Source organism: Physella acuta, unplaced genomic scaffold (genome assembly GCF_028476545.2).
Source record: "Physella acuta isolate Inbredline_101_S28 unplaced genomic scaffold, ASM2847654v3 ptg000260l, whole genome shotgun sequence".
Taxonomy (NCBI): domain Eukaryota; kingdom Metazoa; phylum Mollusca; class Gastropoda; family Physidae; genus Physella; species Physella acuta.
In genome coordinates, this window is record NW_026731779.1 from 49248 (window position 1) to 192771 (window position 143524).

The 143524-nt window shown below is 34.3% G+C and overlaps 12 protein-coding genes, 2 non-coding genes and 1 pseudogene across 23 annotated transcripts in view; 11 read left to right on the forward strand and 4 right to left on the reverse strand.

Annotated features, from left to right (window-relative positions):
* The first annotated feature begins 3915 nt into the window (after positions 1-3915).
* Positions 3916-12049, forward strand: LOC131938943 (hercynine oxygenase). The gene is made up of 18 exons (XM_059297188.1): positions 3916-4038; positions 4408-4472; positions 4619-4731; positions 5008-5076; positions 5180-5320; positions 6210-6336; positions 6642-6759; positions 6918-7081; positions 7406-7526; positions 7897-8044; positions 8794-8880; positions 9151-9315; positions 9541-9718; positions 9828-10084; positions 10285-10419; positions 10740-10818; positions 10940-11048; positions 11287-12049. Exons 1-18 carry the CDS (start codon positions 3968-3970, stop codon positions 11372-11374), a joined length of 2235 nt encoding a protein of 744 aa, XP_059153171.1. The 5' UTR covers positions 3916-3967; the 3' UTR covers positions 11375-12049.
* Positions 12050-16629: 4580 nt separating this feature from the next.
* LOC131938932 (structural maintenance of chromosomes protein 6) lies at positions 16630-29887 on the forward strand. The gene is made up of 27 exons (XM_059297165.1): positions 16630-16704; positions 17678-17797; positions 17930-17971; positions 18145-18259; positions 18377-18482; positions 18626-18762; positions 19536-19678; positions 19856-19957; positions 20175-20312; positions 20669-20749; positions 20834-20980; positions 21128-21216; positions 21948-22112; positions 22921-23093; positions 23925-24097; positions 24272-24298; positions 24603-24686; positions 24809-24895; positions 25723-25890; positions 26595-26753; positions 26916-27066; positions 27182-27312; positions 27471-27725; positions 27929-27990; positions 28530-28788; positions 29279-29376; positions 29695-29887. The coding sequence occupies exons 2-27, from the start codon at positions 17684-17686 to the stop codon at positions 29786-29788; spliced, it is 3300 nt and encodes a 1099-aa protein (XP_059153148.1). The 5' UTR covers positions 16630-16704; positions 17678-17683; the 3' UTR covers positions 29789-29887.
* Positions 29888-29940: 53 nt separating this feature from the next.
* Positions 29941-36513, reverse strand: LOC131938933 (homeobox-containing protein 1). Its single transcript, XM_059297166.1, has 8 exons — positions 36422-36513; positions 34582-34777; positions 34310-34482; positions 33940-34028; positions 33554-33706; positions 33034-33201; positions 32646-32744; positions 29941-32340 (listed from the first exon to the last, which is right to left on the reverse strand). The coding sequence occupies exons 2-8, from the start codon at positions 34753-34755 to the stop codon at positions 31934-31936; spliced, it is 1263 nt and encodes a 420-aa protein (XP_059153149.1). The 5' UTR covers positions 34756-34777; positions 36422-36513; the 3' UTR covers positions 29941-31933.
* Positions 36514-38842: 2329 nt separating this feature from the next.
* Positions 38843-44261, forward strand: LOC131938958 (uncharacterized). 2 transcript variants are annotated; one of them, XM_059297206.1, is made up of 4 exons: positions 38843-40186; positions 40827-41061; positions 41524-41694; positions 43729-44261. In XM_059297206.1, exons 1-4 carry the CDS (start codon positions 38864-38866, stop codon positions 44247-44249), a joined length of 2250 nt encoding a protein of 749 aa, XP_059153189.1. In that variant the 5' UTR covers positions 38843-38863; the 3' UTR covers positions 44250-44261. The 2 variants fall into 2 exon arrangements, with proteins under 2 accessions (XP_059153189.1, XP_059153190.1); XM_059297207.1 differs by having other exon boundaries at positions 41524-41734; positions 43729-43844.
* A 3823-nt stretch (positions 44262-48084) lies between these two features.
* Positions 48085-59153, forward strand: LOC131938936 (WD repeat-containing protein 36). Its single transcript, XM_059297168.1, has 21 exons — positions 48085-48179; positions 49062-49226; positions 49394-49421; positions 49558-49658; positions 49766-49883; positions 49978-50165; positions 50306-50438; positions 50624-50799; positions 50980-51100; positions 51218-51367; positions 51710-51867; positions 52210-52324; positions 52507-52672; positions 52924-53032; positions 53508-53587; positions 55121-55329; positions 55454-55599; positions 55978-56097; positions 56877-56961; positions 57172-57359; positions 58912-59153. The coding sequence occupies exons 2-21, from the start codon at positions 49074-49076 to the stop codon at positions 59059-59061; spliced, it is 2694 nt and encodes an 897-aa protein (XP_059153151.1). The 5' UTR covers positions 48085-48179; positions 49062-49073; the 3' UTR covers positions 59062-59153.
* A 70-nt stretch (positions 59154-59223) lies between these two features.
* LOC131938937 (2-iminobutanoate/2-iminopropanoate deaminase) lies at positions 59224-62636 on the reverse strand. Of its 3 annotated transcripts, none has more exons than XM_059297171.1 (6): positions 62465-62636; positions 60834-60939; positions 60346-60400; positions 60106-60174; positions 59809-59864; positions 59224-59712 (listed from the first exon to the last, which is right to left on the reverse strand). In XM_059297171.1, the coding sequence occupies exons 1-6, from the start codon at positions 62470-62472 to the stop codon at positions 59656-59658; spliced, it is 351 nt and encodes a 116-aa protein (XP_059153154.1). In that variant the 5' UTR covers positions 62473-62636; the 3' UTR covers positions 59224-59655. The 3 variants fall into 3 exon arrangements, with proteins under 3 accessions (XP_059153154.1, XP_059153152.1, XP_059153153.1); XM_059297169.1 differs by lacking the exon at positions 62465-62636 and adding an exon at positions 62173-62380; XM_059297170.1 differs by lacking the exon at positions 62465-62636 and adding an exon at positions 62071-62096.
* Positions 62637-65036: 2400 nt separating this feature from the next.
* On the reverse strand, positions 65037-90115 carry LOC131938940 (CAP-Gly domain-containing linker protein 3). Of its 4 annotated transcripts, XM_059297182.1 has the most exons (13): positions 90031-90115; positions 85451-85555; positions 75458-75722; positions 74820-75075; positions 73624-73767; positions 72436-72632; positions 71981-72116; positions 71683-71820; positions 71087-71197; positions 70274-70397; positions 69966-70054; positions 69618-69761; positions 65037-66726 (listed from the first exon to the last, which is right to left on the reverse strand). In XM_059297182.1, the coding sequence occupies exons 2-13, from the start codon at positions 85453-85455 to the stop codon at positions 66419-66421; spliced, it is 1917 nt and encodes a 638-aa protein (XP_059153165.1). In that variant the 5' UTR covers positions 85456-85555; positions 90031-90115; the 3' UTR covers positions 65037-66418. The 4 variants fall into 4 exon arrangements, with proteins under 4 accessions (XP_059153165.1, XP_059153166.1, XP_059153164.1 ...); XM_059297183.1 differs by lacking the exon at positions 85451-85555 and having other exon boundaries at positions 90031-90092; XM_059297181.1 differs by lacking the exons at positions 85451-85555; positions 90031-90115 and adding an exon at positions 83067-83779.
* A 6147-nt stretch (positions 90116-96262) lies between these two features.
* LOC131938964 (U6 spliceosomal RNA) lies at positions 96263-96368 on the forward strand. Its single transcript, XR_009386378.1, has one exon. It is a non-coding gene; the product is annotated as a U6 spliceosomal RNA (small nuclear RNA).
* A 165-nt stretch (positions 96369-96533) lies between these two features.
* LOC131938927 (uncharacterized) lies at positions 96534-101736 on the reverse strand. 2 transcript variants are annotated; one of them, XM_059297162.1, is made up of 7 exons: positions 101717-101736; positions 100380-100646; positions 99282-99503; positions 98977-99068; positions 97692-98247; positions 97346-97437; positions 96534-96993 (listed from the first exon to the last, which is right to left on the reverse strand). In XM_059297162.1, exons 2-7 carry the CDS (start codon positions 100633-100635, stop codon positions 96652-96654), a joined length of 1560 nt encoding a protein of 519 aa, XP_059153145.1. In that variant the 5' UTR covers positions 100636-100646; positions 101717-101736; the 3' UTR covers positions 96534-96651. The 2 variants fall into 2 exon arrangements, with proteins under 2 accessions (XP_059153145.1, XP_059153143.1); XM_059297160.1 differs by lacking the exon at positions 101717-101736 and adding an exon at positions 101637-101684.
* A 9185-nt stretch (positions 101737-110921) lies between these two features.
* LOC131938947 (uncharacterized) lies at positions 110922-114535 on the forward strand. The gene is made up of 3 exons (XM_059297193.1): positions 110922-111145; positions 112026-112120; positions 113811-114535. The coding sequence occupies exons 1-3, from the start codon at positions 110983-110985 to the stop codon at positions 114117-114119; spliced, it is 567 nt and encodes a 188-aa protein (XP_059153176.1). The 5' UTR covers positions 110922-110982; the 3' UTR covers positions 114120-114535.
* A 3947-nt stretch (positions 114536-118482) lies between these two features.
* Positions 118483-118588, forward strand: LOC131938965 (U6 spliceosomal RNA). The gene has a single exon (XR_009386379.1). It is a non-coding gene; the product is annotated as a U6 spliceosomal RNA (small nuclear RNA).
* A 222-nt stretch (positions 118589-118810) lies between these two features.
* Positions 118811-119983, forward strand: LOC131938942 (uncharacterized). The gene has a single exon (XM_059297187.1). The coding sequence runs from the start codon at positions 118816-118818 to the stop codon at positions 119659-119661; it is 846 nt and encodes a 281-aa protein (XP_059153170.1). The 5' UTR covers positions 118811-118815; the 3' UTR covers positions 119662-119983.
* Positions 119984-122050: 2067 nt separating this feature from the next.
* LOC131938934 (eukaryotic translation initiation factor 2 subunit 2-like) lies at positions 122051-125321 on the forward strand (annotated as a pseudogene).
* A 5302-nt stretch (positions 125322-130623) lies between these two features.
* On the forward strand, positions 130624-133997 carry LOC131938945 (uncharacterized). Its single transcript, XM_059297192.1, has 5 exons — positions 130624-130729; positions 131128-131384; positions 132026-132253; positions 132723-132814; positions 133114-133997. The coding sequence occupies exons 2-5, from the start codon at positions 131129-131131 to the stop codon at positions 133417-133419; spliced, it is 882 nt and encodes a 293-aa protein (XP_059153175.1). The 5' UTR covers positions 130624-130729; position 131128; the 3' UTR covers positions 133420-133997.
* A 3380-nt stretch (positions 133998-137377) lies between these two features.
* Positions 137378-143524, forward strand: part of LOC131938944 (uncharacterized) — a 10499-nt gene continuing 4352 nt past the window's right edge. Inside the window, exons 1-3 of one of the 3 annotated variants that reach the window (XM_059297189.1) lie at positions 137378-137394; positions 140799-141010; positions 141235-141491. In XM_059297189.1, coding sequence (XP_059153172.1) covers positions 141236-141491 — 256 coding nt within the window. In that variant the 5' untranslated portion in view covers positions 137378-137394; positions 140799-141010; position 141235. The remainder of the gene's footprint in view (positions 137395-140798; positions 141011-141234; positions 141492-143524) is intronic. The other 2 variants (XM_059297191.1, XM_059297190.1) reach the window with 2 other exon arrangements.

A 143524-nucleotide genomic window follows, 5' to 3' on the forward strand; every position in this document is an offset into this window, starting at 1 on the left:
GTCGGGTGTCACCCGGTGCGGCACTTAATGGTGTCACCCCCCAGAGGCGTAGCGACCCTTCCCGGGGACAAACTTTCAATTTTCGATTGAACCCCCCCCCCCTCAAACTTTCGATTTGCACCCCCCCCCCCTCAAACTTTCGAATTGCACCTCTTAAAACACTATTTACCACTCGACTTAATCACTTAATAAAGTGGAATTATCATTTTTCTCTATATATTTTGTGATTTGTTGCCTTGGTGTCACCCCCCATAAATGGTGTCACCCGGTGCGGTCCGCACCCCCCGCGTCCCGCCCCCCCCCCCCCCCCCCCCCCCTCGCTAAGCCTCTGGACCAAATATCGGTAGACCAAATGTCGGTAGACCAAAAGTCTGTTAACGAATTATCGTGCTAACGGTATAAACATGTCTAGAAGGGGGGGGGGTAGTGGAGGTGGAAGCGGTAGTGCTTTGGGAGAAGTCCCAAGTCCCATTCCCTTCCCTCCCCGAGAGAGGCATGCAATAAACATTGTTTAAAAAAAGTAGCCTATAAGAATCCCCCTCCCCCCCCCCCCCCCCAAAAAAAATACCCTCCATGATGAAAAAATGTGAACACTGGTCCCCAATGCTTTATCAATAGATCTAACGACAAGGCCAAGGCCAAAGATGCCCCCAGTTTTTTTTAATGCGCTAATGTATGGCAAGTTACGTTGGAGTGAGATTGTGACCTTTGCTCTTATACATTTGCATACATAGGTATCATAACACAAACTAACTGGAAGTGTTGTGTCATGACGGCTGTTCCAAAAATAACCAAGTCTAGAGCATGAATGGTTATTTACTGTCGTTAGCGCATGCGCCTCTATCTGATGTCTTCAGAAAGTAATCAGTGTCGGCGCCTTAAATTCTTTTAGTGCCGCCTTAATGGTATTCAATTTAGATTCTACACATCAGTAAGAACAATATAATGTTGCGTAGCCCCTATAAAATGGTGGTTTAACTTCAACACCGAGAAAAAAAAGTAATCATTATATATATATATATATATATATATATATATGTATATATATATATATATATATATATATATATATATATATATATATATATATATATATATATATATATAAGAATGTAGACCTATTTAAACGTGTGCAAGCGACGGCGCATCTTTCGTTTTTAATAACGTTATTATTATTATTTTTTTTGCACGTTAATGAAATTGCGATATCTAAAATATGTAAGTACTATTATTATATTGTGTGTGTGTGTCTATTCATAAGCACCACAGCATTTCAATTTGTGAAACGTTTCTCTCTGCATCTGCCACCCCCCCACCACCCGCCTCCGAGCGAAAGAGAAACCCCCCACTTCCGGAAATTCTAAGTGCACCCCCATTTCTAGGAAGTTTCAAGTGCCCCACCCCAGGAAAAAATCTCTGAAAGAAACCCTGATGAGTTTGTGTAAAGTATAGATATAGATTTAGATGTATTCTTTTGCCAAGTATCGTAGGACTAAACATACAAACACATCTCAGAAATTTTAAAAATTGAATTAATTAATGGGGTGGGTATAATAATAAAATAATAATATATAGTTTGCCTTCATGGGCTTATGAATAGGCTGCATGCATGATACACACAGTGTTTCTTCCAGACTTTTTTCTGCGGGGGGGGGGGGGGATGGGCGGTAGACTTTCTTCGGGGGCGGACACTGTTAAAAGTATATATTTTCTATTTTCCCCGAAGAGAAGCCTGGAAGAAACTCTGGTTTGTGAAAATTAATATTTATTAAAGTTGACCCACGTGAAGAAATGCTCACATTTGTAGAGTATCAGTAGGATTTAAAAAAAATCATTATCAAGTTGATTTTTTTTCCAGTGATACGCCCATGTACGTTAAAATATTCATTGTGTAAGTAGTGAACTCAAATCGTGACCTTTAACCTTCGGAAGAGAGGCGGGGCGGAGGTGTGACCAACGAAAATGAAGAGATTCGCTAAGCCTAGAGCGGCGGTCCAATGCCAAGAGCTTCTAGTCACGTGACTTACCCAGTACTGTTTATAAACAGCTGAGCAGACACCGGCTCTACATTGTGAGAAATTTGTGTGTAAGGTGTTGAGGAGCTCGTATTGGTATTTGAAGTTGCATCGCATCTATTATTAACTGGTAAGTGCATTTGATTGTGATAGAAACAGCATGTTTTAGTATTGTATTTAATTATTGTAGATTCATACATATTAATCCATAAATTATTTGATCAGGTATCTAAAATATTAAATATCCATGAATTGAAAAATGAGTGAATCGATTATTTTATACATGACCTGAATCGAAAAATTAAATACCCGGCTGGCGTAATACTGGTATCAAATAATATTTATTATGCCAACGGTGGTTTAGTTAATACTTATTTATCATGTAAAATAAACAAAGTGAAATAAACTTAGTTAGACATAAAAAAACCCATTCCTCTGGGTGATTTTTTACAATAAATTAAAATTAAAAGATTATGCATCAACAACAGCATGCAATTTTTATGACAACAATTTCTAAATCTTTAAACATTTAAAATAAGTAAACGGCAAGTAGATCTAGTCTATGTTTTAAACGGTAGCTTGCTTGATAAAAGCAAAATATTAAATAACATTAGCACTAGAATCTAGATCTAGATCTACATTCACTACAGGAACATTTTTATGTTGTATGATAGTAGTGATTTTATTATATTTATAAGTCTTAAGTTATATAATCTAGATCTATATCTATATCCTCTAAAAAAAACAGAGATAGACTGTCATTAAATCAGAAGTTAAAATCTGTCTCTGTTAACTTGGAATTCACATGGGCATGGCATATGCAATTTCTTCTAGTTTCTAGCCTAGCCCTAGATCCCAGCACCTATGACCTTGACATAACAAAAATGGGTCAACTATTTATATAACAGGTGGTTATATAAGGTCACACTTTATATAACCGATTTTGCGTCTAGTTCACTTTTTACCCATTGATTGTTACACTAACTGTTCCATTTTTCAGTCTAATAATATTTTTTGAAACAAAAAGTAGACTGTATTATTTAAAAACATAATTAAAAGATTGTTGATTTCATATCTCCCACTTGCCCACCCCAATTAGCCCAATATTCTTAAGTTGAATTTAAAAAAAATAGTAGAATCTATAAACATATGAAGGTAATTCAGTAATTCAAAAAAATAATTCTTCTTTTCTTATAATTGAATTGAAATCAATAGAGATTGAGGCTGAGGATCACTTGATTGAAATTTAATGAAATGCATTTTAGCTCAATTCAAGTATTATTAGATTCTAGATGATTACAAAAAAAAAAAAATAGAAGCGTTGAAATAACATTCTCAAACCTTTTTTTTATAAAAAGAAAACAAAGATTTATAGATTAAATGTTTTTTTTTTTTATTATCTCTTTTTAACTTGGCAGTTTTGTCCCTCCAATATTTTATTATATATTTGTGTTAATATTTGATACTATATTACTATTATGAATGAGTTGCCATGCCATTCATTCAAACAAAACTATAAATTATAATTTTTCTAGAACTGTAAAATTATAAAAATTGCAAATGCAAGTTACCTTAAAAAATGGCTTTCTAACAAGTGTGTCACAAAGTGACAAATTGATATAGCACCCCAAAACAAAACAAAAATTATTCCTCAACTTACTTGATGATGATGTCACCAAACTATTTTATTGGCGAGAGTTCACAATTGGAAAGAAGTGTTTAAGAAGTTCTCCTTTATGATGAGACCAGGTAGCTTAACTACATAGAGAAAAACAGAAGCAACTGCATTTTATTGAAGCCAGTCCCCCTTATGAGTCTGGTTAAAATTATGTAGTAGTAGTTTTGAATATGATATATATTTTATTCTGACTCCATGAGAATATATATTCTTTTGTTCTGTTTTACTTTTAGACTACACAAACTGGTCATAGATCAACCCATCCAGAAGGAAAATGGATGTACTTACAGGAAAGAAAGTCTTTTCATCCTTAACTCCAATTGATCTTTCATCTTGTACCAAAGAGTATGTTTGGCTTTATGAATATGATTTCACACATTTAAAATATTTTCTTCCATTAGTGATATATATGTAAAACATTTTTTTGATTTATGCTTTAGTTCATTGAGGTTATTTAGCAAAAAATTCACATTATTTTGAAGTTCAGTAATGGCTTTTAATTTAAAAAGTGAAGTTCCCTTTCAAACTTGATGGTCCATGGGGCAAGTGAAGTAGAGTTCACTTGTTTCTGTACCTCTGCCTATCAAAGGATAGTGTGGTCAGTACAATGCCCAGGCACCTTTATTTTCCCTAATGTATGTCAGGTACCCATTAGAGCTGGGTGGACTAACTGTAAACTGTTATTAACAATTTGTTTTTCAAATATCTTTTCAGAAAGATCATTGAGTATTTCAACAACAGTTATGATCTAAATGAGAGCATCTTTCTTGGGTTGAAAGGTTAGTACAATCTTTTTAAAAAAAAACAACACATTTTTGACAAGTTTTTCAAAATGAAATTTGAAAATGTTTAAATCAAGTAAAAACTGCTTTAATAATCTATAGCTGCTTACCTTGCTTTACCATGTTGACTTCTAACAAATTAGATGACTCTGTGTTCTACAAGTGCCCTGACCGTCTAAGGTTGCCCTTGATATTTTACTATGCACACACTGCAGCTGTCTATGTCAATAAGTTAATGTTGGCTGGTCTCATTAAGGTGATTTTATACAATAATTTTTTGAGTTACCGTGTGAGGAATTATTATTACCTTCCTCAAAATATTTTAACTTTAGACCTGGTTATTAAATTTGTTTGTTTGTTTAGCAATGAAATATCCAAACAGATGTATTGTCTTCTAATCGTTATGATGTATTGAAGAGTTTGATCTGATCTTCTAAGCAGAGTGTAATATAATTGCTCTCTTCTTCATAGTTAAATAGAGCATTTGATGTGAATCCTTAATTATAATTATATATTAAATCTATTCTTTCAGGAAAGAGTAAATCTGGAATTTGAAACTATGTTTGAAACTGGAGTTGATGAAATGAGCTGGGATGATACTGTAAGTTTACAGATTATATCATTACAATCATTTCAATTTATTTAGAAGTGAACACAACTAATTTTCACAGTTCATAAACTTTAATGTATTTTAAATTTTCTAGGAGAATTACCGTATGGGTGGAAGCTACAAGTGGCCTCCGGTCAGCGAGGTTGTTGAATACCGCAGGGTCGTTCGCAATTTGATCCTCAAGGTCATTGATGAAACAACTTTAGAGCTGCCTATAACAATGGATAGCCCTTGGGTATGTTATTCCCCTATGTAAAAGTGATATTACCAATAGGCTCAGATGATGGGAAAGAGTATGCTATGATTGTTCGTGGTCCACTCTTGATTTGCGAGCTCTGCATTTAGATTTAAGACTGTAACATTTCTCACTGTTGATGTTGTAGTGAGCCCTTATGTCACTTGTAACATTTCTTTGTGTTGATGTAGTAGTGGGTCCTGTTGTCAGTTGTAACATTTCTCACTGTTGTCAGTTGTAGCATTTCTTACTGTTGATGTCAGTTGTAACATTTCTTACTGTTGATGTCAGTTGTAACATTTCTCACTGTTGATGTTGTAGCTGGCCCTTGTGTAGTTGTAACATTTCTTACTGTTGATGTCAGTTGTAACATTTCTTACTGTTGATGTCAGTTGTAACATTTCTTACTGTTGTCAGTTGTAACATTTCTTACTGTTGATGTCAGTTGTAACATTTCTTACTGTTGATGTCAGTTGTAACATTTCTTACTGTTGATGTCAGTTGTAACATTTCTTACTGTTGATGTCAGTTGTAACATTTCTTACTGTTGATGTCAGTTGTAACATTTCTTACTGTTGATGTTGTAGTGGGCCCTCATGTCAGTTGTAACATTTCTCACTGTTTATGTCAGTTGTAACATTTCTCACTGTTGTCAGTTGTAACATTTCTTACTGTTGATGTCAGTTGTAACATTTGTCACTGTTGATGTTGTAGTGGGCCCTCGTGTAGTTGTAACATTTCTTACTGTTGATGTCAGTTGCAACATTTCTCACTGTTGATGTTGTAGTGGGCCATCATGTCAGTTGTAACATTTCTTACTGTTGATGTCAGTTGTAACATTTCTCACTGTTGATGTCAGTTGTAACATTTCTCACTGTTTGTGTTATAGTGGGCCCTCATGATGGGCATGGAGCATGAACGCATCCACCTGGAGACTTCCTCTGTTTTAATCAGACAACTTCCTATTGAGCTGGTGGTTAGACCAGAAGGCTGGAGATATGGACCTGTTAAATCTGGTATGAAAACTATTTAAAAACTAGAACTTTTCATACCTTGTTGTGTTATACCTTGTTTTATTTCTATTAACTTAAGTTTTCATTCTGTTAGAGATTTTATTAACATTGAAACAATCCAACAACTATAATCTTATCCTTGATAAATATTTTGATTTATGGTAAGGATGTATTTGTATGCTTAAATAAAATAAATACACATCTTATTTAAATGTATGGTATGTATTAATTGCAAAAATACAAACTGTATTCAGGTATATCATTCATTTAAAAACTAAAGGAACAAAATATTGTTTGAAAATTTTAAGATTGTGCTGTGAAAAAAAACAAGATGATTACTGCAGCCTCCATGGAGGTCACTCTCGGCAAGCCAACAGAATTCCCTTCTTACGGCTGGGACAATGAGTATGGGGAGGTCACATGCAAGTGAGTCTTCACTTTAATTATTACATAGTAATTAAAATTGATAAATAATTTATTAGGTAATGCCTTTTTAAAAATTCTTTTCTACTTGCATCAGAAAATTGTAACATTTTTTTAAAATGTGTTAACAAAAAATCATTATTGATATTGTTATTATTCAGAGTTCCACCCTTTGAAGCCAGCCAGTTCCTGATTACTAATGCTGAGTTTTTAAAGTTTGTTGAAGATGGTGGATATCAGACCCGTGACTTTTGGACTGAGGAAGGCTGGAAATGGGTTCAATTCAGAGAGGCTGTACACCCAACATTTTGGACTTGCAATCAAGGTGGATAAAGCCTGTTAAATCTTTATTTTAGCTATTATGAGATGGAAATAATATGTTGAAAATTTTAATGAAAGTATCACTATAAGATTTAGCATAATGATACTAACTAAATTATCTGTGTGCATTTTATAAACACATTTTTTGTGAAATCAGTAATTCTAAATGTGCTTGAGCTTATTTCAAATCATGAATTTCTCATTATAAATGTAATCAAATCATGTTTGAACACTCAACTTATGCAATTATTTTTTTCTAAAGCTACATTTTTAATTTAATTTTAAAATGTGATTATAATGATGTAACTTAATTTAAATGAATCACTAGGCTGCAAATCAGGCTGTGGTTCAGATTTGGCTTCCTATTCCCACTGCCAAGGAAACTATGAACTGTCTGATGAAATTAATGATGGGCCACTTCACAAAAAACCAAAGCACTCAGTGTATCAGTAAGTTTGATCTTCATGGGGCAGATAAAAATCGAGTTTCTTCCAGGCATCTCTTCGGGGGGGCTCCGCCACATTGTCTCAAGTTAAATGTTTATTTAATTAAAAAAGTGGCAAAAGCCATAATTTAGATATTGTTTAAATAAATGTTGGTCTATTTTATGGTATTTTTTGTAAAAAAAAAGCTCCCAATGGCAGTGCAATTTGTATCATCACACATATAGAATGATTTCTTTACATGGACTTTTAAGCTTAATAATTCTTATATCTTCTTTAAGATCATGATCTTCTTCATCTCATCATTGTGTCCAATAGCTATTCTAATTAAATAATTAAAGATTGAATATTTTAAAAAACAACATATTTTCTAAAGGTTAAGAGTGATGTTTGATTTGATTGAAATGCCATGGGACTGGCCAGTTGAGGTAAACTACCATGAAGCAAAGGCCTTCTGCAAGTGGAAGGGCCCAGGCTATCGTCTCCCTGTCGAAGCTGAACACCATGTCATGAGAGGACCACAGGTAAAGCTTTGTTCCTTGTTGTCATGTAGCTGATAGTTGGTTCCGCTTGATTTTAAAAATTCTATATTTGTACATTTTAAAGAGTTTTATTTGGCTAGTTATGTAAGGAAAAATCAGTACTAGCTATACCTCTTTATTTTGGGAACAAAGCTATTAATTGAAAATTATGAGTTTTCCCCAAAAACGTTTATACAAATAAGTAACAACAGTGCAATAAAGAAATGTATTGGCTGTGTATGATCATCATATAATCATCGAAAAAAGAAACCTAGTAAGATTTTCAAACATTGTTTAGCAGGCAAATAAATAAAAAATTGTCTTTTCTTTAAAAAAAAATCTTTTAAAATCCACATCAAATCAAACACAGCTGGTTGCTTCAGCCTGTAGAGTACATTCTATCCCAGACTTTTTTCTCCGGGGGAACTTGAAATTTTCGGGGGGCGGTAGACTTTCTTCAGGGGGTCGGACACTGTTAAAAGTATATATTTTCTATATAAAATATTTAAATTTAATTTCGTTGGGAGGGGGACGGTAATTTTTTTTTTTTGGGAGGGGGGTCCTGTCTCCCCCCCCCCCCCCCCCCCCCCCCGAAGAGATGCCTGGAAGAAACTCTGATCAGTTTTGAATACTGACATTCTTCTGTTATTTGAATATGCAGAAAACAAATTCCTTCTGATTTCTTTGTAAGATTGCATATTATCCATATAGAATAACACTGACTTTATCATTGGATCTCATCTCCTCCACAGCTTCCAGCCAGTAAGGGCACTGCATCAGATATCATATTTCAAAAGACAATCAATGCTAACCTCAACTTCCAATATGGCTCCTCAACAGTAAGTTCATGGAACCTTAATCAATTCCAATAGCATTAGCCAGGAAGTTCCTTTATAGATGCCATTTAAGTAGTTATGTTGCAGTTTTCCTATGTTGTGTTATATTTTGTACTGAATCATTCATTTTGATGAATTGCAAAACTTTTATTAAGACACTTATTTTAAATTAGCATTATTAAAAAAGAATAGAAGTTGTATATTTAAGAAAATATTTGTAGTAATTAGTAAATTAGTTTCAGTCTATGAATAATTCCCCTTCTACTTCCCCAGCCTGTCAACCTGTTCCCACCAAGTAACACTGGTTTCTATGATGTCTTTGGCAATGTTTGGGAGTGGGTAGAGGATCATTTCAATGGCTTGACTGGATTCCATACCCACTTCCTGTATGATGACTTTTCCTCTCCCTGTTTTGATGGAAAACACAACATCATTTTGGTATGTAACTAAAAATTAAAACATTCCCTAAAACGGTCTTTGTTCTATTAAATTTATGTGTACATTTTAATTAAAATTAAATCCAAAATATTTATTTCTATTTAAACATAACATTAATAATAATTTAAAAAAAGAGTTCATTTAAAAATCAGTCAGGAAAAATAATAAAGGGAAATAATGAAGACTTCAAATCCTTTCTGATGCAGTTTTTATTCAATTGTTTAGGGAGGATCTTGGATTTCTACTGGAGATGAGGCATCAAGGTTTGCCCGCTATGCTTTCCGAAGACACTTCTTTCAACATTGTGGATTTAGATTGGCTAAAAGTCAACAATCAGGAAAAGTTGACCTTCCTGCTAGAGTTGTAGAGAATGAGGTGTTTGTTCTTGGATCTGGAGTTGAAGGTATTATTCAGTACTTATCAGCTTAAAATGTTAAGCTTATTACATTTTATTTTTAAAGTGTTGTTGCAAATAAAAATTTAAATTGGAATTTTTATTTTTATTCTGTAAGCCAACAAGATTTATCTGGACAACAACTTGAGTGTGCAAAGAGTGAAGAGCACCAATGCTGTGTACAACTATGATACTTTAGAAACGCTTGAAGGGATCCTTGAGCTTGAATTTGGATTCCGTGATAGTTTTGCTGCAGTAGTTTCTAATCTTTGTCGAAACTACTGCACAAATTTCCAGGTCCCCACAAAATCTGCTGTACATTTGGGGACGGCTACTGGACGAGGATCTTTTGAATTAAGCAAACTGTTTCAGCAGGTAGGAACGTGTACTTTATTGACCTCAATAGTTTTATAAAAGAAAGCTCAAAATTTAATTTATTAGATATACATACTTATACTTGTCCAAAACTAGTTTGACCAGTCCAAAAATATCTTAACATCCACTGCTACATTATCCCTTTTGATACTGTGTTGAAGTAAAACTATTTCTAATTAACCACATTTTTTTCCCTTTAGGTTCTTGGTGTAGAAATGTGTGGCAGACTAATTGATGCTGCCATTCGCCTTCAGTCCGGAAGATGCCTGACTTTCAAGGATGGAAAAAACATTAAACTTGATGAATACAAGATGGAGAGAATCATTTTTAAACAGGTACAATTTATTCCCCTTTCTTTTTCATACATTTTATATTGTCCATAGTAGATAGAATCACGCAGTGATTTTTTTTTTACCAATTATTTGATGTCAGTTTATCCAAAACCATATAGATTTTATGCTTTTATTGTTTATTGAAAGTTTTTTTTAAAAAGATAATTTGGATAATTTTAATTTTTGTTTGGTAAAGCTTCCCAACTGCTTTAGTTGTGAGAAATGTGCACATGTATTATTGCCAAAGTGTTATCTTTCTTATCTTTATGATGTGACATCCTGAATCTAATTCAGTTGATTTTTTAATTGTGTTTTGCTCGTAGTTGACCTGGGTTCCTAATGAAATAGAAAGCCATGACCTTGTTCTCATTACCCATTTGGATAGAGTTCAAAACCCTAAAGGTAACAGTTTGTAAACAAATAACACTTTTTATAAGTAATTCTTCCAATATATTCTTGAATCTACTGGTAGTTTTTTAAAATTATATTTAAAGTATTAAAATATTTTGCTTTATATCCTCAGCCTGGCTAATTCGTTTGTGGGAAATAACTAAACCTCACGGTGTGGCTGTCATTGCTTCCAAAGACGGAAGCTGGAACAGAGAAAGACTGGAGCATCATCTCCATCATAGGTACTAACATCTTTTGTTTTTAATGCATTAGGAAATTGCAGATAGTTGTTGTTTTTTTTAATTCTAGAACATTCTAATTCCCAACACAAATTACAATTATTTTTTCAATTTATACTTTACTATTAATATATTTCAGTTTTTGATTTAAGAAAAATAGCATGTTGATGGTAAAACCAGTAAAATCCAGGATAATTAATATTACACAAATAGTAAAATAAAATGTTACTCTTTTTTTCAGACTAAAGTGTGTTAGCACTGATGAAGTACAATATGAAGACAGAAGTGGCAAGGGTATTGCAACTGTCACTGCTTGGATGTACAAGTAAAGTTTCAACAAATCAAAAGCCAACCTGGCACAACATTTTTTTTTTACACTGACTTTTATTATTTAGCTGTGGTGGTCATTCTCGTTTATTGTTACAATGTTGGTAAAACAAATTTTTTTGTTTTATTTTACCTCAAGTCGTAATAAAATCTCAACAAATGAGGAGGTAGTACTTGAAACAAAACCCTCATTTGTGCAATCAAATATAACATTTCATTGGATTTTACACATTTTAAAATATTTTTTAATGACTGGATCAGGGATTAATTTACATTTTAAAATACTAATACAACTATTGATCTCACATTTATCTTTGTTTTTAATCAGGTAACAAAACCGGTTTCACAGGTTTAAAATCTCTTGTATATATGTGCTTTTCTTAAAATAATTTTTTTTATTGTAAACATAAAATGTTGAATATTTTTGTTTGTACAAGTAATCATGTGATTTTTTTCTTTTCTTTTCTTTTTGAAAATTTATATTTTTCATGCAAAATATGGTGTGTTGACAAAATGGTTTTATTTCAAGGTAAAACTTAAAAGATTATACATTTGTTAATTATGTTAATACATATTTTTAGATTATATTGTTTGATGTTGTTATGCACTAGTTGAAAATGTATTTATCAAAATTTGTTTAATAAATGCATATAGGAAAAAAATAAATAAAAAACACAATTTAAAAAAATGCCTTGTATAATTTTTCGAACAAAACCTCATTTAATAAAATACCTATGGTAGGTTAAATTGTAATTTTATACAATGATAGAAGGTGTTTATGTATGCAGCGTATTGTATTAGGCAATGATACAAAACTTCTAGAGAACCATTCAAAGTAAAAAAAAAAGGCTTGTTGAAGATTAAAGGATAAATCGAGCAGCTTGGCTTGAGACTCAAGTTCTGACCCCTTAGTCCATTTAGCGCTGAAGGATACCTGACTTGTATTTAGGAAAGTAAAGGGTGCTGTGTTTAGAACTGATCACACTATCCCTTCATAATGATTTACTTAGGTCATGAAAACAGGAGAACTTTATTTCCACTGCCATTTGACTGTTAGATCCTGGAGGGTATCTTAACTTTGGATATAGTTAACTATAATATAGTATGGAAATGTATTCCTACTGTGTTTATTGAAAATCATGTCAGGCTTATAAAAGACCTAAAGAAGCCAGTTAACCAACGGAAATTTCATCACTTCAATTCTTAAATATTAAAAAAAAATATGAATTAGGCCTTAGTATTTATAGACATATAGCCATTAGGGATCTAGACAGGAATGTGGTGTTGTTTATCATTTTGTTATATGCGATGGCTTTGGTTATACATTTTGTAAACTTTCTGACAGTGACATTCAGAACTGCAGGATGATATAAGTTGGCACAGGCTTTTTAAAGATATGAGCTCAATTTATACGGCTTTACAAATTTATAATGAAGATGTAACAAATAACTTTCTTTAATAATGTTGTTTCCTTCATTTATTTAAAACATTAAACTATTGCAGTGTCCATAGTAGGCCTACCAAATTGTGTCATCGGGAGTGGGGAGGTAGTTATCCTAGCAATGGTCGTTACTAAATAAAATGGTTGTCTAATAAAATATTTTAAACATATATTATATATATATAAATATATGTATAAATAAATATATAAATAAATATACATATATATATATATATATATATATATATATATATATATATATATATATATATATATATATATATATATATCAGAGGGGTGGGTGCCGAAATCGTGATGTATTGAAATTGTGCTAAAAAATCACATGAAATTTTGACAGTTTTCACAGGTGTACACCTCATTACTTCATCATATACGGAGTATGGAAGACTTATTTCGATCGGGCAAAAATTATAAAATGCAGATTTATAAAAATTTCGGCACTTTATGCTTAATAGTGTTGGAAAAACTAAGCTTTGAAATTCTGTCCGTATGTCTGTTTCTTTGCATGTATGTGTGCATGTGTGTGTGTGTGTCTTTGAAAACGATAACTTGAGTACCGTTGCAGCTAGATTGATGAAATTTCATATATAAGTATTATATCAAATTTGTAGTTCTGTATCAACTTTTCAGCGATTTCCGATAACCGGAAGTGGAACATATTCAACTTATGGTTTTTCAAATGCCTATAACTTGAGTAGTATATCAGATAGATAAACGAAATTTCGAATTTATAATAAGTAAAAATATAAATAAAAGATCTAATTTTCCGTTGACCGGAAGTAGTAATTTACGCTACTTCGATTTCTCAAAAAAAAATGCATATCTATATATATAAAAAGCAATGTATGTGTGTTTGTGTGTGTTTGTGTTTGTCCTCTATGCATTACTACACCTCTCATCACATCGCCGTGAAACTTTGGGAAGTTGTTGAGAATATTCCTGGGGAGGTTTCTGCGGAAATTTTTTTTTCAAATTCGCAGGGGTGGCGCCCCGGCAGGGCGCGATTTGTTTTTCTCTATATACGGTATATAAAAATAAAAAGTCAATTTTGGTTTGACATCGTTCATCTGATAGCCATTAGACTTTGGGGAGTTCATAATAACACTCAAAGGAAGGGTTCTGTAAAAAAATAATTTTTAATTTCGCAAGGGCGGCGCCACTGGAGGGTGCGATTTTCCTCTATATATGGTATATAAAAATAATAAAAGTGAATTGCGGTGACACCGTTCATCCGATAGGCATGAAACTTTGGGAAGTTGTTGAGAATATTTCTAGGGAGGTTTCTGCGAAAAGAAAATTTCAAATTCGCCGGGGTGGCGCCCCGGCAGGGCGCAATTTGTTTTTTCTCAATATACGGTATATAAAAATAAAAGTCGATTTTGTTTTGACATCGTTCATCCGATAGTCTTGAGACTTTGGGGAGTTCATTATAACACTCTAGGGAAGGGTTCTGTAAAAAAAAAAAATTTAATTTCGCAAGGGCGGCGCCACGGGAGGGTCCGATTTTTCTCTATTTACGGTATATAAAAATAATAAAAGTGAATTGCAGTGACACCGTTTATCCGATAGGCATAAAACTTTGGGGAGTTCATTATAAAACTCTAGGGAAAGGTTCTGTAAAAATAATTTTTAATTTCGCAAGGGCGGCACCACGGGAGGCTGCGATTTTTCTCTATATACGGTTTATAAAATTTCTGTTTCGCACCGTTCATCCGTGTACCATGAAAGTTTGGGGAGATGATTAGATCACTCAATGGTAGGGTTCTGCAAAAAAATATTGTTTAATATTGCAAGGGCGGCGTCCCCGGGGTGGGGGGTGGGTGCGATTTTTTTTCTCTATACACGGTTTATAAAAAATAAAACTCGGATGCGGTTCATCCGAGTACCATGAAACTTTAGGGAGTAGATGGGAATACTTCCGAGAATATTTCTGCGAAAAAGAAAACTAAAGTTTCTTATGGGCGGCGACATATAGGGTACAACTTTCGTCAATACACGGTTTGGCGCCCAGAGTTTTAGAGCGACTATGTTGGCACTTGGCATCCGTTAATCGAGCGTCCTGCATTGCGAGTAAGGAGTACTACTATATTCAGCGGTAAAACTACAACAGGCTTCTAAAAATAACTTTGTAACGCGAGGAACTCCTTCTGTACAGTTTCATCACCTTGCGAAAGATGAAAAAATAACATTTTGAATATGAGGAGCCTACTGTAGAGTTTCGTCACTTTGCGAATGATGCAATAAGCATATATTATTAGACAATCCAGTCAGAAATTGAGATCGAGCATCTAATAATAGACCATTAGTAACGCTAGCATATTGCATCAGTCACACTGATACTTAAAACATGTCAAATAATTTTTTTACGTGTTAAAGAAAAAATCCTGATCATTTGTGTCACTTTAGCGAATGACAAAATCTGCATCTTTATTAACAGGATGCTATTTGGCCGATGACGCCTGTTAGTTTTAAGGAGCCAGGGTAGTACGCCGCGCCTATGCGGTAGTGAAATCGGGGGGGGGGGGGCATGAGAGCGCCCCTCTACGCTCTTACACAGAGGCGCTCACCGAAGTGTGTTCTACCATATTAATTAATGTACGCTCAAGGTTTTAGAAAAGTAGGTCACGCGTCTAAGAACATATAATTATAATTGATAAAGCGTTGGTGAAATCCTAATATATTTCGTCAAACTTTCTTCTATCCCCGCGGCAACGCGCGGGGGCCGGGTACGCTAGTAAATTTATAAAGTAGGCCTACTCGTATTCCGCACTATTAATATACACAGTTCACTTGGTGCGCAATTCTTTTTTCTAGGAGATTCTATTCTATTTTTTTTTAAAGTTTAAGGAATTAATAATGGATTTAAATTCATGTCTATATCCCGAGTTGCCACCCCCTTAGTGTTATAATCTGTTATAGATCTATAGATCTCTAAGAATATTTGAAAAAGTTAGAGATCTCTCCCGCTTTTTTTTTTTTTTTACTTTGCGTACTTTTCTGGCTAGCTTTTGCAAAGGAAAAGTCAACCGGAAGTAGGTTCTTTTAAAAATTCGGAGCGTAGAAGTGTATCAAATTTAAATTAAAAGAAAATCAACAAGATTCTGAAAGTGAAACAGATCTAGAATCTAGACTCTAGATCTGGACTCTAGATCCTATCCTGGTAAAATCACGATATAGCGTCGGTTATTATTCCGGAACTGTACAGCAGTAAAAAACAGTAAAACCATGGCGTAGTCTGTCGAGCCGTTCCGGAAACCACCGGAAATACTGTAAACCATCATTTATTTGCCGCCATATTATTTTTAGCACATAATGTTTAAAAATGTGCAAGGATTGATTTTAGTTGCATTTTAAATACTGTTTTGCTAATTATTTTGTATTTCTAATTATTTTAAGTGTATGTGCTAATTATTGCTGCTACTAAACATTATTCTAGTTATTCTTACTACTTTTAACTTTAGTTAATCTAGCCTAATCGTCTTATTTACTAACAGAACTAGATCTAGAGCTGGTTGTCGCAAAGCTTCTGCAGGTTTTTTCTGTTTCTTAAAAAAAAAAAACATTAATTACTACACTCGACTTTATTAATAATATTTAGATTTACTAATTGTTGCTAATTTTTTGTCAGTTAAACATTAAAATATTAAATTAAGTTAAAACATTAATTAAATGCACTTGACTTTATTTTTCTTTCACCGGTCAAATAAAGTATGGTTTACAGTAACGAATGTTACCGAAACTCAACGAACATTACCCAATAATTTCCGACGCTATATCGTGATTTTACCCCTATCCTACTCTCTCCTTCTCTCTCTCTCTCTCTCTCTCTCTCTATCCTACAGTCACATTGACAAGTTACGGTAAACAACGGTACAGTCTACAAACAATAGTCTACGTCTACATTAAAAAACTAGATCTAGTCTATTTACTATTTACTATTTTATTTACTACTCAACTCAACACTCAACATAATTTTTAATCTAGATCTAGACTCTAGATTTATTTTTAATTTTATAATAATTTTAGTATTCTTTGTCTTTAGATTAGGCATTTTTTGGTAAAAAAATGCCAAATGGGTAATCTATTGTACTATCGTAGTTTTACTAGAATCTAGATCTAATCTAGATACGTAAAATTAAAAATCGCCAGCTGCTAGTAATGTATGAAAACTTACCTCATTGTCAAGGCTTTAAACCTTAATAGAAGTATATATAGTATATACATACATATGCCCCTGGGCGCCAACCCTAGGGGCGCCAAATTGGGTTAAAAAATCAAAAGCTCATTTTATCTGCAGTTTTGAATATTAAATATAAATAATTTATTGGGGGTCGCCAAAATGAAAGTATGTCCCCGGGCGCTGGGAGGGGTTGTTACGCCTCTGAATGTATCGTTTTCGTGTAATCAATTGGTTAGACTTAGATCTATATATAATATATAAATTTATATAAAGCACAATTTATATAAAGCTCCCTCCGCCCAACAACTTTTACTATTTTTCAATCAAATAATTGTTATCAGGAATGATTTAAAATGAAAAGGCTGTGGCTTTAAAACAGTAGGCGTGTTCTGGTGCACCATCAAAATGGCCCGTGACAAATCGGCCCCGTCAAAATTGTCTCGTTAATATGACCCCATCAAATTGACACCTGACAAAACAACCCTGTCAAAATAACCCTGTCAAAAGGGCCCCGACTTATTGGCTCCCTTCATACTGACTCGCGACATGGGCTCCCGACATTTAGATGTGTTCTATTTAATTTAATCTGTTTTTAAGCCTGTTAATTAAAATTGCTAATCCCTAAATTAAGGCCTAATTTTTTTAAATTAATTTTTTTGTTAGTTGACAATGAGTAAAAGATCAAGCTCTGCTGCAAACCTGTCTAGTAAGGAAACTGCAAAGAAAAAACATAGAAAAGATACAGAACCTTTAGAATCTGATGAAGATGAAGAAGTTATTGAGGTTTGAACATGTCATAAAATATATCAAATTCATTTACCTTGAATTTAAATTTAGCACCATATGTAATTTTGCAGCTGTTAAAATGTTAATGCTTTTTTCTCTCTATGTATAAAATATTATTGAATTTTTTAGAGCTCATTGGCTGAACCATTGTATAGACATGTGCATTCTAAGGTAAAGCAAATTAGTAATCTCTCAAATGATATGTTTTGCCTTTATATATTAAATGATAATAAAAGCTCAAATGCAGTTAAAAAGGAAAAAACATTTTTTAATTTGTATGTCTTTATAGATATAATTATCTTAAAACTTATCTTAAAATCAGTTGTATGTCTTCCTCTTTTCAGGCAGAGCCGATTGTTGGAGTGATTAAAAAAATTAGTATGTTCAATTTTATGTGTCATAACCGACTAGACGTCACATTGGGAAGTCATGTCAACTTTATTATCGGAAGAAATGGCAGTAAGTCCTTTTCTGATTGTCAACCATATTTGCAATGTTACGTATAAATGGTTTGTTTATTTAGCATTCTACTTCAGTATATTTTTGTCTATTTATAACAATAATAATTTTTTTTAGGTGGGAAAAGTGCTATTGTTACAGCACTTGTGGTTGGACTGGGAGGCAAAGCTTTGTCTACAAACAGAGGAAGTTCTATAAAGAATTTTATTAAAACAGACAAAAGGTTTATAGCTTAGAAGAGTGTCTTGTATTATTTAATATATATTTTTATTCTTTGCTTTGCAACAATAACATTATTGTTTTAAAAGCATGAAATATTAAATGTGTTTATGAAACAGGTTTTTAAAAAAGTTTATTAACTTTTAGATCTGCATGGGTTGAGGTGACCCTAAACAACAGAGGTATGGATAGCTACAAGCATGATGTTTATGGTGATAGCATCACTATCAGGAGGAAGTTTACTTGTGATGGTGTCAGTGGCTATAGCATCTTATCAGATTCAGGTATAGCATCTTATCAGATTCAGGTATAGCATCTTATCAGATTCAGGTATAGCACCTTAATAAATTCAGGTGTAGCATCTTATCATATCCAGGTGTAGCATCTTATCAGATTCAGGTATAACATCTTATTAAATTCTGGTAGATAATTTTATCAAATTTCTGGTGATTGCATCTTATAACATCCAGATATAACATCTTATCACATTCAGGTGAAACATCTTAGAACATTCTGTTAGATCATTTATTACTTTCTGGTAGATTATCTTGTCGCATTCAAGTATATTTGTTATCACATCTAGGTGTAGTACCATGTCACATTAAGACATTGTATAAATTTTATCACAGCCAGATATACCATCTTATTACATTCAGGGATAGTATTGTATAACAATTAAATAATATTATTTTATTCAAGTCTGGTATTTTTTATGAGTGCTCAAGGTTTTACTGTAAAAATGTATTTTTAACTCAATTTAGTTTCATTTCTGATGAGCAACACTCATATTTAGACACAATAGAGCACATACCTTTACCCATGTACATACCCACATTACTTATGTAGTGATGATGTTTATGAGTATTAATTACTATTAAATATTAAATGTCTTTCACTGTTTTGGTTTAGTCATAAAAAATTTAGTTCACACGTTCATGCATAAGCCAAATCATTTGAAATAATTGATAACAATGTTCGTTATTTTTATATATCTTAGAATTTGTAGGTTTTTTTGTGTAAGTCCTGTGGAATTTTGAAAATTACTTTTATAAATCAGGTCAAGTGATCTCCTCGAAGCGTGATGAGGTGCAACGAATTACAGATCACCTTAACATCCAAGTAGACAACCCTGTGTCCATTCTCAACCAGGATACAAGTAGGAGTTTCCTAAACACCAAGTCAGCAGCTGATAAATTTAAAGTGAGCAATCATTACATATTTTAAAAAAAAAATATTTTCAGTAATAATTTAACACATTTATTTAAAATGTAAAATTTTTTTGACTAGTGGAAAGAATTAGCTGGAAGTTTAAAAAATGTTTCTAAACTTATGTGATGCTTATGGTTTGCTAAATGAGCTCAAAATATTTTATTTTAGTTTTTCATGAAAGCTACTCAGCTAGAACAGATGAGCTCAGATTATGACCTAGTCAAGAAAAATAAAGAGATAACTCGCCAGGAGATCACTTCTAAGGAGTCGGTAAGACCATTGCTTAGTTATCATAATGATGATAATGAAACCCTTAATTAGGCCCATGTTTGGCTTTTCTTGTTTTTGGTTAACTACTATAATGTGATGTGTTAAAAAAAAAGTTTTAATTAGCTTATTTTTATGAGAAATGGAAACATTGAATGTCCTGCTATGAATGTGTTGAATGTCCTGATACACATGCATTGTTTGTCCTCATACATTGCAGGTGTTGCCAATAATGTTGAAAGAAGTGAAAGTTTGGGAGAATAAGTTCAAGAACCTGATGGCCTTGTCAGAGCTAAAAGATAAGATCAAAGCACTCAAGAGAGAACTAGCTTGGTCTCTTGTCATTGAGAAGGAAAAGGTTGGGGGTTACACAGTCATTCACACACTGTCAATATATTTCTTTGTCTTTACTTTATTCAGGTCAAACGCACTGAACATTTTCTTTACTTCATTCCCATCATGCAAATGATAAATATTTTTATCTGTTTTTTCTTTATTCAGGTCAAACACAATATAATAATTTGTTTCATTTTGTCTTCTCTTTATTCATGTCAAACATACCAAAATATATTTTGGTATTGTACATGCTTTGTTTACTTTGTGTGTTAAAAAAAAAAAAAGTAAAGTTTGCATACTTGCCCACTTATCTATGAAAACCTGTTGATATACTTTTTTATTTTGTCACTTTAAACACCATTCATTTCCTTATCTTAGGGGCTGAAACCTTTAGAGAAAGCACTGAAATCAAATGAAGCAGCACTTCCAAAATTTGTGAAAATGGTTGATCAAGCCAAGGTAGGAACTGACATAGAGGTTATTATGTTGACGTTTTTTTCTTCCCGGTACATTTAAAAAAATACCCATGTAATTAATTGCCAGGACACTGTAAATGAATGGGATGTTAAACTTAAAGAGCTGGAGCAAAGACTGATAGACTGTGGTCAAGAAATACAACTCCTGGAGCCATTACTTCAGGAGAAGAAAGGAGATTTGCAGAAGGCAAAAGATGATCTTGTGCCACTCACTGTTAGTTTTCCTTTCATTGAATACAAATGGAATAGTTAAGTTAATCATTTAATATTTTGTAGATACCTTGATATTAAAATTCTTCCCAGTTATTTATGTTTTCTTTGAATATTTTTTTTGTTACATATATTAACTATTTTGTTCCAGAATGAACTTAGAATTTGTGATAAAGATTTATCAAACACTCGTCAGGAGTGTAAACAATGTCAAGATAGAATTGAAGAACTAAAAGTCATGTAAGCTGGTTTAATTTAATATTGCTGTCTGCTATCCCCATTTGTTTAAAAAATCCTTTGATTAAGAAAAGGGAAATCACTCTGTTCACTTATTTATGCTTAAAGAAAATCTAAGAATTCTGTTATAAAGAATGTTTTTACAAATAAAAAATTATTGATCCAGAAAATAAAGAAAAATTAGCAGTAAGTAAATTGTTTGGATTTGCCAGATCAGTGTACTGATGTCATTTGGAGCTGTGTACTAAATTGTTTATATGGGGTTAGTGCTGATTAGCATTGAGACAAAATACCATTCTGTGTTGTTATATCATATATATCTATGTTTGGCACTTGCTCCTATGTCTAATATTTTTAACACAAGAAAATGTTAGGAAAAAGGCAAGTTTCAATACCGTGTAAAATAATAGAACTTCAAAGCAGTTTCTTTTCAATGTTGGCTGTGCAAAAATGTTAGGAAAAAGCTAGTTTCAATATCGTGTAATGTGATAGAATTTTTAAGCAGTTTCTTTTCAATGATGACTCTACATCTTATAATTGACATTCACAAGTTTCCATCAGAGACATTTATATTCCTAAACAACAATTGGAACATATTATGCCCATTCAGAAATGTTTTCTATGGTTCTTGTGCTAACAAATGTGATGAAAGTTATCACTTTTATTTTATAAACATTATCAAAATGTTTAAATTAATGTATTAATGTTTTCTATTGTTAAATCAATATTTACAGTGCATCCCATGACTTTGAAGCAGATCGGAGACAAAGAGAGGAGCAAATAAGCAGCCTGAAGCTTAAGTTAGATGAAATAGTGTCTAAAAAGAAAGTTTCTGAGCATGAATTAGATCAGCACCGCAGTGCAGTGGCTAAATATAAGGCTGATGCCTCACAATTAGAGTGAGTAAAGCTCGCAAAGTATACTATTTGTTTCTATGAAGTTGTTCTTTTAGTTTGAAAAAATTGTTGCATTCAGCTTGCAAGTGTCGTAAAATATTGATTTACAGGTACAAAGACTAGAATCTGAAACAATTTTAAAAAAAAAACGTGAAAATGCACTGCAAAATTCCTGGACAACTCTCCTCTCCAGACTTTTGTTGCTCCACATTGTGCTGCACATATTTGAAGAGTCTGGTTTGCTAAAGAGCACTGGAGTGTTGGAGCCAATTTTGTACAATACTATATCTATTGTTTATTTACTGTAGGTCTATAAACATATACAACCAAACTATTTACAGTTGGTTACTTTAATTTCCTGGTTCAGGGGTTTACATTCAGTTACTAAAGATTTAGTCTCTATTGTCCTGTAGATTTGTTTTATATTTGTCTTGGGACACATCCCAACGCTACTAGTAGGGAAAGAAAAAGTGGCATAGTGCTGACCACACTATCCTTTCTTATGCCAAGGTCACTGAAACGGGTGAACTCTGCTTTACCTGCTACATGGACTATGGTTCAAAAGGACATTTTACTTTTTGCTTTTTTTGTGTGGATGTCATTATAAAATTCTTAGAAAAAAATTTGAAGTATAATAATTACTTCAACATGACTTTTCTTAAATATTTACATTAAATATTTTCATTTTGATTTCAGTGGCAAATATATTGGTTGCTTTTTTAATACAATCTTTTCCCAGTCCTATTATATTCTGTAATTAAAATTCTGTAATTAAAAATAAAACACATACTATATTCTCTTGTAAAATCAGGGCCCCATTGAGAACAAAGCAGACAAAGCTCAAAGATGTGAAGATGGCTATTAGAAGGCTACAGGCAGCAACAAATGACAGACTACAAAGATATGGTGAATGGATGCCAGTTCTTATAAGGAATATACAGCAGTCTAAAAGACATTTTCATAAAGTGCCAATTGGACCTCTGGGTAAGTTCTTTTCTGTCCACTCTGTTTTTTTTAATGGAGTGTTATACTGTGTTGCATAGTTGTTTTTTTGCAATGTATTTATTTAGTATTTAAGATACTTTTTGTAATTTTAAATTAGGTTTTGCATGTTATTAGAGTTAGGGTCAAAGTTGCTGTTTGTAAAGTTAATATTTTGTTTTTTGGACACAACATGTGTTGTGTTGTGTGCTCAACTCCATCTCCAGCTGACTATAATGACAAAAAGGCCCTATCAGAACAAGTTGGACTATAATGACAAAAAGGCCCTATCAGAACAAGTTGGACTATAATGACAAAAAGGCCCTATCAGAACAAGTTGGACTATAATGACAAAAAGGCCCTATCAGAACAAGTTGGACTATAATGACAAAAAGGCCCTATCAGAACAAGTTGGACTATAATGCCAAAAAGGCCCTGTCAGAACAAGTTGGACTATAATGACAAAAAGGCCCTATTAGAACAAGTTGATGCATAAAGATTGAAACAAAAAGCGGCATATTAAAGATATTTGGCAGTCTTTCTGTTTGTAATTACGCACAAACTACATTGTCCCTTAGTAAATTACAATAACTTTTATCATAGTTTAAAAATTTTTGATGTAGCTTAAGTTGAATAAATAGGTGAAAAATGCTTAATTGATGCAACATTAAATTTTAAATAGGAGCAAAAAATTTAAAAAAAAAAGCTCATTGTGTGCTAAATAAGAATATTTCTTGCTTGAAGAGGATCCTATGATGAGTGTGCAATTATTTTCTTTGTGCCAATCCTGATATTATTCTCTGTTGTTTATTTTGTACTTGTTTGTTTGAAAAGGTGCCTGTTTTGATCTAGTGGACACCAAGTGGGCTTTATCTATAGAGTCTTGTCTGAAAGCTTTGGTCAGTTCTTTTGTCTGCCATGACAGGCACGATGAAAAGATTTTGGAAGATATCTTTCGCAGCTTACAAGTAACACCTCGACCATCTATCATAACCTGTCCCTTCTCTGTGAGTTTTTATTTACTTTTTTAGTGTAATCCATAAAATAACCCATGTTATCAGTGTAATCTATAAAATAAGCAATCTTATACAGTGTGTATAGATTGGGTTTATGTGAGTTTATTCTATTAAAAAACAACAACAAAAAAACCCAATTTATGAATGTCCAAACCTTTGTTTCAGAACGTGGTACATAATGTTTCAAAATATGTAAGTACTTCTTATTATGAATTAAATTTTAAGATTTAATTAAATTTGAAGAGACAGAATGGCAGTCTTTCTCTTTAGAACTTGCTTGCTTACATTATGGAAATAAAACCTACTATTGAATCATATTTCTAATTTCTGGTTTATTTTACACTTAGTTAATTGACTCATTTATTTCTTTAAAGGATCATGGTTTAAAAAGTAGCTTTTTAATTTAAATCTTTGTCCTTAATGACTTAGATTCCTGGGTATTTAGGGATATTCATGTGATTTGTTTGTATTTATGTGCTCTGTGATTTATTTTCAGAGAGTAAGAAGTGAACGCTTCCCTTGTGTGCTCGATGTTATAAAATGTGATAATCCGGTGGTTATCAATACATTGATTGATCAGGTAGATGTTATAAAGATATTATGCTTCAATCATTTTTATCTAATCTAATCACACAATTTTTAAATAAAATTATTTTTTCCCGTTTATAATATACTGGTAATCCAATTATTCTATATCTTTAGCGCAACATTGAAAATGTCCTACTGATTGAGGATTCAAATGTGGCAAGGGAGGTGATGTTAAGGAATCCGCCAACTAACTCAAGGGAAGTAAGTATTTCTTAAATAAAAACATTAGATGTGTTAATAAACAGATTATGACATGATTATGTTTTATGAATGCAATTAAACAAGAGGTTCTTTAGTTAATAAAGAAACAGCTTCTAGTCTTGTAGCTGGTCCTTCTAAGGACAAGAGAAGTGGAAGTGGGTGTCTCCCATGTAACCAATGACCAAAACAATTGATAGGGCAGGTCTCCTGCTAATATATTTACTCATAAGTCAGCTGACAGAATATTTATAGAGATAACAGTCCCTGAAAGTAAATATCTAGTAAAAGCATTCCATATTATATTTCTAGTATTGATTTTTTTTGCAATTATTTCTGGTCAATAATTTTTGGCAGATATTTTCTGAACAGTTTAACTAATGAGCTGAGTATGTAAAAAAAACCTCCTAACAGTTATTATACAATGATTTGTTCTGAAGTTACAGTGCTAAAACTAAAAGCATTAGTAGGGCTAACACTTTAAATGTAACACTTATGTGTAAATGATGATTTGAGGATTACTGGTTTAGTTCGTCTAAATCAGTCTTGCCCTAAACGTCTAGATGCCACTGTGTCTAAATGAAGGCTCTGCCTGCTGAGAATACTGGGATACTAAGCAGGAACTTCATAAAAATAATAAAATTTAGCTTGTTTTTATATTTGTAGTAATTTTTTTCACTAAGTCTGATTTGGGTATTTTCCTCCTTGAGCCCAGGGAACACATATTTTTGGGCCGGGAGCTCAGGGTTTCAAAGGGTTAAGATCTGGATTATGTTTTCTTTATTTAGAACTTGTACAAATGCTAAAGATAACTTCCTTGTTTATTGCAGTGCTTTACACTAGGAGGGGATCAGGTGTTCTGCACGCCAACATTCCGCTACTACTCATCAGACAAAACCACAGCCAGGTATCTCATGGAAAATGTTCAGGATCAGATTGTCAAACTTGAGAGAGAAGAGAAACAGCTAGAGGAAGAAATTAATGCAATGGCCCACCAGGTAAATTTTAACTGGGTTTTTTTTTTCATCAGGTTTTTATACTTGAAATTCTCATTTTTAAAACCAAATATAGATATATCATTTTTTTTCTTATACTTATAATGGTTTTTCATGTTAATAATCAATGCCAGCAATAAAATCTACCTTCTTTATTTAAATAGTAAAGTTTAATGTAACTGATTGATTTTCATATTTTCAATATTAGAAGAGTTATTGATTTGCTTGGGATGGTGTGGTGGACGGCAGAGTGCACAACAGCTATCCTGAAAGTTTCCATGAGCTCACCCAACTGTGATGATTACCTAGCTCACTTTAGGGAAAGTAATAGATGGCCTGGCATAGAGCTGATTACACTATCCCGTTATATGCAGATGTCATAGAAATAGATGAACTCTAATTCTACTGCCTTTTTGACTGTTACACAAAATTTCTGCAAATTCTTTTTTAAACAATTTAATATTGTCTAAATTTGTCATCATCTTTTAGCAATACAAAATTACTTAGAACATGTAGAACTGCTATCAATCAAACATGTGACATGACTGATAGCCATTTCTCAAGAACATTCATGGCGAGTCTATGCCATATAAAGCTGTAGTTGTGTAGGCAACCCCACTTAATCAATAATATTTAAAATGTTTACTTCCAACTGAAGTTAGTTTGAGAGTGGTAAGTTTCTTAGGTGTAATTTTTCTTTGTAACAGCGTGACAGTCTAAATCAAGAGATTGCCAAGAACCAACAGGAAGAGAAGAAATTAATGACACAAGTACACAAACACACTGAGATCATAAGTCGCCTCACGTTTGAGATTCAAGAGTTAAAAAATGTTGAGGATCCTGCCCCTGTGGATGTCACCACTCTGGTATGCTAGAAGGTTTCATTTCTGTCTTTTTATTTCAATATGTTTTCAAAATAAGAAATAACTTAAAAAAAAACAACTTAAACATTTTGCACAACTACATTATGATTGATGTGAAAATAGAGAAATGTAACTTTTTAAGCATATATTGCCTCACTATTTTAGGAAGAAGAGGTTCAAGTATACAATGAGAAAATAAAAGTGCTTCAAGCAAAAAGAAATTCCACCTTGGAGGAAAAAAAGAAGGCTGAAGAAAGATTGAAAGTAGCCAAAGAAAGTTACTTGAGGGTTGAAGCAAGCATAAGGGAAAAATCAGGTGTGCCTTATTTCTTATTTCCTTATTGCTTTATTGAAACTCATTTTAAGTGCTTTGTAATAAATGGAAGTTATGTTTTATCAATAAAGTCTATGTATTGTTCTGAAATCTACAGACAATGGCATTCCCCTAAGGGAGGAGATCAGCCAAACACAGGATAACCTGTATAATGCACGGCATAGTGTAAAACACTACACTTCGAAATTGAAAGAACAAGAAAAAGTCATACAAGATTGTCTAAATCAAGTACTAATTGCAAAGATTTTTAAACTTTAAACTTTTTAAACTTAAATAAGACAATCATTAGTTATTAAATGCTCGTTTTATGTGAATTTCATCTTGATAAACATCTCTTTTTAAAAAGTGAATCCTTAAATGATTTGCACATTTTTTTTTTTTTGTAGGTGGAAAACTATAAGCGAGAAGTGGAAGCAAATAAAGAGAAAGCTAGAGAAGTTTGTGAACCTATACAAACTAACAGAACACCAAACAGTATAGAAAGTGAGATCACTCAAATAGAACGAAGGATCAATGAAGAAGAAGAGCAACAGGGTAATGAAGAGGTTATCTCAACAACATATAAGCAGAAGAAAGATGCTCTAGATCGAGTGAGAAAAGAGATTGGGCAGATGAAGGCATATATTGATAAGTTAGATGAGGTTAGTATGTTAACACACAAAGAAAATTGAGTATACTTTCACTCTTTCTCACTATAACTATTACTAATTATTTCAAAACTGGCTGAAGTAATTAATTTAATAATAGCATGGAAAAAAATTTCAAGTGTTGGTTAAAATTAATTTGCCAATTTTTTTTTAGGTGATGGTTAAACAAAATTAATTTGCTATTTTTTTTGCTCTAGGTGATGGTTAAAAGGGAAATAGCCTATCAAAGAATGCGCAAACTGATTGCAAGTCGAGCTAAGTAATAAAATTTTGCTATATTTATTTAATTATTTTTGTTTGGATAAGTTGCATTTGTTGCATGAAAAACTTTATTTGAGTGTCTTTCGGGGGGGGGGGGGGGGGGGGGGGGGAGAGGTCAGCAGAATTCAGGTTGTGAATACTGGGCGGGGATTACAAACACAGGAAACTTAACCTGCATGCTAAAAGTATACATTTAAACTGCAGGACCCCGATTTTAAAGAAAACCAGGTTTAGCAGGTAATTTGACTTTGTTCTCTTTGCTCCTTGTGAAACATAGGGCCTCTACCCTTCCAGTTTGCCCTGCCCCCTGCTATTAATTTTGTATTCTCCCAAAACATCCCTGCTGTCTTCAAGAAGACTCCGCCTCCAGGTCTGTCTTGGGCCACTTCCATTTTCCTTGGGGGTTCCACTCCAGCGCCTGGCATGTCAAATTTTGATGAGCCTTTCGCCGTGTGTCCAACCCAGCGCCACTTCCTCCTTCTTAATTGTACTGTTATAGTCCTTTTCCATAAGCACGTAATTTAATTTTTTTTATAGATATTACTTCCTCATCCAAATGGCACAGCGATCCTTCACTGGTAAAATGAACTTTGATTTCACCAAAGAAACGCTAGAAATTGTAGTGAATACATCCAGTGATTCACAAGATGGGAAAGGCAGCACTGGTATGGAGGCCAAAGATTTGAAGTCCTTATCTGGCGGTGAACGCTCCTTTTCTACAGTCTGTTTTATTTTATCTCTGTGGGAAGCCATGGAATCTCCATTCAGATGTTTGGATGAATTTGATGTATTTATGGTAAGTGATGACCAATATAAACGAGTAGTACAACTACTTTTCTTATTTTTTAAACATCATCACTTGTTAGGAACATTAATGAAGCTTGGTTATGTTTTCAGTTCATTATGATAATTTATTTTTATATAAAATTAACGTAACTTACAATATTTGTATATAACAATTTTAAAATGTGCGACTGCAGTTAAAATTGTTTTTTAAAAATGCTGCTTGTTTTTTTAAAATGCTGCTTAGTTATACCACTATTTTTAATATGGTGTATAGTTAAATTAATGCAACCAAAATTATTTTTTTTCTACAAAGAATGCTAGAATTCAGAATTGTATGAATGTAAGTCAAGGATTGGGTTAGCTCAACCCTGTAATATTTACAAAATAAGGCAGCATTACATTTGTTTTTGCCACTATCTTATTTAAATGTTAACAGCTAGTACCAATTTATAGTATAATAGTGTTCACATACTGTATAAAATAAACTTCTTAAATTTCAGGACATGGTTAACAGAAGAATTTCTATGGACATGATGATGGCCACAGCTGATATGCATAAAAATATGCAGTTCATTTTCCTGACACCACAAGATATGAGGTTGGTATTGTCTTTTCATAGCCTCCAGCCCATACAAACCAAAAATGTATTTTTAAAATTTATTTCTAGGATTTATTTTAATTTTGATGGTTTACTTGTGAAAGTACTTATTATCCCACTTACTTCTCACCACAAAAATATCAAAGGAGCATTTTATCCTACTTTCTCCCCCCTTGATATTTTTGTGGTGAATAGTATAATTTAATAATGAAAGTGTGTCCTAGTAGTCTCCCCTCAAATGAAGTGAAACTTTCAAGGCAAAAGCACTTGGACGCAATTCTCTTTAGCTAATTAATTTTTATCTTTGTTTCATGACAGTTCCGTGAGAAAAATCAGTGATGTGAAAATTTTCCGCATGCAGGATCCTGAAAGAAATCAGGACCAAGGAGTGGCTACCAAGTCATTGTCGTAATAAGACTATTTAGTAAAATCTGAATAGATCAACATGAATAAGTTTGTTAATATTATGTACATATTGTATAACTTCACTGCAATAAAATGTTACACTTTGAGATGTGTGTATTTAAATTTCTTACTAAGCAGACATAAACAAGTAAAAAATCACACATTTCAATTTTTATTATATGACAATTGTTAAACAATAAATTCTTAATGGAATATTTGACTGTATAAATTAAATGAACTGCATATAAATATAAATTAACGACAATTTTTTCTTCTAAAGCAAACCAAATATACAAAGGATGGGTTCTAGCCCCTTGGGATGCAAGTCATACCAGTCAAAGGAATAAAAAATACTCTGTGGGGGCCCACTAAAACAATCCACACTGACACCTGAGTGTTAGAATAATAGGAAACAATCCTTTCCTGCATAGAAGACTTGAAACTTAACAAAAAGTCTCAGTCAGTGCATTAGTATCTTGTAAGTTGTTGAAATCTTACTTAAAAATGGGGTCATAAGTCACTCTATGCTTACATAAAATAGGAACAAGATTTCAAATGTTTGGGTAGAGGTACCATGTAATATAATTGCAGCAGTATAAATAAATAATAAAACAAATCACTTATCTATAAGCATTCTGAAAATACATTTTTGTAAAAAAAAAAAAAAATTCACATAACAAATTAACATTTGCTACAATAGTGTATAAAAAAAAAATATACCAAAATATTCTGTACAAATTCGCTCCTTGGGTTCAATATATAATTCCTTTTTATTAAGACACCTAGCCAAAGAACATGAACTTTATTGCATATTATGTGGTACCATTTATTTATACACACCTGCAATAATAGTTATCTTAGCGTAGGATGATCACAACATTCATCATTTGTATATAATTGATTTGGTAAGCTGCCAACTATCATTCTTCACAGATTATACAATAAATACATTTTGCAAAAAGAATTAAGTATTTCAAATAAAAATGGGGAAATCAAATGACATAATTAACACGATGCTAAAACAATTTTGAAAACACAATAATTTAAAAAAATAAAAAACGCCATTTACTTGAGTGTGATTAGCAACTTATCTGCAAACTCTAATCACAAAAATAAAACCAACAACCAGAACAGTAGATGTTTTTCAAATAGCAGGCCCACTATTGATTGGACAATAATCAAATATTTTTTCAAGCACTGCTCTAGATAAATTGAAGATAGTGTTTTATAAATTAAAAAAAAAAACACTATTTTTTATAACCTCAAAAGAAACAATATACGTGAACTCATTAACTGGTGTATTGAATGCAAGGCAGTCAAAAAAAATTAGGCTTTTAATTTTTGCTTCTCTTAAAACAATATTAAAATATGCTAATTTTTTGAGGTAATGAAAATATGTTTACATTTACTGATTGTCATTTCTTCTTTAGGCCCCGGATAATCTTATAAATAAGTACTAGATGACTGCAAATCATTCCTGCTCAATTTATAATGGGAAACAAAAATGTTTCACCACTTAAGCATGGTCATAGACGCCTGTTCCAGCAAGCTAAGCTTAATGTAATTCTATTATTTACATCAAATAAGGATCTCTTATTCATAATTATTATTTTTAAGCTTTATGTAGGGGGCTACACATCTTGATGATTCTTCAAACTTTATGGGTGACTTAGTATTTTGATAAATTACAATACACTTGACACACACCTCTCAGCAATGACACGGCTGATTCCTAGGGAATGTTTTCAAGATAATAAAAATCTGAGACACTGAATGATAACTGAGTTTAAAAACTTTAGGTCTATTATCTTCTTAAACTATAATTTGGTATGTTCAGAAAACCATACTACCATTAATTATTTAAATTATCAATGAAAAACATCAATCTATTGTAAGATTTGCAATCACTGTTAAAAAAAAACTGTTAGACAATTATTTGTAACAAATACAAATTTAAATGATAATAGATTTTAAAATTAAAACTTGTATACTTTAAAAGTAATTTTAAAATAATTGCAAACAAATCTGAGGATATTTCTTCAATAAATATGTTAAAATAATAGACCTTTTTAACAATGAAATATATACAATTATAAATGAATATGTTTTTTGGTTGTTATATGCAAGTCAAACAATTTAAAAAAAATAATTCCTAGCAGTGTTCATCTAAATTTTCTTGCTTTATAGTGACAGCATGCAAACTATTGTTGATTTGCTGCTTACAGCTATTTATGGATAACTTGGAAATTTTGGATGGCCTGTGTTCTGTCGAGTACTGGGGAGGAAAAACCACCATGTCGGGTTTGTTGGCAGGATCTGAATTATGTATTAAAGTTACAGGTTCCAGTTTTAGATTGTTAAGTGGCCCAAAGTTTAATACACTGTCCTGGCTGACTGAAGAGTCTGAATTAGAGTCCCTATTAACATTATTAACACTTGGTGAAAGTTTTGTCACAGCTGGTGGATGCTCCTCCAAAAATTCTTCATTAGGAATAAAGTGTGAGGAAAACCTGGGTTTCACACGACTAGGCAGAATCACCCGCTCTGTATTAATTCCATCTGTTAGAAACGAGAATGGCTGAGTGAATTTAACTGATATCAAAAAGAATTTTACAAAACATAAAGTCAAAGAGCATTATTAAATCAAAGCATTGGGGTAGAATTAATATGTTATCTAACCATATCTAACCAATACAAATTAAGTTGTAAACTTTTAGAATAAATGCTATAAGTTATAAGGAATTAAATGACAATAGTAAAAAAAAATATTGATAAATTGTAATAAACCTTCAATATAACTTCAATATAAGTAAACTATCTGTTACAAAATTGTTTAATCCAAATAATCTAACTTCAAGTCTTACCTTTTTTTGCTAATCTTTTAATTTCTTTCCTTCTGTTGCTGAACCAAGTTGCGACATGAACATGAGTTAACTTTTCCTTTTCTCCAAGTTCACGAGCAGCTACAGATATAAACATAAAATATCTGACTCAGGACATGCAGTTAGGATCATTTCTAAAACATACTGAACAACCAATGAAAAAGTTAACTCTTATTTTCATTAGCTTAATCTAGTAATGACTTTAAAAACTGTTAGACCCAACAATGTATTTCACAGAATTTGGATTTTAAAATGTAACCCTAACACCTACACTTCATTTTTATTTTAAAAATTGTAAATGTTTAGCATGAAGTATGATTTTAATTCTTTAAACTTTGCATTAGAACCTCTTATAGTTTTGTTAGTTTACCTTCAGTTGCCATGGCAATGTTGCACTCATTAGCAATATGCTCTTTCTCTTCCTGTGATGGGTACTGCCCTAGTTTAAAAAACCTCTCTAACACTTCCAGATGCTTTTCTCTGAAGGTAAATCTCTCTCTTCTCGGAACAAAATGAACATCAAGTCCTTCTGAATACCCTGTCAATAAAACAGTCTTGCACTATAGAAAAATATTACTTTAAAAAATCTGTATTACATAAATAGTTTGTCAACATGATTTTTCATAAAACATGACTAGGTCAAAGGGCAAGTTCAAAATTAGTTTTAGGTAACAAAAATATGTCACATTGCATCAATAATTAAATGGGGAAAAAATGAAAATAGTGTGAAAGCTAATATACCATAGCAACCTGTATAGATATTGTTTTGTTTCTTTGAACTCTTTTGAACCATATATAGTTAAAAACAGAAAAATTTGTTGAATTTTAAAAAAAAAAGCACCTGATAATCTGATTATCAGTCACACACACAAAAAAAAAGACCAACAAACCTTGAAATTTTACAAGTTGACTAAAATCTTCAGAAATACTATCAATATCTTTCAACTTCTCCATAAACCAATCCAAAAGTCTAAGTTTCTCTGAAGGATCTATGGACTGTATGTCACCTGATAAAAAATGACACATGGCCATTTCTCCTACACCTGTACAGAGACAATAATATAGCATTACAATTATAACATACAAGTATTCACAAATTAGTGGCAGCCAGATACAAGAAGAAATTAAGTTTAAGCCCTAATAATGTTAGCCCACCTAACCCAACCAAAGATTAGTTGTGTTAAGTTGGGAAAGAAAAACTGCATTAGCTAAATATACAACAAAATTTTCAGTCTGATATGCTTAATTAGTAGGATCAAATGAGCAAGGGCATTACCAATTTCTAAAGCTTGCAACTTGGCATCAAATGATGGATTTGATCCGACAAACTTACTAACAATTTCATGAAAGCTGTCCTTGTTATTTCTATGAATAAAAACATGAATATCAAGTTCACTTTAAAGTTACTTTTAAGTTAAAGTACTTTTTTTCTTAATGATAAGGCATAATCATAATACTGTTAGTGTTTATTAATTCAAAATTTGTAATACCATGTATCTAGATCATTATTTACAAGGTGTACTACTAATTAATAGAAAGCAGTTAACTCACAAAACCACCAAGAAAATCCATCACCACAAATTTCTTATACTCAACAGACTCTAGAAACTTTAAATGAGAAGTTATTTCAAACTTAGATGACTCACCCCATCAAAAGAGCAGTAAGCCTATCAATGCCATGACTAGATTGATCTAAGTGCTGGTAAAATACAGAGTGATCTGCCTTTTGTGTTTCCATATGTTTGTAATTTTGTGAAGAATTATGACTTGAATGTTGACTAGAATTAACCATTCTAGAATTTATGGGTAGAGTTGATATCTGTCAAGTAAACATACAATAACAAATCATTTTTTAAACAATAATATCAAATTTTAATTTTAATTCAAGCAAGTTTATTCATAAATCATAAAAACATACCCCTGAATTTTTTCCAGTCTCTGATACTGGTACAGAATATATACTTCCCAGCTCGTTCTCTAATCTGTCATAGGCCTGGAAGGCATCAATAACTTGCTGGTGGGTTATTCCACTGTTTCTCAACCTGCGAATCAACTCAACTTGTTCTACAGTGAAGGAGTGTGATGACAGCATTGTGTTTTAGAAAAACACTTTTCTAGAATTAAAAAAAACAACACTTTTTAAAAAAAGATCACTGCCAAGGATTCATTTACATTTTTGCTTGTCTATTAGAGACATAAGTTGGATGATTATTAAAAAAGGTATCGTCAATAGTAGAAATGCAATAGCAACCTTAACCTCCCCTGAGGTAAATAGACTCAAGATAAGAAAGATTATATGGGTATGAAAAGCTATATAATGATTTGGTACTTTGGTACTAAAAAAAATAATTATAATTCTGTTTTTGCAAAATTTACTATCCTAAAGATAATGAATTGTCCTGCTGAGGTTTCTATGAGAAACTTTGATTTTTCAAAGCTCTCTTTAAAATAAAGGATTATGGTATGGTTTAATGATGTTTTGGGACAATTATTTTTACCTGTCTTGTATAAAATAGGCTAACTTTATAAATGTTGGGATGTTAGTTGTATTCATCATGGGGAGGGGGGGGGGGGGGGGAGAGAATTCATATAAATATAAAAAAAAATTGATCTTGATTTTAGGTCAAATGAATGAGACTTATACTATAGTAATATGAAGTAGAGATAGTTGTCTATTGAGATTTTATGTAGGTTTAACATTTATTACTTGGTTGTGTTGAAAGTTTTGTTACATTTTTGTTTTATTATATCATGTGCACAACACCTAAGTAAAGACATTAATTATTAGTTAACTGGTAGTATTCTTTTATAATCGGCAGCCTAACCCATCTTTTGCAGTGGAATTATGAATGTCATGAATTGACAGAATTGATTCAATATTTATTATTTATTTATCAAGCTTGATACTATCATAATCTTAATATTTATCATAAGGCTGCTCAGATGCAATCAACAAGTGCCATTTAAGAATGTCTGCACTTTGAAACATAAGTTTAACCTTCAATGGTTGTGTTATAAACTATTTGTGTTTAGTGTAACCAAGCTACTTTTGTTACTAATGTTAGTAGATTCTTATACTTATACTGAATATACTCATGCTGTAACTAGACACTAGCTAGTAAGATAGGTAACTAGACCAGCTAGTGCCTTCTCAATAAGACTAGGTCTGGGGCCTAGATTTATTTCTTAAACCAGGCTAAGACCAAGATTCTCTAGATCTAGAATAAATTTTTTTTATTATATGTCCTAGCCCTATTCGGCTCAACCAAACATTTCAATCATAACTGCAAAACGTAATAAAACCAATTCAAGATTTTGTAATTTTTGGAAATTATTAGTTTAATATTAATATTAGGATCTACTTTTATTATTAGTTAGGTAGATTCTAGATCTAATATATATTAGAATATAAATTCTCATTCCTCCTCAATGCTATAACCATGAGACGAATGACTTGTGGGTTTTGTTAGCTTTAAAATCGCTACAAAAATAGCTACAAAAATAGGGGCCTAGAATCTAGAAATATGTTACAGTAGGTTACTGTGTGTAGTGTAAGGACTAAGGTTAGGTAAACTGTAAAATAAAATGACCCAAATTTAGGGCATTTGCCATTTATTTTTAGGACCATAATTTTTTTTATAAATACCCAAAAAATTCAAAATCAGACCAACGCGTGTTTTTGAGGGGTAAAAATAAATTAAAATAGTTAAAAGTTATAGCCGAAATTTGTAATTAGCCGAAATCGCTAGGTTACTTACTGATGAAGTAATAAATTCTGAAACGTTAGCTTTCCTCAAATCGAGGCTAACCTTAATCCTAACCCTAAACATGTTTTAGCCTTTCAGCAGCCCAGATTTTGATGTAGCAGAAAGCTATTTACAATTATTTACACGAGCAAGTTTTAAACAAGCTAAAGAATACATCTTGCATTTTTATGTTTTTCGTTTGTGATAATATCTTCAATATAAATTTTATTTATTCTTTTAATTTGTAATAATACCTTCTACTCCTGATTTAGTTCAAATCGTTTTTAAAAATACACTTTTGATTTATAGATCTAGATCTAGTTGTTTTAATGAGATTGCGTATTGTTAATGATTTAATTTTCACATAGCACTTTCATCCAGGTCTAATTGATGACAAGTGTTTGCTTTTTAAATTACAACTCTACCATACCTCATGTAACATAATTACATAATTATATAAATTATATACATTTTTAGATCTTCCACTTAAAAACACGACATAAACCCACTTATGTTGTTGGAACGCATGCATCATTTACATAATAGGTGGTTGAATAAGTCAATTATAAATTATAAGAGATTTATGATTTATAAGTAGAGTGTATGAAGTTTTCTTTGTTTTCTTTAATATCCCATGTCCCCACTCTTATACAAACTTCGTTGCAATCAACAGAGTGGAATAGGCTCTACTTTAACATCTAGTCGAAGATATAAAGCTCGTGAAGTTAGCATAATAAATACTGCTTGTAACATATTACTGTATTATAACAAACTAAGGTTTACTTTTTTATTTTTTAAACTGAAATTCAATAAACCAAAATACGTTTTCTATGGTGATAGTATTACAATTACTTGCGATGTTAAAAATAATGTATCGATTTTGCTGCTAAAACTGGGCATGCTTCTGACTTCAATATATCACCAACAAATCGATAAGTATATCTAAAGCGTTGTATCACATGACCTTGCAGTTAAAGATTAGCCTAAGTATTTGTATGCAGCTATGTCGGTTTCGTTTTGGTTATATGTAAGCTTACAACTTCTCATTTTTATGTATAAAAAAAAGACAGGTCTTTAAAAATGAGGGAATGGCCGGATAACAATAGTTCCACTATGTGAATGTGATTACACCTCTCCGTTAGAATTTCTTCGCGCGCTGGGTGTGGGGATGGGGTGGGACGGTAAGAGGTAGGACTTACTGTCGTGTGGAAGTGGGTGGAGGGGGTTTGTGGGCCCCACTTTTGAATTTACAAAAGGTCGTTTTTTAAATTGATTTTAGCAGCCATTTATAAAAAAAAAATTTTTGTAATATGTAAAGAACATTGACCAATGCATATACAATGGATCAGCAAACATTTTCAGCAATAAATAGTGATTGGCTTTGTTTTCGCCCATCTAAATCAACAATTCACAGTTACGTTTTAAAGTGGTTCAAGAGAAACAACTCAATTAATTTTTAGACATATTCAATCTTCCTTGGTTGTGTCCCCTTACATTATCGAAATTGCAAAATACAGAATAAAATTAAAATTATTAAAATACGTTACTGATCCCCACGAATGCATATGATATATACATCCTATAGAGGCACGCGCACATTCTCTATAATTATATATCATATGTACTGTTCGCATAGTCAAATAAAGATTTACAGACGACTTATTCTTCCTTTTTAACCATCTGTGACTGAGAGCAAGAAAGTATTATAGAAGAAAAACTGTTTCTGAAAATTAATTTTATTCTTTTTAGACTACGTGAATAAAAACAAAACAAGAACTAATGCATTTAATTTTTTATTTTATTTCAGAGGCTACTGTGATGATTACATTCATTTACAGGCCTAGATCTATACTGAATCGTTGGGAATGATACTTTAGACATATGGGGTCACCCATAAACGATATCACTTCTTAAAATTTTGCCTCCCACCTCATCATCGTCACGAAATCCCCCCCCCCCCCCCCCCCACAAAGTTACAGATTTAAGCTTACCACTCCCTAAAAATCACAAGATATTTATTATTTTTTTTTTAAACGGCGATTTCGTTTTAAAATACTGTCACAGCTCTGTCAACATCGGGTATATTGAGCAATATTTATTTTTTATTACAATTTGCAAAAAAAAAGTTTTTTTAAATACGCCCAACGACTTAAACTCATTTTCTGGCATTACTTTTCAAAAGTTCGTGTCATACTTTATGCACCCCCCCCCTCCCCCCACTTTCGTCACAAAAGTCAATACCTCCCTTCCCCTAGGAGCGTGACGTCGTTTTTTTTTTTTTTTTTGGACGACCCCCTACCCTAGTTAATTAATAATTGAAACAGCAGCCGGAGAAAAAAAAACGAGGGTAAACTACTAGTCAACACCGTAGTTACTAAGGAAGCTACATACAGGAAGTTTACATATTCTGCTAACTATCGTTTCCTATCTTTGTAAAAGCAACCTTGTTGAGCCATGAGTACGAATAACGAGATCAAAGATTTTGATGAAACAGCAGTCGAAAATAAATTGGATTATAGAAATATTGGAGATTCTCAACATCAACTCACAGGCCTAGGTGAAAATACAAATTCGCCCCTCGAAATAAATACATTTGACTCAAATTTTGAGCCTGCAGTTAATGTCGTTGATGAGAAAACGACAGAAAACAATGACACCTCTACAAGTAACGAAATTGAAGCTAATGAAATTACACAAGCAGAATCAGATAATCGAACATTTAATAAAATCGATTCACCTGCAAATATAAATAATATCGAAAATAATACACAACTAGATTTACTAGATGAGAATATTACTAGTACTAGTAGTAGTACTGCTAATAATACTATTATTAATACAGGCAATCCACACACTCATTTAAGACAAGTTTCATCCACTAGGTTAAAAAAGTCCAGAAAAAGCATTTTCATCTCATATTCTCCTGATGCCTGCTACTTGGAAAAAAGGTTTATTGCAGAAACTGTTCAGCAGTTAAAAGAAAACAATTTATCGGATGACATTTGGTTTGATAAAGATGAAAGAAATACCAATAACCCATGTTGGTTTTCCCTGTGCCTTGAAGCAGCGGAGAAATGTAAAGCTGCTTTATTGTTTCTTTCAGAGAGTTATTTTTCTTGTCCAGTTTCCTTGTATGAAGGGAAAATTTTGCTAGATAGATATCATTCCGTAAGCAATTCAGTGAAAATATTTTCAGTTCTAGTTAGCAAACCAGCAGAACATTTCAATGTGCCTGAACAGTTTTCAGCATTTATTGATTCTGCAGTTGACTTAACAGCAGAGCATGCGCACAAAAGTTCTGCAGAAAAAACATCAGTTGTAGTTGGTGCGTTAATGGAAGAGTTGGAAAAGTTGGCTGTTGTGAGGTCATCACCTCAACCTCTGGCTGCTCCTGATGCTGTTTTTACAGAGGAATTTAAAAAACAAAAAATCTGCCAGTGGTCTGCTAGTGATCTTCAAGAGTGGTTATTCAGTCTTGGAATCAAAGAATTCTACAGGCAGAGCTTAGCAGAGGCATCAATAGATGGGTTTCTTTTAATGTCATTGACAGACCACGATTTGAGCACACATCTTGGTATCGACAATCGAGTTGTGAGGAAAAAAATAATGCAAAGCATATTAAATATTTTAAACAATGAGAACAAACTGCCTGAAAATTGGCACTTGAGAGCAAGAGTTCAAAAATCAAAATCTGATCTTACATACTTGATATATGATCCAGCAGATGTCCGGTTAGCTCAGAATTTGAAAGCAGATCTTAAGTCTAAAAATCTTCAGGTATGTTTAAATTGTTTTGCAGAAACACCAACAGTGAAATAAATTACTCTATTGAAGTATTTTTTTCCTGTTTAGGTTTAGTATTACTGTCAAGGTTAGGGCTAGGGTTGTATTTAAAGACTAACAAAAATTTAGCATCAATACACCTTGCTGGTGTTCATTTAAGTTCTATTTTAATTTTTTTTGTTGTTGCAGCATTCAGGATACAACTATTTTATAATTTACTATTAAAACTGATGGTTTTAAGAATTCAATATTTTAAATATTTTAATCTAGTCATCCTTTTATATTCTTTATAACAGAATGATCAGTGATAAGAGTTAGGGCTGTGAAACCTTAAAATTAATATAACACAAGAAAGCATGCAAACAATTATAAAAAAAACTAAACTAAACTAAAAAAAATCTCAAATACAGATTCTATTGTTTTACTTGAAAGTTATTACACAAGCAGTTTAAATGTATATAAAGTATTTACGTATAAGCAATTAGAATACATATTTAAAACTGCAATTTTTATAAACTAATTATGCTAAGTTAAGTATATGAAAAGGATATTTGTTATTTATAAGTGCTTTATAATATATGTGAGACATTAAAAACGATTTTTCAAGTTAACAAGTTTTTACATTTATTTTTAGGTGATTCATCATAATACAAACAACTTAGGTCGCTCAAAAGAGGAATTTTTAGAAACAAATGGGCCAGTTTTAGCATCAGCCTCTAATGTAATTGTTATTGTAACAGAAGATGCATCCAAATCACCATTTGTTTTTCATGAAGTTCTTTTTGCTGACTGGTTAGGGAAGAAAATTGTGACTGCTATGTTTAAAAATGTATGGAATACGTTAAGACCATCTCTAAGGGCAGTTCTGGGTAAGTAAAGCTATATAACTAAGTATATATATATATATATCAAGATAAAACTTTATATATATATATATATATATATATATATATATATATATATATATATATATATATATATATATATATTTATATATATTTATATATATTTATTTATATTTATTATTTTTCTTCTTAATCCCATTCGTGCCCAAGACACATAAGCAGATGAAGTAGAGTTCATCTGATTCATTGACCGCGGCATATGAAGTGATTGTGTGGTCAGCACTATGCCCAGCCGCCTTTGTTTCCCTAATGTAAGTGAGGTACCCATCAGAGCTGAGTGGACTCAGGGACTTAACACTAGTTTTAACCCAGAATTGAACTCGAGACTCTCAAGTTAGCAGTCTAGCTCTCTACCAGTAGGCCACGCCGTCCCCATATATATACTTATATCTATATATATATGTAAATGCTAGCATTTATTTTCAGGAGATTGTCCAGCTGTAGACTTTGAAACCAAAATGTATGCCGAGAGTCTTGAAATTCTGGAACATAGCATCAAGCCATTGAGAAGAGTTCCAGGAGTTGTCCTTGAGCAAACTTATCTGAACAAAATGGCAGATGGTCTAAAACCGCTAGAGAGTCTGGTTCATTCAAGAAGTAGGGAGTTTTTTAACTGCAGGAGTGCTGAGATTGTGTGGTATTTATAGTATTTGCTGTGATTTTTTTAAAGCTAGAAATAAATTTTTTAACATGCAATACAGTATGCAATATAGGGTTAATACATTTTGAATGAAAAAAAAAGCAGCAGCAGAATAATTAGATCCAAGTAGTTCAAAACTATACTTGAACTTAGGTTGCATCACTTCAATAAGGATATAATAAAAATAAAATCATGTCTGCATTCTTTGAATAGCTGTTTCAAATAACTTTGACACTGTCCAAAAGAACATTGAAAGAAACAGGCAGAAACAGCTTTGGAAAAAGAAATGAAGAGTAAACTCAGGCAGCTATAAAACATTTCTATGCCAGAACCTCAAGATCACATATGGAAAATACCTCCCAAAGCTGGAATCCGATATCAGACTCATCACAAAAAATGGATAGTAAACAAGAAATGTTAGTTGACTTAGTGGGAGCTAAATATAAAAAAATACTAAAGATAGATGTAACTTGCTGGGAATTTTTTAATAACATTTACTAACAGGTAGCATATAGTATCAAGTCTCGTGATGTTCCCTAGAAGCAAAAACGAATAAGAAAAAGAGCAAAAATAATCCTGGAAAGACCTCCAGACATTAAAAGCTAAACCAACCCTTTTGCCAGAGCAAGCTGATTGACCAATGGGTACCAGAAGATGAACTTCAGAAACTAAAGAATCCCAAATCACCAAATGTCTCAAGATAGTTACAACAAAATGAACAGTGCTAAGTATCTATGGGTTGAAAATCCTTGATGTGCAACAATTAGTCAAAAGTATGTATTTTATAATGCAGCTAGAGTCTATAGCTAATAGAGGTTATTTAAACTGGCAAGGGAATAAAATAATTGAAATAATAAATGTTTTCTAGTAATTAAAATATTAACTTAAAAGTTAACTTTACCTAGTATTAAACAAAGTAAATAACTGAAATAACATATTATTTTAACATTTAAAATTAAATGTCATAAGTTTCTTTGAAATAATGTGACTCATACAACAGTGTTATTTAGCTACAAACTATTTAAAGTGTAATCTTTATAATGTAGGCTATAGCTAATTAACTTACTACTTGCCATACATTTAACACAAAAGTAATTTTTTCTTATGGCATTGTAATTATATTAAATATAGCTAACTGCTGCTGCATTAATATTTTTTTTCCTTGCTTTTCGATATTGCTAATTTCTAGCTTAAATCTTTACTTATTCTCTTATGAAAATTGTTTTTTATTCACTTAATGGATGATTGTAAAATTATCGTTGTTGTTATACTCTTTTAAAATATTGGTGCTTATTTTTTTTTTAGCCAACTGATCAGTTATGATAATTTAAAAAGTAAAACAATAAAATGCTTTCATTTTTCAGTTAAATAAAATATGCTGTTTAAGTATAAATTGATAGTTTGGTCAGATAACAATTTAAATACATCTATAAACAGGCTATGCTAGTTGTAAAATCACTTGGATTTTATTTTTCCGTTCAATCTTTTGCATGCTGACCTAATTGTTTAGGCCCATTTTTAATCTTTGCAATAACTTTACTCTTCTCATCATTTGTTTGTTTCATGTTTTTACATCTTATGTTCTGGTCTCTCTTTTAACTTCTATAAATATGTTCTTCATTTTCTGAATTGTTTTGCACTTTAACATAACTTTTATTACATTTATCAATCCTGGTTTTCTTTTCTTGAACTCTCCCATAAATCAAAATTTTTATATCGTTTTGTTTGCCAAAGAAAGAGAATAACATCATTAAAAATTTTCTCTAAATGTTTAAATAAAAAAATAAAAAAGGGGAGATAAGTTGTATAATAAAATGTAACTTTTCTTTTATGTTACCTAAATGTAATTGGCAATGTATCTTTCATTACACTGTCCTGCCTGTCAGCACTTGAATTAAAGCCTGTTTATTGGTTGAGAGACTATTTCCTTATTAAAAATTATCTCTAAAGATTACACAGACTGTACAATAATAATTTTGCTTATTTTCCAGGTAGAACAATATCAACAGCTCCTGTATTCAGAAAAAATCCACAAGTATTTATTTCTTACCAATGGGACATGCAAACAAAAGTCACAGAGATCAAGAAAGTTCTAGAAAGTGCAGGTTTTAGCTGTTGGGCGGACATCTCTTTGACCACAGACTGGCATGGACATAGTAGCTACAGCACCAGGTCATCGGCCAACTCCTACACAGAGTCCACTCTTGACACACTACAGAGCCAAATTCAGCGAACCATGAAGACATGCCAGGTTTTTTTGTGCTTAATCACCCCGAAATATCTCCAAAGTGATCACTGCGCAAAAGAGATTGCCTTAGCAGATGCTTTCCAAAAGCCAATTATTCCCTTGTTGTTGAAGTATGTCCCTGCTGAAACTGCAAAGTCGTTTATAAGGAAGGTTCTTTTGCGATACAATTATGTCGATTTGAGCAACGACAGGTTGTATAAACAAAATATTGGATTGTTAGTTGAGAGGGTACGGAGGTCAGTTGATGGAATACCTGTGAGGTAATTCTTTTTAAAACACAAATCAGTGCTCTATTGATTTTTATGAAAACGATAAATAATGACTAATATAGACCAAACTGTATTTTAAAAAGTAATTTCGTTTTAATGTAATTTATCAGTGTTTTATTAATTTTTAAAGTTTAGTACATTATAGATAAGTATTTGAAAAAAATTAACAACTAAGAATATTTTTCCTCATCAACTTTCATAAAATTTTAGTGTTTGAGTAGTAATATTTGAATGGTCTTAGATCTGAAATGACATTTAGATGTATTCGGGTAATGACCTTTATTGATTTAGAAGTAACCTGCACTTCTTTTGAATTTTACCAAATCTATTTTCTATATTATTGCATTATTCACTGGTGTCATTAATGTAAATTACTTATAAAGATTAAAATGTATTAATTTTATATCACAATCAGTATTATTGTACAACTGATTTATTGTTTTTTTTACCATAATTGTTTAGTAAAAACCAGTATTGTCTTGGATATTAAAATAATTTTTGTAACTACCAAATTCATCAGAGGTCAGTAAAATATTATTTTGAATCCAACTAAACTTCATGTGTGTGTCATCATCCTTAACTTTGAAAAAGTAGCTTAAAGCAGATTCTAACAGTAAAAATAAATATTCTTTCTACTAACATCTTTACAATACAGTATTTATGTAAAGCAGCTTTTATTTTATGTAAATATAGAAACTAATTGAACTATGTCAAGTTTTAATATTTAGGGTGTACTAAAATCTTAGGCTTTACTGTATGCAATAAAAATTGCCATTACAAAATACAAGTCAATCTTTTTAAAAATATTATCAGTGTGAGAGTATACATTGGAAAAATAAAGATTTGAGCTGAAAAACTGTGTGTGAATTATTTTGTAGTAGCATTTTAGTCATAAAATAAAATGCATGTTTACTGAAGAAAATTATTTCTTTAAATGGGGGTGTTGTGTAAAATGGAAATAAAGGATGTAACACAACTTACAGCTGCATTAGATAGGGAAGCTCAAGAGCAGAAACAAAAAAAAAGAATTAATATTTTAAAATAGGCATATAATTTATGTAAGAATTAACTAGATTTTATTATTCATACACTTAAAAATATGGCAAGAATGTTGTTTTTATGTCTTTAACCAATTTTTTTACCCCTTATTAATGAAGCTCAACTTTGTCTAATTTAATCCATACAGTCAAGTACTTAGCACATATTTTATTTATTGTAACATCTATCCATTTTTGCCCCTCTAAATTACTTGATTGTCCCTCTTCTTTTTTTAGCCTGTCCCACTTTTCACTACTCCTGTCCCACATCCCACCAACATGATGACTTTTAAATTTTGTGTCATAGATCTAGATCTATAATCTATATGGTTACATTTTCTACCCAGAGTCTCAACTATGTCAAACCTTGAACAATAACATATTAAGGATGGGAAAAATTTGGGATTATTCTAGAGCAGGGGTCGGCAACCTTTTGAAGCGGAAGAGCCAAAAGTTACAATGTTCAAAATTTCCCTGGTTTTAAAGAGCCACTAACATTTTTTTCATTTCAAATATTTTTTTTTTAAGATTATTAGTATTTGTTCAAGGAGCTGGAGAGCCGCATCTTGATATCAAAAGAGCCGCATGCGGCTCTTGAGCCGACCCATGTTCAAGAGTGGAAGGGTTATCAAAGGATACAAATTTTCCAATTGTTCAATAAACATAACCATAAATGGTTCAACAGACATAATCAACAATTCTGCGGTAGTTTCCCATCTTCAAAAATTCAGCCGGTCATTAATCTAATGCTTTTATACATATTTTAGAGCAAATTAATTATTCAGAAACTCAATAATTATCACAAATGGACAGAATATTACTTAAAAACGTATTAATAGGTGTGTAAAATATAATAAATAACACAATCATTTCAATGTATATTGTATTATTACGTTTGCTATCATCCAAAAATTCAGAAAAATCGTTGCTTCCCCTGGTTACTATGAATGTTAAAATGGGAAACAACTAAACACATTTTTTTCTCTAGTTCAGGGGTCGGCAACCTTTTGAAACGGAATAGCTAAAAGTTAAAATTTTGACAATTTCCCAGTTTTTAAAGAGACACTAACATTTTAATTTCAATATTTTATTATTTTATTAGGATTAGGTAAATAAATTTGATTTGTTATTTAAAATAAATAGCTTTAAATATGAAAAAAAAAATTATTTAAAAACATACACTTGTTTCGCCAGAATAATGAAATGAGTAATAAAAAAATAAAAATATAGGACTATTCCCCCTATCCCAATCCACTTTAGAAGCTGTTAATTTTTTTATTATTTTTTTTTTACGGATAACACCGGCTCAGGAGGTGTCTCCCATTAGCCAGGCAGGCCTCAACACGGCAAACTCCGACTAACTGGCTTGGATATCGGTTTGAATAACTTGCATCATTCGCTTCTGTCCTTTGGTTCTCACCAGGCTTATCTTCCACCCCACAGAGCCCATGGTAAACTCGTACCCCACCGTCCAGTACCCAGCTCGACCGTAGGAAGCTAATAAAAACTACGTCACTCATGTCAAATTAATGATTACTGATGGATAGGGAAATGCATTCTAAATTAACAGTCTCATTCAACGATATTCGAAACAGTCGGCACTTGGGCAGTGGCAAGCATGGAATTATTGTCACAGGGCTGGCTACAGCACGGCTGTGGGGCTGGGCCTGGTGCCCAAGCGGCTGTCAGCTGTCTACTCTCTACTCCACGTATTCTCATTGTTCTCTGATGAGTGTTTTTATCCTGTTTAAACTTGTGTATCTTTACAGTATAAATTTTGTTATGAGTTTTGAAAATAAAATAATATAATTATTAATATTTGTGCAGGGAGATGGAGGGCCGCACCGTGACACCAAAAGAGCCGCATGCGGCTCGCGAGCCGCAGGTTGCCGACCCCTGTTCTAGACTGATAAAAGAGAAAAAAAAATTTAGTGGAGGGTAAAATATGTGTCTCACAACTCTCCCATATATATATATATATATACATACATATATATATATATATATATATATATATATATATATATATATATATATATATATATATATATATATATATATATATATATTAGCTTCAGACTTTCACTTACGGATGCCTCCGCCTCAGATAGAACATCAGGTGGCCTGAAAAAATTGCCATTCCCGAACAGTTCAGAAAAACTGGGCAAGACCATATTGGTAAAGAAATACATATGCGCATATGGGGATGGGTTGGACACACCTTGAGCAAACCAACTAGCAACATCACCAGACAGGCTCTAGATTGGAATCCCAAGGAAAGTAGATAGGCCAAAACAGACTGAAAATGGTCAGCTGTAGAAGCCAAAATGTCGGAGACCCAACTTGGAGGAGTCGCCCGAAACCGAGTACAGTCCCTATGCTCCACAAGGGGTCCACAGGAATGATGATGATATAATATATTTCTTATTAGATTTAGCAATTTTTGTTTTGACATCGCTTCCTTAGTAGACTTAGTTTTAACTAACTTGCAACACAAACTCCCGTTTTGTGATGCGATAGGATGCCACACAGTGAGATATAAAAAAAAAAAGTGTTTTAGTTAAAACATCATAGGAGCTTGTTTATGTAGTGAATTTGTTGTGCCAACAGAATAGTGACAACTCCTTCCCCCACATACAGAGCTGTTTGCCCTTCTTATTTATATTAATGCTACCCTGAAAATAGACTAATAATAATTTGTAAAAACGGACAAAAATCATGGACACTTTTTCCAACGACACCTCAAGGAGCATTTATTTTGTTTTTCCCGAATAAGTGTCTATTTCCGGTCTACTTTCATTTTCACAACCATGTGTGTAGAATAAATATGTGGTTTGTTTACATACCAGGGCGCTGAATAAATAATAATAAATATAATTAAGAATTATGTAAGCATAGTGTAGACTAGATCTAGATTTAGTTTAGTTTTTAAATTTATAATCTATACTTACTTTTTGCAAGCCTACACTTTGAAGTTTGATTTTTGAGTAAATCTCACTCTGAACTCTGACAACAATGTCTTTTCAATGATCACAATCTCGGAATCTCCTGTCTCTGATTCTCTGGTGTCTGGTACTCTTGTCTGACGCACCAGTTACCACTTCGTCTTACTTAATTTAACTTAATTATTAATTAAACTTAACCTACTAAGTAAGTGAGGAAGTCTTACTTACTAGATCTAATCACTTCTCAAAGTTTCTGTGCAGCAGTCCAAGATATTCTAGATCGAGATTCTAAATTTAATCTTTTCTTAAATTTCTTACTGATCTGGGGTGGTCCATAACATTAAAATTCATTAAATGATGGCACACTCATAGGGGGAGGGGGGGTTCTGTAATTTTGTGATGGTTTAATGAGGGCGAGGGGGTTCAGATGGAGTGACGTCACACTTTTGTATTATAAAATAGCAATATTAGAAAACAAATTTTAGCCCTTAATTTTGCGTTTTAGAAAACTATTTTAATAAATGGTAGATCTAATAGGAATTGATTAAAATACTTTATGTTGACAGAGTTCAGACAAGATTTTGGAAAAATATAGTATTTTAAGAAAAATTAAACTGCAATTTTGAGGGGGGGGGGTTGTAGGCTAAGGTGTGAAATTTTAGGGGAGGGGTATGGCTTTTTTGTGACGATGTGTGAGTGAGAGGAGGGGGGGGGGGGGTAAAAAAATCACCATTGGTTTTTTTGATCCAGCTCTTTTCAGTCACTTTTTCTGCAAATAGCATTATCAAATAAACAGTTTTCCTTTATTTTTTTTATCATTCACAGAGAAAATCAAGAATGTCTTTTACACAGAATCCAAGTAAAATTTTTGCTGGATATAGAGCATTAGGTTTTGTGAGCAACCACATACCACTGGCTACACGCTACCATAAACGACATAAAGATAACTATGTCATAACGTGTGTTGGACAAGCTTTCCATGTTTATAATGTGAGTATTCCCATTATTTTATTTTGAACATTTCCCCATAATTACAAGTATGGTTTTATTACTGTATATGATATTTATATTAAATTCAGTTATTATTCATGCTTAAAAGTAGATAGTGTTATATTAGTTTACTTATGGATAGATTAAAATTTTTATTTTTTTTCCAGATTAGCAAGCTTGGTATTGTTTCAGTCAGTAAGTAATTTTTAATAAATAATTAAAGATTAGTAATTCAGTCATGTTGGCTAAGTGATTGTTAACAAAATTGTATTCATAAATTTGACAGAAGAGTAATAAAGGTACAATTTTGACGTTGAAATTTCTTTATCAGGTGATCCACATCCAGATGACATCAGTGTTCTGGCTGTAGACTTCCGTTATGTGTTCACAGCAGCTGGCAAAGGTGTATATGCTGTTGCTAGAAATAAAAAGGTAATATTTGTAATGTTGGCTGTACAATTATAACCATTTCAGTTTGTTAAAAAGTTAAAATTTTATATGGTAAAATGAATAAATAAATTTTAAATTTTTTTTTCTAGATTGAAAAAAGATTTGTTGGTCACAAAGCAGATGTCTCCCTATTGCTTCCATTTGGACATCATTTAGTCTCAGTTGATGTTGATGGGTTTTTATTTGTCTGGGACATTAACTCTCAAGGTTTTTTTTTCAAGTTTTCTTTTTTAAAAATATTTTTATTCTTAGTTTAGAAGATTTTAAAACATGCATGAAATGCTGATGTGTATTCTTTCAGAACACTATCTTCAGATAAAGTTTGATCCATCAGCATTTGCTGTTACTGCCATTGCCCACCCTCACACTTATTTGAATAAAATTATCCTTGGGAGCCAGCAAGGCACTCTTCAGCTTTGGAACATAAAATCCAACAAATTGATTTATACATTTCCTGGGTGGGGATCTCCTGTTACAGCAATTCAACAGGTAAATTTATGCCGCTCATTTGACTTTGTTTTTATTATTCTCCTGTAGAATAAGTTGTAATAAATCACAAAAAAATTGAAGTTGAGAATCTGTGTAAAGTTTATTGTTAAATTCTTTAGGAATAATTGTTTCTCTTTTAGTCAACAGCAGTAGGTGTAATGGCTATTGGTCTGGCAGATGGGCAAGTTTTACTCCACAATTTGGAAGTTGACAAGACTGTTGTTAAGTTCAAACAAGATTATGGACCTGTCACAGCTATAGGCTTCAGGACAGGTGAGCTGATATTTATTGTGTGTGTGTTTAATGTTAAGTATCTGGATTTTGCAATGTGGATTTGTGATTAAATTTGGGCTTTAATATTTAAGCCTGCCTGGTATGTCATGTTGTTCATATTTTTATTTAAAAAAATAAAAGCTCTGAAAAAAGAAAGATTGAAAAATTTTGTTTGTTTTTATCAGATGGTCATCCCATGATGGTGACAGGAAGTACTGCTGGTCATATATCTTTATGGGATTTAGAAAATCGGAAACTTCACAGCTACATGCTAGAAGCCCATTACTCATCAGTTACTGGCCTTTCCTGTCTTCCATCTGAGCCTCTCATGGTTACATCTGCAGCTGACAACTCATTAAAGGTTTATTGTTTTTTCATTAACACAAGCACTTGGAATAAAACGAGCAAAAAAAATGCTGTCTATATTTTAAACTTGGAGAAGATACTTCAAAAATGTTTTTGTGTTGTCATGTTTTAAAAAGTTTTTATAACTGTGTGGGTGAAACAATGTGTGGGTGCTAATACAATGTTCTATTAACAGGTTTGGATATTTGATTTAGCTGATGGTGGGGCTAGGTTGTTGCGGTTAAGAGAGGGTCACAGCAGTCCTCCTTCATTCATCAGGTTTTATGGAAGTGATGGCCAGAACATTCTTACTGCAGGTTTGTTACATAAACACAATTAAAAAACCACTTTTATTTTGTCATTCAATTATCCTCCATAGACTATCTAACTATATGTTTTATCCAATTAAAATTTGAGTTAAAAATTTTTTTTAGGTCAAGACAGCACTTTAAGGTCATTTTCAACAGTACATGACAAGTATAACAAAAACCTGGGCAGAGCTTCCTACCACAAAAAGGCATCAAAAAGGGCAGGCTTGAAACTTGATAAACACAAGATGCCACCTGTTATCAAATTTGTAGCAGGTTTGTTTCTTTATCTTCTTATGTTGAAGAGTGAGGCATTTTTCACTTGTTTTATCATTTTATGTAGAAAATAGTCTATTTGTCTGTCATCAGCCTGGATATTTGTTTGTGGCAGTGATCTCTCTGACACCTTATGTTACACTCAAATTAAGAATAAGGTCTTTTGTACATTGAAAGCAGTGGGCTACTGACAATCTTTTTATGAGATTTACATTTCATACACAATTTGATAAATCAACTTGCTTGGTGAAAGTTTATGTCATTTATTAAAATGAGTTAATTCTGAATGTATTTTTCCACCAATGTAATGTGATACCATTTGGTTTAAAATTTGATGTGTAGAGTCAAGCAGGGAGAGTGATTGGGACAACATTTTAGCTTGTCACCGATCTCTAAGCCTGGTCACAACATGGAGCTACCAAAGGACCACAATGGGCAAACACATGATTTCACATGCCCGGTTTGAAAATGATGTTTCAGAACATTCTGTCAGTGCTACTGTAAGTTTTAAAAAACAATTGTAAAAAATTCACAATTTCTTGAGTTGAATTTGAAAAAAATATGCAATTTCTTGAGTTGATTTAGTATTGTTCTTTCTGTCTGTCCTGTAACCAAGTGTCCTGTTGACCAGTTGCCTTGAGTCTTGTGATGAATATATACCATCAGCACTTCTATGTTGTAACTATTGTTACAAGGTCACTACAATGTCTATATTTGACACTTTTAAGTGCATAGCACCAGCTAGATTTCACCTGTTAAATTATCACATTTGTTAATTGTATGTTATCCGTAATTATAAGCTGTAACAAAAAATCTGTAACCAAAGTCACTTAAATTTTCAGGCAGTGGATATAAGCTCATGTGGTAACTTTGGTGTGATTGGTTACAGTACAGGTCATGTGGACATGTACAACATGCAGTCCGGACAACATAGAGGAAGTTTTGGGAACCCTACAGGTGAAACATTTTTGTTTTATTTGCCCAGGGGTGATTAACAGTAATTTTAAAAATGTGCACTAGTAATAGTAAAACATGTTTTTATAATTCTCACCTTCTTGGTAAATTGTTTTTTAAAAAGCAAGTACCATTTTAAAAGTTATTGAAGTAAAATTTTAAATTTTTTGTCTTTTTAAATACAGCCCATTCCTGTACTGTCAGAGGGGTTGCATGTGATGCTCTCAACCAAAAAGTGATTACAGCAAGCTCTGATGGGGCGTTAAAGTTTTGGCGATTCAAATCTAAAGAATTACTTGGAGAGCTAAATTTGAATGTCATAACAGCGCAAATTTTCTTACATCGAGACAGGTTTGTATATTAAGCTTGATTTACACATTAAATGTTCCAGTTATATTTGCTTCTGGCATTACTTACTCAAGTAAAATAAATATGTATAGTTGAATAAAAATAAATGTGTCCACATTTAAATTGCCAACTAAAATAAATATTGTGTTCACGTTAAAATTTGTATTATTACATTTTAAAATGTTTATTTAAATTACTATTGTTTCCCTGTTAAATGTCAATTAAATATTATGTTTTTGCTAACATCTAAATAGTTCTATGTTGGCGGTTGCTTCTGATGACTACACAGTCAGCATTGTTGATATTGACACGAGAAGGACAGTCAGACATTTTTCTGGCCATTCATCCTCAGTTACAGACATGGTAAGTAGGCCTAACTGGTTCCATTTTTATCCAACACATAATGTTATAGTAGGGGTCGGCGTTGTTGAGTCGGTAAAGCTCATGGTTGCTAAACCGAAAAGTCTCAAGTTCCAACCCTCGGGCAGATGAGGCTCGTTAGCTGGGGACAGCCACTCTTCTAGGAGAGACAACTCCAAAATCAAACAACTGCTGCCTTGTAGTTTGTTCTTGGTTGGACAAAGGCTATGGAAGCAAATCCATAAAGAAAAGCAGGCTGAAATCGGAGTCAATGGCCTCAATGGCGCATAACCAGTTGACACGTAATCCTTAATTGTGATGGAAGCATGGTCGAGTCGGCAAAGCTCATGGTTGATAAATTTGAAAAAAGTCACGAGTCCCTCCCAACACTAAAAATTAAGAACGAAGAAGAAGATAATGTTATAGTCAATAACTTAAAGTTTTGCTTGTCTCTTATTTTATCTTAAATTATTACCAGGCGTTCAGAGCGGATGGTCGATGGCTCATAACTTCAAGTATGGACTGTACAATCAGGACCTGGAATTTACCTAATGGCAAGTAAGTATCTGTAAAGTACAGCTAGTTTCAGAATTGTTTTTAATGTTTGACTTTCACTTCTTAGGTGTTTTATTTTACCTTATAACTATGTTGATAAATAATATAGACATATCTTTTCTAGATTGGTTAGACTATATTGAAATGTTTTTCCTCTATTTGTGATTAGGTTGATTGATGTGTTTCTCCTCCAAGGTCCTATTAAAATGTTTTTCCTCTATTTGTGATTAGGTTGATCGATGTGTTTCTCCTCCAAGACCCTATTGAAATGTTTTTCCTCTATTTGTGATTAGGTTGATCGATGTGTTTCTCCTCCAAGACCCTATTGAAATGTTTTTCCTCTATTTGTGATTAGGTTGATCGATGTGTTTCTCCTCCAAGACCCTATTGAAATGTTTTTCCTCTATTTGTGATTAGGTTGATAGATGTGTTTCTCCTCCAAGACCCTATTGAAATGTTTTTCCTCTATTTGTGATTAGGTTGATAGATGTGTTTCTCCTCCAAGACCCTATTGAAATGTTTTTCCTCTATTTGTGATTAGGTTGATCGATGTGTTTCTCCTCCAAGACCCTATTGAAATGTTTTTCCTCTATTTGTGATTAGGTTGATCGATGTGTTTCTCCTCCAAGGTCCTATTGAAATGTTTTTCCTCTATTTGTGATTAGGTTGATCGATGTGTTTCTCCTCCAAGACCCTATTGAAATGTTTTTCCTCTATTTGTGATTAGGTTGATCGATGTGTTTCTCCTCCAAGACCATATTGAAATGTTTTTTCCTCTATTTGTGATTAGGTTGATCGATGTGTTTCTCCTCCAAGACCATATTGAAATGTTTTTTCCTCTATTTGTGATTAGGTTGATCGATGTGTTTCTCCTCCAAGACCCTATTGAAATGTTTTTCCTCTATTTGTGATTAGGTTGATAGATGTGTTTCTCCTCCAAGACCCTATTGAAATGTTTTTCCTCTATTTGTGATTAGGTTGATAGATGTGTTTCTCCTCCAAGACCCTATTGAAATGTTTTTCCTTTATTTGTGATTAGGTTGATCGATGTGTTTCTCCTCCAAGACCCTATTGAAATGTTTTTCCTCTATTTGTGATTAGGTTGATCGATGTGTTTCTCCTCCAAGGTCCTATTGAAATGTTTTTCCTCTATTTGTGATTAGGTTGATCGATGTGTTTCTCCTCCAAGACCCTATTAAAATGTTTTTCCTCTATTTGTGATTAGGTTGATCGATGTGTTTCTCATCCAAGGTCCTATTGAAATGTTTTTTCTCTATTTGTGATTAGGTTGATCGATGTGTTTCTCATCCAAGACCCTATTGAAATGTTTTTTCCTCTATTTGTGATTAGGTTGATCAATGTGTTTCTCCTCCAAGGTCCTATTGAAATGTTTTTCCTCTATTTGTGATTAGGTTGATCAATGTGTTTCTCATCCAAGGTCCTATTGAAATGTTTTTCCTCTATTTGTGATTAGGTTGATAGATGTGTTTCTCCTCCAAGGCCCTATTGATATGTTTTTTCTCTATTTGTGATTAGGTTGATCGATGTGTTTCTCCTCCAGTCTCCAGCGACTTCCATAGCCATGTCACCATGTGGAAACTTTTTAGCGACCACACACGTTGGTGATGTTGGTATCTACCTGTGGTCCAATAGGACCCTCTATTCTCATGTGTCACTGACACCTTTACCTGCAGATTATGTTCCTAAGTTGGCTAATTTACCAGCTACAAGTGCAATGGATGAAGGTGAGTAATTCCTTTTCTATTTCACTGAAAAATATATCCCTACACTAGTCTGTTAGATACTGTGCTATAGAAAGAAAATTACTAATTTACTGATGTTGAAAAGGTTCTCAAATTTCCTTGGCAGAATCCTCTGAGTTATCTAAAGAAGCCCCTGATGAAGAAGAGGAGTATGAGTACAAGTCGCCAGAACAAATTGCTGATGAGTTGGTTACACTTTCACTTCTCCCAACTTCACGATGGCTGAACCTGTTAAACCTGGATGTTATACAGGTAGGTGAATTGAATTTTAATCCCAAGCAGATGAGATAGATCAGCTAGGGTTTGCAACCAGTCTAGGAGAGGAAATTTGCTGATTTGTTTTTGGTTGAACCAAGGCTATGAAAGCATGTTTGAAGAAAAACAGAATAAAATCATAATTAATGGGACATATGGACATGCATAACATATTGACATGTAATATTTTAGTATGTTGGAGGTAATCCCTACCAATAAGATTTTAAAATAATCTGGTAAACAACAGTATTCAGCCTCTAGCAAGCAAAGAAGATAATCACAAAAGGTCTAAAGATGACTAGGTGTAGGAGGGTCAGAATAAACTAAAACCTAAATATTTCTAATAACATTTTTTTTCTTTTTCCGTATCATAAGATGAGGAATAAGCCCAAAGAACCCCCCAAAGCACCAAAGTCTGCACCTTTTTTCCTGCCCACAATAGCTGGACTTGAGCCTAAGTTTGACATACAGGAGGGAGGATCAGATCAACAAACTGTAAGTGATGGAATGTATTAGAATGTTGTATGGTATGTTAGAGTAATGGAAGATATTAGACTGTTGTATGGTATACTAGAGTAATGGCACATAGAATGTTGTATGGTATGCTAGAGTAATGGCACATAGAATGTTGTATGGTATGCTAGAGTAATGGCATGTATTAGAATGTTGTATGGTATGCTAGAGTAATGACACATATTAGACTGTTGTATGGTATACTAGAGTAATGGCACATATTAGAATGTTTTATGGTATGCTAGAGTAATGGCACATATTAGAATGTTTTATGGTATGCTAGAGTAATGGCACATATTAGAATGTTGTATGGTATGCTAGAGTAATGATACATATTAGAATGTTGTATAATATGCTAGAGTAATGGCACATATTATAATGTTGTATGGTATGCTCGAGAAATGGCACAAATTAGAATGTTGTATGGTATGCTAGAGTAATGGCACATATTAGAATGTTGTATGGTATGCTAGAGTAATGGCACAAATTAGAATGTATGATATGCTATAGTAATGGCACATATTAGAATGTTGTATGGTATGCTAAAGTAATGGCATGTATTAGAATGTTGTATGGTATACTAGTGCATAGGCTCCTTCAGTTTTGAATTGTGACTTTGTAATTTAAAGATATGACCAACTTGTTCTAGTGGTTAGCTAGTTTAAATTAATAAGTTAAATGTTGCTGGTGATTTTCTTTTAACTCTCCTGTTTCCCCTGATATCAATTATTAAAAAAAAACCTTTGTTTTCTTCAATGCAGACTGAAAGCCACATTAAAAAACCTCTTCTGGGGTCACTGTCAGATTTAGGCATACAACTTACCAAAGCACATCAACAAAATTCTTGTAAGTAAAATACTAGAAATGAATCAAAATGTAGTTTTATTTATTTTTCATCCAAATTATTTTTCTTTCTCAAAAAATGGTGACATTTTTATAATGACCAATAATTGCAAGACCAGGTTCTTTTAAACAATTTACATAAATTATCAGCCAGGCATAGTGGAAATTTGTTTTTGAGAATTCAATTTAACTTAGTACAAAATTCAATTCCAGATGACCAAGTCCTGTCAAGTATGAAAGAGATGGGCCCATCAGCCATTGATAAAGAAATAAGGTTGTTAGCAGCAGAGGAAGGGGGCAGTGATGATGTTATGATTTATTTCTTGGAATTCATACAATCAACCCTGCAGTCCAACAAAGATTTTGAGTTAGCCCATTCTTACCTGGCACTTTTCCTGAAGGTAAATTTACTTGTTAATCATAGTCATACCTTTTTAAGGAAAAAGTTGAGGTTGTCAGCATAGCGTAAGCAGCCAGAATGTCATGTACCCTATTTGGAGGAATCATCCCTGACAGACAGGAGTGATGACAATACAAGAATCAGATAGCTTTACCAAAGATGTATTGCTATAAGTATTGTATAAGCACTTGTTACAAAAATAGGACTGGCTAAACAGATTATCTATAATAATAGTTTCGCTGTCTGTCTATCTATCTATCTATCTATCTATCTATCTATCTATCTATCTATCTATCTATCTATCTATCTATCTATCTATCTATCTATCTATCTATCTATCTATCTATCTATCTATCTATCTATCTATCTATCTATCTATCTATCTGTCTGTCTGACAAGAACGCTCTAGAGAAAAGACAAGCAATTTAAAAACATGCATAGTAATTCGAAAAACGAAGTATGACGTCGACACATTTAGCGCACAGAGTAGAAAATAATCTCAAGCCGGATAGTGCACACATTTATATGACGTCATTGATTATCGAGTAAACATTCAATACAAAGGCAATTTGGTCTAATCTAAGTGGTTTGCGTGAAGAGTTTCTTTCATACAATTCTTCGGGTAGGGGCGAAGCCCCACTCCCGCGTAAGAACGTCTGAGCCCCCCCCCCCCTCCCCAACTCAAAAGAAATTTCCTCATCGATACTCTATAATAAAATTACCGCCTAATTAATGTGTCTAATCTAAAAAGTGGTTTTCTTGCAATTTCTTTAATGCAATTCTTCGCGTAGTGGCTATGCGCGACACCAGTGTTTCTTTCAGACTTTTTCCTCCCCGGAGAGGGGTGGGGGTACTTGAAATTTTCGGGGGCGGGGGTAGAATTTTCTGGGAGGGGGCGGACACTGGAAAAAGTATATAATTATATTTCGTTGAATGGGACGGTAGACATGTTTTTTTGGGGAGGGGGGGGGGGGGGTGGTGGAGGGGTAGGGGGTGGAGGGGTGTGGGGGTGGGGGGTGGTGTGTGGGGGGTGGGTTGGTTTCAGTGTTTCTTTCAGACTTTTTCCTCCCCGGAGAGGGGTGGGGGTACTTGAAATTTTCGGGGGCAGGGGTAGAATTTTCTGGGACGGGGCGGACACTGGAAAAAGTATATAATTATATTTCGTTGAATGGGACGGTAGACATGTTTTTTTGGGGGGGGTGGAGGGGTGGCGGGGGTGGGGGGGGGTGGGGGGTGGTGTGTGGTGGGGGTGGGGGGTTATGTATGGGGGGGTGGGTTGGTTTTAGTTTAGAGAAAAGAGACAGCACTATCAGCCTAGCGCCCGTTGTACCCTTCCTCAACGGGCCATTTATCTCGTTTAAGAATAAGAATGCAAGCATTTAAACAACAGATTTGGCATAGTACCATGGGTGTACATCCAGATGTCAAATAAGTTATTTTTTGATTGACAGCTTGTTTCAAAATAAAGGCTTTTGTGTCTTTTTGTTAACCTTGTATTTATTAAATTTAAGTAATTAACTTGATTGTAATAATTCAAACATTTTTTCTTGCAGGTACATGGAGAAGAATTAACTCAAAAGCCACAGTTCTCAGAGAGCCTTGAGAAGATTGCTTCAACACAGATCCACTCATGGAATAGAATACAGACATTGTTACAGAAATCTTTAGGGCTTGTAGGGTACCTTAGGTCTGCTACAATCTAATCAAGTGGACTAACAGAGCTTGAAATCATATGTAATAAATATTTAAATATAAATATCAAGAATGCTTTTTACATTATTTCTTGTTGCATATAGGATAGCATTTAGCATAGAATAACATTCAAATAAAAAATACAAAACAATCTGAATTAAAAAGCACTCTGGTTTGATTATTCCATAGTTTATTCATTGTAATACTGCATTAAATCATTCACCTTGAATACAATGTAAATGTACATTACCTAAAACAAGATAAATGCATAGTTTCAACACCTAAATATTGTACAATTCACATTAAACAGTTAATAAAGAATGACATAAATATTAATGACAATGAACCGATGAAAAGAAGTACATTATCATGACAAAAAAGAATATATCACTAAGACTAGTTCAAAAGTTTTTTTTTAAAGATAAGGCACTATTTCAAACCTCTTTAAATGAGAACAAAACAACCACAAATATCTGATTTTTTTATATAGAAAAGTAACATATTTGTAGCAGAATTCTGATTAGTTATAAACTGTGGGGGTGAATTAAATCCTCTCAGTAATCTTTCAAGTCCTACATTTTGCTGGCTGGATGTGAAGTTGAGAGTCAGGCATCAACTATTTCACCCACCATAGCAATGGCTTCTATCTCCACATTGGCTCCCTATAAAACAGGATTAACATTGAGTCAATGTACACATGGTTCGAATATTTTAAAAGTTTTGGTAAATGAACACAAACATCCTATTACACAACTTACTTTTGGTAATGCAGCCACCTGATACGCTGCCCTTGCTGGTTTGTTGTTTGGAAAATCTTTAAAAAAAAGAAAATGTGCAAACTTTTAATTAGTTGCTTGGTATATACATTTAAGTAAAACATTTAAAACTTGGTACGAAAAAATTCAATGAAATGCAAAGCAGATTTTAAATAAATTTATTACCAGAAGGTTTTAAAAATAATTAATGTGCAATATTACAGGGGAATCATAATTGTTTGCTTTAAATGATGACTTACGTATGCAAATGTAATTAATAACTGTTATTTAAATACTTACATTTTGAATACACTTCATTAACAGCAGCAAAGTCATTAATGCTTTGAAGCAATACTGTTGTTTTCACCACTATAAAAATCATGTTGAAAAACATTTATTAGAAAATAATACCAAATCTGAAACTATTCACTATATAGTTTTAAATTACTTAAAAGAATAAGAGAAGAATAATCTCTTACATATTTAACATAAAAAACTAAACCCCATCTCAGTTTAACAATAGAAGTAATCACTACTTACCATTTTCAAAAGAGCTTCCAGCTGCTTCTAATATCGCCCCCATATTTTTCAATGCCTAAAAAAATTCAAAAGAAATGCACATTGGATGTGAATAAAACAACTGAATTGAGCATAACTCACTTTTACAGTACAAATTAATGTTATAAACTGGTAAAAGGCAACAAGTGACTGAACCAAAACTATGAGTATGGGGAATATTATTTGTTGTATATGAAATATAACAAAATAAATTCCCTCATATGCTGAGGTCAAAACTACTTCAATTACTCAATGGAATGTTAGGTCTGAAAAGAGGATTTTACTTTATACCAAGTACAAGGCTGACTATGAAAATAACATATTTATAATTTTTAAGTCACTTTAGTATTGAGACTTACTTCACTAATCATCACATGGTATCTTTAAAGAAACAATCACTAATGTGTAAACCTACCCCTGGAAGTATTACAAAAGCTATAACTGACATTACCTGTGTATAAAGTTGTTACCTGATCAGCCTCTGCTACAGCCCCGCCTGGAACAATTTCCATTGTTTCTGGGATGAACCCAATTTGACCAGAGATGTACAGCGTGTTGTCCACTTGTACTGCTTGACTGTGGCAAAGAATTTATTATTACAATTTACAATAATTTTAAAATGTGGTAACACTATTTAGTTATGGTGTTTGGGACTCTTCAGGGGTAACATGGCCTAGCTGTACAGCGTCAGACTGCTAACTCGAAAGTATTGTGTTTAAATCTGTGTACAAGTCAAAAGAATGTCCCTGAGTCCACCCAGCTCTGATGGGTACCTAACTCTTGTTAGGGGAAGTAAAGGTGGCTGGACATAGTGTTGACCACACTATCCTTTCATATGTCAAGGTCACAGAAATGGGTGAACTCTACTTCACTAGTCCCATGGACCAACAGGTTCGAAAGGGAACTTGACTTACTTTATCATTTGGGGTAGTCTATAAATGAGATCGCACTTGAAGGGGTTCATAATTTTGAGACGATGTGTGATGAGGGGGAGAACCAAGAAGGGTTAGATAGTGTGATGTCACACTTTTGCATGATAAAAAGTAATGTTAAAAACTGAGTTTTAGCCATTGTTTGCTTTTTAGATAACTGTTTTAATATATTGTTTTAGAACTTGATTAAAATACTCAATGTTGACAGAGCTCACTCAATATTTTAGAAAAAAAAACATGTTTAAAAAAAATCGGCTGCAATTTGTGTGTGTGCGTGGGGAATTGTGGGCTAGTTGTGAAGTCATTTGGAGGGGGGGGGGGGGGGGGGTCTTGCTTTATGTGATGTGTGATAGGAGTGGTGGGGGGTGTGGGGGAATCGTCTAAAGAAGTGGGATGACTACGTTGTTTTGATGGTTACTTAACATTATTACCTTTTGTCTAAGTCTTTAGTAGCAGTTTCAGAATAAAATAAAACTTCAGTAAGATACTCATACTGTATTTAGTATTTAATTACTATTTATTTTGTATTGTTCTGCCATAGCCTTAAATTTAAATCTCATTTGAAGATGAATAACACTTAGAATCTATAATTTAATTAGCCTAATTAATAATTATTTATTTAGTTTTTTACTATTGTAAACTGTGTAACTGTAAACTATTGTTCTCTCGATCTAGATCTAGAATAGATCTATATCTTAACGGAGTGGGATTGAGGCTCCTTTTTATTTTCTAATTTTTGCCCAGAGTTCACAACGACAGCAACTTTTCATTTCACCTGCAGGTCATCGTCGGTCATCCTGTCGTTATCACTCAGTCAGCAGTCATGATGACTGGACGAGTGCACAAAAGCAACGAAATCGAAATGCAGCATACGAACCTGTATGGTCCGACAGCTTTAGGGGCTTTTGCTGAGCTGATGATTTTTCTAACAATTTTAGATGCCATGGCCTTATTCTAACTTATTGAGCTTATTTTTCGACGTGGAAAAAATGAAAGTAGGCTGCTAAACCACTACAAAACAAGTTGAACCTAGCTTAGCATAAAAAAATACACGTCAAAATGTGAAAAGAAATCTAGCTCCGGTAACAGTTTTGCAATAACCATTTGTCAAATAGAAGAAAAACAAATATGTAGGCTATATGATCAGTTCATAAAACAAATCTACATACACAAACATTTTAGGCTACTAGATCTAAGCACTACAGCAGTGGAACAAAGTTCTAGATCTATAGTAGGCCTACGATACCCTCCCCCTCTTTATTGCGATACAAGCATTCTCCCAGACGTCTCGCGACACACATCAGCACTAATATAAAAAATAAACAGAGGCTAGATTATGATGAAGGCCTAGATAATGGAGAGGCGTAACCCCAAATTTTGGCTACCGGAGTCGATCTAATTTGTGATGCGCCAACAATCCAGACTAGTTGTTACAGCGTTCATGTTACATTGGTACAGCCTGTAGATTTTAATAGAAAAAAAAGCGTATAAAAAATAAACGAAAGGTTGTTTTGTGTTTTATTTGGCATTTTAATCAAATGAGTAGGTTATTTTTCAATCCTGTAACATCTGAAAACGAGTGTTAACTTTTTATCAGAGGCTGTCAATAAATTGCATAAAAATAATAAAATAAATAATAAAATAGGCTAAAAGCTTGCACGTTTATTATATAACTAGATATCTATATGTGTTAAATTGGGAAGGGTTTGTTGGAGCTAGTGGCCTAGGCAGGAGTTGTTATGAAGGAAGAGTCACATTTTCCCTCATAATGTAGGGCTAGACCTATATATTTTTATAACGTAAAACAGTTGTTTTTATGACCTTTAAAGTTGAAGACATAAAGCTTTAAGAGCACAGATCACTTCATTATCAACACATGTGAACTGAAACTTAAGTAGGGCAACTTTTATTTAAGGGGTCTGCGGAGTTCTCTCCCCCCCCCCCCATTTAATCCCCTCCACGGTATAAAGCTTTTTAAGCAATGTGAAATAATAATAATCGCTTTAATTTATTTTTTAAACAACACAATGTTTTTTTTTACAACTATTTCTAATAAGGATATAATACATTGATGTGAATCTCATAGTTTTTTTTTTTAAACAAAAAATTGTTTAATAGCCTTCTTAGTAGCATTTTTTGGTGTGTGGCAAGGGGGATGCTTGAAATATTTGATGGGTTATACAGGTAATATATGTAATATGTGCACAGTCCCAAAAGGCATTTAAAAATACAGTTTGTAAATTGGTCAGTATGGTCAAGTTGGTAAAGCTCATGGTTGCTAAACCAAAAAGTCTGGAGTTCAAACCCAAAAACAAACAACTGCTGCCTATATGGCCCATTACAAGTCCAACACAGATTCAGTAATATAGGCACTTGGAGGCAGTCTTCTTAAAGAAACTAGGGATTTTGTGGGAGGTTGCAAAATCAACAGCCAGGGACAGGACATAATGGAAGGTTATGGTCAATGCCCTTTGCCCAACAAGGATTAAAGAGGATTAAGTCAAGACATTTATAGACAAGTTTCAGGTAAATTAGGTGTAATGGGCACATTGCTGTTTTTATTTTACTAAAAAAAAGTCAATGCTAATATTTATTTCTCCCATAAAACTGAAGTATTTTTCTATTGCTTAAAAATCCTTCATCAATGTGATACAAATAAACAGCGACAATCATAATGACAATGAAAAAACATAATATGAACAAGAACACGGTTATAAAAAAACTTATAGTTTATTTGGTCCAAAATAAATGTTTGTAAAATGCTTGGTATCATTGTTATGTTTTATGGTAGTAAACAATAGCTAGGGAGCCAAAGGTCTTTGTCTTCAAACAATGCAATCACTCTTAGATCACAGAGTAGGCCTACAAAGGTGTAAAGACTCTGTTCATTTCATCAAGATCATGGAAATAAAATAACAACCACACCACACAGAATTGAAAACATTTTTTACATGCTATTGAAAATTCTAGCAAATTTAGACAAATGAAACTAACATGAAATGAAAAAAATTCTGGTACACAAAAATAATTGTTTGAATGTTTTAAAGTTTTTATTTTTATTTTACTGTACATCACAGATGCATTTATTAAGCTAATTGATTATTAGTGACTAGAGTGGATAATTATATTAAATCATTGTCATTTATTTAATCTGATTGGCAGGAATCAAGTATCATAAAAAAAAGAAATAAAATGTACAGACAGGGCTGAAAAAACAAAAAACCCTCACTTTACACAACAACAAATATAGCTAGTTAGTAAAGTATGTTTCATTACCAATATTTTTAATGAAAATATTTTTGAAGAATCTTTAATGAGATATCAAATTGCAATGTTGAAATGATGTACATTTAATGGAGTAAAAACAATGTAAGTTTTCAACATCTGATTGGTATTAAAGGAAGGAGTTAAATTAGCCAGCAGTGAATTCTCTTATAAGAAAAGCAGCTCAATCAATCAAGCAGTTTAGTCTAGAATAATTCTAGTAAATGGATCAAAATACTATCTAAATATGCATCAACTACATCCGAAAACTTAAGTTCATTTACTCACTTGATAGTCATTGGAAAAAAACAACATACGCATATGTATGTGTATATGTGTTTATATATATATACATATATATATGTATATATATATATATATATATATATAAACATATATATATATATATATATTAATTTATTTTATATATATCTTGTAAATGTTCTTAATTTAACATACATGTGTCTATGTATAATATGATAATATCTATAAACTTTTTTAACAAGAACATTCATTGCTGTCTGTATCTAAGTAAAAGTAAAACATGGGTATCATTGTTAGTTTGTAAATGGCAGTTCAGTTACTAATAGATTTCATTAGATCCTAATAAATATCACATGTTCCAAAGACAAAATAGTTAGCAAGGCACTATTAGGTATCTGGATTACTCTTACAGATATAGAGGTATTCTCTTAAAAACATTAAAATAATATCTCACTTTGTAACAATAATAAGAGAGTGAAGACTTTTCTCAGTAAGTCATCAGAAAGGTATTGATAAAAGTTTTTTGTAATACTTTTTAATATAGTAGAATGAGTGAAACAAAATTAAAAAGAAATTGGGTTGAATAGCAAAAAATCAAGGTCAATCCAAAAATAGAAATGTAGTAGAAATGGGGAAAATTGTTTACATATTTTTAATGTCTTATTGCAAATGAAAATATAATTGTGCATCAAAGTATAAACGTAAATAAACTGCTAGTTTATTTAAATTGCTAGTATATTTTAAATTAAATAACTTGTTACTTAAAAATAGCACACACAATATAAGAGTCTTATACTTTTGCTAATGAATGTTCAATTTGTAAAACAGCAGTAACAAATTGCAAGCAGTGTCAAGCACATCAATTACTTCAGCTGTAATAATCACAAGGGCTGTTAGCAAGTTTTCATATGTTGGTCTAGGCAAAAATTTAGTGGCTTTCGATGTTTAGGTTGATTACATTTTGCCAAACAATCCAAATTATTGGTGCAAATTTCGAAAGTTTTATCTTGCAAAAAGATCAATGAATATTTAATGTTTAAAGATTATTATAAAACTAGTTTGTGTTTAAATAACATTGAGTGGAATAATGAGATCATAGGTTTATTGGCCAGTCTGTCATAAAACTTATTGTTAATGACATTGAATTGATTGTACATATTTTCTGATACATGAATTTAAAAGCAAATAGAAGTGATGTGTATAAATGAGCTCTGTATATAAATATAGTCAGCTAAATATTTCAATTACATTCAACTGATTTTTTAAAGAATAACTTCTCTAACTTTAAACAAGGGAAAGAATCCATTGACTTAAATTTACCTATGTAAACAAACTACAATCAACTAAAACTTAATTCAACAAGAAGAAGACAATGAACCAGCTTAAAGACTATTTTAAAATAAAGACCCTCAAATTACTTCAAAGCCTTTAACTTTACATTTGAAATGCACTGTTTAATACAACTAATCATGTGTATCTGTAAGTCAGACATTCTAGAAATATAAGCTTCAACATGATGACCAGCAGTTGAACAAAATGTATGAAATGATGGAGCCATAAAAATGCTAATTTGTAATTACAGAAGTAACAAGTTGTTATTTGTCGATGCTGTCATTACCATTTATAATTGAACCTTCCCTACTACTTGACCTGCTCCATGATAAACTCTCATTATACCTTGTTCTTGATATGGTGTGTGCATTCTGCTCTGCTAAAATTTTAGCCCCATTGATGCCTCTTAACGTGACCCGACTAGGTTTGACAATCAAGCCACAGTTGGGTGGACAGGTGAAGTAACGCTTGCCCTGAACGCTGCCGTCATTTTTGCCTTTAGGTTTCCTCAGCTCCACCCCCAGCCAGGTCCCTTCTCCAAAATCTGTTGGACCCATGTATCGCACTATCCCTGGTGATGGAAAAGTTTAAATTTAATTCTGTGAACACAAGAACATTATCATACCAACTAAATCAAGACCAAAGTAAATAAAAATTAGATGTAGGCCTATACTGCAATTTTTTTTACCAAATAATAATATGATACAGATAATAAAATGAAAGACAATAAAATGGTAGATCATAAAATTATAGATAACAAGATTATAAAGAAAATAATCTACAGGTCAAAACACAGATAAATCAATAAATTAATAACTATTATAATATAATACAGCAGAAAGCTCTCTGGATAAATACAAGTAACTACTGCTGTGCTTAAGTTTAATAACTCTCAAAATGGAATTAATTATGTATTTATAGATAACGTACTGAATAGACATACAGACATAAAATATTAAGAGCAGCTACACAGCAGAGAAACTGCTTGCAGTACAACATTTTTTTTTTTGCAAATTAAAAAGCAACCAGAACAATGAAAGATAAAAGAAAATACTCTACACCACTTATGAATGTAGTTCAATAAACTATTATACTCAACATTTTTTTTTTCAGTATTTGAATCAGCAGTTTTACAAGAAATAATTGAAGTGGATCAAATGTTGATGGGGGTAAAAAAATGTTCACTTTTAATAGATTGTAACTGTACAAACACACATGTTCCAGTTAAAATAGGAAGATGAATTAGTCCAACTAATGCAAGTCTAAAATTCAAGAGGATGAGATGTTAACAAAGTGATATACATCTCTGAAAGGTGCTGGGTCAGTACTGGTGCTGAATTCAAACCTACAGAGGTGGGTGGGGTAAGACTATGAGGTTCTCAATCAAGTAAAAAAGATGCAGAGGAAAAATAAACAGAACAATCATCCTCATAGCAAGCTGTTTAGATAGAAAGTAAGTCAAGAACCACTAGGAATAGAGAGAGTTTTTGAACAAAAATAAAATTAAAAAATTGATTAAGAAATAAATAAAATTGTATTTTTGAAAGAAAATAAAAGTCATTTTTCTAGGCCTTGTCTTCCTTGAAGGAGAATAATCCATTTTAGAATATTGCTCAGACTTGTCAACCAATTCAATTACAATCAAAGTATTTAAGAAAATTTAAGAAAATATCACTATTAATATTATGGGTACAAAAGGAGCTAGTTTGCTTATAACATCCTGCAAAAATTCCTCAGTTTGGAAATCACTTTTACAATAAAAAATATTGAGCGTAAAAGAACAATCCAAAATAAAAAAAATAAAACTTTTCTAATGCTAATACTGTACAGTATAAATAAATATTTAATGTTATTTGTCATGCTTGATGAGAGAAATAAATTCTGACATGCAATACATTATTTTTTAATATATTATTATTATTTTTTAATTAGTTATTTTAATATCTAAAATCACAATACATGTACTTTACTATTGCATGTACTCAGAGTAAAGAAGAACTTTAAAACTTTGAAAGTTTGTAACTTTTTTGAAACCACAAAGCAGCAGCAAGCTTTCAATGTTGAGAAAATACCAGAAAAGCAGATGGACAGAAATTGTCATTATTGGCAACATAAGAGTAAGATGAGAAACCATGGCCAATTTGCTTTTCATATACGTACAAAAATAACAAGGCAGATAAATATATGAAATACTAGCCCAACACAATTAAAATCTTAAGTATTTGAGTGTTGATTCACCCAAGATAACTATCTCATTTTAGAAACCAGGAAGTGTGTTTAAAATTGTTTAAAATATCAAAGCATTCAAAGCTTAGTTTATAATATTTCCTAGATTTTGGATTACTAATTCCTGCCTATAAGTTTCTACAAGTTAAAATTCTATTTTGCCTATTTGGTACCGACTAACGCTGATACAATGAATACATTTAAATATTACAGAAAAAAAAATAGCGTTTCAGACACTGTCAAATTAGACTGAGGCCATACACGGTCTGCTACTCTGTTTTTTCTACTATTTCAGTAAAACAAAAAAATCTTCAAATATATTTTCTTCTACACAGTGTCGTTAAAACTAAAATCTTCAAATATATTTCGCTCTGTGTCAGTAAAACTAAAATCTTTAAATATATTTTGCTCTACCCAGTGTCAGTAAAACTAAAATCTTTAAATATATTTTGCTCTGTGTCAGTAAAACTAAAACAAAATGTAAACATGCCAGGCTGTAAGTACTGAGCACACTGCAGTAATAAAATATTTCTAAAAAAAAACTGGCATAAAAAGTACATTTCATTATGCAATTTACTCTTTTACCCCTCTACTTATGCAGCTTACCAGACTACTTAAGTTCTGAAAAAATCAACAAGACTTTAGTTTAAACACAGGAAAACTGCAAATGCTTTTTTTAAAAACTACAAACTAAGGGGGAAACTTTTGGAAAGGAGTTCAAAGTCTAGATAATGAGCATCATTCATATCATGATGAGATTATTTACGTCTTGCATGTTTTACAAATTAGTGCATTAGGGGTTGTCGCAAAATGAATATATATCAGTGACCCAGTTAATTTTATACTGTAAAACATTTTTGTTTGTGTGGTATTCGGTTTGTGTTAAATATAAATATAATTTTTAGACCTCAAAATTGATTGCATTTGATACAAGAGGTAGTTGAGAAGTGCACATTTTCTACTTGAAGATAATTATATCTGAATATATATATATCTGAACTATAAATTCTAGTACGATTAACATAACCTAATTCCTTGCAACCATGGATACCTTTAAAAAGTAAAAACAAGGACTTACCTAATTCATTATTGCAATAGTGGATACATTTAAACAGTTGAAAATATGGCTTACGTATTTTGTTATCGCAATCATGGATACATGAAAAAAAGTTTACTTGCCTAATTTGTTATTGCACAACACCATAACTCTACTAAAACAGGTTAAAAGAGACTTACCTAATTCATTATTGCACAACACCATAGCTCCAAGTTCTAAAACAGGGCCTGTACTCTGGCCTGGTGTTCGAGATAAACCAACACTTTGCGGCCTGGGTGACGGGCGGGTAGGTGTTTGGTTACGGCCTGCTGAGAGAGGTGCCCCTAAAATGTATGACGACAAACATCTCTCAAAATTTGAAAAATTAATTATTCGTTAGCTAGTTAATCCCAAACTATAAAAGTACTGCTACTTATACTTATGTTCACAAAAAATGGATACAAATGCTAAACAATCAAGTAAAATTTTAAAAATTTATTTCTTAAATGCAATGTTTAGATCTAAAAAAATATTATAAAAAGTCCAACCAGAAAACTTCCTGTCCACCTTTTCAGAGACAGCCCCCCAGCTGATTGTGTCCAGGGATTCACTAGAACTGAAGCGCTTGTCTCCTAGTCTATGAAATATTAGACACATTTTTTTAAATAACAATAAAAATACATAAAGAATATTGCTCTAAAATTAACTCAATATATGTATAACAATCATTTAGATTTTTAAAAACGTGTATAACTTAAAAAAAAATTCAGTTTTATACTAATCTCTCAATATTAGGCTAGTATGTGGTCTGTTATTTGAAATTAAAATGAAGCATTAATTAAAAAAATAAACTGACTTCTGTATTCTTGTGAGGGGTGCGAAGACTCCATGTTTTGTTTTACAGTTGAAGTACCTGACATCGTTAACTGAGCCGTCATTTTTTCCTACAGGTCTGTCCAGCTCAACGCCATACCAAATGCCTGCAAACATCACAAAACATTTCATTTTTCTAGCAATCACAATGTAAGCTATGATATACACATAGAAATTTTTTTAGAGAATTTTTTTTTAACGAATTTTGCAACTTTGGTTAGCTTTTGGTTAATGAACAATAATATTATCATGAAGGTATTTCCACAATCAAATAAGTCAGTTTCTGGTGGTTTTGAGTTAGTTCACAAATTATTCTATATTATGACACAAATGTCTAATACATAAACCAATTGAAAATATTTTAAAGCATTAGTTTTATTTCTGACAAACATTAAAAATTTAATTAAATTTTCTCAAGATCACTCTCATTTCTCAAGATTAATGAAAATAATGACCTAGAGGAATGTGAAATAACCATGATAGTAAGGCAATACAGTGCGCAGTCATAAATTTATGCAACTGTAAAAGAAGCGTGGTTCTCTCATACATTTTTAGTAAGGAGTAAGAATATTCAACACATAATATAGCCACCTATGCTTTTGTTACAGATATATCAATAATTGTTTATTCTTAAATATTTTCAGAAAAATCAATTATGTTCTTTTAAATGCATGTATAAAAATATAAGCTTGTATTTCTAAACATTATTATTGATGTTAATTTTTTTTCAAGCAGCTCTGGTTACAGTAAACACTTGCAACACAACCAAATATTGGTCTAACATTACACAACATACCAGGCGCAAACTGAGTTTCACCAATAAACTTGACAGTCCCTTTTCTTTGCCCGGCTACAACCACTCTGTCATTACACTCAACAATATCGGAGTCTGCATGTTTGCTGAGGCCTGTAGTATAAAAAAACAAATATATTTGTAAATATACTATGCTAATAGTGCAATATTAAGAGTTTGTGTATTTGCTTAGGCATGTGGTTTAGAAAAACAAAACAAATATATTTGTAAATATACTATGATAATAGTACAATATCAAACGTTTGTGTATTTGCTTAGGCATGTCATTTAGAAAAAAATAAATATATTTGTAAAATACTATGCGAATAGTACAATATCAGGAGTTTGTTTTATAAAAAGTTACATTTTTAAACATGACATTTGTACACTTTTCTAAACAGCATGCTATTCAAAAATGTTATTGTTATGCAAAAACGTTTATATCTTCTATTTCCCCAAATACTATTCTAAAAACATGTAAATTTTTTTTTTGCAAAAGATATTTTTAAACATTTAAGCTAAAACTGTGTTCTCCAATGTTTTAAACTTACATAATCAAGTGATAAAAGGTGTGTATAACGTAGATTTACTTCAATTACCTGTATCTACTTTGGCACTGACCCTCGACACATCTACATTAGGCAACTCCTTTGAGAAAAGCCTTTTGGGTGCAGGAGGTGTCCTTGACCTTGAGATCATGCCAAGCTTGGAGATTTTACTGATTGGTGCAAAGATTCCTATGTAAAAAAAAAGTCAAACTATTTTAAAATAATGTACCATTATTATTTGGAGAGTGATCTTTAAAAAGGTAAGTTGGACAAGGAAAAATCGTATCATAATTATTTGGAGAGTAGCCTATATAAAGGTATGGTTTGACAAGAAGTGACAAAAATGTACCATAATTATTTGGACACGTGAAGTAGCTGACCCCTCCAACAGTGCCATTGTTCTTTCCTGCAGGTTCATCCAGTTCAACACCTGCCCACACACCTGAGGCAAACTCAGCTGGGCCACAGTACCTGAGTATACCATTCTAATGGTGGTGGAGAAAAAAAAAGTAAAATTGTGTTAACTAATACTCATCAACAGATTCAAACTAAGACTGGCAAGGTTTTATACTAAAATAACGTTTATTGAGTTGCACTTGAAGTTAATGGATGGTTCTGATAAATTAAAATATAGAAATAACAATAAACAAAGAATAGATTACATTTACCCATTTTTCACTTAGTAAAAATATTTAATACTTATTTAAAAAAGCAGATTTTATTTAAATCACCAAGGAGCCATGTGGCTTAGGTGTGGCAATATGCCACACCACTGAGTTAGTCATCGGTAGTTAAACCATGTACCTTCATTCCTCCAACAAGGATTTTGTCTCCGAGGCTTAGCCCAAGCGCCTGCAGAGTTACTTTGCTATGGACGAGGTCGTAGTTTGGTGGTGTTTTCATTGCGGGAGGAGTGGCTTCACTCAACGTCTTTCTCACCTTGGCCACAAGATGCTGCATGTTGGAATCTTCATCAAAGGATGCTGGGTCAGGTACACAATCTGGTAAAACAAAATTATATTTCACATGTTGGAATCTTCATCAAAGGATGCTGGGTCAGGTACACAATCTGGTAAAACAAAAATAATATTTCACATGTTGGAATCTTCATCAAAGGATGCTGGGTCAGGTACACAATCTGGTAAAACAAAATTATATTTCACATGTTGGAATCTTCATCAAAGGATGCTGGGTCAGGTACACAATCTGGTAAAACAAAAATAATATTTCACATGTTGGAATCTTCATCAAAGGATGCTGGGTCAGGTACACAATCTGGTAAAACAAAAATAATATTTCACATGTTGGAATCTTCATCAAAGGATGCTGGGTCAGGTACACAATCTGGTAAAACAAAATTATATTTCAAATGTTGAAATCTTCATCAAAGGATGCTGGGTCAGGTACACAATCTGGTAAAACAAAATTATATTTCACATGTTGGAATCTTCATCAAAGGATGCTGGGTCAGGTACACAATCTGGTAAAACAAAATTATATTTCACATGTTGGAATCTTCATCAAAGTTTGCTGGGTCAGGTACACAATCTGGTAAAACAAAATTATTTCACAAGTTGGAATCTTCATCAAAGGATGCTGGGTCAGGTACACAATCTGGTAAAACAAAATTATTTCACAAGTTGGAATCTTCATCAAAGTTTGCTGGGTCAGGTACACAATCTGGTAAAACAAAATTATTTCACAAGTTGGAATCTTCATCAAAGGATGCTGGGTCAGGTACACAATCTGGTAAAACAAAATTATTTCACAAGTTGGAATCTTCATCAAAGGATGCTGGGTCAGGTACACAATCTGGTAAAACAAAATTATTTCACAAGTTGGAATCTTTTTATCCAAAGATCCTACATTAGGAACACAATCTGGGTAATAAAAAAAAGTTATCACAAAATTTTTTTATACAGGTATTGAAGATTGACGAACTACAATACTCCTAAAGATGACCAAAGACTGTACACAAAAAGCTTTACTAACCCACTGGCATTCTGCCAAGATCGTCTTTCAGAGAAGGGTTTGCTCCATTCTGTAAGAGGATTTTACAGGCCTCATGAGCGAGGTTAGAGGCTGCTATATGTAAAGCTGTTCCATGCTCAAACTCTGAGCACGTACTGTCAATGTCTGAGGAAAACATGAAGCAGGAAATAACTAAACAATAGATGTGGGTCCACATGCTTTAATCAGCATTCAAACATTCCAACCATGATTTTTTATTTATCAAGAGAGAAAAATATTTTTATCTAAATATAATTAAAAATAAACCGGGAGTAATCTCCCCTAAACTTTCTCGAATATTCTAATATAACACTACGTGGGATGTCAACTCGGAATATAGACATGATTTTTGTTTACTTAAACTTTTAAAAATAGAATAAAATCTAGTAGAAAAAAAAATGCGCACCAAGCTAGCACCAAAACCAAATGTGCGTAATAGTGCGCAATATTATTAGTACTTTAAAAATTTACATTAGTTTTTTGAGAAATCGGAAGTAGCGTAAATTACTACTTCCGGTCAACGGAAATTACTCAAAATTTAACAGAAGGTAGAGAATTACATCTTTTACTTACATGTGAAATTTCATTTATCTATCTGAAATAGTACTCAAGTTAAAGGCTTTTAAAAAATTCAAAATAGAAAAAGTACCACTTCCGGTTGTCGGAAATCGCTCAAAAGTTGATACGGATCTAGGATTTTGATATAATACTTATATATGAAATTTCATCAACCTAGCTAGAACGGTACTCAAGTTATCGTGTTTACACACGGACACACACACAGACACACACACACACAGACATACGGACAAGATTGCAAAATTATGTTTTTCCATATCAGTGAGGTGTAAAACGTCGAGATCTGTAAAAATCTCGCATTTTTTTTTTTGCACGATTACAATACTTTCTCTATACTTCGTATATACGAGAAAGTAACAAACAACAAAACTGCATAAAAGCTTATGTGAAATTTTCCATCACAACTTAAAAAAGAAAAAGGTTTAAGAATACAATTTTTATTGCCTAAAAAAGTATAAATACATCAATATTAATTAATGCACACTTGTTGCAGTAAATAGCAAGCCATGTTTGAAACAAATTTAATAATATGCTGCAAAGTACTAAGGATTTCTTACTTATAGCATAAAAAAATTAAATTAAAAAAAAATTCCGCTTACCTAAAGCTTTAGTAGCTTTTAACAAAAGCTTCAGCACAGGTACAACATCGAAGTAAGCTGCATAGTGCAGGGCTGTCATATTTGTCCACCTGCAGCGGATGTTGACATCAGCCCCTGCGTCAATCAGCATCGAGACAATTCTCATGGCAGCGTCTGGGTCACCAATCCCTGCGGCCCCAGACTTACTGGCATAGTGTAGCAACGTCATGTCTGTCAGGCCGTCCCTGTCGTTGATGTTGGCCCCTCTCTTGAGTATCTGCAACACACAGGGTAGAAAATATAAAAATGTGGGCATGATTTTGATTCACTGAACACAAACCTAATAGCACAAGATTTAATAAAGTAAATAACAGATATAACAATGAAGACGTGCCTTTAAATCTATGAAGGACAACCACACTCCCTGAAACAGAGTCAGGGGAGTTGTACAAAAGTAATAATATCAATTGGACTATGTAAAGAGTTGACGTTCTGACTTCATAAAAAAAAAATGTTTGGGTTTTTCTATTCTACAGGTCAAACTACTGTGTTCCACAAAATAAACAATTTATTTAATATAAATGTATAGCTTTAGTTAAATTATATTGTTCAATTTAGTGACAGCTAAACAAGATTTGTGGAAAAAGAAAACTACTAACCTCATCTACTAAAAGCTCCAATGATTGCTGTGTTTGTGGTGTCCATTGACGCAGTATGGCAAATATTTCAGGAATTGAAGTGGAGGGGTTGAGCAGGATATTTCTGCATCCTGGGCAGAGGGGATCAAAGAAGGATAACTCCAGGCGAGTGCAGTTCTCACACAGTGGAGGGTCAACGCAGGGGTGGATCATGGTTCTGGTGGCAGGGGGCGGAGCTTCAGACAACTCACCTGTCACGTGGCTCTCACTTTCTCCAAGTGTCATTCTGGGAACATGTCAACAATAAACAAATGATAAACATTTGGCTGTCATTCTGGGAACATGACAACAATAAACAAATAATTAACATTTTGGCTGTCATTCTGGGAAAGATTTCAAGTACAATATTTTACAGGAACAATAATAAACAAATGATAAACATTTTGGCTGTCAGTTTGGAAAAAACCCATTTGACTGAATGGCAGACAGAAAAACAAAAAGTGACCAATAAATAATTATGCATCACACATGCACACAAAGTTTACTTAAGAAACCAACCTATCTGGGTAAGTGTGCAGTACATAGGAATCTATTTACAATTTTTGTTTAAAATTTTAGAGCAGAAATTTCAGATATAAAAAAAACAACTTAAACAAAAATATCACATTGTGATCTACAGGGAGTTAACAAATTATAAAAACTGTTGTAACAAAAGCACACAGCCATGATCCAACAGAACCAGCGCCTTAAGAATCTGACCAAGCACACCATGGTATGGTTGCCATCATTTGTTTCATAGGCCACATTAATTTTTTTTTTATGTTTCTCTACTATTTAACACACTACAGCTTTTATAAAGGTTTCTACTAAAGGTCACTGAAAGCTGACATCTAAATTTAAAAAAAATAAATTTCGGTGAGAATTTTTAGAGTGATTTTAATGAGAGCCTCATATAATGACCTTAATGATAGACTTGTATAGTGACCTTAATGAGAGATTTGTTTAGTGACCTTGACAAGAGACATAAAGTGACCTTGAAGAGAAACTTTTATAATCAACTAAGTGAAAGACTTGTATAGTGACCTTAATGAGAGATTTGTTTAGTGACCTTAATGAGAGATTTGTTTAGTAAAGTTAAATGAGAGACATATAGTGACCTTGACAAGAGACATAAGGTGACCTTGAAGAGAAACTTTTATAATCAACTAAGTTAAAGACTTGTATAGTGACCTTAATGAGACTCATGTGTAATGACCTTAATGAGACTCATGTATAATGACCTTAATGAGACTCATGTATAATGACCTTAATGAGACTCATGTATAATGACCTTAATGAGACTCATGTATAATGACCTTAATGAGACTCATGTATAATGACCTTAATGAGACTCATGTATAATGACCTTAATGAGAGACTTGTATAATGACTTAATGCGCCTTGTATCGTGATCTTACTTGCATCTCCAACAGATGTGCTCCGAGGTCTGTGACCTAACACTGTTGAGACTGTCATTGATATAATCACAGCTAACACTCAGTGATGAGTTACACACATCTTTTGGCCGCATTCTTATTAAGTCTCTGATAGTTTATCCACACACTAACTACATGTCAAACACTGGCTAAACTTGATACAATTCTTAAGTCTCTGATAGTTTATCAACACACTAACTGCATGTCAAACACTGGCTAAACTTGATACAATTCTTAAGTCTCTGATAGTTTATCAACACACTAACTGCATGTCAAACACTGGCTAAACTTGATACAATTCTTGTCACTGATAGGTAAATCAATCCAGTAACTAAGTACAGCTTAACAAGTATCATCTTACAGCACTGTTAGAGTGAGAGAAACAGACTAGAAAAAAGTGTTGGTGTGAAGATTCACAGCAGTGTTAGCCTGTTGACAGATCTCATGTTTGATTAGACACATGCTAATCCACTCCAGCAGAGAGACAAGAACTGCAACAAACATCAACAAACCCAAGTTCACATTTAGGGAGGGTCTCAATACACACAGTAAGATGACTAGATGTTGGGGGGGGGGGGGGGGAGAGAGATTCTCAATACAGTAGGGGTAGGGGGGGCACAGATTTGATGGAGGATTTTCAATATAATGCACACAGTAAAGTTCCTTTTGAAACTGAAGGGCAAGTGAAGTAGAGTTAATCTTTTTCTTTGACCTTGGCATATGAAGAGATAGTGTGGTCAGCACTATGCCAAGCTGCCTTTACTTTCAAAATGGGAATAAGTCACCTATCAGAGCTGGGTGGACTCAGGGACGTTCTACTGATTTGAACCTGGATCAAACTCTAGACAGTCTAGTGCTCTACCACTAGGCCACGTCATCCCCATAATATATACAGTAACAGTACCTAGACCAGGTGGGGCTTTCTCAATATTGAGAGAAGGGGGCAGATCCATTGAGCTTCTCAAAACTTACAATAGTTGTAACGGATCACTGTAAGAGATTTTTTAATAGCATTGTACAAGTGGAGGACTCTCAAGCATTCATCAATGGTATCAACATCTGGTAAAGGGTTCTCAACACATACGACTCTGGTGCTAGTCCCATGAGTGGGTGATTTTCAAACAAAAAAGGATAGAGCTATTCCTTTTTGGGGAGTAACAATACATGCACAAGTGGTAGATCTAATACAGGCAAAACTGATGACAATATAAAGGCTAATGAAAAGCATATATTTTTTTGTGCTTAGTAAACTGGTTAGCAAAATTGAGCAAAAAAGATGTTCTTTACAGACAATTATTTTTATAATAATGCTTGCATCTGAACTGAAGTCTCAATTATAAAAAAAAAAAAAAAAAATCATATTATGTATGGTGTTTAAGAAAAAGCCATCATCAATTATCCATAGTAGAAAAAACAAGAGTGAAATCACTGAAATTTCCCATGTGAAAACAAGACATGCACTAGCTGGCCAGCATACAAAACATGTGATCCGTGAAGCAAGTCAACAATCAAACAAGATGAAGTGAAACAGATCGATGGATTCATCAATGTACAGGTGGGGCAGTCTTTTATGGTCTAGTTGTCTTATGATGATATCATGATGCAAACATTCACCAGCGCCCCCACCCCCGGGCAGTTTGACGACACACGTACATACAAGCAGTGGCGTAGGCAGGGGGGGGGGGTTGGGGGGGGGTCATAACGACAAATCGAAAGTTTGAGAGGGGGGTGCAAATCGAAAGTTTGAGGGGGAGGGGGGGTGCAAATCGAAAGTTTGTCCCCGGGTAAAAATTGGAACCCCCCTTGAGACGATCCTGGCTACGCCACTGCATACAAGACACAGTTATTGCACCCCCAGCTACATTCCAGCCATTCCACGACAAACATACATACAAGACACAGTTATACCCCCAGCCATTACACGACATACGTACATACACGCCACACATACATACAACACACAGTTACACCCCCAGTCACTACACGATATAGTCATAGTGGTTACAATATTATATTCTCCTTTGCGATGAACGCAGGGAACACGCATTCGTTTTTAAAACCCCGTGTCTTCAATCAACAAACGGGACTCTAGACTAAATCCTTAATGGTTTGAAAACTAAGTTGTAATGTTGGCTAACGGGTCATAAAAAACAAACAAAATAAAAACGTCATACTCCTCTGTAACGAGGGGTTAAAATGTGACGTCGCATTTTTGTGCTTTGAATAGTGAACAAATAATACTGGAAAAAAAATGTGTTCAGGTTCGTTAGAATTAATAGAGAGAAGAAATTAGAACAGTATAACGTCAGTTTATGGAAGGGAAGGGACTGACTATTTTGTGACGACTATGGGTGGGGGGTAAAAATCGGCTTATAATCTAGACGTCGATTAAAGTTTAATTTAAGAAACACAATTAAGGCTTGTCGTAATATACGGTTCTGTCCCCGGTATCGTTTGTAAGGTCAGTGTTAAATAGGAAAAGAGACTGGATAATGATACCGGTAAATAGCGTAGCTGGGGTTTAAAGAGAACTTGTTACTACTTGAGAAGTTAAACAAAACCAACTGAATTCAAATCAGATGACTCAGACAACAGAAAAACCAAGACAGGAAGACAATTTTTTAACAAACACATTTCACTAGCTGGTTGACGACTCAGACCACACATCAACATAAAACCAGAACACGCCCAAGAATATTTTTCCCTAAGGAAATAACTAAGATAAGTCCAGATAGACGGATGTTTAACACACAAGCAACACACTAACGAGCGGTGTCAATATTTGAGGCTAATCGATAGAGCGCATGTCAACACACCCAATCAGGTACCGCTAGAGAAGATTAGCGCCGCTTACATTTCTTATAATCGTATCGATTATGTACATTGAGACATCGGGACTGCCAAATTTGAACGGCGTCACGGCGAAGTGTGGAGAGTGTACTGGTCTGCCAGGTGGGTAGGGGAGTGGGATTTGATCGAGCACAAACAGGACATCCCATACTTTCGTATAAGAATCAAACAGGTGACACCCTACACCTTGTATTACACCGTCAGATACAAGAAGACATACACAATGCCATGAACCAGAGTTTCTTCCAGGCATCTCTTTGGGGGGGGGGGGGGGGGGGGGGGGGGGGGAAGGGGGGTTGGGGGAGAGAAGGTGAACGAAATTGAATTTAAATGGAAGATATAGACTTTAAAAAGTGTCCCCCCCCCCGACACTAACAGTCAACAATAGGAAGAGCCACGTGAGTATAGAAAAACTCTTGACGGGTCTCAACAGTAAGTTGCTACAACAGCCAACAGTAGTTTAGAACTAGCTGCCGTGGACCGACAATGATGTGCAACAATTAGTCGCAACAATATACGACAACCTTCAACACAGCCCTCACATAACCCCTGGTCAGACCCCCCCCCCCCTCCCCTTGACGTGTTTTAAATCGCGTCTAAATATTTGCCTCAATGACAGACGGCGCTCGTCTCGAACAGTGAGAGTAAAAATAGAGACGGGGGTGGGGGCAGGTAATTAACGTCATAATTACCCATTGGGGTAACTGGACACTTCAGCTGTGGGATACAAGTATTACAGACTCTGTACATGCAGACAACACAAAAGAACACATTGAGACCTGTATTGTTGCATGTGCAGACGTGTGTAATAGCTAATGTTTCAGTCAAAAACTTCATTACTGTAGCTAGCATTAAGTGAAACTTTGGTCAGTACGGGGGGGGGGGGGGGATGCTTGGACGTGTCGTATTTTCTAAAGCCGGACAGTTAACCCCATCCTATCTAAAGCCGGACAGTTCACCCCATCCTATCTAAAGCCGGACAGTTAACCCCATCCTATCTAAAGCCGGACAGTTCACCCCATCCTATCTAAAGCCGGACAGTTCACCCCATACTATCTAAAGCCGGACAGTTAACCCCATCCTATTCTATCTAAAGCCGGACAGTTAACCCCATCCTATCTAAAGCCGGACAGTTAACCCCATCCTATCTAAAGCCGGACAGTTCACCCCATCCTATCTAAAGCCGGACAGTTCACCCCATCCTATTCTATCTAAAGCCGGACAGTTAACCCCATCCTATCTAAAGCCGGACAGTTAACCCCATCCTATCTAAAGCTGGACAGTTCACCCCATCCTATCTAAAGCCGGACAGTTAACCCCATCCTATCTAAAGCCGGACAGTTAACCCCATCCTATCTAAAGCTGGACAGTTAACCCCATCCTATCTAAAGCCGGACAGTTAACCCCATCCTATCTAAAGCCGGACAGTTCACCCCATACTATCTAAAGCCGGACAGTTAACCCCATCCTATCTAAAGCCGGACAGTTAACCCCATCCTATCTAAAGCCGGACAGTTAACCCCATCCTATCTAAAGCCGGACAGTTAACCCCATCCTATCTAGTCGGAAGTTAACCCCATCCTATCTAAAGCCGGACTGTTAACCCCATCCTATCTAAAGCCGGACAGTTAACCCCATCCTATCTAAAGCCGGACTGTTAACACTATCCTATCTAAAGCCGAACAGATAGGGTCTTAAAGCAAAATATTTTCAGTCGCTGCATTGGTAACGTCGAATTCAAAATATAAACTTTGAAATGGGAAGAATAGATCTAGTTAAATTGATTTGTTGTAGTAAAACTCGTCGCAACAATAGTTCGTCCACCTTTACCACTCTCATTCGACCACAAAGCACAGCATCAAGCCAAAATGGTACATTGGCTGACGTCAATAATACACAACATGGACGGACAAGGCCGACAGAAGAAAGGCATACGCGAAAAAGCCCAACAAAAACACAACGATGTGTCTACATGTATTTTATAATTTATCTTTTACCTGGTATTCAAATAAATATGTAACAAAATTTGAGGCTGCTGTGTAAGTTATCTTATTGTAGGTCTAGTACTTTTACTTATTGTTAAGATTAAAGTCGTACTATTATAAAAACCCACAATGCTTTTACAGTTGATAAATATGTTACTAAATACACTAAAAAAAAAAACCATCTATATTTATAAACATCAAAAAAAAAAAAAAGTGACAATTCTTAACAAATAAATTATAAAAAAATTCAATACAAATTTGTGCCTTTTTTCGATAAAATTTTCATTTGCGATTTTTTTCAGTGACTTCTTTTAGGCGTTTATTTCATGTGACCTTTCTTTCGCGTTCAGCACTGTTAACCCCACCCTATCTAAAGCCGGACTGTTAAACCCACCCTATCTAAAGCCAGACTGTTAACCCTACCCTATCTAAAGCCGGACTGTTAACCCCACCCTATCTAAAGCCGGACTGTTAACCCTACCCTATCTAAAGCCGGACTGTTAACCCTACCCTATCTAAAGCCGGACTGTTAACCCCACCCTATCTAAATCCGGTGCGTGATGGAGATCGTCGGTAGGTGAATCAGTTGCATCCAATCACATTCGGCTGACGTCTTTTGTATTGTATGAACGTCACTGGTACTTAAACTATTGTTAGGGCGATTGATCAGTTCCTTACCCAAAATACCAACTAGAACAGTAGTTGCATTACACAACCAGAGGAAGTAACTTCACTAAGAACAACCCTAAGAACGTCGGATCAAGTAACACAACAAACACGCCGAACTAACTATACACTTGCTAGTGTAAACAGGGCGTGGGAAGTCTGTCCAACAAAGTAGAAGATACAAAAATATCCGGTGTTCTTAAGTACTGTCTTGATGGCAATTGTGATAGGCGACAGGAACAGTAACATCCAGTTCTATATGAGGGGGGGGGGGGTAATAATCTGTGAATATCGACATACAAATGAGCGCTAGGCCTACAATCTTGTAAAAAATTTATTGTGTTCATGTGATATAGTATCTACACACCATCGCGAAACATGGGTAAAAAAATAAAACAGCGGTAACGTAAACAAAACATCAACTCGTGTAGTCTGGATTGTCTCCCCTGGGTCACGATTATCTCCCTGCTCCAGAGATTTAGTACACATTTTTAAAGTGCCGCCGTTAGAGATAACGACTTAAGTGTAGCGAAACAAAAATAAAACAACCAAATTAATAATCACGTAATTAAAAAAAAAGTCTATTAAAAATATAATCACAAACCATTCATTCGAGAATATTCCAATATTCAACAAGAGTTCGACTCTACTTACTGGTTGGTTTGGTCATTGCCAGCTGTCTCTTGACGTGACATAATCTTCCACAGTAACAAACATTCGCTGTTGTTTTAATAGTTTTATCTATTCATCTTTATATGGGTCAAGAACTGTACGCAAAATGTTACAGGCGAAAAGTTGAAATAGGCCTACATTGGTAAACAATGTAGACAAGTGCCTAACGCCGGAACAGGCCTAGAGTTGATCCAGATTTTCGATATTGATATAGGCCAAACGATGTAGACAGATGCCTAACGATGTTGATACAGGCCTTAGAAAGTTGATACAGTCCTTACAAAGTTGATAGTTGACCAATAGTGTTGATACAGGATCAAATACGGTAATCCAAAACCAACATTACAAGTTGATGCAGAGAAAACAATGTTGATACAGGCCTAACGAGGTTGATCCAGGGCTGATAATGTTGATACAAGCACACTGATGTTGATACAGGATCAACGACCAACACTATAGATACAGGCCTAACGATGATGATCCAGGGCTAATAATGGTGACACAGGCCCACCGATGTTGATACAGGACCAACAATATTGATACAGGACTAGCAAAATATCCCGTCTAAAAACTAGGTGTATCCTTTTACTGTCCTAGGCTAACATCTCACCAGTCTAACCTAACGCACGTCACTACCGACCAGCAGCTGGCCACTACACACCACATCACGTGCAGCCTTGGGAAAAATACATGGATAGAAAACAACAACGATTGAAACGTAATTCCCCCACATCACCAAATAGAAAGAAAAAAATGTATTCAAACTGCAAAGAATAAAAGGTCGTCAAGGCTAACAACGATCAACACACTGCATGAGACCCCCCCCCCCCCCCCCCCCCCCCCGCACTTCCTAAATAACGAGGTCCTGCTCAGGTCGGCGATACGTGCGCACATTACACCACTTAAGGGCGTTATTTTTGGAACTAAAAACATTAACACCAGCCCGGATTGACTTGTGTAAAAACAACGTGGCCTACGTCTAAATAAATGAAAAACAAAGAACAAAACCAATATTTTCTTGCTTAAACTGTATCACAAAACAAAGCTGTCTTTTTTTACCATAATGCAAGTTGTAGAAAAAAATAGCCAATATTTGTAAAAATAAACCGCCAAACATATTTTAACTAGGATTTATTGAGTTACATCCCTTGGTATGTGAAGAGTTTTATTTATATCCTGATGAAATCTACGCACGTTGCATTTTTAATGAATGTGTGAAAACACCTATTTGTTGATTGACTAAACCTTCACTAAAAACATGATAAAAAACTTCTAAATGCTAAGATATTTTAACTAGATATATTGTTTTACTTTTAATGAAACCATATTTTATGACAGAAAATATTTTACTTGAAAACATTTCTTCACATTGTAACACAACGAGAAAAACACATGCTCACCACGGACACAAAATATATGAACCTAATTGTACAATAGCTGGACACAAGACAGGTGAGCCTCGTTGTACAATACCTGGGCACAATATGTGCCTGCACTAATTACAATAACAATGTCACGTCAAATACAGCACAGGTAAAAAATTTTTTTACCTACTACACCTCATTAACAACACAATGAACACCTGTCACACAACAACCCACCCCTCCCCACCAGCAGTTGTTTCACCTGAACTGGTGTCCCAACAACCAGCCGGTATTGATCTGTCCCCATCATCATACAACCAACAACAGCTTTAGGCCTACAGGCTCATTCAAAGTTAAAGATAAAGCTCTTTAGTACACCCTTGATAATAAATTTTAGAAATGCTATTTGGCTGTATAGTAGAACAGCTGTTAGACATAGGAATAATAGAACACAGTAGGTCTTTACAGTACTAGTTGACATTCAAAAGTCAAACACTAAACATTAATAGGTATCAAACCAAAGTTAGCACCAAACAATACTAGGTATAAGACCAAAGTTAGAACAAACAGTACTTGTATCAGACCAAAGTTAGAACAAACAGTACTTGTATCAGACCAAAGTTAGCACCAAACAGTACTTGTTTCAGACCAAAGTCAAACACCAAACTGTACTAGGTATCACAAAATTAGCACTTGGCAGTAGTAGATATCACAAAGCTACCACTGGGCAGTTCTAGATATCCTACTGAAAATGTGTACCAATTGCTACGTATATTTTGCACTACTCATTACTAAATATAATATCAAACTCAATATCTGTTTATCATGGTACAAGAATAAATATAACTAAAATATGTCACAATGTCTAAACCCAACATCAACATCTAACACACTTCAAGAATGCACATATTGTTTAAGTACCCAACAGTGTTAGATGTTTATATACAAGTACTATACAGTACTATATAGCTGTGATATTAAAATACAGAAGAAAATATTTACCTCATTTCTCCAGTGTTAAACTCAGTCTGTGAGTAAAAATCAGGCCATGCTATTTAAACATGCAAATTATAAGCTAGTTTTGGTGAGTCATTTCATCACATGCATCTGTTGAGTAAAGGCATTAAGTTATACAAGTCAAGGAGGTGAAAGGTTAGATGGTGTTATCTAAATTAATTGCAAATTTATTTATTTATTTGCAAAAAATTAAGGAAAAATAAGGATTTAAACAAATTGTTTGCCTAGTGTCAACAGGATCTGTCCCAAAAATGATAATTAGTGCAGAAAACAAATTCAGAGCTAAATTGAAAAGCACATTATAAACATAATTTAGCAAATGTATGAAAAACTATGCAGCTTCAGCATTCATTTCTATAACATCTATGTTAATTTAATTAATTATAAATCAATGAGAAATCCAAAAGCCAAGCCAGGTTAAAAAACGAATACATTAGTGAATAGTATTGCACCAACTAATTGCCTGTCATCTTCCCACTGAGCGGAAATGGACTAACTTCACTAAGACCAGAAGAACGCAAGCTTCGGGTTTATGGGTTCTATTTTCTTTTATTCCTAAGTTGCAGTGAATGAAAACGCTGTTTGTCTCACTAAATCTCATTACTATTTGAAATTTGAGACAATAATAAAGTGAAATAAGTACCTTACTATGCCAGAAATATTTGGGGAATTTTAGTTTTTAATAAAGAAAAGTACTTTTAGTGTGGAATTTTCCCCCTTTAAAACTAAACTCAATTTTGAGTGATGTTTGTCTAAACACACAGCTTAAAACTGTAAAAATATATTACTAAGATATTTTTAAATATTTATTTTAAATTAGTGATACATTTTCCAAAATTTGAACTGAATAAAATATAATAGTAAATACAATTCTACTTTGATTTTGATGACAGCATTTCTATGATCTTTATCATCATACCTATTTCTCGTAACGAGTGAATGAAAAATTTCCAATTATTTTAATTATTATTTAAATATGTAAATTAAACAATGGCGAAGCTTTTAAAATAAATTGATTAAATTAAACAATAAACATGACAAATCAATATTAAGTATTGAAATGTTAAGCTTTCTTTGGAGTTAGAGAAGAGAGAAAAGATTTTAATAGGCATTTATTGTTTACAATGTCCGTCTTTTTGTTTTAGGCCAATATTGTAACTCAACGCTGAACGAATTCTGATGCACCGATTTTGTTCAAACTTTCAGATACACTTGTCTCCAAAGTAAAAGACAATGCAAGAATATCCCATTCATCATCTAATTAGATATTAGTTATTAATGTAAAAGATTAATACATTTAAGAACAAAAGAAGAAGAAACAGGAATTAGTACAAGAATGATTACGAGGATAGACTTTGGTCAGTTTCGATGGTTGCTGACCACGGAAGATAAGAAGAGGCAGATTATTTTCTTTTACAGATCGCAAGCAAGATATCAGGTTTTATAGAAAATACTTAAGTTGAATATAATGTATGTGGTGTTAACTTCCTTAAAAATGTATTAGGGCTAAAGAAGAAAATTAAACACATAGATGGCCTTTATTTTAATAACCTTACATTTGAATGCAGTTAAAATAAAAAAATAAAATACACTTGCTTAATTTAGTAGAAAGGATTGGTTGCTTTTGAATAAAATATCATATACTTAAATTCACATTTTGATATTTTAACGACATTTACTCTTACTTTTTAGTAAAAATGGAATTTTTTATTTTTTTTTATCAATTTCTAAGGCTTTTTATTAAGCAAATCTTGAATATTGTAATATTGAATCTTGATTATAGTTTATACCAGGGTTTAACAATCCTCCATAGATCTGTTCTGATGCGTTTATTGCTGTTTAGTGTTACATTTAATTTATACTGGCTGTTGGCCAGTGTCAGATATAATAACGGATTTCCAAATCCATGTTTTTTACATCTAGATTAGATTGTTCATTGACATTTTAAAATACTACTCCTATATTTACTATATTTTATAGTTTTAAGATTTCTCTTCATTTGCAATGTAGTGAGTGGTGATTAGGCCCAGTACTGAGTACCTAGTAAATTTACTGAACTGGAGTAGGGAACTCAGAAGTGGCTGGAGGAACTCATATTATGATATTTTAGTTTTAGTAGCCTAAGAAATCTGATTCAGTCCTAAGAGAAAGTGATGAGTGTGATTTGTCAAGTTGAAGTTAAGTCATAAGTTATTAAGTTTGTTTGTTGTTTAAAATTTAAAATAGTCACTCAGTGTAGTCACTGTCTGTAGTGTAAGATGTAAGATGTGTAATGTGTAAGTGTAGTAGTAGTGACTTAGTGTAGTGTATGGTCTTTACTTTACACTCTATCAGATTACTAGTAGGCCTATTGGGAATTTTTTCCTAATTATCATAGAATGATAAAATGGACCCAGATTAATCCTATAATATACCCCATTGATAAAAATATCAAATTTATCATTCTAGGCCTAATAGTTTTTTTTATATGAATTTTCAAAGTTATGTGTTTAACTTGTTATGTTTCCTTGTAACCTGCATTCCAGACGTGTGATTGGCTTTAAACTTGCATACCAATGTTGCTATTAAAGATATAATGATAAAACTTTGCACATTTGTACTCAATGATATAGGCAATAGAAGTCTACAAATAAAATAAAAATTAGAAAAGAGGTAACTAGAAATAATGAAGTTAAATTAAGGGGTGTGGCACTGTTCTATAGTGACTGCCATAAGAGGATTTCCAGACTGCACAGCTAGGTTGCTATTCCATATACCATCATGAAACTTTATATATTAGGACTAGAGCATGTAAAAAATACAATCATGCAAGTAAAATAAACATAGCTAGAGGAAAACTATAAATAGTGAACTTGAATATGGTACAGCGCAATTAGACTCTGATGATTAACTACAGGCTAATATGTTGCACTTCTTTGTTGCTACTATAAAAATAAAGATTAAACTTTACATATTGATTCTGGTGTTAGTAATAAGAATGCTAGTATACATATTGTACAGGTAATGTATAGAGTTAGAACTTACAAGTCAAATACAGCACAATATGATCAAGATACTTAACGATTTGCCATATACATTGGATTTGTGTCCGTGTATAACATGGTAAAAATGTTATTATTAATTTAGAAAATTTTGGTTCTTGTAATGTTTCTGATGAAAAGTGTTGAGGTGTGCTAAAACTCAAAGATTGACATTTCACAGTATTCTTATTTATAAAATGTTTAGTGAAGTTGACGTATCCTTTGATAAATTCTTAAATGACATTAATTAAAGTGTTCATGTTTTCTTTCTATTATAGTTGCCTATAACTAAAACTGTAATGCAGTGCAGCTTATAAAATTGGGCATTATTATTTTTAATTTAGGCCCTTTATAGTACTTTATAGATCTAGATACTACAGATAGGCCTGTCAGTATTTACATTAAGGCCTAATAGTTTATAGATCTATATATATTATTACACATCTCTAGACCCATTATTGTTTTAGTGTTTTCATTTCCATTTAGATCTAGATTCTATTTTTTTTAAAACTGATTACAATAAATATTGATTTTTTCTACTTGAAAATGCCTTTATAATCTATTTATCTGCAATTCGTTAATGCTAGTTTGCTAGATCTAGTTAACCTGGTATTAAGAAGGTTAATAAAAATCTGGCTAATTTAAAATTTTATAATTTGTTTAGGCAGCAATTAGGCCTAATTACATTCTTTCCATTTTTAATCTAATAATTTAGATCTACAGTATATTTATTTTAAAGCCCATTTTATTGTAACAGTCCATTTAAAAACAAACAGCTATTAAAAAACATCGTATGCGCATATCTATTAATATCTCGTAACCCGGCCGCCATGATGAAATTACGCACGCTTTCTCGTTCCTACCCCTACGAGTTTTATCGCGCGACTCCTCATTGGCCCGTGCTTAAAAACCCTTCAAATCGACATTTCTATTTATCCAAATGGTTGGCATGCTATTTAAGCCTATTTTCATGCAACTTAAAGGATTATTTATATCTGAAATTTAGTTGTCAATGCGCCAGTTCGGTAGCGTCGGCATTTCGACAAATATTTGCTAATATCGGTGATCGCTTTCGGTATCGGACAATGTAAAACGGGAGCTAATTCATTTATTAGTATGTATAAAAGATGAAATTCAACTCAAATATTCACATCGAATACATTTTATTCTTCGATTCCGATGGCGAGAATTAACATGTTAAAAAATGGCGAATTTCAACAAGTACGCTGAAAAAGTCAGGATGTGATCGTACCGAATCGAAACAGCGGAAGTCGAAATGCCTATTACTAGATCTATCATTCTAGAATCTAGCTAGCTAGGCTAGAGGTAGAGGGCTAGATCTAGATCTAGATCTAGAATCTAGATGGTCTGATCTGACGTCCAAGTCCAAGTGCCAAACTTCAACCAACTTCAACTGATCATTCAATTCATTGAATTAATTTTTTTAAACTTGTGCATTACTTTTATAATTAATTTGAATGATTATGCCTAGATCAACATACATGTAGATTTAAAATGCATTGAACAGTTTTAAATTTAACTTACCATCAGAGTTTCATCAAGCCTAGAGATTCAGATTTAATTTTAACGCAAGTCTTTGTTTGGGTAACCCCGTAAGTATGAGTCAAGAATAAAGGAAGACAAATACAATTGTACAATAATTAAGAGCTCTTTTATTTCTAGCGGTTAAAATGTGTATCTGGATTACCGGTACTACCGGTAATTAACAATCCTTAGGCTATCTAATCTAAATTATACATTTTAAAATTTTAAAATTGGTCATATGGATCTAGATTTAAATCTAGCTTACGTCGTGTGAATGGAATATGTTATTTATGGGCCGGGTTAAGGAATAATAAAACTTGACTTCTAAATGCCCATCAATATAAAATTTTATAAATGTCATAAACCAGTTGAAGTCGTAGATCAGTAGATCTAGATAATAGATATTAGTAGATAAGAATAAGATCTATTCGACTTATTTAAATTAGATCTATTTTGCTCCAAAATAGTTATTAGAAGGGTTGTGTGTAATATGAATAAGCAGAAATAAAGTGATAAAAAGTTACAATCTTTTAAAATAAGGCCTAAGTCGATACAAATGTTCGAAATGTGTGTTGAAATTAAAAAAAAAAGATATAGCCTATATTTCACAAATCAATATCTACGTAATAGTGTGATCCCTTAAATTTTAATGTTCTGATGTTTGAAGATCTTTTATAAATAATGTACGTTACAATTCAACATCATGTATAATATATCCCCAAAATAGTTAGTAATTAGGCATATCATCTAAAATATAATTTGAGTTATTCCCCTTCAATAATGGGACGTAGCCCATAAATAACGAAATAATGTTCATTGTTAGCTGGTGAAGGTTAGGTTATCGCCCATCATGAGAACTTTAAACTTTAGTTGTTTTGGCTTTACCTGCCTTCTCGAAATATCGTACGTATACCTGGCTAATCGAATATTAATGGTTGTGTCCAGAAGTAATTTTTGTGTATGAAGGTATTGCTAATCTTGAACCTATTCTTTCTTTGCTGTGAATTTACACGAAGGCTAAATTAAAACTATTTCTTTTTTTTTTAATTATAAAAGATGAGTAAGATCTGTATAAAGATGGGCTCCAGATGGACGTCGTAACAAATGTTATGGTGGAAAGATAGACGTCATTACAGATGTTATGGTGGAAAGATAGACGTCATTACAGATCAGAGTTTCTTCCAGGCATCTCTTCGGGGCCCCCCCGAAAATTTTTTACCGCCCCCCCCGAACGAAATGAAATGTATATAATTTATATAGAAAATATATACTTTTAACAGTGTCCGCCCCCCCGAAGAAAGTTTACCGCCCCCCCCCGAAGATTTCAAGTGCCCCCCCGGAGAAAAAAGTCTGGAAGAAACACTGTTACAGATGGTCTTGTTGGAAAAATAGACGTCATTACAAATGGTCTTGTTGGAAAGATAGACGTCATTATATGGTCTTGTAGGAAAAATGAAAATAATTACAGATGTTTCTGTTGGAAAGATAGATGTCATTACAAACAATTGTTATTGAAAAGAATTGTCCGCGACTTTTTAAAATCGTGTTTGCTGTCTCATTATCATAAACAGTTTCTATTTTTAGAAAAATCGTGCCGCTAATAGGCGGTTGTGTTAGGTCATATAGTACCAAGGCCTTTTTTTATAAGTATAGCTCAAAACTGATTAAAATCACTTAGATTTTTGTCTGAGGTATGTGTCTGACGGGGAAGGTGGGGGAAGGTGGGGTGGAATGTAAAAAAACAACCAACAAGGATGATGAGATGTAAAGAAAGAGGAAGAATTTTGCACTTATTAATCTAGGTTTGAGGATTTGTATTCTTCAGTTGAACGACTTTAAGCTTCCGCCTATGTTTATCTTAACAGCGTATAAAGTAATGAGTTGTTTCTTCTATCTGTTTGTACCTACTGTGCGATTCTAAACTAATAAATTTAAATATTTTCTATCAAACATTGTTTATTTGTTATTTTTAAAAGTTATAAACAAATGAATTTAAATACTCTTTCGAACCTAACCTTCCAGGCGAAAGATGAAGTGGATTTCATCTGTTTCAGTGACCTTGGTATATGAAAGGATAGTGAAGGGATAGTGTCGTCAGCACTTTAGCCAGCCATTACTTTCTGTAACGTGAGTTGGGTACCCCTGAGACCAAGACGCCCCACGGACTTGAACCCGAGAACCCGATATCCAAACTCGAGTCTTAAGCCTTACATATATACATTTATGTATATATATATATATATATATATATATATATATATATATATATATATATATATATATATATATACATATATATATATATATATATTTATGTATATATATATATATATTTATGTATATATATATATATTTATGTATATATATATATATATATATATATATATATATATATATATATATATATATATATATATATATATATATATATATATATATATATATATATATATATATATATATATATATATATATATAGAGAGAGAGAGAGAGAGAGAGAGAGAGGCCTATATATACATTTTTGTAAAAATATCGAAAAGTGTATAGGGCTACTGTCCTTGGAGTTTGGGACATGTAAATTATTGTTGTAGAACGGGATGAAGATTGGGAAAATGCATGTCACTTGTAGACATTTTCATGGCGAGTTGTCAGCTGAAGGTGTTTTATGTGCGATTCGCATCTGAGTTAAACGATCGTTGAGTGACAGATCCTTACCTTCTGCACTGGGAGATTTAAATCAAACATACAGGTATGCAATTTTCCAGACGGATATAAATAGATTTTATTGATACAGCCGAGATTGTATATGTTTGTGTGTGGGGGAGGAGGGATTGTAAGGCTATGTGAATTTGTGTATGGGGGGGGGGTGTTGTAAGTCTTTGCCTGTATGTGCGCGGACTATGTGAGTGTGTGTGTGTGTGTGTGTGGTGAGGGCTGTATGCTTATTAGTGTGTGGGGAGAGAGTTAAAGGCCTATGTTTTGTGTGTATGTGTGGTGGGAAGTTGACTGCTACAATGACGTAGGTTGGGAGTAGTGTTGGGTTAGGTGGTGTGTGTGTGTGTGGGGGGGGGGGGGGGGTTACAGCCAGTCTACAGACTCCAAATGATAAACATTGTCTCACTTTAAGTTACATTGATTGGTAACAATATGTTCATGTCGATCTGTTTACAATTTCCAAATTTCGAATGTCACCAAAGACACAATAATTAAGATTATATATATATATATATATATATATATATATATATATATATATATATATATATATATATATATATATATATATATGTAAATAGAGGATAAGTATATAAAGGTACACGCCTACTCCACTGACCCAGTAAATGTCATGTCATTCTCTCGTCCCACTCCCAATCGCGTCACATCTGGGTCTGGTTATCTCTTCGTCTACGCTATTTTTAGATTATGGAAAATCTCAAGGCCCTTTATTAATATATTCATCAGGTGTTCAAGGTCAGCTTATACTGAGTTTGATTCTGCGCCTTTTAGCTGATGTCGGCAAATTAAAAAATATATTTATTGACATTTTCTCTAGTAAATAAATCATGTTTATCTAAATGACAAGTGAATCGAAATGAAGCTTTAAGATTTGACAACAAACCCACCACCAAACCAAAGACTTTGTGACCGAATAAAAGCTTGTAAAAATACTAAACACTGTTAGTGGATAGGATGTGGTAGAGCATAGGATTGCTAACAGGATTGTCGATATCGGCCCGGAGACCCTGAGTTCTTTCAGCTTTGATTTGTACCTGTCTTCAGTTTGGAGAGGTATAGGAGGTTGAGCGTAGTGATGAACACACACTCTCTTCATACGTCGAGACCACAGAAATAGATGAACTCTACTTCACCTGCCATTGTGACCGTCAGGCACAACTAGGAATGACCCAATGACTGTCTGTGTCTTTATAATAATGTAGGCTGAATGGCGAAATAGGCTTCAACGTCGATACTAACCTAAAGTTTCAAACATAAGTCGTAGTTTTAAGCAGATATTGTTTTTTTTAATTTTAGAGCAGTTTTTGCATTAAGAATAATAAAAAAAATAATAGAAAAGTTTGATACTGAATGTAATAACATAAACTCAACAAATGACTCGTTAAGACTCCAAATGTACGCATATTGGCTACGATGACCTTTGTTTACAGTTGTGATGGATTTACATTTACATTGAAACATGCAACAATAGACGTTTGGTATTGCATCATATGAAAAAAAAATAGTCAGAACACAAACGACGCATCTTCATTACAGTTAATAAGTGGAGTAAAGAACTACATCTTTTCACCGTATGTACTGACGTACATAAAGTACACAATTTATTTATTTTTAAACAAGTTATTTTTGTTCCTGTCACACATTTGCCTGACCTGAACACAATTTGCATTTCAATAAAAACGTTTTGTGTTGTTAACCTTTGATTTTTTTATTGCAATTTTTTAAACAAAGTCAAGCAATAATTGAAAAGATATTTATATTTTATAATGCCACATAGCTTCAAAAGTAAGACTACTAGCTTGTTTTATTGCAACTTGTGCATGTTCACTACTTTTGTTGAAAGTTTATTTTTGTCTTAATGTGTCTGAAATTTAAAAATATTTGATTCATGCTATTGTTTACCAGACAAATAATACCTATAAATAAAAAATCCATATTTTTATTTTGTCAATAATATTTATTAATGAATAATCAGAAGATCAAAGGTTTGGCAATCAAAGTTCAAATCTTTACCAATTTTCAATCGCATAATCTGTTATGTCATATATAGAACAATGCGACGCAGGGAAATAAACTATTTATAAATCTCTTTTGTTTGCTTTATAAAAAACAAACCTTTTGAAAATCTAACCTTAATACGCTTAGTTCGATATCATAATACTTTTATTGTTGTAGTAAATCCCACATAAAGTCAAAGACAAACGAACCAATTTCGATTTATTACTTTTTCATGACAAACGGCACACAAAACGCATTCACTTAATACGCTTTCATGCGGCTTAAAATACATTTAAAAGAATTTTTACGATCGCGATTTTTGTTTTTAAATAACCCCAGCTGAATGTATTAACACCTTGGCAAGCTAAAAGCACTTAATACATTAACCGTTTGATAAAATTCATTGGTTCCACGTCATAAAATTTAACAGGGTATAAAGCCAGAATCAGAGAAGCATGGAGCCATTGGCAATAAAATCCGAGAAGCTTGTTCTTCAAACAGTGTTGGGGCACCTAGGTTGTAAGATATTTCAGTAAGGGGAGTGCAAAAGTTTTATGGGAACAAAAAAAAACAGGGCGTGCCCATTATTGTAAAAATTGTTTCAAGATTAGAAAAAGAAAAGTGATGAGGCAGCAAAAAAATGTAATATGTCCGAACCACCAGTTTGAATTTTTTAAAATTTTTAACAAACTGCCATTCTGGAGTCAAAATTTTATAACTCACTCGACTTTATTGAAACTTCTTCACAATTTTGCTGATAAATGTATCTCAGTAACAAATCATGAAATAAAGTGTTGATGATATTTTAAATTAGTCTTTAGGAATAAATCTATCAATTCCTGTTTTAAAACTATTTTATACGACGTGGAGGGGGGAAGCTATTATGATTCTTTTCAATATCACTTAGCAACATTGTTTTCACTATATTGTTTTAAGAAATATTTGTCTATTTTAATATATAATTCTCTTCATGGGGACCGTACGAGACACCACCACGTACACACATTCTCTCTTTAGGCATATAGCTACCACCCCCACCCCCACCATTCTGGGGAAGGGGAAATGGGGGTGGGGGGTGGGGAAGGGGAAATGGAAGGGAGGGTAGTGTCGGATTCACTAGCTATGAAGTACTGAAAAGTAGAAATAAAAAAAAACTAAATAGCGGCGTATGATACGCTCGTATAAATAAAATAAATCAAGCCTGACAGGGGAGTTAATAAAACAAAAAAATAAAATGAAAGGGAGGTAATACACAAAAGCTAACACGTCTCCTAATTCTATATGTGAAAAGGAATGTAATACATATTTTCTTCAAACAATTAACATATTCTTGTATCAAATACACTTATGGTCTTTTACAAAAAGTATTAAAAATAACCAATGTGATAAAAAAATTAAAATTGCAAGAAGTATTGAGCATATTTATTTAATGAAACACCGTAAAGAAATTAAATATAACATACTCGGGTATAAATATATTGTGTTCCTTTTCGATTGTGTACTGTTCGCGCAGTACATATAATAAAATTGGAACGATACAGAGAAGATTAGCATGGCCCTCGCGCAGAGATGACACGCAGAATCGTGAAGCGTTTCCAAATTTTTTTTTGAATTTTTTTTTTTTAAATTTAGTAGCCTATTGATTATTGGTGTTTATTGCAAAACCTTATGATAATATTATTGCAATATTTATAACGATTACAAAGATTTAGTTCTAGATCTGTTTACAGTGACAAATTATAGGCTCAACAAATCACATCGAAGAGAGCTGCGTATTCTTACGGCGCGGGTCAGCTTGTTTTCTTTATTTTAGTAAATTTAAGCTAATTGCATACACATTTTGATAGTATTAAACAACATATTTTAAAACATGTATTTTTAAAATTTTTATTGATTAATATTTTTATTAACTTCTGCCTCACATTTCCCGGCGACCTCACTGAAGACGGTGCCGTTGGTGCAGTAGAAGACCTCGGCACCAGGACAGGTGTAGTACACGACAGCGTTTTCATCGGTCCGGTACTGGCCGGGTAGTTTACCTGTACAGGTGGGCGCCAGGCCGTAGCCCAGCCCGAGGTCAGGCGACACCTCCCAGATGGAGACGCACTCTTTTTTCAGGGGAGAGAAGAAACCTCGACTTCCGGATGGGTGCACGTCACATTGGAGGACCTCAGTTCGTTGGAATGTACACCGGATGTAGTAAGGCGACCATTGTTTCAATGGGTGGGCCTAAAACATGAAGGGTTTTAACAAATGAATTAAAACAAATGTTCTTAGAATGGACACATTTTTATAAACATTAATGTTTTTAAAGAGTTTTCATAGATTTCAATGTTCATCTGCAAGTCGCAAAATCGAAACAATTAGCAGCAATTAATATTTTAAGCAACATACACTAAACACTATTTTAGCAAATGCAATCTACCATTCAACATTGCCAAACAAATGTTGGAATTATAAATAAGACTTTAATTTTAAAAAAAATTATTATTAGCTTACTATATTAAGGTAAAAAAAATTACTGAGAAGTATGATGAAAACATAGACACGATCCAACTAAGTGTAGTTAAGGACAACTTACATAGATACCGTCTGATAGACCAACACAAGACGGGTAGTTCACTGGGCAAGGGTTGCAGTACGTCCCCACACAGTGGTTTTTTAGATACTCGCCTACAACAGACAGGTTCATTGTGGATAGTTTCAATCAAATTTTTTTTATCTAAACTATTAATTTAATTTGTTTCTATATATAACCATGGATTTAAAAACAATTTTCAATTTTCTTAAGCTTTAGTAGTAGGACCAACAATTACAATTGTTTTTAAAAATAGAAGAACATTCTGATTTTTTTTTCTTTACAATAAATAAAGTGGTCGTAAAAACAGGAGTAAGACAAAAATAAATGAGAATGATTTAAAACTCACATGGGTCTTTGACGTTTTTCCGCGAAGCGCCACAGTGTGTAGCGCTGTAGGGCTTGCATCGCTTCTCCACAACATCAAACAGCTGAGGGTACGGGCATTCGTCTTGGTGGGGCTCCAGAAGGGAGTTGTCACGTGATGAGGTGTCCGAGCAGTTATAGAACTGGTGGCACGCCCGCGGGTGGGGCACAAGATCGGCGCCACCTGAACAGACGTCCGGTGGGAGGTTTTCAAACGATGGAACAGCCTCGCATTGCGCGGTGACCTCGTTGAAGACGGTGCCGTTGGTGCAGTAGAAGACCTCGGCACCAGGACAGGTGTAGTACACGACAGCGTTTTCCTCGGTCCGGTACTGGCCGGGTAGTTTACCTGTACAGGTGGGCGCCAGGCCGTAGCCCAGCCCCAGGTCAGGCGACACCTCCCAGATGGAGACGCACTCTTTTTTCAGGGGAGAGAAGAAACCTCGACTACCGGATGGGTGCGAGTCACATTGGAGGACCTCAGTCCGTTCGTTGGTACACCGGATGTAGTAGGGCGTCCATTTTTTCAATGGGTGGACCTAAAACATGAAGGGTTTTGATCTGATTAGGGTAGATTGAGGACTTTATCGATTTATATTAAGGGCTATATAACTAATTATAGAAATAAATAAACTTAGTTTAACTAAAACAAGTTTTTAATTCCTATTCCTCGACATTTAATTATTTGAACAGCGGACCCTACTCTTTACTATGTTGGAAGCGTCCACAATTTTAAAACTTCCAACCATCTTTACAATAAGCAAGAGCAGATGAAAATAAAGTCACTCATCACTCTTTAGCCTTAATCAACCCCCTCCCCTCTCACACAATAACATTTCAAAAACAATATTTTTTTTCCTTCTAAATGTCAATTGAACTGGGTCACGATTTGAAATAATGATCGATTTTTTGACGATTAAAGAAGTGCAAAATAACTACAGAAATGAGTAGCAAAAGCAATTTTACAAAAATTGAAAAATGTGACATCACCCTTTCCTACCCCCCCCCCCCCCCCTCTTTTTTTGGTTTCTTCCCCTCATCACACAATCTTCTTGAAAACCGAATCTTTTTAGGAGGGTGACTCTTATATAGAAGATACATATTAATTTTTGAAATAATATGGACGAATTAAAAAGTTTTTGACCAAAACGTTGAAGAGATTCAGTGCGTTTGGTCTAAGTTTGACTGGGTAGCCTACATCCGCTTTTAGGGCTGACAGGTTATCTTTAGGGTGTATCACACATGCGTGACTTCTATTTATAACTTACATAGATGCCATTTCGATGGCCCACACAAGAAGGGAATCTGCTAATGCAGGCTTCACAATAAATACCAGAGCAGTGGTTTTTCAAGTAGCCACCTGTTTGAATTAAAGTGGTTTTTGTAAATTGTTTTATACATAAATAAATATTTACTTAAGTTAAAACATTAATTAAACCAAGCCAGTAATGAAGTACTAAAATAATTAGGAAAAATATAAATTGTTAATTTTTATGCTTATTTAAATCTATTGTTTTTGGCAAACATATGTCTACACAAAATGTAAACAAAAGAACAACAACTCTGTCTTTACATGGATCTTTAGCTGGTACTCGTGACGCCCCACAGATCGCTGTGTTGTATGGCTTGCACCTCTTCTCCCCCACATCAAACAGCTGGGGGTAGGGGCACTCGTCCTCGTATGGCTTGAGGGGGGAGCCGTCACGTGATGAGTTGTCCGAGCAGTTGAAGTATCGCTGGCACGCCTGGGGGTGGGGCACTAGGGTGGCGCCCCCTGAACAGACGTCAATTTTAGCTAGAAAAGAAATTAAAAATTAATACACTATTTCATATATTGGGTGTTAAAAAAGTAGTCTAAATTAAAAAAAAAAACAACAGTGTTTAAAAACTCATTAGGGATCACGCATACATCATAAAACAGAAAATTATGACAAGTTTGAAACCTCATAACTATAAATATTTCATAGACCACCACCAGTTGTCACGAGGTAACAAGACAGCTGATGACAATCTATTTCTAGATTTTCTTTCTTTACATAACTGACATTTTAATGTGCTTTCTTCTTGACGTTTGAATTTCACGTGTCATGCTTATCTACTTTCACACTCTGCTTCCCAAAACTTTATTATCTCTGTCAAAAAAGTTTTTGTCCATCACAGTTCTCTGCAACCTGTCTCAGGCATTTTGTTTTGTTTTTTGCTGACTTGACAAGTTGGCTTTGGAGGGATTTCCCTGATTGTGCGATTATTTATTTTGTATTTTTAGTTCTCTTTTTCTGATTCTGTTTCATTCCTACTCATTTTTTAATAGTTTATTTATATTATATTTAAAAACATAAACCCATTTGTATGTGCTGTCTGTTGATTTACAATTCTTACTTTTGTAGCCCGCCCACAATGCTGTCTTTTGTAGTCACGTAATCAGTATAAAGTTTCTTATAGATCTAGTACATGCTTGATTAGGTCACATACAAACCAAACTTTGTTATCACAAGTATAGCTTTCATGTGTAACTGCTGAATACAATATTCTACTTACACTTGAATTTACTGAATATAATATTTATACTTACGTGTGTATGTAATGGTAGTAATATTTTGCTTACATGTATATGTGCTGAATGTAATATTTTACTTACATTTACATGTGCTAAATGTAGTATTTTACTTACATGTGCAAGTATCAAGCAGCGAGCCCTGTTTTACACACGTACTGTACTTTTCGTTAAAGTGCGTCCCCTGCGGACACGGCATCAAGATGGCGTTGCCATGGACGCACACGAAGTAGGAGCCACAGCTTTCAGGGTTACTGTACAGGAGCGTCGCTGGCTTGGGGTTTATAGCCGAGAGCTGAGGGCATAGGTTCGGGACCGCCGAGACGGCTAGACCAATGAGAAGGGCACACGTGGTCACGTGATGAAGCGTCATGTCTGTGGCCGCTGAAAGTGAAAGTGCTCATGTTGAGTAGATGGCTAAGATAGGGGTCAGGATTGTGTTTTATAGATCAATCCTATACAAGCAATAAGATCTTATCTAGATATGGTAGGGTAGGGTCGGGTCGGGTAGGGTAGGTAGGGTAGGGTAGGGTAGGGTAGGGTAGAGTAGAGTAGGGTAGGGTAGGGTAGGGTAGGGTAGGGTAAGGATTAGGAATAGGATTTGAATTTAGGTTTAGGTTTAGGTTTGTGTTTAGGTTTAGGTTTGGGTTTAGGTTTAGGCTTAGAATTAGGCTTAGGTTTAGGTTTAGGCTGAGGGTGTAGGTTTAGGGTTAGGGTTTGGGTTAGGGCTAGGGTTATGATCATGATTAGTAGGGGTAGGGTAGGGTAGGGTTAGGGTTAGGATGGGGGTTCGGCTTACGTTTAGTGTTTGGGTTAGGGTTAAAGGTACCAAAAAACAGACTTTTTCATGCAAATTATTAATTACAGGCATCAGTTTCACCCTCTTAAAATAAAATCTAAAAGTTCTAGTTTCGTATCCTCTTTTTTATAATCTTTTTGGACGGCGGGTGATAATGTGTAAACGATCCAGACAATACTGTTACTGTATAGTCCATATCTCAGGCGACCTCGATCTTCTGTTAAAACATGCCCAAACAGACGATAGACTTGGGAATTCCTTCATGTTTACAGTTTAATCACCCTAATACGAATATGTACCCTATTCGAAAAATTAACTACATTTTATTTAGGCGCCTCAAGAAACATTGATTGCTAAAAAATGTATTATTATTTATCTTTTGCTTCTGATCATCGTTTGAAATAATGTACACCTAATGATTGTTTGGTTCGTTTTGATAATGAAAACAATGACTGAAAACTAATGCCGGTCACAGTGTCAGAAACTGCCGCTGTCTTCGATGAAAAATAAGTTGAATCTTCAAACAAAGAGTTAGATTTAAAAAAGCCATTTGTACGTTACGTATTTAACCTCACCTTTTCGAAACGCTAACCGTTCACAAAGTCAGTTGAATCCAGGTGACTTTACTGACACAGATAATTTGTCGTTCTCCTACCTGTTCTGGGCTTTTATTCCTTTGTGTAACAGACACCGCTGTACGACATCCGTATACAGGGCTGTCGCACCTGTTTATTTCGTCAAATGTCAAATTGTTTAAAACGTAATTCATTTAGTTGGAAAACAACAGTGGGAAAATTAAAGTATCATGGTGACAAGTGGAATTTTGGTCAAAGGTTGTGGTGAGAGTTGACATACACAGACACATATACTCACACACAACAATCACGTGCGCATACACATACACACAGGCATGCACTCACTCACACACACACACACACACTTACACGGACGCTTACACAAACTCACGCACAAATATATATATATATATATATATATATATATATATATATATATATATATATATATATATATATATACATAGGCCTATATATACATATATATAAATAAATACATATATATATATATATATACACACACACACACACATATATATATATATATATATATGTATATATATATATATATATATATATATATATATATATATATATATATATATATATGTATATATATATATATATATATATATATATATATATATATATATATATATATATATATATATATATATATATATATATATATATATATATATATATATATATATATATAAACATACATACATAAATGTGTATGCCTGCACGTGTGTTGAGAAGTGAGTTAAAGTTCAAAGAAAAGTATTTTAACATGTTATAACTATACCTAATGCTGATCTCTTTATTAAGACCACCACATTAAAAGTCAACCAACCCGCCCAAATACTTTTGACTCATTGGACTGCCCTATTATCCCGGATATTGTGACAGACGCACCTTGCTGCTACCTTAAACCACTCCGGTAGTTACCTGTAGAGATCCTGTAGAATTAGATCAACCAACACAAAAACAAACAACGTGACATTTAAGAAAAAATATATGCACTTAAATACTTTTACATTTTGGAATTTAGAATACGCGTTTATTTCACAACACGAAATAATTAGAACTTGAAAACTTAAAACTAAACACTTCAATACGACAGTTACATACATTCTAGTCGGCTATATAAACAAATACAAGTTTGACTTTGTACTCACACTTAGATAATGTTTAGTCTATGTTTTAATCTAGTCTGAGTAATCGCGTTTTTTTTTTAATGTACGGTCAGTACTTATATTTTACTTATATTTTACGACTAGAAATATAGGGGAGGAAGATAGAAATATATAATTTAAAGGGTGGTGATTTTTTAGAGATGTTAATTAACATTATTTAAGGTGGGGGTAGGTAAAAATACTTTGTTACTAGGTTATATAAAATATATACGCGATGACCAAAGACTGCTTTTTTTGTATGGTTTAGTTTTAGGTTTAAAAAATATAGTTTGGTAGTTTCTCATAACGCTATACTACATCCGGGGTTGATTTTATGTTTTAGGAACGTTGGTTAGGATTTTGTTTTTGGTATTGTAAAGGTTAGGGTTACTGTTAGAGTTCTGTTAATCTTAGGCGATTACTCGTTTTAGGGCTTGTCATGCTTAATTGTACCCCGGATAACCCCGGAAGATTACAGATATTATTTGCATACTTGGATTACTAATTCCTTTAATTTTGATAAACATTAAAAAAAAAACAGTTAAAATAAATTTAAAAAAAACTTTAATCCGCTCGTGATTCTACATTTTAGCCGGAAATCCCCCTTTTAATAAAGGATTGTTTTCTTCCCAACAATGAAACTAAATCAAACAGCTCCTATTGTAGAAGTGCAGTGTACCATTTGCCCTTATCTTCGAAATCGTTTGACGGGGTTTTATTGGCCGCCCCAAGAAGGCTGGGCGTCACGTGGTTAGATGACGTAGACCCTCCACACGAAGTGTGACAACAAGCCTAGCTGGTACAGGGAAAGATGGTTATCATGCTAATTCCTGCTGCTGATATCGGGCTGATCTCACGCGATATCCTTGAGGAGCAGTTGGGGTGGTACGTTTTACGGCGGGTCTAAAACTGTGGGGTGGGGTGGTACGTTTTACGGTGGGTCTAAAATTGTGGGTTGGGGTGGTACAGTTTATGGTGGGTCTAAAATTGTGGGGTGGGGTGGTACATTTTATGCTGGGTCTAAAATTGTGGGGTGGGGTGGTACATTTTATGCTGGGTCTAAAATTGTGGGGTGGGGTGGTACATTTGACGGTGGGTCTAAAATTGGGGGGTGGGGTGGTAAATTTTATGGTGGGTCTAAAACTGTGGGGTAGGTTGGTACATTTTACGATGGGTCTAAAATTGTGGGGTGGGGTGGTACATTTTACGGCGGGTCTAAAATTGTGGGGTGGTACAGTTTATGGTGGGTCTAAAACTGTGGGGTAGGGTGGTACAGTTTATGGTGGGTCTAAAATTGTGGGTGGGGTGGTACATTTAACGGTGGGTCTAAAATTGTGGGGTGGGGTGGTACAGTTTATGGTGGGTCTAAAATTGTGGGGTGGGGTGGTACATTTGACGGTGGGTCTAAAATTGGGGGGTGGGGTGGTAAATTTTATGGTGGGTCTAAAACTGTGGGGTAGGTTGGTACATTTTACGATGGGTCTAAAATTGTGGGGTGGGGTGGTACATTTTACGGCGGGTCTTAAATTGTGGGGTGGTACAGTTTATGGTGGGTCTAAAACTGTGGGGTAGGGTGGTACAGTTTATGGTGGGTCTAAAATTGTGGGTGGGGTGGTACATTTAACGGTGGGTCTAAAATTGTGGGGTGGGGTGGTACAGTTTATGGTGGGTCTAAAATTGTGGGGTGTGGCGGTACATTTAACGGTGGGTCTAAAATTGTGGGGTGGTACATTTTACGGTGGGTCTAAAATTGTGGGGTGGGGTGGTACATTTTATGATGGGTCTTAAATTGTGGGGTGGGGTGGTACAGTTTATGGTGGGTCTAAAATTGTGGGGTGGTACATTTAATGGTGGGTCTAAAATTGTGGGGTGGTACATTTTACGATGGGTCTAATATTGTGGGGTTGGGTGGTACAATTTATGGTGGATCTAATATTGTGGGGTGGTACATTTTACGGCGGGTCTAAAATTGTGGGGTGGGGTGGTACATTTAACGGTGGGTCTAAAATTGTGGGGTGGGGTGGTACATTTTACGGTGGGTCTAAAATTGAGGGAGTGGGTTGGTAAATTAAACGGCGGGTATAAAATTGTGGGGGGGGGGGGAAGGGTACAATTTCGCCGTGTAGTGGAGGTGGTAGATTTAACGGTGGGTCTAAAATTGGGAGGGGGGGGGGGAGTAAAATTTCATAGTGGGTCTAAAACTGTGGGGTGGGGGTGGTAAATTTAACAGTGGGTCTAAAATTGTGGGGTGGGGGTGGTACATTAAACGTTGCGTCTAACATTTTGGGTCGGGTTTGTATATTTAACAGTGGGTCTAAAGTTATTCGTTGGGGTGGTACATTTACAAGTGATTCTACTACTGTGGGGGTGAGGTGTTTAATTTAACAGTGGGTCTAAGACGGGTATGTGTGTGTGTGTGGGGGGGGGGGGGGGTAAATTTAACGATTGTTCTACATTTTTGGGATGGCTTAGTATTTTTAACAGTGGATCTAAGGTTGTTTATTAGGGTGGTAAATGTACACATGAGTCTAATACTGGTGCGTGGGATGGTAAATTTAACAATGGGTCTGACACTGGGGTGTGGCACGGGATGGTGGATTAATCAGTGGATGTAACACTGAAGTATGGAGTGGTAAGTATATTAGTGGTTCGTACACTGGCGCGTTGGGTGGTAAATATATTTGCCGGTATAGAAGTATGGTAACTGTTTTTAAATATATGCTAGTGAGTATATGTATATGTGCCCAAGAAATACGGGGCAGATGAAGTAAAGTTCATCTATTTCAGTAAACTCGACCTATGAAGAGATAGTGTGGTCAGCAATATACCCGGTTTTATATTATTAAGCGTTAGGTACCCATCAAAGCTAGATAGACTCAATGACCTTTTTACCGGCTTGAACCCGGATTCGAACTCGAGACTTTCGGGTGGGTTAGTCTAGCAGTCTAGCGCTTTACCCTAGACCACGCCGTCACACATTATAAAAATGGACACAAGGAAAGTGCTATTTACTACGGAAGTGAGATAAAAATGAATTGTTTTTAACAACATTGAGCAAATAAACAAAGAACCACCAGAAACATCCATATATATAAACTATTGTGAGAGATCAAATTACATAACATTCAAGCTCTGCTTCAGATGATTGTACCGCTATCTCGTAGTTTCTTGGAAGACACTAATCTGAATGGAACCCAATACGTTTTGTGTCTGCCTAGCCAAGCGGAACGGGTCATTACGTTCCATCAAGATTGCCGTACCAATGCTTTTGTTAGACAAATCTTTTCAAGGCAGACACAAAGGGAAGACCCGACAAACGCTTCTGCCAACCCGTCCATTGTTTAGACTTACCTAGAACTGCTTTGTAAAAACACACAATAATATTTTTTTTTTTTGCTGAGAAATGTAATAAATATTGCCGTGTTAGAAATCTAAAAAAAATATTTGTCTTGTTTATATTATAGCATGGTGTGATTAATGTCAGTGTATCATTTAGATAAAGACTTTATTTATAAAATCCGGATAAGGAATAACTGTCGGGTTTTTAGAAATTGGCCTTGTTATGTATGGGATTTAGACCCTTGTAGCAGGTGACTCTGTAGCAGGTGACCCCTTTAGCAGGAGATCCCTGTTGCGGATGACCCTTGTCGGAGGAAACCCCAATAGCAAGAGATCCCACTAGCATATGTCCCCGGGCGCCGACCCTAGAGGGCGCCAAAATGGGTTTGAAAAAAAATTAAAAGCTCACTTTAGCTGCAGTTTTGCAATGTAAATATAAAAGAAATATATGGGGGGGGCGCCAAATTGAAAGTTTCTCCCGGTGAGGGGGGCTGGTCGTTAAGTTGAAAGTTTGTCCCCGGGCGCCGGGAAGGGTCGCTACACCTCTGCCCTGTAGCAGAAGACCCATGTACATTGTCGGTGGATTATGCAGCTGCTCGCGACTCCACAGTGTGTCGCTACTACCCTGCTAGCATCCTCTGCAATTTAAAAAAAAATTAAATTTAAAATTATAAGAAATTTAATACTTCAAATAAACTCGAAGACAATTGTCTTTATCTGTCATTGATAATACCAGGATACACTGCGGACGACATATTTCTATGAATTCACACATGCAATCTGTCATACTCTACAATATCAGCAGACGTAAAGTTCACCCGATTGTCAGCAAGGCAATACCCTCCAAACCCAACCATCGAGGCCACCTTTCGTGACGACGTCGTATTCTTTCGTTCGGAGCGTACAGCGTCAGATCCGTGTTTCTTCTAGGTCACCCGCTGCTCAGCCGAGCGTGAAGCGTGACGAGGTCCTGCACGTGTGACGGTCGGTTATTTAAGGCGGGGCACTAGGGCAGCAGAGTCACAGGAAGCTGAGAAATCAGACGATCACCAAGTCACCCAGACGGAAGCTCAAGTCAGACGATCGCCACGCCACATACTTGTCTGCTAATAATTATTGAATCGTGACATATTTTTTGTAAGTTGACATTTCAATGAAATAACATATTTATTATTATATTTTTTTTCCAACTACTTTTGTAATCGATTGTTGCTATTAAATATAATTAGGCCCTATAGTTTGAAGTTTAATTTTTTGTCTAAAAAATGTGTGAAGAAATATTATTATTTCGAAAATTTAAAATTTAATTTTAAAAAGTTGGTATATATTTTTAATGAATAAAGGGAAGTAAAAGGGATAGAGTGGTAAGCACTATACACAGCCGCCTTTGTTTCCCTAACGTTAGTTAGGTATCCATCAAATTTCCCGACCCATCTGCCCGACCCACGTTTTTTGTCATCAAATGTATGTAAATAGTTATTTTCTACTTTTTAGTCCACAAGATAAACGTGGTTTTTTAAAAAGTTTTTTTTAAGTATTTTATTTTCTCCTTTTTAGTCCGTTGCTACACATGAAAAACGAGGTTTTTAAAAAAGTTTTTTATATAGTTCATTTTCTACTTTATCTAATGACTTGATTAAGTATGAATTGACTAAGTGTTTATAAATACACGGACTAAAAATATTGAGCGACCAGGATTCGAACCTGGGTTGTCGCGGCCACAACGCGAAGTATTAACCACTATACGATCACGGCCAGCGCGCTCACAGCGATTGGGGCCGAAGTAACTGTTTCAATAGGCCTCCAGTCTTGTCGGTATCTTTAGAAATCATGTCCTCAAATTTATGGTCCTTGGGGCGTAATTAAATTAAGCTAATTACGGTCTCTAATTGCTAGTTTTTATGATTGCATCTGAAATTGTTAGGCGAAAGTAGCGTGTATGTCAAATTTCAGATCTCTAGAGCAATCAGAAGTGGGCTAATTTTCGATGTCAATTTTAACAACAAACAAACAAATCCACAAACGCGAAGCTGAGTTAAGAAAAACGTGTTAAGAAAAGCAGGCTGAAATCAGGGTCAACGAGATATACGACGCACAACACGTTGACACGTATTACTTACTAGTGTTGGATGAAATCCCATCCAATATTACAATTAAAGAACCAAGAAGAAGCATATAAAGAAAACCGCAAAAATAATTACCTTTATCTCTGTAACAAAATGACTTCCTTATTCCACAGGACAGCCATACTTACTTCCCATCATCTTGTTGAAAAAATCTCTATTTTCCACAAGACAGCCATGGTTACTTCCCATGTCATATTTATAACAAAATCTATTCCACAGGACAGCCATGCTTACTTCCCATGTCATATTTACAACAAAATCTATTCCACAGGACAGCCATGCTTACTTCCCATGTCATATTTACAACAAAATCTATTCCACAGGACAACCATGCTTACCTCCCATGTCATATTTATAACAAAATCTATTCCACAGGACAGCCATGCTTACTTCCCATGTCATGTTTATAACAAAATCTATTCCACAGGACAGCCATGCTTACTTCCCTTATCATATTTATAACAAAATCTATTCCAAAGGACAGCCATCCTTACCTCCCATGTCATATTTATAACAAAATCTATTCCACAAGACAGCCATGCTTACTTTCCATGTCATGTTTATAACAAAATCTATTCCACAGGACAGCCATGCTTACTTCCCATGTCATATTTACAACAAAATCTATTCCACAGGACAACCATGCTTACCTCCCATGTCATATTTATAACAAAATCTATTCCACAGGACAGCCATGCTTACTTCCCATGTCATGTTTATAACAAAATCTATTCCACAGGACAACCATGCTTACCTCCCATGTCATATTTATAACAAAATCTATTCCACAGGACAGCCATGCTTACTTCCCATGTCATATTTACAACATAATCTATTCCACAGGACAGCCATGCTTACTTCCCATGTCATGTTTATAACAAAATCTATTCCACAGGACAGCCATGCTTACTTCCCTTATCATATTTATAACAAAATCTATTCCAAAGGACAGCCATGCTTACCTCCCATGTCATATTTATAACAAAATCTATTCCACAAGACAGCCATGCTTACTTTCCATGTCATGTTTATAACAAAATCTATTCCACAGGACAGCCATGCTTACTTCCCATGTCCTATTTATAACAAAATCTATTCCACAGGACAACCATGCTTACCTCCCATGTCATATTTATAACAAAATCTATTCCACAGGACAGCCATGCTTACTTCCCATGTCATGTTTATAACAAAATCTATTCCACAGGACAACCATGCTAACCTCCCATGTCATATTTATAACAAAATCTATTCCACAGGACAACCATGCTTACCTCCCATGTCATATTTATAACAAAATCTATTCCACAGGACAGCCATGCTTAGTTCCCATGTCATATTTACAACACAATTTATTCCACAGGACAGCCATGCTTAGTTCCCATGTCATATTTATAACAAAATCTATTCCACAGGACAGCCATGCTTACTTCCCATGTCATATTTACAACACAATTTATTCCACAGGACAACCATGCTTACCTCCCATGTCATATTTACAACACAATTTATTCCACAGGACAGCCATGCTTACTTCCCATGTCATATTTATAACTAAATCTATTCCACAGGACAGACATGATTACTTCCCATGTCATATTTACAACACAATTTATTCCACAGGACAGTCATGCTTACTGCCCTGTGCCTCATCTCGACGCTTATCGTCGCCATCACGTCGCTCGACGTTATCAACAAATGTCCTCAACCCACCGCGGACAACCCAGTCCCAGGTATCTACTACTACAGCAACCCGCTCAACTGCGGCTCCTTCTTTATCTGTTTCTTCGGCAACCCCATCCAGATGCCCTGTGCCCCGGGCACCAGGTTCAACGATGCCCTTCAGACGTGTGTTATCCAAGGCTCTGGTCTCGATATATGTCAAGGTAACGTCTTAGGTACCCCCCTCCACCCCTCTCGATATATGTCAAGGTAACGTCTTCGGTACCCCTCTCCACCCCTCTCGATATATGTCAAGGTAACGTCTTAGGTACCCCCTTCCACCCCTCTCGATATATGTCAAGGTAACGTCTTAGGTACCCCCTTCCACCCCTTCTCACCAGGAAGGGCGGTAAAAATTGGGCGTCTAGCACGATCTACACATTAGCATTACAATCGTTATTAGAATGTTAGAGCCAGTGCGTCCCCGCCCTACTTAACACCACCCCTTCTTATTGAGTTTGTAGTGATGTTATGAGGTGTTTCGTGTCGTGCCTGCTGCGAGTGGGTTAAATATCGTACTGTGTTATTGATGGACGTAGATGGTTACAGTTAGTTGGTTTACGAGATAAGTTGTATTCGATTAACAATTTATTTTTACTTATTTCAGAGGTTGTAGAAACAACGACACCATCTACCACCACTACTACGACTACCACAACTACAACGCCTACAACCACAACCCCCACTACCACAACCACAACCCCCACTACCACAACCCCTACTACCACTCCAACAACTACAACCTCAACCACCACAACCACAACGACTGCAGTACCCACCACAACTCCAACTACAACGACTGCAGAAGACACAACAACTACAACCTCAACCACCACAACTCCAACGACCACGACTTCAGAACCCACCACAACCACTCCCACAACCACCACAAACACCCCCACCACCACCATCCCCACAACGACACCATTCCCAGGGTGCTCCGTGCCAGGCGCCACCCTCATCCCCCACCCCACCGTCTGCATGAGGTACTACAACTGCAGCGACCTGTCCCCCCGCACCAACCGACTGGCCCGGTATGAGGACGAGTGCCCCTACCCCCAGCTGTTTGACGGAGTACTCAACGCCTGCAGACGCTGGGACACAGCAAACTGTGGGCCAGACAGGGTCATCCAAACCGCGCCATGTAAGATTTTCATCAAGACATTCATGTGATATTCAATATATTTATAGCTACATACCGATCATGTGATATTCAATATATTTATAGCTACATACCGATCATGTGATATTCAATATAAATATAGCTACATACCGATCATGTGATATTCAATATATTTATAGCTACTTACCGATCATGTGATATTCAATATATTTATAGCTACATACCATTCATGTGATATTCAATATATTTATAGCTACATACCGTTCATGTGATATTTGACATATTTAGCAATACGTACCATTCGTATGATATTCAATATATTTATAGCTACATACCGATCATGTGATATTCAACATATTTAGCACTACATACCATTCATGTGATATTAAATTTATTTATAACTACATACAATTTATGTGATATTCAACATCGTAAAGCCACATACCATTCAACTTATGTAACGCTACATACCATTCATGTAATATTCAACAACTTTACAATTACATACCATTCTCGTAACATTAACATATTTAAAGCTACATACCATCTCAATTATTTTCGTAATTCAATTTAATGTACACAAAAGCCTTGTACACTTCTTTAACCAGCCCTTTTCATAACCTACTATTTTAATCATTTACAAATTGTGATGTTAGAGAAAACCTACACTTTTGGTTAAAGTAATCAGTGAAATAGGATTTTTTTTACAAACCACTAAATTTTGACACCGAAAATGTTTATATCACTCTACAACTTTAAAACTTTACACATACGAACTATTGTTAAAAGAGTAGACTACTTTGATATCATCTTGAATTCACTATTGCCGGCAAGTCTCAATGTGCTGTTAGATATAAAAAAAAATGCAGATATCGTGTATTGACAATTCCATTATTTTCAGGCGATTATTTGAAAATTAAGAGCTGTGTGGGGGACCACTGTCAACCTTGTGAGGCCACCTACCCTTCATGTGTGGGCGTGGCTGACGGATACCACGTGAGTGTGTTGTTACTTTAAGCAATCACGGCCAACATTCACTCAAAGGGCTCAACGCGTATATGCAAAATATATATTTTTGTAATCCCAATCTGTAATCGCAGACATCTATAGGCCTATATATTAATATTTAAAAACAAGACAACGTGGGATTTCAGCTTAGATGAAGGACATCTGACAACGTGTAGGATTGATATTCGGACAGTTTAACACTTGCTCGAAAATAGTTAATTTAATTTAATAGAAACATCTTTTTTACCAACTTTTTTTTTTTTGGAAAAAAATCGTTACTTATTAAATAATTTTATGGACAGAAGTCGATTTCAGTTGATATCTCCGTTGCAATTTTTATCATTTTTCTCTTCTAGTCAAGCATTTTGAAATTAGATTCACACAACATGCGCCACTACAAAATTCATTATCTTTGCTACTTTATATAAGCTTCTCAATTATCCTTCCTACTACTCATAAGTTTATAAATTAAAAACATGAAGTAAAAAAAAAAATAACAACAACAAATGTAACTAATATGCCTGATTGTTGCTAAGGGCGTTGAAGACAAGGTCGACCATACATTATAACGTAGATTCACCAACACAAAGTATCTCAAACTAATAACTTGACAGGATCGCAGTTTTTAACACGTTTTTAACACGTTTTTATTAACTCAGCTTCGCGTGGATGTGTTTGTTGTTAAAATTGACATCGAAAATTAGCCCACTTCTGATTGTTCTATAGTTCTGAAATTTGGCATGCAGGTTACTTTCGCCTAACAATTTCAGATGCAATCATAAAAACTAGCAATTAGAGACCGTAATTAGCTTAATTTAATTACGCCCCAAGGACCATAAAATTGAGGACATGATTTCTAAAGATACCGACAAGACTGGAGGCCTATTGACACAGTTACTTCGGGCCCAATCGATGTGAGCGCGCTGGCCGTGATCGTATAGTGGTTAGTACTTCGCGTTGTGGCCGCGACAACCCAGGTTCGAATCCTGGTCGCTCAAGATTTTTAGTCCTTGTATTTATAAACACTTAGTCAAGTCAAACTTAATCAAGTCATTAGATAAAGTAGAAAATAACCTATATAAAAAACTTTTTTAAAAACCACGTTTTTCATGTGTAGCAACGGACTAAAAAGGAGAAAATAAAATACTTAAAAAAACTTAAAAAAAAAACCACGTTTTTCTTGTGGACTAAAAAGTAGAAAATAAATTTTCATACATTTTATGACAAAAAACGTGGGTCGGGCAGATGGGTCGGGAAATTTGATGGTGAACGTACCCACGTTTTTTGTCATCAAATGTATGAAAATTTATTTTCTACTTTTTAGTCCACAAGAAAAACGTGGTTTTTTAAAAAGTTTTTTTAAAGTATTTTATATTTAATTCTTTATTGCACATGACGTCCACTTGATAGACACGGACGACAACTTTCACAACGTAAACAAAGACTTGAGTACAATTCACGACGACGGACGAATGCCTCTTCACTCTAGCACAACAAAACGCAAACTGTCCTAACCTACTTCCCCCAGCAACAAGATCCTACTCTCAAACATCACATCCTTAAGTACTTCATCCCACTATCACAATCTTAATATAAAAATCCTTCCACAACAATCATACTCTCATACTCTCGCAATACACAGAGATACCATTCACTACACTGATTATCTATCTGACAGGAATACCCATTGAAGCTGTGGTCAAGGTATTACACCAACTGCTACTACAACAGAACCGAGTTCCTCACCTGCCCGACCCTACCCTCCGGGCTGCCCGGGTACTTCTCCCCTCTGAAGAAGACCTGTGTGTCGATATACGAGGTCCCCACCTCCACAGGTTTCGGGAAAGCCCCGAGTTGTGACGGGAAAGAGGCTAGGTTTTACAGCGTTCCGGAGAGGCCTATCGTGTACTACAGCTGTCCCAGCGCACAGGTTTATTACTGCAATTATCTCCATGTTTTTAGTGACGCCATTCAGAGCTGCTTATAGAGTCGACGTCATAGCTCTACAGTATCATTGTTTTACTGCAAGTATCTTCACTTTTTTAATGACGCCTCTCAGAGTTGCCCGTAGAGTCGATGTCACTACTCTACACAGAACATTGTATTGCTGCAGGTATCGCCATGTTTTCTTGATGACGTCATGCAAAGTTCTCTACACGCTATAGCTACGTCACAGTTCTTCACCCATCATTGTTAACTAAAGGTATCTCCATGTTTTTTAATGATGTTATATTATTATAACGTCACATTACTGATGCACTCGTCCGTTACGACCTTGTATCAGACGTTGCATCAGTGAGAATTTTCACTAGACGACAACACAGGTGCCCGAGTAAAAACATCATCAACTGTATATAGACCACGCTCATGTTTTTGCCATTGTGATAAAATAAAAAGAAATTAGACAAAAAAAAACGAGCCATGAATTTAGGAACTCACTGTCTCGATATGCATATGTTAATCGATCTGCTGATCGATGCTGTATTCCGTGTGATTGATTGTTAGATCAAGTTTGTTATATGTTCAGTATTTTGTAAAAATTTAAACTTGTATTTTACATTTTTGTAAATAGCCTGATTAAAACAATTTTTAAAACTTTGGTTTTTTCTTACATTCTGTAATTTTTGGTAAGTGGTTGAGTTGTACTTTTGGTAAAGCCGCATTGTTCACACGTTTACTGCTTGAAAGAAGTTTCTAGTCTAATAAACGATTGAAAATTTTGGTGAACAACCACCCTCGCAACGTTCCCATTCGTCAACGTACAATGCTGATAATTGTAAAAAGCGCTCTCCAAACTTGAAGAAAACAAAAGAGTACGCCCCAAATTTATCTAAAAATAACTGAATGCTACTCAAATTGGTGAACTTTTTTTAAAAAAAAAAAAGGTGTGACAAAACACAGATGCTCCTGAATTTATCAAAACGAAAAAAAAGAGTCTAAAATTATACGACATAGGTGTTTTACTCAATGTAACCTACTTTTATTCAAGGGAAACTACTGAGTTGGTGGTATCAAATACACATTTAAAAACGTATTAACTCCCTTATGCCAGTGTCCACTTTAACGGAGACCATTTCTACGATATTACCGCTGCGCTAAACAGAACACAATTGTTGAGAAGGGAAAGCAACGTTAATTAATGAGGGGGGGGGGGGGTAGAGGGAATAAAAGACATCACGCTTATTTTGGGTCAATTTTTAGCTCACCCAACTTAGTCACAAAATGTCTGAGGCTATCGTCTGCGCTTTCGCTCTCGCTAAAGCGTAAGACGTGTGACTATTGATTTATTAATGTGTACAACTGAATTACAGTAATGATTGTTAAACAAATATAGATCTTATACACACTACACAACACATACACCACACACACAAACACACACACACACACATATATATATATATATATATATATATATATATATATATATATATATATATATATATATATATATGTATAAATATATATATATGTATAAATATATATATATGTATACATATATATATATGTATACATATATATATATATATATATATATACATACATATATATATATATATATATATATACATATATATATATATATATATATATATATATATATATATATATATATATATATATATATATATATATATATAATTTTAATTATATATAATAAATAATAACATAAATTAGAAGGAAGCGTTTATTCTTTTTGACATTTTAATTTATTTACTTATTTTTTAGCGCACTTAAAAGTTTGTCATTATCAAATGCCCCTGTGGATTTCTATTGTACATCGATTTACACGGAGACTTGGCTTTTACAATAGAACCGTTCCTTTAAATCATATGGCGACAAATCTTATTGTAACTGTATCCTGGTGTTCAGACATCTGTGACGCCTAAGTCATAAGTCATGCGCTGAAACTCTTCGACTGGAGCGCAGCAGTTATTGCCTGGGTTAAGCGTTGCGGTTAACCTGATCTAAACAAGGGAGCCCGGATGTGCAGCTGGACATTATTGTTACCCGTAACTTTTTACTTTATTACTAGCTGAAATACCCGTCGTGGGTCGGGATTGGTTTATAAAATACAATTTTCATTCTAGCGTCTATTTGTGAACTGGGTTACATGAGAAAATATAGGATGGTTAACCAGTGTAGTGCTTTGGACAGTTTACGGTAGTCTGATTGGTAAGTGAAGTAACGAAAGGAACAAAACCTCAACACAACCCCAATTACTAATATTCCGTACTATTATGGGGTCATCCATAAATGACGTGACACTCGTAGGGGGGGGGGGGGGGCGTAATTTTGTGACGATGTGTGATGAGTGGGAGGGTGGGGGGGGGGGGTTCAGATGTTGCGATGTCACTTTTGCATTATAAAAAAGCAATGTTAGAAAACGAATTTTAGACGTTATTTCGCGTTTTAGATAACAGTTTTAATAAATTGTAATAGTTTAGACAAGATTTTAGAAAAATATCAATGTTTTTAAAAAATTCAACTGCAATTTTGAGGGGGGTTGTAGGTTGGGGTGTGACGTCATTTTAGGGGGGGGGTCTGGCTTTTTGTGACGACGTGTGACGGAGGGGAGAGGGGGAGGTAAAAATCGTCAAAAAAAGTGTGACGTCATTTATGGATGACCCCTATAAACATATTGTTTGCGTTCACTTGATGCGCAATTCTTTTTTCTACGAGATTCTATTCTATTTTTAAAAAGTTTAAGTAATTAAAAATTGATTAAAAATCATGTCTATATCTCGAGTTACCATCCTTTGTTATATAAGAATATTCGAGAAAATTGAGTAAAGACCACACCCGCTTTATTTTTTATAGGGGTCATCCATAAACGACGTCACACTTTTTTAAACGATTTTTTACATCCCTCGCTCCCCTCCGTCACACATGTAAATACCTTCACCCGTACGTTAATAAATACCGACCCCCCACCTAAAATGACGTCACACCTCAGCCTACAAACCCCCTCAATATTGCTGTTGAATTTTTCTTAAAACATCGATATTTTCCCAAAATCTTGTCAGAACAGAGTATTTTGATCAATTCCAATTACAATTTATTAAACCCGTTTTCTAAATCGTGAAATAACGGCTAAAACTCGTTTTCTAACATTGCTTTTTTATAATGAAAAAAGTGTGACGTCACACCATCTGAACCCCCCCCCCCTCCCCATCATCACACACCGTCACAAAATTACAGACCCCCCTCCCCCCTACGAGTGTGACGTCATTTATGGACGACCCCAAATGTAGGAGGAAGGCGCCGTTTTCGGAACTGATGTTACAATTTTATAACCTATTTCTATTTTGCAGTAAAAACAAAATGTAGCCTAGTTTGGTATTAACATTTTAAATAGCAGGATCTGAGTAAGTTAGAAACAATAGAAAAAAAAGCATCGCACTATACCACCCTATTCAATATAAATTATGCTTTATTTTAAACGTGATTGGTAAATTTATGTTGCTAATTTTATTGAAATTATAACATGAAAATAAAATTTAAGAAAAAGTTTAACTGAAATGTAATTGATTTAAATTAAGGAGAGAGATGTGTTTGATCCACTGGACGTCATTCACTTTGGTTCTGGTGGTGTCTTAATGTCACTTGAAGTTAAAATAAGAAACACGAAAATGGGTTGCATATGTTCATATTATAGTAAATGATCCAAGGGAGGCAACTTTATATAACATTTAACAAATCTTTATCACATGCTCATTATACAAAAAAAAAGATAACTTTTTGAATAAAGCTAATTAAGTATAATATATTTTTAGAAATGTATGTTATGGAAAAAAAAGTTTCATTAATGACATTTTACATAAATAATTTTACTATAATTAAAAATATAAAACTTTAAATGATATATATATATCTTTTATAAATAAATCAATAATTCACTTTTAATCGACTGCTTGGAAAATTGTTCGCATCGTGGAATTCATCTTACACCAGAACTTATTTAAAGTTCTAAATCTTGTCTCTTTCCCCTCATCTTTCACACTGCAACCTTTTGAAAATTCAATGCGACCACTATAACACCCTTTCAACTAGTCAACTTAAGTTGTTTCCCTACATAGAAAATGCTTCACTGTCCCATTGACCCTCTCTGAAAAATTACCTTTCCTCTCCCCACCCAGACTTCTGACACTTTCATTTGACCTTCACCCCTTTTACTGTCATCCTTTGCAATTTTTTTTAATAATCAAATACATGACATCATGTAAATTTGCAAAACCTTTCGTTTTCATTTGGTGTTCAAAATTATGTTAAAAAATTTGATGTTGATGTACTTGTTTTAATTGCAAATAAAAGTATTTAAATAAAAAAAAAAATTAAAAAAAAAACATGTACTGTTCACGCAGTACATACAATAAAATTGGAACGATACAGAGAAGATTAGCATGGCCCTCGCGCAGAGATGACACGCAGAATCGTGAAGCGTTTCCAAATTTTTAAAAATAAGACACTGCGATGCACTGAAAAGCACTGCATGGTGCGATGTTTACTTTTATGCTCCTGAATTCTGCTCTCATCTGTCATAGGCCGAAGTTATTCCTTTATAATTGTGGACCATTCTGAAATAAATACAAAATTAAATGTTAGAAAGTCTAATTAATAATGTGTGTATGGGGATGTTTAGCTCTAAATATTGCATAAATTATAATAAATAATATAGAGGAATGCCTGGCTATTTGACTAACTCAATGCTAACTGACACAACAAAAAACTTGACTCAACATGAGCTGCTGTCAAAAAAGTATGAGGATGATCCACAATTAAGAGGTTCTTTGCGCACTATCTCACGCAGCTTGAACAGAGTAAGTGGAGATATAAGGAGGTCTCTTCTCAAAGAAAATGATGTTGATATGAGCACTAGTCAGAGTACACATTTTTACACACAAAGAGAATTAAACGAAGCTCTAAGAGATGTGCTGAATAAAACTCCATCACCTGTCAATTTACATTTAAGAAGCGATTGGTATATCAAACCAATTCATTTAACATCTTCAGTAAAAATTCCAGTGAGTGAAGAAGACATGCTAGCTACAAAGTTTTTTCCTGTGACACTTGGAGAAAGTAAATCTCTAGAGATGGTTAATACAATAAAGCCTGGGAAAAGAAATGTCTCTAGACAAGTAGCTGAGGCTTCTTTTTCTAGAACACAATCTATACGAGGATTGGTAAATGATACTGATTTCTTAACAGCAGCAGCTCCACACATAAAATCATCAAGCATTACCTTTATATATCCATATGCTGAAGAACTGGCTAGGCTACGAATGGAAAAGTTGCGTATTGAGGAAGAGCAATATATTGAGCTAAAAAGGCAAGCTGAATTAGAGCGGATCCGTGGGCCAAGACCGAATTGGTATGAACTCAAGACACCACAATTTCATCTAGAAGCAAGTAAAAACAATGAGCTTTTACGCAATTCAGATAAATGGGATGATCTTCTACAGTACAGAGAAAATCTAATCAATGCAACTAAGCATAAAGAACTAGCATTAAGTGTTCAAGCATATTAATATTATAACGTCATTTGTAGATTTATAAAAAGATAAATGTTTCTATAGTAAAATTTCCCCACTTATATCTTTTGGATATATTTGAAACTACACACATACACAAATATTTATATATGTTTCTCATAGATCGAACTATCCATTCCTGTCTGAGCCCTATTCATTTTATGTAGCATTTATCATATGAATATTTTTTAAAGTACAAAATTTGATTTGTTGTTTCATTATGGGACTTTGCCAGTAACATATACAAATTGACCAATATATTAAAAAGAATAAACACATGCTCAATTAATCCTATAAGGGTGATGTTTTAAAATAGAATAAATTAATTACCACTGCATTGTAAAAAAAACAAAAAAAAAAAAAAAAAAACAAAAAAAAACAGATCTATATCATTCCAAAAATAATTTTCATAGCGACGAACTCTACAATACCCAACTCATTTATTAAAAAACACACAAGCACATTAGAGAGTTCATTTTCAAAAACACGATTAGAAACATTAGCCACAAAACCTTAATACAAAACAAATTAAATGGAGGTATAGGGCTACACGACATTCATAATAAAATAAACACCTTCCGATTAAAACATCTGGATAGAATAAGGATAGAACCAAATTATCATCCATTAGCACAATAATACATAGGGTTAAACATAAAGAGCATTTTAAAACTAACCATCATAACACCACACTATGGGGGAAATGACATAGGCAGCTTTTATAAAGAAACGCTAGCAATATTCCAAGGAAACAAAAGCATTATTGGGGAAGACACAAAAAAAATACGACATCCTAATCAAACAACAAGCAACACCCTTATACACGAGAATTAGTTTGGCCAGGGAACACAATATAATAGACATTAAAGATACATTTAGAAACCTACATAATAAACGCATTACACCAAAAGAAAGGGAAGTAGCATACAGATTGATTTTAATACAACTCCAGTTTCACGAAATACAAAGTCAAATCAAAATGTTAAAATAACATGTCAAACGCGTAAACAAAATATACAAGAAACTAAAAAACACATTTATTTAAATTGTATATCAGTACAGAAAGCAAAGCAAACACTTGCGAAAATATTAAATACCACCAATCAAACAGCCACAACAAATAAAGCAATCACACTTAATTTAATTAACACGACTAGACAAAGAACAGAAGACGAAAACAGACTAGTAGCAACGGCTATTTATAGATCGACTGTATGGCAAATTAGGAACAAATCCAGATATTTTTTCACAAAATACACGGACATCGAGTTAAAAGAAATATTTCAAGCAAAGCTAAGACATAGACTGGGAACTCTCACTTAACTGGGGAAAAAATGTACAGGAAAGCAATCAATAAAGTATTAATTTTAATTTAGACAGTCTCAAGCCAAACATCACTCGATCAGCCCTCAAGTAAATTAACATTAGAACAGTTCTGTTTCCCAGGTTTTTAAAATGCACAACCTGAATGGTAGAAAGAGATACACACCTCACCCCCCCCCCACTCAACCGGACAGGTGGATATCTCAAGGTAGCGTGCCCTCATCGCCAAGGGTCAATTTTATGTCATGGACATTTTTGGAATGATAGATCAGTATGAGTATTACAAAGACACTTCTCCCACGGTCGATTCTATTTCTGTCCATGGGTGATTACAATGTTAACTTTTGACTCCGCAGCTAAGGACTGAGCACAGTAAACTCAGCAGTGAAGAGAAACCGAGTTTGCACACCTTATTTTAGTCTAGTCTTATGCCATTTTATTTTCTCTCTTTGATTATTATATATGCAATTGATGTTCATATCTTTGATGCTGTGTAGAACTATCAAACAAATTATTATTACTGATTTAAATGTTTAAAACAATTGATTAAAAAAAAAAAGCAATTGTTTGAGGACTGTATAGATATAGATGTTTGAAAGGGAAGAATGTTTGCTTTGATGTGTCTCGTTGTAATAACATAACTTTTCCGATATCATTTTAATTCTCTGTAATCACAAATTTATTTCAGCTCTACTTCAAAACCCAAATTCTACCCCGCCCCCCCCCCCCCCCCCCCGCCCCCTCACCCACCACGCCGAGGTAAAAAAATCCCTTGAATCATCATTTAATTACACATTTGCATTTTCAGGTTGTTTTTTATTTTTTTTTAAATTTTTTTTTTATATTTAGACGTTTTGTATTAGATCTATGTATACGTAAACCATCTTAAATGAATGAAAGTAGGCTACAAGTAAGAAAGAAATATTACTATTGTAAATCTGTATCAGTCCTCACAAGCCGATGATGAAAACTGTAATACTAAAGCGAACACACAACTGACGCTGTAAATTACATGTCTGAGGCCTAAAAAAAAAAAACCATATAGCTTATACATATAAGTGATCTGATGCAAGATAGAGTGCGAAGCGTGCGATAATCGGTTTCTCTGAAATTCAACGCATTAACAGATTTTTTCGTGACCCTTTGTTTGAATAAATTACATAAATCATGGCAGACGAAGACCTAATGGCTTTTGATCCCACTATGAAGAAAAAGAAGAAGAAGAAGCAGAAGACTGGATTTGACTTGGATGCAGCAATGGGAGAAGACAGTGGTTCAGCTGCTGATGTACAACCCACACCTGCCCCAGCTCCAGTAGAGGAGGAGGAGGTAGAGATGCCAGCAACACAGTCAGCACCAGAGAAAGTACCTTATGATTTCTCTATGGATTTTACAAGAATGAAGAAAAAAAGAAGAAGAAGAAGGCTTTTGAGTTAGACGAAGTGGGAGATGCTTTACCCGAAACCACAGAATCTGAGACTATACAATCAACAGTAGGTGAAGCAGAGTTTAATGTTGAAGACTTGGAATTTACAAAAAAGAAGAAGAAAAAGAAGAAGCCAGTTAATATTGATGGAGGGGCAGAGGATGGCCAAGATGATGAAGAATAGATTGGTGACGATTCTGGATCACACACTGCTTGGGTTGGTTCTGACAGAGACTACACATATGATGAGCTTCTAACAAGATTTTTGACAAAATGAGAGAGAAGAACCCAGACATGATAGCTGGAGAAAAGAAAAAGTTTGTTATGAGACCCCCTCAAGTGCTTAGAGTTGGTACCCGAAAAAACTTCTTTTGCAAATTTTGCAGATATTTGTAGATTGTTACACAGACAGCCTAAACACGTCCTCGCTTTCTTGTTAGCTGAGTTGGGTACAAGTGGCTCTGTTGACGGTAATAACCAACTTATAATTAGAGGCAAATACACCCAGAAGCAAATAGTAAATGTTCTCAGAAGATATATCAAGGAGTACGTTACTTGTCATACCTGCAGATCTCGAGACACTTTACTGCAGAAAGACACACGTCTCTTCTTCCTTCAGTGCGAGACATGTTCTGTTGCTAGTATCAAAACAGGTTTCCAGGCAGTTACAGGCAAAGACAGGCAAAGACGGCTTAGAAGATTGGTTCTATATAGTGTTTTATATGTAAATTTGACTGCGTGTTTGAATGGTTTAGGCTGTTTTTTATTTTATTTCACTAGTTACTTTCTCTCAGTGTCTGCTGCAAGCCGTGAGAGTCTACAAGCCACATATACCCGAGTGCTTGTTTCTCTTCATCGCCTGGTGGGCAATTTTTTTTTACCATAGGAGTGTTTCTTTTTGTTTAGTTTGGTACATGATCTGTGAACCATGGGTGAGTTTAAAGGTAAACACAAGAGATGTGCACTCAGCTTGTGAGAGTTTTATTATCAAATCAAACTGTGAAAGTAACTTGTTCCTGTGATAGTGTACCATAGCTAAGCTCATGCTCTAATGTATGTAAGAACTAGATGTAAATTGGTTGATGCAGTACTATTTAAAGAATATTGGAAATGGCAACTTTCATTGTAAATTTAGTTATTTTGAAACCTTTTAGGGTTAAGCAAAAATTCTTACATGTTTTATGCAGAGATGGGTATTGCATTTAGACTAGTATATGTTGTGACCCACTGATAAAAGTTTGGATCAGTCATAAAAACAGTATGAATGAAGTCTTGTTTGTATGTAAAGTTATTTGTAAAATAGGATGATGGAACTGGAATGTCATACATTTTTCTAATTTTATTTTTCTAATTTTTTCAACAATGTTAGTAAGGGAGGCTAGAAATGTGTTAGTTTGTGCTGGATGACTTCTTGAAATGATGGGTGTATTTATTTCTGTATTTTATTACTCTATTCACTGGCTGCAAGACATGTTTAGTATATAAAACTAAGTTTGGTGCTGTTCACCTTGACTTGGTTGGATATAGATACTGATAGATCCTTGTGTCCAAGTTACACTTTGTCAAGTTGAAGACTTGGTTGGATATAGTTATTGATAGATTCTTGTATCCAAGTTACACTTTGTCCTCAAATTGAAGACAGGGATGTCCACTAGTGTGTTGCCATGTGAAGGGAGGGCAATCAGAGAACTCATTTCCCAAGTAGTATTTTAAGATTTTCAACAACAGATTTTTAAGGTTTGGGTGAAAATCTTTTGATTAAAAAATCATTTTCATGTCTGTGTGAATGATGCAGTGTACTTTTCTTTTTGGTTGGAGGGAAATGATTTGTCCTATGATGAATATTAAATACTATCAAATTAAAAAAAATATATAGCTTATACCAGGGGTCGGCAACCCTTTCAGATGGAAGAGCCAAAAGTTACCATTTACAAAAATTCCCAGCTTTCACCATCATCAAAATCATCATCATCATCATCATCATCATCATCATCATCATCATCATCATCATCATCATCTTCATCATAAACAACAACATCATCATCCTCAACATTATCATCCTCAACATCATCATCCTCAACATCATCATCATCATCATCACTCCCGATTATCCAGGTACCTGATTGCTAAATAGTTTACGATTTACACTTCTACTGCGAAATACGTACGACCTTATTGGTCATACAACAAAAAGCTGGAGCACGAGAAAAAAAATGTCGTTAAATTATAACTGTGTTGATTTGACGATGCAGGTGACTACTACAACAATCAATGTGGTTCTGCCAGCTGTCAGCCGTGTAGGAGTAGGTTCCCACAATGTCAGGGTCTAACTAACGGCATCCATGTAATTGAAAAACTTGTATCTTCTTGTCAGTATAGACTATGTAAATAATGTAAACAATTTATGTTAGTTTAGTATCAAAGAGGAAGTGCTTGAAAATACAAATAACTTTCCTTCTTTCAAATGTTTATACAATTTATATTTTATGTTTAAGGAAATTGTCAAATAGAGTTATATGCAAAAAATCCAAAATAATAATAAAATATTTGTCGACAAAAAATGTCATCTGTACCTTGAAACTTATTTTTTTTATTGAAACAGGAAAACCCCGATCGTCTCTGGTCGCCTAACTACATCCTATGTGACTCGGAGCGAGTACAAAACAAGTCCTGCCCCGCCTTAATCTACGGGGGCGCTGGTATCTTCTCCCCCATCAAGAAACAGTGCGTCTCTGTGTGGGAGGTTCCACGATCCAACGGGGGTCTGGCACCCAGCTGTGACGGCAAGGTCGCTGGGAAGTACAAGACAGTCGAGAACGCCAGTGTCTACTTCACCTGCCCCAGCGGGGATGTGTCCTACTGCCCAAATGGGAAGGTGTTTAACGAGGCCGCACAGCAATGCAAATAAAATCCCAGATCTAGTTGCTTGAAACATGGAGCCTTCAATGAAGTGACTGTATAGATTTCACTTATAAAATGTTCCCATTCTTACAACTTGATTAAAAATATTCCGTGAAATTTACCAAATTAACGCTTCGGCTTTTATTTTAAAGGAATGAATGTGTACTGTGTAAAAAAAAACAACAAAAACATTTTACAATATTAAAACATTAAAACACTGTTCATGTTACCACACTTACCACCTAATCTATGATATGTGTGTTTGTATGTTTGTTATTGGCATACATATAGTAAAAGACTCCATACTTTATCACCATTTTTTCGTCGGCCCGTATGTTTATATTTGCGTTTATGTTTATGCGTTTATGTTTATGTTTTCGTTTATGTTTGTGTTTCTATTTGCGTTGATGTTTGTGTTTAAGTTTTGTTTACACAGACAAAATTGATACACTAAGCTTTTCGGACTCAGGGAGTCAAAATCTTTATTTTTTGACTATTACAATATTTTCTCCATACTTCGTATACGAGAAAAAAGGTATTTAAAAATAACTTAAAACAAAAAAACCAAACCATTTCTTTATAGGTAGTGCCATTTCCCTTGTATTTAATAAGAATCTACGAGCGTTTAGGGTAGACTACTCTCGCTTTTTTTTGCAACGACATAGAAAAATTAGTTTCTTGATTTAAAAAAAAAAAATTATACTTTTATTTTCAAATAGAAATAATTACATCAGTATATACAAATGATTTTTTTTAATTTCATAAAAACGTTTTAATAACAAGCTTTTATGTAATAATGCACTAAAAAGTAGAAAATAAATTATACACTACTATTTAAATTACTAGAAAGAAAAGCGTGGACCACTTTAGTATCTCTTGGATACCTTTACTAATATTTAGGAAGAGACCCACGCTTTTTTTATAGTAATTCAAATAGTAGTGTATAATTTATTTTCTACTTTTTAGTGCATTATTACTTAAAAGCTTGTTGTTATTAAAACGGTTTTTAAGAAATTTTTTTTTAGTACTTTACATGTTGTTATTTACAATAGAGTTACATGACTAAAAACAATTTCGCAGCTATTGAACGTGATGACGCGCTTTTGCCGTGATGAGGCGTGTGGATAGAACTGCCTACTAATTTGGTCAAAATTTTAATTAATTCATAAAAAAATTAATCAGGCGACCAGTTAAGTTAAATTTAATGTCACGATGCATTGTCTTCATGTTTTGACCCACGTACCAATTACGAACCGTATCAGTCAGTTAAAAGTGCCTGCAATTTCGCTCGGCCGTTTCGATCTAAACAGACAGACAGACAGACAGACAGACAGAGGAGGTGAGTTAAATAAAAGCTTGTAAAACGTTAAAAATTTTCTTTTCTTTTTTTTTGAGTTATTTTGTTTAATTAGTGAAAAAAAATAGAATGATGGTGTTATCATACTGGTGCCAAAGAAGCTATTTGTTTTATAGAAGAACTTTCACTGCACCAATGCACAAGCAGAACTGCTGCAGCAATTCTAGACCTCTTGATATTTAAGAAAAATTACGTTCGCCGTATTTTGAATTTAGATATTGACGTATTCTTAAGTTACTAAATTGTATACCAAACAAAAGTGTAATATGGTTAACTTTTGAGTAGGTTAAATATAGTGGAAGAATACTTGAAAGACACATTTTATATAGCTTATTTTATAATTTACTCTATGATATATGTATAATTGTATTTTTGTCATTTAACAAAATACTAATTTTATAAGATTTATATTTTAAAATTTTACAATTTCTTTGCAGAAACTTTAAAAACATTTTATTACATGTTACCTACCTTGACATACTTTTTAAGGCAACAAGAAGTAATAAATTTAGAAAATGTAATGTAAAAAACAACAACACAAAAACCATCAAATAATTATATTCTAAAGATATTTTCTTACTACGAATTATTTTAAAAAACAATTCCTTTTTTTCTCTAATTTTCTATATAAAACACGTAATTTATAAATGAAAAAAAAATGTCTGTATTTCGTGTGTACGGAAGTGTCACTGTTTCCATGTTTCTAATTTTAGCCGCGTAAACTCAATGCTTGCATATGTAGGCGGGGCCACCCGTCGTTCAAACAGTAGCTAATGACGTCCCGCTGTGAACACGGTCCCTTAGATCAAACAGTCCTACTTCTATTTTAATCTGTTCCTGATTTATTTAACCGTTTTCCTGTTACTGTTTATTGACAGTTAAAGTAAGGGCGTTTATTACGCGTAGTATAAGTTAAGCGACCCAACTCATACACACACGCACACCTAGACGTACACGTATACATGTACACGCAAACACACACCCACACGGTGAATGAAGTTGTTATTCTGAAACAGGCACAAGTGAAGCGTACACCTAGGTTATAACAAAGTATAATTTCAGTCACGTGACCTCATATCGTGCAAATGTGCCTGTGTGGGGGAGGGGGGGGGCTAAAAAAAATCTTCCGGAGGCGTAGGATCTAAACCAGCCAATCTTTTATTGTCCACTCGTTGTGTTTGTGTGAGTCTTTAATATATATATATATATATATATATATATATATATATATATATATATATATATATATATATATATATATATATATATATATCTCTCTCTCTCTCTCTCTCTCTCTCTCTCTCTATATATATATATATATATATATATATATATATATATATATATATATATATATATATATATATATATATATACTAGAGTATCTGTTGCTAGTAGCCTACATAGCTAGGTCTAATATAGACGGTCCTATATCTAAACAAGTCGTATCCTGTTCTTGATATCTATTCATCCATCCATACGCGTTTAACCATTACTTTGTGAAACATATTTCATGTTCGTTATTTTTACTGTGTCTTTAGCCGTGTACAATTTACAAACGTGATACACAGATAGGCTCAGAATCACTACAAGTACACTGGCGGTGTGGGCTAAGGCCATATGTCACAGTCATAAGATTCGTGAACTGTTCCCATTACTTTTTAGTTGCTGTCGGTTTCATACCCTAGGATAAAACACAACAGAGATTTAAATTTGCTAGAAAAAGTACCACATTGAAAACATTTAAAAAAAATAAATAAAAATCAATACGGTTACAAACAGTTAATGACGGCTTATGAATCCAGTTCGTGGCGAACCCACAAAGGATTTTTTATTTCAAAATTCTATTCACGCCCTATCAGTGGGTTTTACTATTCTATTCCCACCGTATTAGTGAGTTTTACTATTCTATTCCCACACTATGAGTGACTTTTACTTGTACTTCAGCTATCAATTAGCTATTTTATCCATATTTACTTTGGGCTTCAGTTAAAAAAAAATGTAATGAAATTAAATGTACTAGAGTCTCAGCCTCGACTATTTTAAAAAAATTTAATGCTTACACCATACATTATACGTCAATGCGTTTTTTCCCTTTACAAAGTAGATAATAGAAAATAGACTTCACCCACAGCTTTACATTTAAAAATAGAACATAAAATAACTTCTTGGGACATAATACATGTGTATGTTATAAAGAACGTTCGATTGTGGTTTTATGATTATTCAAAGTTTAAACGATCGACGCCTTCAACTTTGATGGTTCATGGGTTTAGGGTAGGGTTCTATCCCCCCCCCCCTCCCCCACCATCCCTCGCCTACGCCACTGGCTGCTTGCACCACCCACACCGCCCATGGTAACATCGACGTGATGGTTGAACACACTACAGGGGTGCAACACCCACGCCATCATCCAATGATGCAGTGGATTAAATTAGAACATGTTTTTGTATTACAATGTCTTAGATTCTTAGATTATGTTTTTAAAAAAAAAGAAATTACCTGGTACTTAATTCAAGAAAGTTTGACGCTTCAATACATCTTATCTTTTCAAATGCTAAAAAACGTTGTATGGTTGAGTAGTCCCATAGAGCAGTACATGTTTTGGTTTGAAGTCGAGTTTTATAAAAAATTAACACACAGCTGGATTTAATGACGTCTGTAGACAGAGTGGGCGAGTGGCTAATTTAAAAATTACACCCCCCACCCACCCAAAAAAAAATGTAAAAATTTACAAATGTATTTTGGGGAAATACTGTTTTCTTCTCTAAATTATAATTTATACATCATGAAAGGTGTTAGTTTAAAGCTTTGTATGGAGAACTTTTGATGCCATCATCAGGCAATGAACAAATGTTTGATGACAGGTGAGGTCAGTGTTTCTTCCAGACTTTTTTTCTCCTTGGCACTCGAAATTTTCGGGGGGGGGGGGGGGGGGGGGGGGCGGCGGCGGTAAAAAAATTTCCGGGACTCTGGGTGAGGTAACTCTTTCAAGATAGGAACCGTAACTGCTTTACAACAGGGGCGGTAAATGCTTTATGACAGGAGTGGCAACTGCTTTATAACAAGAGCAGTAACAACTTCAAGACGGGAATGTACATCAAGTGGTGGAGTGATTATCTTTTCTTGGAAACTTTCTTTTTAATGTACCAAATCTTTTTCTGGATATTTAAGTACCACACACAAAATAATACATGCGTTTTATAGTCTACTTTATCTTGATAAATGTCAAACAAAGTCTTTTAACTCTAGCTATAGCATGGGTAGGTTCTTATGAATTTATCTTTATGGCAAAAATAGCCGCGGTTAAAAGCGATTTGGTAATTTGAAACGGGATACCGTTTCATGTATGGTATCTTAAGCCTAAAGTAGAAAGGGCCACGCATTTTGCGCATTGTGAAATAGCATAGCCATTAAGAGCTCGTTCGTTAATGACGCCACCGAATGTTTGCCCACTTCATACCTTACCACCCCTTCCGTATTTTTCACATAAAAAAAGAACTAGACTTTCCTAATTTTAAAACTTAAATTCTCACCAACACTAAAACAACCACAGTTGTAATGAAAATTTACAAGGTTTACTTACTATTTCCATTATCTCTTAAATCATTAATTTCTTTAAGAAAAAATTCTATTCATTTTCATAAAATAATATTTTATTTTTTACTAGAAAAGGGACGATCAGATTACGCCAATCCCACCTAACATAGTTTCTATTAATAAACAGGTATTCCAATACAATAGTGCAGTTATAAACGTAACTAAACCAATCAGGTTCCGGGACCAGGATATCCAGGATACAAAACGGTAACATTTACCTGCCCTTACACTTCCCACACACAAACAACAATACACGGTACACACAAGATGGCTTTTGATGTCATTTGTGTGGACTTTCTATTTATAGCTGATGGCGTAGGTCGTCCAGGTGCGTCATACTGTACCGTAGATGGGACATTTGTATAAATAGGGCAGATTCTGTCTTAGAAAATCAGATCAACACACAGGTCACAGGTAGATCAACGTGCAGAAGTAAATTACGAACAGACATTTTAAAAGTAAGTGTTAAAGGCTTGGATTGGTGATATATATATATATATATATATATATATATCTATATATATATATATATATATATATATATATATATATATATATATATATATATATATATATATATATATATATATGAGTGCGTTTTCAGAATATTGTATAACTATTTTTCTTTAAAAACATGTATGATCAAATTAATTACACAGTCAACTCTGTGTCTACTCAGTACCGATGAGTGCCCAGAATTAGTTGGTGGGTGGTGGCTTGTATTTTGTGTGCTGGTCAATTAACTGTCTGTTAATGGCTCTCACCTGTAACGGTTCTACACATACTTTAAGAGGAAGTTGATAAACTTTAGACAAAACCGTGTAATCTTAATCTATTTCGTGATTTACTTCTCCAGAATGACACCACAGATTCTGATCCTCGCTTTGACCGTCGGTCTGGCACTGTCCCTCCCCCTCACCAACAGATGTCCCCAGCCAACCACAACCTACCCCAACCCCAGGTTCTTCCTGTACGGCAGCCCCGACGACTGCCAGACGTTTTTCATGTGTGACCATGGCAACCCTATCCGTATGTCATGTCCAGCCTTGACCACCTTCAGCGAGACTTACCAGACCTGCGTCAACAAGGACAGCCACTACGACACCTGTACACGTGAGTTCGATTTTTGATCTCATCGATCACAATATAAAATGCTGAAATCAATAACAACTAGACAATTACTTCAAGTTAATGTCTTGCTACAATGTAGTAGTTGTGAGCCCTGGTATCTTCCTAGGCAATAGGGCTGGTAAGTAGGTCACCAACCAGTTCTATGGCTCAATAAAACCTGCATGAGACAAAGAGCTGGTTGCTGACCTACTTACCAGCTCTATTAGCCAGACTTTGGCTACTGTTTTGGCCGGCCTGAATAGGAAGGTTCAAATTTCGATAAAGTCTGAAACAAAAAAAATTCCCATTAGATAGTTTTTATCGAACGTTAAGACAATCAAACTTAAAAATCAACATAATGTAGCAAAAACTATAATCTCTGAAATAACAGAAAATTAAATAACAACGGAAATTTGATACTTTAAATGGGTATTTGAGAGTATGGTAATCTAATTTACAAATTCTAGTAATCGTTAAAAAAGTCTGTTTTCACTATTTAAAATTCTTACAGAAAATTACGAAAACCTGTTTAAATTTGATAAAATATAATTAAATTCATCGTTTAGTGTTACTTGTTTAATTTTAAAACTAGTAAAAAACTTTTAAACAAGACGCTCAAACAAATAATACACATCTTCCTCCAGGTGAGAACGCCATCCGAGAATGTTCTAGAGGATCCACCCTCATCGCCCACCCCACAGCCTGCCAGAGGTACTACAACTGCTCCGACACAACAGAACGCTACCACAGTCAATTGACTCAGTTTGAAATGGAGTGCCCCTACCCTCAACTCTTTGACGTCACTGAGAGACGATGCAAGCCTTACAGAGAGGCCTATTGTGGCCCTTACAGGGTTGCTGCTACCGACGCCTGTATGTTTATTTTTAAAACTTATATTTACATTCTAATTATTTAAATACACAAATAACCGCTGATTGTATCCAATAACTTACTGAGAATAATTATAAAAATTATAAAAATTTGTGGGGGAAACAAAAGGAAAAAAAAAGAATAGATTGCTTAAATACTTTAACTAATTTTTTTGATGTAAAATTTGTAATTGATTCGAAAGTTTACAAAAAGACATTGAGTATAAATCGCCCACGGAAATATTCCGGTTAATAATACAACAAATCTACTATAGACACTTTTTTTTGGGATAATTTTAACGTGATTCATATCTGCAGCAACAGAAATGTTTATTTGTAGTGGGCTAAATCTTTGTTTAAAAAAATAAAAATAAAGTTCACGCTTCAAATCTTTAGAGATTTACAAACTAACACTAACTACAAAGTTATCATTAAAAATGAAAATTTAATTAAATAAATTTTTTGACTGCAGGCGACTACTACAACAACCAGTGTGGCTCCGCCCACTGCCAGCCTTGTAGGAGTAGGTTCCCCTCATGTCAGGGTCTAGCAGACGGCATCCATGTAAGTGTGAACTTTAAATAAACCAATTTCTTCATTTAAAATTTAAGATAAGAATATCGAGCTCAGTTGGTAGTTAGAATAAGTACAAGGGTTATGTTAAGGCCTTGTTATTGGCTGCCAATTCAACTTTTTCAACTTCATGTATTTGGCTTAACACGACAGTACTCTATAAATATAATTTCAAATTAGTTTATCGAAATGATTATTTTTTTTCCTTTATTAGAATCTATATCTTTAGATCCTTTACTGAAATCTATATTTAGAAATAATGTACTAATGTTTGTTTGTATATGAAACAGGAAAACCCCGACCGCCTCTGGTCACCATACTACATCGGGTGTGACGCTGAGAGGGTGGAGAATTTGTTCTGCCCGTCCTCTCCTGTAGGAACCACCGGCATCTTCTCCCCCATCAAGAAACAGTGCGTCTCTTTGTGGGAGATTCCACGATCCAATGGCGGTCTAGCACCCAGCTGTGACGGCCAGTCCGCAGGGAAGTACAAGACAGTCGAGAACGCCAGGGTCTACTTCACCTGCCCCAGCGGGGATGTGTCCTACTGTCTCAACGGGAAGGTGTTCAATGAGGCAACACAGCAATGCCAATAGATCAGTTAATTAATTAATATATGTAATTTTACACGGAAACGTTTTAAACTATATTTTGAACATATATTGTTGTTAGTTTCCTCCTATGGTGGGGTTTTTACTCCAAGACTTTAATTTCACCGAATTATTTCTGAATTAAAAATAAGAAGACAGATTCCATGATGACGTCACGTAGTGATTTACTCCTCCTTTTAATCGTGTGTCTGAAAATGTTAAATTATTCAGGCCACCCTCTTCACGCAAGTACCCTCCCCTCCCCCATCTCAAATTCTAGCCTTACCCCACATTTAAAAAATATATTATCGGAAACTTCCATCTAACTGACCTAATTCTTGGGAATGTTTTGTTTTTGTTTTTAAGAGAACAACCCATGAATTAAAAATAAAGTAGGATCCGATCGATCATAAGAGATCCATGTTTCATTAGTTAGTTTTGTTATTGTGTTTTTGGTTTTTTTTTTTGTTGCCTACTTTTGCCAGTTGTTATTTATGCTCAACAACCTTAATTTATTGTTTGTATGACTTTTTACATTTTTAAAATAATAAAAAAATGTTTTTGTAATAATAAAATTAAAAAAACAATTCTTATAAACGTGTCTTAGTTATTATTTCATTTTATATTAGGAATTTCAATAAATTTGTTTTTAAAATCACGAAACCAGCATTCCAGAATTTTCTTAATTTAAAAAATTCAACAAGACTCTAGAGATACATTAAGATGTTGTATCAAAGAGACACTGCAACCACAGACAGCAATTTTCAGATGGTATATTTTAGCAGATGCAGTAACCTTTCCTAAAACAATTGTAACCAAGAAACAGCATTGTTCGTTAAAAAAATAAGTATGTAAAACTGGACTGGTTGAAATATTTTTTGGATATATTGTTTTTAGAATCTTCCCTATTACATTGTGCAATCACGTGTATATATGTTTTAGCTTATGTGAAATGGTATGCGTGATCTATATCTAGAACACAATAAGCGTCTTGTTACTTGTTTACCTATATCTGGTTCCAAGAAAGATGCGCAATAGAAAAATGCGCAACAGAGAAAAATGCGCAAAGCGAAATTGCGCAACAAGAAAAATGCGCAAAGAGAAATTGCGCAACAAGAAAAATGCGCAAACAGAAAAATGCGCACTAAAAAATACGCACACTGAAAAATGCGCACACTGAAAAATGCGCAAACATAAAATAGCGAACACAGAAAAAAAGCGTTGACCGAAAAATGCGCTAACAAAAAAGTGTGCACAAATAAAAATGCGCAGAGAAAAATGTGCAGAAAAAGACTCAAATATTTGCATACTCAGAAAATTACCCACAGATAGCTAACCAATAAAGATTATAGCAATATGCGTGTGTTTATGCGTGGATATTTGAGTTTGCCCATGACTTTGTGCATAGACAGACATTTTTACTTCAACGTCTGTATATTTTTATGAAATAATAAATGCTGGCTCATTTTCTAAAATAAATAAAAATTTAAATTGTTAATATTTTTCTTTTATAGATGCCGTTCGACCATAGGTGACAAGCCCACATTTTGTTTGACCACAGCCAAGGGTTGTCCACAGGCAGTTTGTTCACCGCGGGTGTTGATCACAGGTTACTTGACCCTTGGTGATTTGCATAATTAAGAGAGAGAGAGAGAGAGAGAGAGAGAGAGAAAGAGAGAGAAAGAGAAAGAGAGAGAGAGAGAGAGATGAGTGTACTGACGGACGCACGGTGGATCGGTCGTTCGGTCGGCTCGTCTGTCTGTCGAATTTCGGTGTAGTTGTGGGTGAAGACATAGTCTCGAGAACCAAAATTTGTCATATTATCTCTGATTACACAGCCCTGGTTGATAAACTGCCTGTGGACAACCTTCGCTGTTGCCCAACAAGGTGTGGGCCAATCATCTATGGTCGAAGAAACTTCCGTCAACAGAATCTATGTATGTATGATCGGAAAATATTAGTAATTTATGTTTCTATGCATTTTAGAAAGAGCGACGGCATTTTCTTTTAAATATACAGAATGGAGAATGAAATATATGTGTCTATATATACAAACATACACAGACCAACTCAAACACGTAAGCATAAACACACACACACAAACACACACACATTGTCATACTCATAATTGCCGAGAGATCTGTGTGTCATATTCTGTGTGCGGACTTTTCTTATTCGCACATTTTTCAATGTGCTCATTTTTCTGTGTGCGCACTTTTCTGTTTGCGCATTTTCCTGTGTGTGCATATTTCTGTCTGCGCTTTTTTTCCGTTGCTCATTTTTCCGTTGTGCATCTTTCTGGACACCCCTTTATCTAGTACGACCACGAATGTTTTTGTTGTTACAAAGAGCCGGATACGGATAAAGATAAAACTATTTATAGATCCGAATTAATTTACCGTCAAATGTTATTTAATCCTACCATTCCTTTTTTACTTTCTCGTATATACGAAGTATAGAGAAAGTATTGTAATCGTGCAAAAAAAAATCGAGATTTTTACAAATCTCGACGTTTTACATCTCACTGATACGGAAAAACATAATTTTGCAATCTTGTCCGTATGTCTGTGTGTCTGTCTGTCTGTGTGTGTGTGTGTAAACACGATAACTTGAGTACCGTTACAGCTAGGTTGATGAAATTTCATATAAAAGTATTTTATCAAAATCGTAGATCCTGATCAACTTTTGAGCGATTTCCGATAACCGGAAGTGGTACTTTTTCTACTTTGATTTTTTCAAAAGCCTATAAGTTGCGTACTATTTTAGATAGATGCATGAAATTTCACACGTAAGTAAAAGATCTAATTCTTTACCTTCTGTCAAATTTTGAGTAATTTTCGTTGACCGGAAGTAGTAATTTACGCTACTTCCAATTTCTCAAAAAACGCATGTAAATGTATAAAGTACTAATAATATCCCGCACTTTTATACACATCTTATTAGGCGTTCACTTGGTGTGGGACGGAGTGGTCTAGGGGTAGAGAGCTGGACTGCGGACTGCTAACCCGTTAGTCTCGAGTTCAAATCCGGGTTCAAGTCAGTAGACCGTCCCTGAGTCCACCCAACTCTGATGGGTACCTAACTCCTGTTAGGGAAAGTAAAGGCGGCTGTGCATAGTGCTGACCACACCATCTATTCATATGCCGAGGTCACAGAAACAAGTGAACTGTACTTCAGTTGCCCCATAGACCGTCAGGTTTGACAGGGAAACTTTTCACTTGGTGTGCAATTCTTTTTTTTACGAATTCTATTCTATTATAAAAAGTTTAAATAATTAAAAATGGATAACAAATATTGTCTATGCCCTGAGCTGTCATCCCTCGTAATTTTATATTAGAATATTCGAGAAAGTTTAGGGGAGATCACTCCCGGTTTATTTTCCTCACTACCGGAATCGTATTACATGTTTTATTACCAGACCTAATGCGCTATTTGAAATACCTTTATTTTTGCAGCTGTCATATAAATACAAAAATAGTACCTCGCTGTTGTATCAACAAAATAACAGTATAACATGAAGGACTTGAGGTAAATGAATGAGCAGTAAGTAGATACTGACAATTTTCTAGCAATCACTACGCGAAGATGGTTTGCTTGTTGCATAGGTTAGTATAGACGGATATTTATGTCTGACTCAGTTGATAGTGTTCGTTTCGCAAGTAAACAATCAAGTATGTAGACAGGACCAATAGATAGAAGGAAGTGTCTGATATCTTTATGTCCTACTTGTCCTTAACACTTTTTATTACAATATTTAAGCAGCGTCGACTTTTCCAAAAGTTGTAACTGATAACACTAGTCTATATCCTGGAGGATTAAGACGATAATAAAATAAACTTGATATGTTGCCGCATGCAAAAATAGTGTGTTGATGTAAACAAAGGCTGGATTAAATGATGTCAAGAGGATAAAAAAACACCCAGTGTAACGTGAATTTACGTGTATCAAGTTACACGTCTGGGTTCTTATCTTTGGAAAAAGGTAACCGTAACGCTCTTAAATCCAAGCAAAACGTTCTCGGTGTTTTTCTAAGAATGTCCGTTTATGATTTCTGCCGTGATGACATGACTTGAACCGTTACGCATGACTGCACACAAAGAAACAGGCACATATTTACACGGATTTGTTTCTTTTTTGGTTAAAGACAACAGTCAGTGTGTACACGTGTACCTATATGGATGCCCGCATGATCATTCAAGGTGGGGTTTAATTTAGACATTCCTCACAACCTAATGGACACTTAGGAATATATGAAAATTACATATATATATATATATTAGCGTGCTCGTCCCCGCGCCTTGCCGCGGGTTTAAAAGAAAGTCTGGCGAAATATATTAGGCTGCTTTCATCAATGCGATATATATATATATATATATATATATATATATATATATATATATATATATATATATATATATATATATATACAAGTTCCAACCAGCCATACATTTTCTGTATGCTTTTGTTGAACAAACGGTCTATTTTTATTGAGACCTAATTGCTGAACAAAATAAAATCTGAAACCACACAAAGATCCGGATCAAAAGATTTATTATGCTAAACTGTCTGTCTGTTGCGATAGGCACCAATCTAGCATGAGTGCTGAGTCTAGTTTTAGCTGGATATTTACGGCGTGACATCCTGTTTTCCACAACACCAACTGGTTTATGACGTAACATGACACCATTTAGGAAATATAAATCATTATTGTCACGACGCCCTTTTTTCTTTTATATAGTACTAGCGGGCCCATCCCCGCGCATTTCCACGGTGATAGAAGAAAGTATGATCTAATATTTTAAGATGGTTTCATCATTGCGCTAACAATCCTATATTCTTAGACGTGTGATCTCGTTTGCTTAACCCATATTATCCCAAGGTTTCAAATTTTTATAATTTTTTTGATATGGTTTAGCTTTTGGGCACTGAATGAAGGAATGACTATGGAATTTTAAAAAAAAAACAATACTTTTTAAAATATTGATTTTTTAAAAAAACGTCCAATAAATGGGACGCTAGCAACAAAAGGCCCCATGTACATTTATTGAAAAATAAAATCATTTATCACGAAATATGGCTAATCACGCAAAAATTAAGCTGTATACTGATTTTGTATTGTTAGACCAATGATTACATTGTTTAGGACAGCTAAAAATAATGATAATGATCAATTGGGTTAGCCATACCATGGTCTAAAATGCAGAAATTATGTTCAAAAGTCTAGTTTTTCTTTCAATCTAGCATCCATCAAAGTGAATAACACTTGGAAATAAGGAAAGCTGTGACTGGTACATCTAAATATATACACATGATCACAATTATTGTTATTATTCATCGAAAATGTAATATAATTAAATATAAATAATTGATTTTTTTTGGGGGCGTACTTGAAATTTTCAGGGGTGGGGACTTAAATTTCAGGGGAAGGGCGGACATTGGTAAAAGTATGTTTTGTATATAAATTCCATTTGTTCTGGGGGCAGATCCCCCCTCCTTCGAAATGATGCATGAAAGAAACTTTGCCCTCAGTGAATTTGCAAAAGATGATCCGGTCCAGTCCCAGATGTCATCCAGCCATTTTCTCTTTTGTTACCCTCGCTATTTCCCCCCTCCCCTCACAGGCGTACATTAGGACATCAGACATCTTATTTCTAGGGCCCGAATCCGTCTCTGGTGGCTTGCATTGAGTGTTCATGGCTCTCATCCATGTATGCACCGCGAACAGCTCCCAATCTAACACCCGGAATCTCCTTAAAAAGTTAACAAAGTAAAACTGGTATCAGGAACCTTTGGGGGGAATATTATTGGGACATGGCAACTGTTCACATTTAATTCACATTTCTGCTATATGTAGCTTAAGCTCTCTTATATGAAGAGAGTTAACAAACCCCCATGACTGAATCATTTCACCTAAATCGTGGTCATTGATATTATTCTGGTTTGTTATAATTTTAATATCACGCGCTAGTAAATTTACAGCAATACTAAATTAGTTTGTATTCAATGGTATTAAATACTTCAGTAAGTGTAATTCTGAAAATTTAAAAATAAAATGTAAGTTTTTCAATATTTGCACTTTTTTAATACAATAATATATAAGAAAATATAGCTCAATGTCATAATTAAATATCTATAAATACTACTTAACACCCCAAAGTTAACAGTTAACAAAGTCAACAATTGTTTCACAATAAATAACCATTTAACATAAATATTTGCATCTGTGTTTCTCGCTAGTGTCCAATAAATGTGACGTTTGTGTAACAATCTGCATAAATATAGGTCAATGTCATAATTAAATATCTATAAATACCACTTAACACCCCAAAGTCAGCAGTTAACAAAGTCAACAATTTTTTCACCATAAATAACCATTTAGCATAAACATTTGCATCTGTGTTTCTCGCTAGTGTCCAATAAATGTGACGTTTGTGTAACAATCTACATGGGGCCATTCGTTGCTAGCGTCCCACTTATGGGACGCTTGTTGTACATTTTAGCAATTTTTTTACAAGCCTCCCATAAGTGGGACGCTAGCAGAATATGGGTTAATGTGAGTTATTAAAACGGAAACAATATCTGCGCGTGCATCATATTTATTGGGGCATGGGTTTACCTACACTACCGCATGGAAGCCTTGAGTGTTCGTTAATCACTAACCGTAATAGTGAGGTGGAACAGAATTTGGTGACCGCCCAGGTGTCTAGGCGTAGAGGGGAGCTCTCGGAAGCCCTTTATTACACTATTGCAGGGGGGCCGCGTACTACCCCTTGCTCCTTGAAACTAACATTGGCGCCATGGTGCTCACATGATAACCCAGGGCGCCAAATAGCACCGTGCCGGGGTGAATTCGGTGAATGACTTTAACGCCCCATCTTATCTCTAGTCTATTGCACTGTTAAAAATGAACCAAAGCGACATAGTGATCACGGGATAGCCCGGGGCACCAATTTGCACCCTGCCAGTGCTCCGTCGAACGCGCCTCATTCAATGTAATGAGTGACCATAACGCCCCATCTTATCCATTATCTATCGCATTGTTTAGAACGAACGTAGGCGCCATTGAGTTCACAAGAAAGCCAAGGGCTCACAATTGAACCCTGCAGGGGCGCCGGTGGACGCGCAATTCGATATAGTCAACGATTATTGTTGCCCATCGTGTTTTTAGTGTATAGCCTTTTTTTGTAAAAACGTATGCGCCATAGTGCTCGCACATGTGCCAGTTTTAACGCTGAATATAGTAGTACTTATTACCCGCTATGCAAGACGCCCGATTAACGAATGCCAAGTGCTAGCATAGCCGCTCTGGAACTCTGTGCACCAAACCGTGTATTGACGAAAATTGTACCCCTCGGGCGCCGCCCATTAGAATTTTTTTTTCGCAGAAATCTTCTCAGGTGTATTCTATTCCACAAAGATTTGGTTGGATATTCAAGTTGTCACTTCCTGTTTCACTTTATGTGTGGGGAATCTGTATAAATAGGACAGAAGCTGTCGGAGAAAATCAGATCAACCCACGGGTAGAGCACAGCTAGATCACAGGTAGATCACAGGTAGATCACAGGTAGATCACAGGTAGATCACAAGTAGATCACAGGTAGATCACAGTTAGATAACTAGAAAATTAATTTAAGAACATGTATTTTAACTTAAGTGTTAAAGGCACAATGTTTTTTTTGCAAAGGCATTTATATATATATATATATATATATATATATATATATATATATATATATATATATATATATATATATATATATATATATATATATATATATATATGCATGTATTCAAAATCTCTTTCGTGAACTACTACTATAGAATGACACCACAGTTTCTGATCCTCGCCTTGACCATCGGCCTGGCCTGGTGTGGCCCCCTCACCAACAGATGTCCCCAGCCAACAGAAGGCATCCCTAACCCCTATACTTTCCTGTACGGCAGCCCCGACGACTGCCAGACGTTCTTCATGTGTAACCATGGCAACCCTATCCGTATGTCATGTCCAGCCACAACCACGTTCAGCGAGACTTACCAGACCTGCGTCAACAAGGACAGCCACTTCGACACTTGCACACGTAGGTTCGATCTTTGATCTCATCGATCACATAATAAACTGCAGAAATCAATAATAGCTAAACAATTACTTCAAGTTAGTTAAATTGATGCAGCGCATTGTAATTATAACCCCGTTAACTCTCTAGCAATATAGACAGACTGTGCTATAATTTTAATGTGCTTAGCTGTCGACGTCGTTATTTCAGCAAACCGGATTGTAATGTTTGAATTTCGAAATTTTAAATCACGAAATAGAGAAACAATAAAGCAATATTAGAATCTACATTGTAATCTACATTGGTTACAATTATAAAACGTAAATTTCAATAAATCCTAACCATAAACATAATTCTTTAAAAGAGCACTGTAATATATTGAGAATTGTGAAGTCAAGGGAACTCACTCTTCTTGTATTAGTCTTATATTTATAATGTTGTTTTGAGTGATGTCCCTTGTATATATATATATGTCATGTGACTTCCTCTTCCTGTTCCATCATGGTAGCTGAATAAAAGTCTAGATACAATCAACATGGTCTCTGTCGTCAGTGTATCATTTATAGAAACATCAATCTATCACATTTGGCGACGAGGATAAATCACTCCACTAAAAAGAGCACATGCTTACTTAAAAAGAAGCTTGCTAGAGCATATTGGCTAAGTATTTGTAGGATAATGGCGCTGTATGGCCAGATAAAAGAATTTAATTCGAACGATGAAACCATTCATGATTATCTAGATAGGTTAAGCTTTTACCTTGAAGCTAACGACGTGACGATAGAAGCCAAAAAGAGAGCTGTTTTGTTAACAGTCATAGGGCCTCAACAATTTAGGCTATTAAAGGACTTGTGCGCACCAGCTAGTCCAGCTACCAAGAGCTTTAACGAGCTGAGCAAACTGCTAACAGACCACCATGCGCCCGCACCATCAAAGTTCCTGTGTAGAGCCAGATTTGACGGTAGGACTCGTCAACCAAACGAATCAATATCAGAATATGTTGCTGCTTTACGTCATCTAAGTGAATTCTGTGAATTCGGGGACACGCTGTCCGATAGACTGTGTGAAACGTTTGTGATAGGTATAAACAGCCCTGATGTTCAAAGAAAGTTGCTTCTCGAGTCAGATCTAAAATAGGAAAAAGCAATACAACTTGCAACTTTATTCCAGCAGTCATCCGAGGCGGTCAGTTCTCTAGCGCCCTCAAGGATCCATGCAGTAGACAGCAGGTTAGTCAACAAACACCAACCCCATCAGAGCATTTCAACTTATGCTAAACAGCCTGCACGTTCAAATCCTAGATCTAAATCTAGTAATAATTATCAAAAATGTCATCGATGCAACGGTCCCCATGCATCTCATCGATGCAAGTTCAAGTCAGCAACTTGTTATAAGTGCAGTTAGCAAGGTCACATTGCCAAGGCCTGCTTTGCAAAGTCTTCGTCTGTTGCTAGATCTAGCCAGTCAAGACAGTACCGCAACCAAAGGCAGCACTATGTTAACTGTCACCAAGACAACCTAACCCAACCACCGCTCTACCAGTGAAAGTGCTCAAACTGATTCGCAGCCGGAGTTCAACCTGTTCTCTGTGAAATCAATAAGTCATGCTCCCATTAACGTACCAGTTTGTATCAACGGTAAGAGCATCATCTTCCAACTTGACACTGGAGCATCTCTAACCGTCATCACAAAGAAGGATTTTGACGCTGTCACAGGAGGATTAGTGCCTCTACAACCATGTCACAAGTGCCTAACAACATACACAGATGACAATGTTCCGGTGATAGGAGAGTGTATGGTTCATGTAAGTTATAATGGTCAAAGTGTTAAACTTCCTCTTCTTGTGGTTGAAGGAAATAGACCACCATTACTAGGTAGGAACTGGTTAGTTGATCTTAAGTTAGACTGGGGGAGTATATTTTCAGCGAACAAAGCAAGAGAATCTAGTTTTACTTCAATAGAAAAAGTTATATCTGAAAAAAATGAAGGTGTCTTAGGTAGTTCAGGATTACTAAATGATAGGACAGTGAAGATAAGCATTAAAGACACAAATCCAA

What these genes read in the sequence shown, in the direction of transcription:
- LOC131938927 (XM_059297162.1), bottom strand. Translation starts at nt 100,635, where the DNA reads ATGACGCTTCATCACGTGACCACGTGTGCCCTTCTCATTGGTCTAGCC. An exon ending in GCTGCTTGATACTTGCACAT is followed by an intron (nt 99,504 to 100,379) that starts GTAAGTAAAATA and finishes TTTCTTTTCTAG; the next exon opens with CTAAAATTGACGTCTGTTCA. An exon ending in AGTACCAGCTAAAGATCCAT is followed by an intron (nt 99,069 to 99,281) that starts GTAAAGACAGAG and finishes TAATTCAAACAG; the next exon opens with GTGGCTACTTGAAAAACCAC.
- LOC131938932 (XM_059297165.1), top strand. Translation starts at nt 17,684, where the DNA reads ATGAGTAAAAGATCAAGCTCTGCTGCAAACCTGTCTAGTAAGGAAACT. An exon ending in TTTATTAAAACAGACAAAAG is followed by an intron (nt 18,483 to 18,625) that starts GTTTATAGCTTA and finishes ATTAACTTTTAG; the next exon opens with ATCTGCATGGGTTGAGGTGA. An exon ending in TACAAGATTGTCTAAATCAA is followed by an intron (nt 27,313 to 27,470) that starts GTACTAATTGCA and finishes TTTTTTTTGTAG; the next exon opens with GTGGAAAACTATAAGCGAGA.
- LOC131938945 (XM_059297192.1), top strand. Translation starts at nt 131,129, where the DNA reads ATGACACCACAGATTCTGATCCTCGCTTTGACCGTCGGTCTGGCACTG. An exon ending in GGTTGCTGCTACCGACGCCT is followed by an intron (nt 132,254 to 132,722) that starts GTATGTTTATTT and finishes TTTTGACTGCAG; the next exon opens with GCGACTACTACAACAACCAG. An exon ending in GTCTAGCAGACGGCATCCAT is followed by an intron (nt 132,815 to 133,113) that starts GTAAGTGTGAAC and finishes TATATGAAACAG; the next exon opens with GAAAACCCCGACCGCCTCTG.
- LOC131938940 (XM_059297181.1), bottom strand. Translation starts at nt 83,107, where the DNA reads ATGTCACGTCAAGAGACAGCTGGCAATGACCAAACCAACCA. An exon ending in TCTTGGCAGAATGCCAGTGG is followed by an intron (nt 72,633 to 73,623) that starts GTTAGTAAAGCT and finishes TTGTTTTACCAG; the next exon opens with ATTGTGTACCTGACCCAGCA. An exon ending in CCCCTCACAAGAATACAGAA is followed by an intron (nt 70,055 to 70,273) that starts GTCAGTTTATTT and finishes AATATTTCATAG; the next exon opens with ACTAGGAGACAAGCGCTTCA.
- LOC131938947 (XM_059297193.1), top strand. Translation starts at nt 110,983, where the DNA reads ATGAGGTACTACAACTGCAGCGACCTGTCCCCCCGCACCAACCGACTG. An exon ending in GGTCATCCAAACCGCGCCAT is followed by an intron (nt 111,146 to 112,025) that starts GTAAGATTTTCA and finishes CATTATTTTCAG; the next exon opens with GCGATTATTTGAAAATTAAG. An exon ending in GCGTGGCTGACGGATACCAC is followed by an intron (nt 112,121 to 113,810) that starts GTGAGTGTGTTG and finishes TCTATCTGACAG; the next exon opens with GAATACCCATTGAAGCTGTG.
- LOC131938937 (XM_059297169.1), bottom strand. Translation starts at nt 62,240, where the DNA reads ATGGCATCTAAAATTGTTAGAAAAATCATCAGCTCAGCAAAAGCCCCT. An exon ending in AAAGCTGTCGGACCATACAG is followed by an intron (nt 60,940 to 62,172) that starts GTTCGTATGCTG and finishes TCTTTGCCACAG; the next exon opens with TCAAGCAGTACAAGTGGACA. An exon ending in CTGTAGCAGAGGCTGATCAG is followed by an intron (nt 60,401 to 60,833) that starts GTAACAACTTTA and finishes GAATTTTTTTAG; the next exon opens with GCATTGAAAAATATGGGGGC.
- LOC131938942 (XM_059297187.1), top strand. Translation starts at nt 118,816, where the DNA reads ATGCCTGGCTATTTGACTAACTCAATGCTAACTGACACAACAAAAAAC.
- LOC131938933 (XM_059297166.1), bottom strand. Translation starts at nt 34,755, where the DNA reads ATGCTGTCATCACACTCCTTCACTGTAGAACAAGTTGAGTTGATTCGC. An exon ending in AGACTGGAAAAAATTCAGGG is followed by an intron (nt 34,483 to 34,581) that starts GTATGTTTTTAT and finishes TTTACTTGACAG; the next exon opens with ATATCAACTCTACCCATAAA. An exon ending in CATTGCCATGGCAACTGAAG is followed by an intron (nt 32,745 to 33,033) that starts GTAAACTAACAA and finishes TTATATCTGTAG; the next exon opens with CTGCTCGTGAACTTGGAGAA.
- LOC131938936 (XM_059297168.1), top strand. Translation starts at nt 49,074, where the DNA reads ATGTCTTTTACACAGAATCCAAGTAAAATTTTTGCTGGATATAGAGCA. An exon ending in CTGGGACATTAACTCTCAAG is followed by an intron (nt 49,884 to 49,977) that starts GTTTTTTTTTCA and finishes GTATTCTTTCAG; the next exon opens with AACACTATCTTCAGATAAAG. An exon ending in ATTTTCTTACATCGAGACAG is followed by an intron (nt 52,673 to 52,923) that starts GTTTGTATATTA and finishes ACATCTAAATAG; the next exon opens with TTCTATGTTGGCGGTTGCTT.
- LOC131938943 (XM_059297188.1), top strand. Translation starts at nt 3,968, where the DNA reads ATGGATGTACTTACAGGAAAGAAAGTCTTTTCATCCTTAACTCCAATT. An exon ending in GAAAACACAACATCATTTTG is followed by an intron (nt 9,316 to 9,540) that starts GTATGTAACTAA and finishes TCAATTGTTTAG; the next exon opens with GGAGGATCTTGGATTTCTAC. An exon ending in TCTTGGATCTGGAGTTGAAG is followed by an intron (nt 9,719 to 9,827) that starts GTATTATTCAGT and finishes TTATTCTGTAAG; the next exon opens with CCAACAAGATTTATCTGGAC.
- LOC131938958 (XM_059297206.1), top strand. Translation starts at nt 38,864, where the DNA reads ATGAGTACGAATAACGAGATCAAAGATTTTGATGAAACAGCAGTCGAA. An exon ending in ATCTCTAAGGGCAGTTCTGG is followed by an intron (nt 41,062 to 41,523) that starts GTAAGTAAAGCT and finishes ATTTATTTTCAG; the next exon opens with GAGATTGTCCAGCTGTAGAC. An exon ending in GAGTCTGGTTCATTCAAGAA is followed by an intron (nt 41,695 to 43,728) that starts GTAGGGAGTTTT and finishes CTTATTTTCCAG; the next exon opens with GTAGAACAATATCAACAGCT.